The sequence below is a fragment of the Emys orbicularis genome, chromosome 11, assembly GCF_028017835.1.
Source record: "Emys orbicularis isolate rEmyOrb1 chromosome 11, rEmyOrb1.hap1, whole genome shotgun sequence".
Classification (NCBI taxonomy): domain Eukaryota; kingdom Metazoa; phylum Chordata; order Testudines; family Emydidae; genus Emys; species Emys orbicularis.
In genome coordinates this window covers 62035718-62179896 of record NC_088693.1, presented here as the reverse complement: position 1 = coordinate 62179896, position 144179 = coordinate 62035718, and the positions used below count along the sequence as shown (strand labels likewise).

At 42.4% G+C, this 144179-nt stretch overlaps 4 protein-coding genes and 2 non-coding genes across 6 annotated transcripts; 2 read left to right on the top strand and 4 right to left on the bottom strand.

The window, feature by feature from the left end:
• Positions 1-19114: 19114 nt before the first annotated feature.
• ZDBF2 (zinc finger DBF-type containing 2) lies at positions 19115-46097 on the bottom strand. The gene is made up of 7 exons (XM_065412990.1): positions 45965-46097; positions 40335-40456; positions 38598-38649; positions 37972-38023; positions 31966-32071; positions 30424-30551; positions 19115-21878 (listed from the first exon to the last, which is right to left on the bottom strand). Exons 3-7 carry the CDS (start codon positions 38647-38649, stop codon positions 19115-19117), a joined length of 3102 nt encoding a protein of 1033 aa, XP_065269062.1. The 5' UTR covers positions 40335-40456; positions 45965-46097.
• Positions 46098-88454: 42357 nt separating this feature from the next.
• Positions 88455-90826, top strand: CMKLR2 (chemerin chemokine-like receptor 2). Its single transcript, XM_065413707.1, has 2 exons — positions 88455-88672; positions 89746-90826. The coding sequence occupies exon 2, from the start codon at positions 89762-89764 to the stop codon at positions 90824-90826; it is 1065 nt and encodes a 354-aa protein (XP_065269779.1). The 5' UTR covers positions 88455-88672; positions 89746-89761.
• A 5556-nt stretch (positions 90827-96382) lies between these two features.
• On the bottom strand, positions 96383-103132 carry EEF1B2 (eukaryotic translation elongation factor 1 beta 2). The gene is made up of 6 exons (XM_065413066.1): positions 102963-103132; positions 102143-102265; positions 99837-99960; positions 98776-98842; positions 97380-97505; positions 96383-96574 (listed from the first exon to the last, which is right to left on the bottom strand). The coding sequence occupies exons 1-6, from the start codon at positions 103040-103042 to the stop codon at positions 96420-96422; spliced, it is 675 nt and encodes a 224-aa protein (XP_065269138.1). The 5' UTR covers positions 103043-103132; the 3' UTR covers positions 96383-96419.
• Positions 98229-98362, bottom strand: LOC135885954 (small nucleolar RNA SNORA41). Its single transcript, XR_010561782.1, has one exon. It is a non-coding gene; the product is annotated as a small nucleolar RNA SNORA41 (small nucleolar RNA).
• Positions 98911-98991, bottom strand: LOC135885953 (small nucleolar RNA SNORD51). The gene has a single exon (XR_010561781.1). It is a non-coding gene; the product is annotated as a small nucleolar RNA SNORD51 (small nucleolar RNA).
• A 423-nt stretch (positions 103133-103555) lies between the features above and the next one.
• Positions 103556-133807, top strand: NDUFS1 (NADH:ubiquinone oxidoreductase core subunit S1). The gene is made up of 19 exons (XM_065413232.1): positions 103556-103667; positions 113008-113075; positions 114709-114800; positions 117820-117927; positions 119600-119676; positions 120263-120344; positions 120468-120598; positions 121517-121702; positions 122271-122405; positions 122906-123020; positions 123950-124095; positions 124838-124966; positions 127458-127587; positions 128201-128361; positions 130454-130608; positions 131574-131749; positions 132543-132677; positions 132858-132930; positions 133410-133807. The coding sequence occupies exons 2-19, from the start codon at positions 113012-113014 to the stop codon at positions 133499-133501; spliced, it is 2187 nt and encodes a 728-aa protein (XP_065269304.1). The 5' UTR covers positions 103556-103667; positions 113008-113011; the 3' UTR covers positions 133502-133807.
• The last annotated feature ends 10372 nt before the right edge of the window (positions 133808-144179 follow it).

Sequence of the window (144179 nt, the reverse complement as noted above, 5' to 3'; positions counted from 1 at the left end):
GTGCAAAGACTACCCCTGCTTCTGTTTTCCCTGCCAGCTCAGGACTCCTCCTGTCCCTCAGTTGCCTGTTCTTCATTCCCAATCCCAGAGCTCCCTCCCTGGAGCCTAGCTGTCATAACTATAAAGGGAAGGGTAACAGCCTTCCTGTGTACAGTACTATAAAATCCCTCCTGGCCAGAGACTCCAAAATCCTTTTACCTGTAAAGGGTTAAGAAGCTCAGATAACCTGGCTGACATCTGACCCAAAGGACCAATAAGGGGACAAGATACTTTCAAAGCTTGGTGGGGGGAAGGCTTTTGTTTGTGCTCTTTGTTTTGGGGGTTGTTCGCTCTTGGGACTGAGAGGGACCAGACATCAATCCAGGTTCTCCAAATCTTTCTGAACAAGTCTCTCATATTTCCAACTTGTAAGTAAACAGCCAGGCAAGGCGTGTTAGTTTTTATCTTTGTTTTCTCAACTTGTAAATGTACCTTTTTGCTAGAGTGTTTATCTCTGTTTGCTGTACTTTGAACCTAAGGCTAGAGGGGATTCCTCTGGGCTCTTTAAGTTTGATTACCCTGTAAAGTTATTTTCCCTCCTGATTTTACAGAGATGATTTTCTTTAATTAAAAGCCTTCTTTTTAAGAACCTGATTGATTTTTCCTTGTTTTTAGATCCAAGGGGGTTGGATCTTGATCCACCAGGAGTTGGTGGGAGAAAGGAGGGGGATGGTTAATTTCTCCTTGTTTTAAGATCCAAGGGGTTTGGATCTGTATTCACCAGGGAATTGGTGAAGAGTCTCTCAAGGCTACCCAGGGAAGGGAATTAGCATTTTGGGAGTGGTGGCAGCGGACCAGATCTAAGCGGGTAGTTAAGCTTAGAAGTTTTCATGCAGGCCCCCACATTTGTACCCTAAAGTTCAAAGTGGGGAAGCAGCCTTGACACTAGCCTTTGATCCAGTACCCACTACAGATGCTGGCTCCACTCCTGTAGCTTTCCCTCAGGTCCCCCTCTGCTGGGCTTTCTCCCTTTTTAAGTCCTACAGCTACAACAGGTGTGGCAGGGTGGGACTAACTGAACAGGGCTCACTAGCCCAGGCTTCCAGGCTCCTAAAGGGATAAGCCACCTTGTTACAGAGACAATGGGGCTTACGCTCCATGGTCATTGGGCACCTTTGAAAATGTTATCTCTTAGGCCTGGTCTACACTGTGAGGGGGGGGAAGGAGCTAAGTCGGTCTAAGTTACGCAACTTCAGCTACGAAAATAGCATAGCTGAAGTTGACATTCTTAGAGCTACTTACTGCAGTGTCTTCACTGCGGTAGGTCAACTGCTGCCGCTCCATCGACTCTGCCTACGCTTCTCGCTCTGGTAGAGTACCGGAGTCGACGGGAGAGCGCTCGGCGGTCGATTTATCGTGTCTTCACTAGACGCGATAAATCGACCTCCAGTGGATCGATTGCTCTGCTGTAAGTGTAGACATGCCCTTATCTGTATCTAACTTCAGAAAAATTAATGTAATTACAAAGAAGAAAGTGTCAGACTTTCATCCTATCTCTGTCAAACTAAGAGGCAGGACTTGTACTCACAATACAGACATGCGGCAGAGCTCAGGTAGGAAAGAAATGAGAACAAAATGGCACCTGAGAGATAATCAGGGCAGATAAGTAAAACAAAAATGAGGATTATATGTAGTTTCAGCTTCTGTAAATATTAATTTATCAAGCCTTGACATATAGCAGAAGAAAACTGGAAAAATTATCATCATGGCAACAGAAAGCTTGCTAAACTAACCTGTCCAGCATTACTGGAAATGTTAGATATTTTACAACAGTATTCAGTATCGGTTTTCATACTACTCTCATCTGGGTAGTATATGAGCCCCTCTAGTAGTGCAATAACCAACATAATTACATATCTGTCAAGTATTGTTTGTTCTCCCATCTTCTCCCGAGAGAGAGAAAGGTGTATCTATACAGATATGTTATAGCTTGTAGCAAATTAGGTATTTCAAGCAACGAGGCAAGACAAAATTGTCTAAAAAGCCCACAGAGGTAATGCAGCCAAAGCCCTGGTACAACAGCAGTTTACTACCCTAGAGCAGGCAACTGTCAGCAAACGAACACTTTGGCCTTGTCTACACTGGCAAGTTTCTGTGCAGTAAAGCAGCTTTCTGCGGTGTAACTCCCACGGTGTACACACTGCCAAGCCACTTAGTGCACAGAAACTCCTCAGGTGCAGCGTTGCAAAAAGCCCACCTCAATGAGAGTCGGAAGCCTTATAGCGGAGAGGCTCCAGCGCTGTATTGGCAGTGTAAACACATTACAGCGCAGAAAGCAATCAATTGGCCTCTGGAAATGTCCCATAATCCCTCAAGTGGCTGCTCTGCTCATTGTTTTGAATTAGGCTAGCTGCCCTGGAGACATGCGCCCCTCCCCTTTCAAAGCTCTGTTTCTGACAGCCCTTGCATGCTATGCTGATCTGCTCCGGGACATAAAGCAAACCATTAATGTGGAATGCTCGTGCTGTTGAACGCAGAAGCGGAGGGTGTGTGTGTGTGTGTGTGTGTGTGTGTGTGTGTGTGTGTGTGTGTGTGTGTGTTGGTTGCTTCCTGCCGTTGTCTGAACTTACAAGACAGCATGCTGACACACTCTCTGTCCCCCAAAACACACACACTCTCTCCCCCCCTCCATACACACACACACACCCTGTCCCACTCTCCCCACCTCCACTTCAGTTGAAAAGCAGCTGGCAATGTAGGATGCCAATGGAACAATGGGATTGGGAAACCTGCATCACGTGACGCTGTGCCTGCCCCATGAGGCATTGCAAACCCTTCCCAAAGCACCCTGCAGCCAGTTGCACAGTGGGATGGCTACCACAATGCACTGCTCTCTTTGCCGTTGCCAGAGCTGCTAACGTGGATGCGCTCCACTGTCACAAGGAGCACAGTGTGGACACGCAACAGCGGTTTAATTCCAGCGCTTTAATAAAAGTGGTTTTGTTGGATTAAAGTAATAATTAATACATTTCTGTTATGGGAAAATGTGAGAAAGAATGATTCCAGAACAGACCCCGGATTTGTCCTGACCATTAGAAAGAACTATGGCTCTCAGCCAGCCTGCTGAGTCTGTGCTAACTGAAACATGCCTGTCAGTTTACAAGGTCTGTGTTAATTGTAGGCGAACATCCCGAAACAGAAAGTCTGTTCTAAAGTGATAAGATATCCATTAAGGACAGCTGTTGTTACAACTCTGTTTTCTGGAGCTCAGGAATAAGTGTCTGCTTTATACAGAAAATGTTGATTTTTCATCAAAAGCCAAATGCCTGAAAACCAAGTATCTCAGTTTGGCTATCCTGCAATGGTAACTCATGTCAGCTGTAGTTTGTCATGTCCCCATTGGCCTGTGGGCCAAGCTCCCCAACTGGACTACATCTCCCACGATACATCAAGGCCACGGGCTTCCCATAATGATATCCCCTCCCCTTACCATGAGGGGAAGTCATGGTGCATCATGGGAGATATAGGCTGGCCATGAAGCCTGGCCTATAGAAGAGTTCCCATGAAGAACTACAGTAGCGTTTCCAAAGCAAAATATTTCAGTTTTCAGCCAAAATATTTCAGGTTGTTTTTTTTTCCACCAAAAAAAAAAAAAATAAAAAAAAAAATCAAACTTTTCCATGGAAAATTTTGAGAAAATTTGTGTTCTGTTTTTCCATCAAAATTTTCCATGGATTAAAAAAAAACCAACCTATTTCCCAACCAGCTCTAAATTTAAACAAATGGATAAACAGTTTGACAAAGGAAGGCAGTGGCTTTGAGCCACTGCCCACACTGTGGAGTTGCAAAGGGGCTGGGCAGCTATCAAGAAGACATCCTGGGATTACAGCAACACACATGATGGTATGGAAGCTTCGCAATCCTCTGAAACCTTCATGAGTGAGCAGAGTGTGATGCATGGCCAGAAATGGTTAAGCATCCTGCAGGATAAACCAGGTTGACCCAGAGTCAACCATTAGAGACATATTAGAAAAGTATGTGAATGGTAATTAGGACCACTCCATGCTAGATAGGCTAGAACTCTGAAATGCAAACCTCTATTGTTAGAGAATTGGAAGTGATACTAATTGTATTGTATATCAGAGGGGTAGCCGTGTTAGTCTGAATCTGTAAAAAGCAACAGAGGGTCCTGTGGCACCTTTAAGACGAACAGAAGTTAGTTAGCTTCTGTTAGTCTTAAAGGTGCCACAGGACCCTCTGTTGCTTTTTAATTGTATCGTGTTAGATGTTAGCCATGTAAACAAACAGTTCCTGTCTGTCACTATAGCTACTGATTCAGAGATCAAAAGGAAATATTAACATTTAAATGAACTGTAAACATAGTAATATCACTGTAGTCATCTCTCTTTGAAATGTATAGCAAATCACGTGAGAATGGTGGAAAACAGGCAATTGACTTATGTTAATCCATATAGCTAATTACCGGCGATGCTTAGGAAATAGGTCTATTTCAAAGTCCCTATAATTGCCTATTGCTCGCCTGAGGACTCCAAGCTGTCAAAGAAGACCTGGAACTGTATAAGAATGTCTGGGGTCCTGATCCTTTTCATCTCAGACCTGCTTGATGCTGGTCATAAATCATAAGGCTGAGATCTCCAATCCTAACCTGGAATCACCCTGAATATAAACATTGGACTATAACCTATTAACTAATTCTGAAAGAACTCTTTGCAACTACAAAGTTCACCATCTATACTATGAATCTGAATCTCAAGAACTGTACTCATGTCTGTATGTATACTGATCTTTTAACCAATGCTATCTTTTCCTTTTTAAATAAATTTTAGTTTAGTTAATAAGAACTGGCTGTAAGCGTGTATTTGGGTAAGATCTGGAATATTCATTAACCTGGGAGGTAATGTGTCCGATCCTTTGGGATTGGTAGAACTTTCCTATATGATGAATAAGATTTTCAGTAATGCTCATCATATTTGACTTGGGTGTCTGGGTGGAGGCCTAAGGCTGGGTTGCTTTAAGGGAACTGTGTTGTTGGCTTCTGGGTGACCAGTAAGATATTATAGAAGCTGTTTTGTGCTGGCTTAGTAAATCTAAGTACTGGAATATCCACCAGCTTTGGGGATTGTCTGCCCCATTCTTTGCAGTTCACCCAGAGTAACTCCAGTGTGGTCCCCTGGTCACAGTAACCTTCACAAAAGAGCAGAGCATGCATGACTCTCTCTGTAACACAGCAGTTATCTTAGACAGACAGGGAGTGCCCCTTGCAAACACGATAGTGGGGCCCTTATTCTTAAAGGTGACATTGATAGAGAACAGTCTTATAGTTATATAAAATTACATACCTCCTTGGGCTGAATCAAAATTGTAAATCCACTTTGTAATTGTAAATGACACCCCTTCAGCCTGAAATTTTGAACCTGACCTTTGCATCAGGCGCTAATTTCTATTTAAAAATGGAGAGGTACTAGGGGGAAATTGCAAGGCAGAATATGCTAAATAGAAAAAGAAGAATGGAAATCTTTTTCAAGCTTTTAAGGCGGCTTTAAAAATGGAGAGTACAAAAATAAACAGATAAATAAATAAATACATTTAAAAACTTTGAGCTTCATGATACTGTCCTTTTGGAATCTCCAAGATAAATAATGTGCTGCACTTGTAAAGATGTGCAGTATATGAGAGTAGGATTTCTGCTATGGCATTTCATAAGTGATGCACGTTGAATAATAAAGTCTAAACTGAGAGTGTTAAACAGATGAAATGTTAAAATAATTCTTGATAACCATACTTACCACTTACAGAATTCTTTACATCCACAAAGCACTGTATGAACATTAACTCATTATGGAAGGTATAAAAATATATATGAAAATATGCTGACTTTGGCTGCAACATTATCCTGACCTCACACTCAATAAAACAGGTACAGTATGTTGCAACAACTCAAAAATGACAGTTTTCTAGAACAAACTGAAAAATGTGATGGTGTTAAAGAGACACACTGGCGAATCTAAAAGCCATAAACATCTGTCACAGAAAACTTGTAAGTCTATGTTCAATTGTGTCCATAACTTAGGATATTAGATTCTAATCTCTTAAACAAGGGCTTCCACCACCAGTGGAGCATGCGACTACTTAGTCTTGATTAGTCAGGGCAAAATTCTAACTACAGTGCTTTAAATGTTCAGCAAAGTCTGTTGATGGCAACATATTGCTTTAATACTTTTATCTTTAACTTTGAACCAGAGAAATGTGACATAGCCCCTCAGAATAGCTAGTTTTCTCTCATAGCAGGGGCTGAAAGGATGACATGGACAGTAAAAATTATTAATATTTACATTTAGTTATGTAAAATAACACACTGGGAGCACAAAAGAGCTGAATTTGAAATGACTTAGAGCAGGAAGGTTACCATGGGGATTTATTTGGATGTTGGACATTTCTTAGTAAAAGTTCAGCCAAAATAGAGACTGTTTAAGTCAACAGATTCTCTAACCATCCATAGACTCATAGACTCATAGACTTTAAGGTCAGAAGGGACCAATATGGTCATCTAGTCTGACCTCCCGCATGATGCAGGCCACAAAAGCTGACCCACCCACAACAGAATCTTCCAGCCTGCGACCCCTGCCCTATGCTGCGGAGGAAGGCGAAAAACCTCCAGGGCCTCTGCCAATCTACCCTGGAGGAAAATTCCTTCCCGACCCCAAATATGGCGATCAGCAGAACCCCGAGCATACAGGCAAGATTCTACAGCCGGACCCTCATTTTACCCGTGATGGCACGTTAATGCCTAATTGACTAAAATCACGTTATCCCTTCAAACCATTCCCTCCATAAACTTATCAAGCCTAATCTTGAAGCCAGAAAGGTCTTTCGCCCCCACCGTTTCCCTCGGAAGGCTGTTCCAAAATTTCACCCCTCTGACGGTTAGAAACCTTCTTCTAATTTCAAGCCTAAACTTCCCCACGGCCAGTTTATATCCATTCGTTCTCGTGTCCACATTACTACTGAGCTGAAATAATTCCTCTCCCTCCTTGGTATTAATCCCTTTGATATATTTAAAGAGAGCAATCATATCCCCCCTCAGCCTTCTTTTGGTTAGGCTAAACAAACCGAGCTCCTCGAGTCTCCTTTCATAGGAAAGGTTTTCCATTCCTCGGATCATCCTAGTGGCCCTTCTCTGTACCCGTTCCAGTTTGAGTTCATCCTTTTTAAACATAGGAGACCAGAACTGCACACAGTACTCCAAATGAGGTCTCACCAGCGTCTTGTATAACGGAAGCAGCACCTCCCTGTCCCTACTAGAAATACCTCGCCTAACTCATCCCAAAATCGCATTAGCTTTTTTCACAGCCACGTCACATTGCCGACTCATAGTCATCCTGCGATCAACCAGGACTCCGAGGTCCTTCTCCTCCTCCGTCACTTCCAACCTATTGGCTAACTCCTGCCTTCTGTTGCACTGGTACCAAGGTTACAGAGTGAGGAAAATAAGCAGAGAGCCTCTCCTCATCACAACACAAGAGTGTGTTAAGAAGTGGGTCCTGCTTTTGTATCACATCCACAAGGCTGTAGTTTGTGCACTGAGGAGCAAGTATGGCTCTCACTACCTGCTAGTGTGTATGGCCTAGAGGATAAAGCAGCATCTCTGCTCCCCTTGATGAACTGGCCAGGACATGATTTGGTCCTGTAATATATTTGTACAATATTATTGCCCCAATGCTAGTCAAACAGGTTAAACCCAACATCTTAAATTGCAACCCGTGCTAATTCTTAAATGGAAATGAAACAGCAAGTATGAAAACTAACCAGCTGTAACACATGATACTATCAACTACACCTTTATTATTTCTGGGGGAAATTAGGGGAGACCAGACTACATTTTTCTGCACCTTAGGAAGGGAATGCAATGACAAAGACTGAAACAGCTTTAAAATCACCTGGCCTTTATAATAGTGACGTTATATGGATACTTTCTCGTCCCCCCTACACCACTGGACCCCTCGACACTTTAATTAATATACATAAAATAAGTTTGACATCTGGGAGTGGAGGAGAGAAACAGCTGTTTAGCAGCATACAGAAGCTCTCCGTAACAGTTGGGACAGATACTGAAGAATTCTACTGTATCCAGCTGAAACTAAAAGGCTATGATTATCTGTACTATTGTGACAACCAAAGGCCCCAACCAGGATCAGGACCCACTGAGTTAGCTACAAAGTACAAGCACATAGTAAGAGGTGGTCCCCACCTTGAATATCTTACAAATATCGTATGCACATATCATTACCCAAGTCAGAATTAGGATACAGGGTTTGCACCTCTACATTTACAGAAGTATAATGGAATCTTTGATGACCACATGGGCAATACTTTGTTTTCTATTTCATCGACAGCACCTCCAATTGTGCCTCCTATCATGATACTGGGCCATTGGTTCACTAACAATTTAGGCCCTGATTCATCAAAACCCTTAAGCCAGGGCTCTGAGGTGGCACTGAGCATTCTCTCTCTAAGGTGCTTGGCTAGTTGGTTTTTGCTCACATGCTTGGGATCTGATAGTCAGATAGTCTGGGGTCAGGAAGGAATTTTTCACCATGCCAGATTGGTAGAGAATTTTGGGTGTTTTTTTACCTTCCTCTGTAGTATGTGGGAGGAGATCACTTGCCAGGATTATCTGGGTATGTCTCATTGAGCCAATTACCTGCCATTGCAGGGGCCTTGAGCACTGGTGCACCTCACTCAGTCCTATTCTCTTCTTGTGGCACTTAATAGTCTAGTCTCCTATGGGTTGTAACACTTTGGTCTAATTTTGGGAGTTGGGTTTAGTGTGTGGGTGCTGGGTACTGTTGGTGGCCTGTCATATACAAGTCAGACTAAATGATCTAGTGTTCCCTTCTAGCCTTAAACTCTGTAACTATGACACATGCCTAACCTTCAGCACATGCTTGAGTGCAGTGCTGAATTTGGGGCCATAAGAAGAAAGAGTACCACCTACTGAACCAACACCACTGTTTTCTGCAATGGTGTTGCAGAAAAGCTTGCTATCTGTTTATTGATCCAACCTGACATGGTTTATTTTAGAAGATCCTATAAGAACTCATCTTCTTAGTGAGGTATGGCAGCAGGGAGTATAAAGATATTTAATCAGTATAACCAGATAAAAGATATAGAATTCTGTTGTTTACCAGAAAAACAAAGTATTTATGCACAAGGTGCTTTTGGTTCATCTATTCCCATGGTCAGTTCTAGTTTGATCTACAGGATTGCAGAGTAAAGCCAAGTGGACCTACCCAAGATGGAAGGCTACATGAAATTGTAACACCTCAAAAACATTGCTCTAACTCATTAAATCAAGGTTCTCAAGCTGTGGTCTATGGGCCAATGGAGAACTAGTTGGTGGTCTGCAGGGAGCTGACAGGCCATATGGGGCTGGTACTCCTCATCTCTAAATGCATTTTAGCAGCTGAAGACACCTAGCATATATATTAAATGCTATCCTAAAAATATTATCTTTCAACGTAAGCAATTGCTGTCATTAACCCAGGAGCTTGGAGTAAAATCCTGTCTCCACTGAAGTCAATGGTAAAACTCCCTTTGACTTCAATGGGGCCAGGATGTCACTAATTATGAGACTATAAATGTCCACATCAATTATGACAGGGCCATCCATGAGACAAGAGAGGTTGTCTATGAAAAAGCATAAATTGTGTTGATCTCTCCAGAATGAATAGTGCCAGTTGATATATTAAATCATATTTCATGAATAAAGAAACTAACAAAAATGCAAAATTCAGTCTTTATTTTATTAAAACAGGACTTGTGATATTTTATGGTTGGAGGAATGAACAAACTCATATCTGTAAAACATTAAAAACAAACAAGAAAGAAAACCTTTGCTTTCTGGACATGCTCAGACCTATGCCACTGGAAAGTTTCCAGGAAAAGGTAATCTAAAATACTGTAATTTATAACAAATCAACGGATAGCACAAAACACATTTCTGCATACATTACAAAATGATATACTTTTTACTTTACTTTCCCAGTCCAATCCATGATTATAAACAAGCAATCAAGTGTTAGGATGTTCTTGCCTCTTCTGGAATAACTCTTAGTTCATTTGGTCCCATACTAGAGACTCCTGTTATTTGTTTCCCAACGGGAGGTAAATTTTTTTAATGGCAGAAAATGCAAAAAGGAGCTAACGCAAACAAAGATGCCTTAAGGGGAAATGGGCAAAAACAGGAAATCTGAAGAAACAGTAGGATTAAGAACTATATTAATAAAATGGAAAAGCCATCTAACTGCAGCATTGCACAAGGCCAACAATCAACATGTAAGACAAAGTGAGTTTGTAATAACAGTAACAGTAAGTGTCTGAAGAGTCAGACAGAGAAAAGAGGGAAAGAATTACAACATCAAAGGAGAAAATTCAAAATAAAGATAAGAAAAATAATGTGAAAATATTAAGCACAAAATAATGATATCCAGCTGGGCACCAGTACAGCAACGTACTTAAATACGTGTGTAACTCTGAGTAGTTCTGTTCACTTAGTTATGCACATACTTAAATACTTTTCTGAATCAGGACCTCGAAAAGGAACATTTTGATACTATGTTCATGAGAACATCATATACAAATTAATACAGGCAAATTAGCTAGAAAGAATTGGAGAGGAAAAAATCAAAACAGAACAAGAATTGGAGAGGGAAATTGCTAAATGTATATTAGATTGTAAGCTCTTTGGGGCACGAACTATCCTTTTGTTCTATATTTAGACATAGCACAATGGGATCCAAGTCCATAACTGGGGCTCCCAGATGCTACAATAATGCAAATAAACAAGAACAACAATAAAAGAATTTCAGTGGGGAAGAAATGCCAGATTTTCAATGGTGGAGAGAGCATGGTAGTGAAGTCAGACAAGTCACAAATTTGTTTTAATCAATGAAATGTGAAAAAATGTGTAAAAGTCAATAATATATAACATGGACCAAGAAACAGGGCTGGAAACTATTCTCTTTCAGCTGTTACAAAATATTCTTTGTCTAAGCTTTCACTAAATTTATTTTAGAAGTGGTTTTTTTTTTTTTTTGCTACTATTCATTATATAGATATATATATAAAATAAACCCCCCTCTAGCTCATTCCCTCTTTTTTGCTTCCCTACGTGAATCTGGGTTGAGGCTTTCAGTGTGTGCAAATGATTTAGATACACTGGGTGAAATCCTGGCCCCACTGAAGTCAAAAGTAATATTTCCATTACCTTCAGCACGATCAGAAGTTCACTCACATCCCTTCCCGCATTTTCACTTGACCAGATTCTACCATCTTTATTTGTGTCTTTTGTTTTCAGTGGGACTACTCATGAAATAAGATACTACTGAACATGTATAATGGTAGCGGAATCTGGCCCATTCATTTTAATGGGATGTGTATCTAGGGAATTAGACACACATCTCACAACCACTTTGAAAATGTCAACCCTGCTCTTTTTAAACAAATGACTCTCACTGACCCCATAAACAAACACACATTGGCTTCCTATGAGCACCTCTTTGCCACTACCTCCCCTCAATTTTTCTTTCCGAGTTTCTATATTTACCTCTCATGTCATTGTTTTCTCTTTGTTTCATATTCATTGAGCATGCACAGAAAAGGTCTTTAACAGTCAGAAGTCAGGTATATAAAGGAGTTTTAACATACAATAAATGTTATTTTGCCACTATTACAGCAATAGTTTTCCAAAACTTATACTCCAAGTACTTTTTTTTTTCTTTAAAAAAATAATAAGCTGTTACTCTTCATATTGGTTTTAAAGGAAAATATATAATTATTTAAACTCTTATTTAAATATAGTCAATTATTTAATTTTTTAAAAAATCACTGACTTAGGGCCCTATTTACAAAAGACTTTTCATGCAAAAGTGCATAACATTTTTTACATTCTAAAGTTTTCAACATGTGGCTATTATGAGGTTCCAAGGGAAAGTTGTGTATGTGGGAGAAGCACAAGTTTACAATTGATGAACATGAAGGACAGTCCATTTATTGACCGTAAATTATATATATATATATATATATACACACACACACACACACACAATTGTTCTCAAGTAGAATGTGCACAAAACCGTATTTACAAACAGAACTATGCATATCTGAAAATGAGTCAGAACAGGTTAGGTAGAGAGGACATTCTTATACCATAAAAATATTTCAGCATGAGATTTACCTATGGTACTAACTTAGTTTAAAACTCTGATTTAAAACATAAGTTTACCTCTAAAGAAAACCCTTTTGTTTTAAAACGTTTATTTAAAAATTAGCTTTTCTATAAAAACCTTTCCTTTACAACTTTGCTTTAAAAAAAATCAGTTATATTATTAGACAAAATATCAAATTAAAGAGGCACAATTAGTTAATGGGGCTACCAGTGGGGGTTTTTTTTTTTCTCTCTTTTTCTTTTTTGTTTTTTTGTTTTTGTTTAAAGAAACCCTTATTTCCAGTTATTCATAACATGGTCCTAGGATTCTGTCTTGGACTGACAAGTGTATAAGAAGGTCTCTGGGAAAATAAAAGCTATTTCCAAAGTTAAAAAAAATAATCAGTTGGACCAAGAGTTATAAAAGAATCTAATATCTGGTGATGTAAATACATGCAACCTCTTATTTCTCATGGGAATTATGCACATGCACCAAAGAAGAGATGCCAAGAGTATTATTTAAAAAATATATTAGTTGTTTATGGTGCTTTTTTAATTAATAAAATTCAGCAATGGTGTTTTTTAAAACCAACATTTTGAGGTCCATTAAGTTGACCATGGGCACTTTGGAAAAATGCAAATAAACCAGTTGTTTAAACTTTTTCTTTTTGCATACGCACAATCATCCTGTGCACGGGCAAGAAGATGTATAATAAGGCTAGATGGGTCTTTTCCATTCCAAATTACTGCTATTTTTTGTTTAATTTTCAAATGGATTTCAGAAGATTCCAAACAATTTTGTATTGTTTATCAAGTTGTACATCTCCAAATTAAGGCGCTGATCCTGCAGATATTATAAGCACACACTATACCTGACCTAGGTGAACAGTCTCATGCAGGGCCGGCTCCAGGTTTTCTGCCGCCCCAAGTGGCAGGAAAAAAAACCAACCAACCAAAAAAAAATAGATCGGCGGCACTTCGGTGGCAGCTCAATCATGCCGCTCCATTCTTCGGCGGCAGTTCGGCGGCAGGTCCTTCACTCCCTCTCTTCCTCTTCGGCGGCAGCTCAAAGAGGAAGAGAGGGACTGAGGGACCCGCCGCTGAATTCCTGCCAAAGACCCAGACGGGCCGCCCCAATAGCGGATGGAGTGCCGCCCCTTTGTATTGGCCGCCCCAAGCACCTGCTTCCTTAGCTGGTGCCGGCCCTGGTCTCATGGAGTTCAAAGTGCAGAAGTATTTGCAGGATTGGGGTCTGTGTCTTCTAAATATGCCTTGACAAAAGAGGCTGTCACTATAATAGTTCTAAAAAGAAAAAAGGCTATGGGCTTTTGCACTGTTGCCTTCAGAGCTGGGTGGTCGTAGTGTGGCAGCTGCTGGCCAGAAGCCCAGCTCTGAAGGCAGCAGCAGCACAGAAGTAAAGGTGGCACGACATGATATTGCCACTCTCTTTTCTATGTTGCTGCTGGCGGCAGCGCTGCCTTCAGAGCTGGGCTCCCAGCCAGCAGCCACAGAACTTCCTACAGCCCGGGGAGGTTCCCAGAGGTGGGTGTGACCTGTGCAGAGGAAGAGGAAGTCCCATCCCTTCCCACCCAAGCCAGAACTAGCAGCTGGAGCCCAGCGCGTGGTAGAAAACACCGACTGGGGCTCCCACAGCCCGGCCCCTCCCCAGCTCCAGGCCCAGTGCTTGGGGGTTAAAGAGGCCTTAGTTGTGTGTGGGGGGGGAGGGGAGGGTGAGACCACAGTGCCCTCCTGACCACGGCACCCTGGGAAGTTAACCCACATCGCCCACCGTAAGGCCAGCCCTGCTCTCCTCAAAAGTGATGACCCCACCCATACTATGCCACTCCTACTTCTGCACGGCTGGTGGTGGACGCCTGGCCAGCAGCTGCCACTCTCTGGCCACCCAGTTCTGAAGGCAGCGCAAATATAAGGGTGGTAATACCGTGACCACTCTACAATAGCCAGATTTCACAGGGGAGACCAGATTTCACGGTCCATGATGTGTTTTTCATGGCTGTGAATTTAGTAGGGACCCACCTAGAGGTATGTGGAATTGTTAAGACTGTCAATAACCAACCATAAGTCAGTATGGAATATGATTATTTAAAAACAGCAGTTAAGTATTTACAAAATAGTCCTTCGCTGACTAAACTCTCATGGCCAAAGATAATAAAATATTTAAAAAAAACAACAACAATCTATGGCCATGAGAGTTTAGTCAGCGAAGGACTATTTTGTAAAATATAAGTTTTAAAAAGAAGGAAACTCTCAACTACAGTAAACTAAGTTTAAGTAAAAACAGGTCAGCTTTAAATACACAAAAAAACCAAAAGGACTTCACAGTTAAGGCTGAAATTTAGGATAACCCACTGCCATTCACACTCACTAGTACAACCTTTTTCTCTGCTCTAGTCAACGATGCAAAGGTGAATTATGAAACAAACCATTAAGCTAAATTTTCAGATTTAACTCTAACTTTCTTTTGGTTTTTGAGGTTTCATTAGGACCTCAACCATGTTGCTTGTATAGCACTGGAAAGATTATTATTTCCTTACCAACACCATCCATTATTGCTAGAGAGAAAGTCCACAGTGCTCTTGTTTTGTCCAATAAAGCTGGACATGGTTTTAGAAAAACACTAATTACGCAACTTGCTACAATACTGTAATTGTATATTTGTTGAAGACACCATTGCACTGATCTGCTTTGTATCATACTGTATTAATTTAAACTGCCTTTGAAACAGTCTTGAAAATGTATTGTATGTATAATTGGGTGTGAATATACACATACAAACACAAAATACATATTCCCTACAAATTAATATTACTCCATTTAATTTAGTGCAATTGTTTAATCATATTTTTACACTTTACAATTTTGAGGAAAGGTAGGCACAATAAGTAATGTTGATTCTACATGATACTTTATTATAGTCTAGTGCACCATAATGCACTGAATTTACTATCACACAATACAATATGATACAATTCAAGCTCAGTTTTTCTCCTGTAAAAGGCGACAGTGCACTGAAGTGTAGTAAATAGGGTCCTAAGTGCTTAATTTAAACAAATACACAATTTCTGTAACTTTACACAATAGAAGAGGAGGTTACTTACCCTCGAGTTGGGTGGTCCCTATCTGTATTCTGCAGAGGGTTTATGCATGCATGCCATGTGTCAGGAGCCAGAAAATTTGAAAGCAGTAGTGTCCTTTGGTCCGCACACACACCCTTCCCTTGCCTCATGGATTTGTCCAAGGCGATAAAGGGTGGAGCGGACCAACCGTGTCTCCAGTTCCTTCTCCACCACAAATTGAATAGATCCACAGCAGAGTGGCAGGCAGAGAGGAAAGTGGAATACAGACAGGGACCCACACCTCAAAGAACCTCCAGTTACAGGTAAGTAACATGTTCTTCTTCAAGTGATAGTCCTTATTGTATTCCACTGAGCGTGAGGGTATGAGGAAGAGGAAAAATAAGGACCCTAGTGTGCCTGTGGTGGGCTGTTATGACAAAGAAAACCTTGGTGAAGACCCAGGGAGCAGTGGTGAGTCCAAATGGTAGGACCCCGCATTGAAAATGCTGAGGACCCAACGTGAACCTCAGGAATCTCCTGTGGGTTGGATGGATGTCTATGTGAAAATAGAGCCGTAAACCCACATGCCTTTTTCTAGAGAAGGTATGATGGCTGCTAAGGTAACCATACTAAACTTGGGCTTGCAGATGAAGCGGCTGAAGTGCCGTAGGTCCAGGATTGGTCTCCAGACGCCCTTTTTCTTGGGTACCAGGAAGTAAGTGGAATAACCCTGTGCCCTGATAGTTTGGAAGAATGTGCTCTATTGCTCCCCTTTGCAGTAAAGCGTCTATTTTTAGGGCAAGGATGCTGTCGTGAGAGTGGGTCCCTGAAAAGGGATCAAGGCAGGGGATCTGGATGAGGTAGTGTGGTGAACTCGATTGTATAACCATAGTGGATGTCATCCAGGACCCACTTATCAGTTATTATTGCACTCCAAGCTGGTAAGAAGAGTGCTAGATGACTCCCAAAGGGGATGGGTTGGCTCCATGAGAGGGCCTGGTGCTTGACGGTTCTCTAGTCGTACATAGAAATATCACTTCTGAGAGGATTGCATGTAAGATGACAAAGACTGAGAAGCCGGGCCTGGAGGGTGGGATTCATTGGGTCTTCTGCCACTTACAATGAGTTTTATATGGCCTCTGATGGAAGAACTAGGAAGATGTGAATCACTGTAGGTGGTGGGCAGTAGAATTTTTCTTGCGTTCAAGTGTACAGATACCCAGCAATCTAAGTGTAGCTCTGGAATCCTTGAGGGAATGGAGGGATTTTCGGTTTTCTGATTAAACAGGTGACTTATCAAAAGGAAGGTCCTCAATGGTATTCTGCCATTCTCCGGGAAAACTGCATGGAGTGAAGCCATGATTCCCTTCGCATGACAATGCCTGTGGCCGAGTGTGAGGCGGAATCTGCAGCATTCACAGCTGACTGAAGCACCATTCTAGCCACCAGCTTACCCTCCTCCAGGATAGACCGGAAACATGCTCAATCTTGCTGAGGCAGCTTTTCAGTAAAGTCCTTCATTTTGCCATTGTTAATTGGCCAACAAGGCCTGTTAGTTTGAAATTTGGAATTGGAGGCTTGCTGAAGAGAAGACCTTGCATCCCAGAAGCTCTAAATGTTTGCCCTGCTTATCTGTCGGGATGGAGCACAGATGTTGCTGTCTGGAGCGTTCCGTTGCTGCTTGCACCATGAGAGAATTGGGGTGGGGAAAGAAAACTCCGACCCCTGGGTTGGTACGTAGTATCTCTTCTCTGTGTGCAAGTGGCCGGGGTATGGCAAACTGTTCAAGCTGGCTGAAGAATAGCATTGTTGATTGGTAGGGCAACCCTGCTCAATACCAAGGAATGAAAGATGTCCAGGCATTGATGCAGCTTGTCTTGTACTTCCTCCAGTGGACTATGCAGCTCATCCGCCATCCTTTGCAGAAGTTCTTGGAACTGGCAAAAGTCACCAGGAGACAAGGGGGAGGCTGAAGTGACTGCAGCATTTGAAGAGGATGAAGGGACGCCTTTCTGCTCTGGCGGTACCGTTGGAACAGGACTGAGCGGTTCATCCTCCATAACTTGTTCAGAGCGCCTGCTCAAGGGTGCCCTAATCGGGAACAGAGGCAAAGCCTCCCTCGTGGAATAGGCAGGTTCTGAGGGTAGGTACTGAGACCAGGACCCTCAATAGGGCCAGAAAGACTGATCGAGTGGATGTTGCGGAGGGCCCCAAGGTGAAGGCAACCAGTGGCTTCTCTGTTGTTGGGGGAGGGAGGATATTGCCATACCACTGGCAGTCCTTTTGGGTACTCATACTGGCAATAAGGAACGAGTGGCTCTTGTGCTCCGCTGGAATCCAAGGATGACGAGAACTCAGATCCTGGTTCCAATGGCAGTACCGTCGGAAGTGTGCAATCCACAGAAGGAGGCATCCAAGTGGGGCCTGACTGTGGCAAGTGCCAGATAGGAGATCAGCCTTCTCTAGGTGCAGGTGGCAGAGGAAGGTGCGAACATCTTGGTTTCCCCAGGGCAAACTGCTCATGGGACTCCGGTGCTTTCTCCAAGCATCCCAGCGTCAACGGTACCTGTTCTGTAGCCAGCACCAGAGCAGAGGACTGTCCAGGAACTGGTGGATCCCTTGTCTTAAGGGAAGCTGACACTGAAGGCATGTGCAGCTTGGTTCTCTGTACCGGCAGATCTGTTGGTCTGCACAAATTTTGTGTCATGCATGGGCGCCTTGGAACACACTGCTTCTCTGTGGCTGGAACTCATGGAAGGCACATCATTCTTTTTTGGCTTGGAGGAAAACTTACTGCCATGCTTATGTCCATGCTTCCTTGCCTCCCGACTAGGCCCTGGCATGGGGTCCATAGCAGCGGTACCACCAGAGCCAGGTTCAAGCTCCGAGGCCAGAGGCACACTACTGGGTTTCTCAGGCAGATGTACAGGGGTGGGTCACTGGACTGGGTCCAACTGCGGCGTCATGGTGACCTCCATGAGGTGCTTCTTGAGGAGGAAAGCCCGGCCTTCTCAGGTATGACTTGGGAAGGACTGAAAGATACTGCTGATGAAATACGGGCTTCTCCCAAGCAGTAGAAGCAGCGTTGGTGCTCATCACTGATGGAGAACAAAACGGGGGCAGGAAGCGCAAATCTTGAATCCTGGCATCTTTGGCATAATCCAGCACCGGCATGTGGCTGCTGGGGACTAGAAAAACAGATCCCCCCAAAGTCCAAATCCTACAAAAACTATTACTAAAAACTTAACTACCTAAGAAACAGTAATAACAGCAGAATAAAAAACTAACTATAGACAATTTCTAAAACATTTTTCTTTTAAAAGTGCATCAGAGTCGAGAGGACACTATTAGCTCTGACTTGGACCATGCAGCTATGAGAAGGAACTGGATATGCAGTCCGTCCACCCCACCCTTTATCACCTAGTACGAATCCACGAGGCAAGGCAAGGGTGATGCGCAGACCAATGGACACTACTACTTTCAAACTCTCCAGCTCCAGATGCATGGCACACATGCAAATTCTCAGTGGAATTCAATGGGGACCATCACTCGAAGAAAAACAGTGCAATATATAGTATGCCCATATTCCAACAACATGAAATTAGTTTGTTGCTACAGTAGTTTATTACTTGACTTTCGATTCATTGTATCTGCAGTTCTGGCCCATCACCTGGATTTTGTATAACCACCTTCTGTTCACTCTTTTTCCTCAGCCTATTCCCAGTTGTTGGGTAAGTAAAAGTTTGTTGTTGTTTTATTGGCTAGCTATCTCCTGGTAAAACAAGACAGCCTCCCAATACAGGTATACTAGAAGTTCTTCCAGAGGGCCATTTCACTGTGCTGGGGAGACCCTTATCTCCCAGCTCCTAACTTTGGAAGAAGCTAGTTCTGGCTTCTTCGGAAAAGACCCTGCTGTGATTTTCTGCCTCTTTTCAGTAATCCCTGAAATGACTGTAGAGTTCAAAAACGTCCTCCTGGGTTTCCTCCTAACCTTTAGCTTTTTAGCATCAAGTTTTTCCTTTTTGAGGTGCTTTCCCAAAGTAGGTTTCCTTGTCTGGTGCCTATGGATGGAGAAGACAGAAGATGATTTTTGGGCACAAGAGGAGAGCTTCCTTCTTATCTGCTCCTTTTTTTGCTTTTTAGTTCTGGATGCTTGTTTGCCTGAGGCTACTCTACTTCTTCTCACAAGGCCACAATTGACAGACATGGGTCCTGAAGCCTTTTTGGAAAAACCTGGTTCTCTACTAGTGCCTTCTTTCCTCTTCCACATTGTCTTTGAATTCTCCCTCTCCAACCGTTCGCTCCTGATTGACTTCAAAGGTGTTTTGGCAACCCTGCTATTAATTGGGGTTAATCTAACATCTCCTTCTACCTGAGACTGATGGGAGTTGAAAGGTGAAATGACTACGTGTTTATAGGACTTCTCTGAGTGAACAAATACCGGAAAATCAGACCTTTCTGTGGAAATGGAAGCTCCATCTGTCCTCAGACTTGAATTCATATCATTCCCTTTAATTGGATCTGACAGGAAAGTCGCTGAAGAAGAACTATAGAAGCCTGGCCAATTGAAGGATTTAGATGGTGTACATTCTTTCTGTGTATCAGATAGTTTCTTTGTGTTTGCATCAAGGCTTAGACTCCTAAACAGTTGTCGAACATGGGAGGGCTTTTTGGCTTTTTCTCTAACTGTGCTCTTGGGAGGTGTTTTCAGAATTCGATTTGTCAGTGGGTCATAATACTTAAGAGAACATTGTTTGTATCTGTACCTTACAGAATCCTTGCTGTCTGTGGAGTTGCGATTTCTCCTCATTTTGGGAACATCTATGGGTTTGCCTTTATATTGTTTAATCTCTGGACATGAAAGGACATAAACCACTGTCTTGGGCTGCAGAGGGCTCATAATTTTGGTATATGCTTCAGGAAGCTTGAGGGCACACAGTCTGGTTTTCATGTTTGAAATTCTTTCATTCTCTGACCAAATAATGTTTGCTTTCTGATCCGGTGGATCAGGCTCCTTTCTAATGATTTTTCTTTTTACTATTGGATAGTTCACTAAACTGGTTTGGGTTCCATGGCTGACTTTGACCACTTGGCATCTTGAAGCAAGGCGCCACGTCCTCTTTCTAGGCATTTGAAGTATTTGTGGGTTGCATAGTGTATCAGAGGCCAAAAGATTATCAAAATCAGAACCACCACTTATAGCATCATTAAATTCTGGCAATGCTTTAACTGATGAAGTTTCTGTTCTGTTACCTGTAACAATGTCACTCTTCCTTTCATCTTTCTGCTTCTTCTTTCTCATCCTCTTCCCTGTACAGTTGGCAGAGGGTTCACTGTTGAAATGACAACGGAAACGACCTTCCTTGAAATCACGCACAAGTGCTTCAATTTTTATATCATCTTCATACATTATCTGGGACCACGTCTTTCCCACAAAGGAAGGAGGCACATGAGGCAGAGCTGGAAGAACTGATTCCTCATTATGAATTATTATATCCTGTTTTGCTGCTTCTGTTTGCTCCACTGAACCACCTTTTAGAACAGAACTAAGTTGGGTTCCATAGTTCCTATCTTCCAGGTTTACTTGGACCTCTTTTAGGAATTCTATATCCTTTGTAGCTGCCTTGGGTAGGCCTGCTCCTGAGCAAACAGGTGCCTCACAATCAAAACTCATTTCAGAGCCCTCTAGACTATTGTGATCCAGAAGTGATGAAATATTTAAATAGGAATTACTCTCATCTTTGCAAGACAACTCATTAGGTGGAGCTCCATGGCAGTACTTCAGAATGACTTCTTCAATTATCTCATCTACTGAAGTTTCATCAACCCTGCTCACCTTCATGTCTTTGTATCTTGTTAATTGTGGGGATGCCCCAAAACTTAGTGAGTTGCTAGTACCCACAAGATCCCTGAGACAGAAGTCAGACACCAAAGTTTCATCCTGAGATTGTAAACCACCTAGTTTAAAAAAAGATTGACCTGAGATAATATATGAAGCATTGACTTGGCTGCAGGTAGGACTCTGATGTGAAAATGAAGGGTTTTTTGGGTGGATTGATGCCAGAACAGGATTAGGATTTGTGTTTAATGATCCATCCTTATGGCATACATCCTTCTGCATGTGATCATATCTGCTACTTGGAATCAAATTTGAGGTTGCTGAGCACCTAATATTTTTTGCAATTACAGGGCTAACAGGAGAACCGTGACATAAAGGGGTGCTACGCAAATGGTGAGATATTGGGCTCACAGCTGTAAACTGGCCATCATGGCTACTATTTGCAATCTGAGCACCATCCATTAGTGTATGTTTTTTCTCACTGCTACAGAGGTCCAAAGTTTGCTGGGATATTTCTAAGATGTGTTCCTGTCCCATCTTTAGTTTTTGGATAAATGTCTGTGGCACAGAAATTGACTTTATGCCCTCCTGAGATCTACAAGGAGAAGGGGAGCATGATTTAACAATGGATTCACTGTCTGTGCCAGGCATCTCCCGTATGCTTCTTACCACCTCTTTCTCCTCCTCTTCTGGAAGCAGGAAAACATCCTGGGGAGCCATTGGGGAGATGGGAAATGGCATGTCATCATACGTTGGTCTGGAAAAAACAAACTGTATAAATGTTGTAAATACATATAAAGTTTTTCAAACAAAGGAATTAAGAGTTCCATAACCATTATTAAAGTACAGTGCATTAGGACTAAGAACAAACTCAAATCACTACCTACAGTACTTTACAAAGTAAAGCTTCAAGAAAAGAAAGGAAACAAAGTCAATGTTCCATAAAGCACCCCAAAGAAAGAAGACAAACTGGGCATTTGTCTGATTCCATAAAGCAGGGGTGGGCAAAGTTTTTGGCCTGAGGGCCACATCTGGGTATGGAAATTGTATGGTGGGCCATGAATGCTCACAAAATAGGGGGTAGGGGTGAGGGTTCCGGATGGGGGTGCGGGCTCTACAGTGGGGCAGAAATGAGGAGTTCAGGGTGTGGGAGGGAGCTCCGGGGGGGGCAGTGGGTTGTGGTGCAGGGAGTGGGGTGAGGGCTCCGGCTGGGGGTGCAGGCTCTGGGGTGGGGCCGTGGATGAGGGATTTGGGGTACAGGAGGAGGCTCCATACTGGGATTGAGAGGTTTGGAGGGCGGGGGGGATCGGGGTGGGGGCAGGGAGTTGCGGGGAGGGGGAGGCCTCAGGGGTGCAGACTCCGGGCAGTGCTTACCTCGAGCATCTTCTGGAAGCAGCGGCCTGTCCCCAGCTCTGGCTCCTATGCGGAGGCGCGGCCAGCCAGCTTTGCACGCTGCCCTGTCCACAGGCCCCGCCCCCGCAGCTCCCACTGGCCAGGAACCGTAGCCAATGGGAGGGGCGGGGCTTGGACCAGGGGCAGTGTGCGGAGCCCCATGGCTGCTCCTATGCATAGGAGCCAGAGGGGGGACATGTTTCCTGGGAGCCACGTGGAGTGGGGCAAGCCCCCGACCCCGCTCCCTCGCATGAGCTCAAGGGCCAGATTTAAAGGTCTGACAGGCCGGATGTGGCCCGCGAGCCGTAGTTTGCTCACCCCTGCCATAAGGGATCAGGTAGATATTATTTTCACCCTCTCCTAGCAGGGAGCTTTTCAGAATGGCTAAAGACACATTAGTATCATTATTCTACAAATGATAGCAGAGAAAGGGAAGAGAAAATCTTTTTCTTCTTTTAATCCCATTGATTTATAAAGAACAATTAAGTTATTTTAATGTATAGTTGATCTACTAATCATTCTGCTATACAGAGCTTTATAAGCATCTTTGTACATAAATTCTCTTCTTTTAAAGAGTGGTTCTCTGAAATATGACTGCAAATATCATCATAGGGTTCCACAGAGGGAGCAAATCTGTGGAGTAAGGAGCAAGCATTTCTACCTAGCCACTTTTCATTGTACAGTCTCACCATAAAGATTTACTCCAATACAGACATTAACATGTTTGCTGATCTAAAGTTGGCAGACAAATTCTCAGCGTGAAAGAACTATTGCCTTCAACAGTAAAACATTCGGTTTGGCTATTTTTTCAAAATTATATTTTTATGTAACAATCAAAAATGTTTATATAGCTCAAAAGTGTTTCAATTTTGAAACTAAAAAAGTACATGCCATTAATTCATTAAAAAACAAAGTCTAATTATCCTGTTTAGAAACATGCAATTTCTTTAATCTAAGCATGTACAGTAGTACATACACCTCACCAATAGGTGTGTATACTTCTAATGAATTAACCATTTTATCAATTTTTTTTTAAATCTACTTTTAAAATGCTAAATATGGATCCACGGATCAATCCTTCACTCCTTATAACAGCAAACTCAAGAGTTTTGCCCAAGTAAGGAGTGCATTTGGCCCTTACATGGTCAGCAAGGCCTACTACTAACAAAGGTGCATGTCCAAAAGCAACAAACTTACAGTACTGAAATGCATATCTACCTGGGACACAGTAGAAGATCTAAAGGAACTGGTAATACTGACTAGTTAAGTAATACATATTAATTTGTAATATGCAAAGAGCCTATTTGGAAGGGAGGTAGGCTGGTATGGAGAGACATAAGAGTCTTTGTCCATGCAGGTCTGGCCAGGTTGAAGGCGTACTACACTCTCACAGGCCTTGGGAGGCAAGCCAGTCCTCGCTTACAGACAGCCCCCCAACCTGAAGCAAATACTCACCAGCAACTACACACCACAGAAACACTAACCCAGGAACTAATCCCTGTAACAAACCCCGTTGCCTACTCTGTCCCCATCTCTAGCGACACCATCAGAGGACCCAACCACATCAGCCACACCATCAGAGGCTCATTCACCTGCACATCTACTAATGTGATATATGCCATCATGTGCCAGCAATGCCCCTCTGCCATGTACATTGGCCAAACCGGACAGTCCCTCCGCAAAAGAATAAATGGACACAAATCGGACATCAGGAATGGTAACATACAAAAGCCAGAAGGAGAACACTTCAATCTCCCTGGACATTCAATAATAGATTTAGAAGTAGCCATCCTTCAATAAAAAAAAAAAACTTCAAAAACAGACTTCAAAGAGAAACTGCAGAGCTACAATTCATTTGCAAACTTAACACCATTAATTTGGTCTTGAATAGGGACTGGGAGTGGCTGGCTCACTACAAAAGCAATTTTCCCTCTCTTGGTATTGACACCTCCTCCTCAATTATTAGGCGTGGACTACATCCATCCTGACTGAATTGGCCTTGTCAACACTGGTTCTCCACTTGTAAGGCAAGTCCCTTCTCTTCATGTGCCAGTATATATATTTATGCTTGTATCTGTAATTTTCACTCCATGCATTGGAAGAGGTGTGTGTGTGGGGGGGGCGTTTACCCACGAAAGCTTATGCACAAATAAATCTGTTAGTCTTTAAGATGCCACCAGACTCCTTGTTGCTTTTGTGGATACAGATTAACACAGTTACCCTTCTGATACTTTACACTACTTATGATCTTGTAACCTGTACTGCTCCCCAAGAAATAAATGGATATTTCCATTCCTGGAGCAGATACCTTTTACCATATCAGCTCAGAAATTTGAATACTTGCTATCCAGTGAAAGTTGTCAAGTTATATGGACTGCTGCCTTATTTGTCTGGTCAGCCATAAAAATATGAAAATAATATGTAAAAGTGAGGCTACTTTTGACCAAAAGGAAATCGTGTTCTAATATATTTCTCTTGGTTTTGTATATCATTTTAGTGGTGGTGAAGTTAGGGAAGGGTTAATCTTACATATTAATTTGTATTTCTAAAATTTGTATCTGTTTTTTTGAGTTGTCGATTTAAAATTTGTATCTACTGTATTATGTGCAGTGGCCTATCACGAAAACAGTTTAGTTTTTATTAATGTAGTAACGCAATCTGTAAACTGTGATATATTTATCCTTTTAAAAAAGTCTAGTACTATCAGGATAGTAAATTTGTTTATTTAATATACTGGCTTATAAAGGAAGTAACAGATTTTAAACTTTCATTAGCTTTTTTTAAATTAAAATTACACAACTTTGACAAAGTTAATACATATGTACTACAATTAAATAATGCTAATGAGCATAGTAAAAGTAAGTAAATGGACGGATAGTACTGAGGTTGTAACACAAACCAGCCAAAGTCAGACTATCAAAGTTCACAAAATGTCCTTAACTTACACTATTTTTTCCTCAGAATACAGTGAATTAAACAAATGAATGTCATGGAAACCTTAATGTTGATGTTTGGGTTTTTTGTTCTTTAACTCTGAATTTAAATAAATGTAGGGTGGATAATAGTTCAACCTCACATTCTGTCCTAAACTCACACCATTCTTTCCCCAGGACATCATGAATTAAAGTTTGAATTTTTAATTTCATGAAAACCTAAACATTCTTTAAATATATATTTTTAGTTTTCAGTCTGTGAATGTAAATACAGTGTATGAGGGGGAGGAAAGACCTGGAGAATCTTCTGCATACAAGAGACTGCAGCACTATTCCCAGAAGCACTCCTGGTGCCAAGAATCCCTATCACAGTACTCTGACCTACCAGAGCAATGGGGGAGAACTGTTTATAAAATTTTATTTTGGGGACAGCAAAAACAGAAAAGACAATCTGCCCGCTCCTTCTTGAGCTAGCTCCACTGCATTTGATTGGCAGCACCATGCTGCAGGAAAGCTTAGTGTAATGTTGCAGCGTTGCAGCTAGAGTAGCCTGTGGTTATCAAGCACTTGTGCAAAGAAAGCAAATAATTTCACTCATGTCTTTATATTATAAATAGCTGGACAGGAATAACAGGAATATAAGTGTGTGTCCACACACAACAGAATACACATACGCACACAGGAACTATATGTATATACATGCACTGCACAAGTAATAAATAAATGCAATTTTTCAGATGAACATTCAAGGGTTGTAAATATAAACAAAGTGTTATATGCATTATGTCAACATCATTTCTTTATTCTGAGCTATTCCCTTTATACACGAGGAAACCAATTTCAAACCACAAATTAGTGCTCTACAACACTGGAACATCAGCCGGTTAGAGAGTACCGTGAAATGTTACAGATTTGTGACAGCATCCCACAGTATAGGGATTAATGCATTGTCCCTTTGAAAGAAAACACTGTCAATAGTGTGGAACATTCTTCAGAACTATTCCTCCTTCCATCAATGCAACATGTAAGAAAATCATAATGGCTAAAACATAAAGTAATAAAACACTTTCACTATCTTCTTATAAATAATATATATCAGTTGCCAGGGTGAAATACTATTTTAGTCTTCACTCATTAGGGTGACCTACTCACTGATTCTTGGTTGTTACATGTGAATGATGTGATTACACTAAAACATAAAAGATGTTTGTTTCATCCCAGGAGTTGATTATTATGGAAGCACAGTAGTGGCTTCATAGTTAAGGCTCAGTCAGTATACTGGCTGAGCTTGGCCATTAAATTGCAAAATGACAACTTACAGGTCTTATCTTTAGAGCCCTGCGCGTATACAAAATTTGTATCCGCATCTGATCCGCAAACATGGTCCGTGGATGTAAAGCAGATATCCGAATCAGCTGCTCAAGGGGAACATGACACATCTAGTTAATGTGTTATGCAGTGTGAGTGTGTGTTCATTCATGCATGTCTCTATATTATACACATACACAAATGCTTTGTAGATGTGTAACACATTATCTAAATGTGCCATGTTCCCCTCTAGGGGAACAGACAGTACACATTATATATAAAATGTGCACTGTCTGAGTTAGTGTGTGTATGTGCATACACGTCTGTAAATTATTCACACACACACACACACACATATATATATATATATATATATATATATATTACATAAAAAAAAAAACATTACAAGGAAGGAAGGAAGGAGAGCAAACCAATATGGCTAAATAACAAGGTTCAAGAGGGTATTTAAGCCAAAAAGAGATCCTTCAAAATTTGTAAATCTAACCCTAGTGAAGCCAATAAACAGGAACAGTAGGCAATATACAAGAAAGAAATTAAAAGGGACAAAAAGGATTTTGAAGAGCAAATAGCTGAAGATGTAAAAATAAACAAGAGAGTCTGGAAGTATATTGGAAGCTGGAAGCCTGCAGAAGAATAGGTGGCATGAAAGGCCAGGCCTGAGGAGGGAGGAAGTTGGTTTAAGTCTATGTTTTTAGTTTGGGATTTTGTTGGAGGATTCCAGGGGAGGGTGAATACCGTGAGGCTGTGGGGAGAAGGCCTACTAAAAGGTTACGGTAGGAAGAAGCCCAGGGATAGATATGAATAGACAGATCTTGCCTGCTCACTACAGGATCCCTGGTCTGGAACCCAGAAATGGGAGGGCTTGGGTTTCCTTACTAGCCACCAGGGGAAGGTGGTGTGAAGCACCCCTAATATAAGGGGATAAGGATACTCAAAACCCTGAGCCTAGAGAGCACAAGGCCTACAGGGCTCAGAGTCAAAGCCGAAGACCTTTTGTAAGAGCACTGGATTATTTGTGGGACACTTATCCCAGAAGGGGTTGATTTTAACGTGACCTGGCTGAATTACAAGGAAAGAGACTACCATCAACAGGGGCCACCAGATGGGGAACAAGTCTGCTATGCTACATGCAGCTGCGGGGAGCATGCCAAATGTTGAGTACACTCTTTCACAATTCACAAGTCTATAGAGGACTGAGAGGAGCTTCAGAGAGACTTAAACAAACTAAGTGAATGGGCACCACAATGGCAAATGAAGTTCAATTTTGATAAATGCAAAGTCATGCAAATTGGAAGGGAAAAAATTAAACTACTCAAACACCATATAAGATTCTAAATGAACTGTATCAGCTCAGAAAAGGGACAGCAGATTCACCATAGACAGCTCAATGAAGACCTCTACTCAACACACAGCTGCAGTCAAACAAAGCTAAGCTGTTAGGATGCATATGAAATGGGATGGAGTATAATACAGAAAATATTATTAATGCCGTTATATAAATCAATGATACAGCCTCATCTGGATCACGGATACTGGTCACCCCATCACAAAAAGGATGTTGCAGAATTCAATAGGGTTCTGAGGATGACTGAGGACATGAAAACCTCATATGAAGAGAGACTGAAAAAGTTGGGATCATTTAACTTGAAAAGGAGATGAATAAGGAGATACATAATAAACGTATATAAAATAATAAATGGTCTAGAGAAGGTACATTGGAAGTTTCTATTCTCCCTGCCATGTAGCTCAAGAACAAGGGGATAGAAAATGAAAATAAAGGGCGGGAAATTAAAAATGATAAAATAATACATATTTATGACAGTGGAATTCACTGCCGCGAAAACACTTAGGCCAAGATCATAGAAAGATTCAAAAGAGGACTGGATATTTGTATGAATATTGAGAATTCCCAGATTATAATTAATGACAAAATTACAGGACTTAAGTAAAAAGATGGTTTGTATAGCTATCATCCTTGGAAACTCATCCTAGGATCCAAAAGTCATGTTGGGTTCTTCCTTCTCACACATCATCATCAGTAGTACAAGTTCTGTAAGCCAAATCAGGCCCCAGACATATCCATGCAACCACATTATTTTCACACTGTGCTTTCAATGTTGCCTATACAAGTTCCACGGGTGTAACTGACTGGAACTTTGCAAACAATCTGGTTGATTTTAAAGAATGTATCCACCTCACTCTCTGATCTGAAAGTTAATAATCTGCCATTTTTACATAGTCTCTTTTGAAGAGCACAATTGTACTTAAAGCAATGTACTTATTTCTTTTTCTTCTTTGGGTCACTGCACCCACACCATCTATATTTGGGGCTGTGTTCTTCCACAGCCACTCAACTAATTTTTCCATTATTTCTCCCATCCCACTCTTTTATTTCTGCAACTTAATGGGACCTGCTTCTTTCTACCAAGTACATTTTGTTCCCCAAATGTACTAATCTTGCATTTTCATCAGCTCAAACACATGTCCATTTGGATGTTGCCTTAAAGTTCTTCGTGTATTTTCTTCGTGAGAAAATGGAAAGCATTTTCAAACTAGAACAAGAACTAGTACTTTTTATTTATGCTGATGTGTGCATGTCCCAGTTAATTTGACAAGGACAAGCCTGAAAGATTGTTCTGCCATATCCTCTTCTAATATCAACTTGACCGATTCCTAACAAGACAGACTGACTCCTTACCAGCTCTGTTCTAGCACTTCATCTGAATGTATTATTTGGGGACATAACTTTCTTTTGTAGAGAAAGTTGTCTTAAGGAAGAGCAGAGAGGTTGGCATTAAGGTGCTGGCTCTCTGGAATGTAGAAAGGTGGGTATTAAGGTACAATATTATTGATGTTCTTATACTGTGCCCAACACTGTGGTATCTGAGCACCTACTGAAGACTAAATCAGGAGTGAAGCCTGCTTGGTTTCCTTTCAGCTGGCTAGTCTGATAATCTTACACAAAATACCTTATAGTTAATATAGTTCTAGCAAGTTACACAGAGAGAGAGAGAGAGAGAGAGAGAGAGAGAGAGAGAGAGAGAGAGAGAGAGAGAGAGAGAGAGAGAGAGAACAGTACTATACAAAACCTAAGCATTAAGAAGTACTGAAGAAGCCAGTTGGGATTGTTTATGTAAATATCCCATTACCCTTACAGTTCATACATTCACGTAATAACACTGACATGCAAAAATTCAGTTTACATAATCCACAAATTATCTTAATCATAATCAAAAAGGCATATGTCTGAACTCTTTCAACAAATGCATCAAAAATTTACTGTCAGTCTCGTATGTATTCAGTTGATGTACACGAGGTAAGGTTTGTAAGTGTGTGGTCTGTTAGTTTAATATGGTGCTTGTTTTCATTTAATGTCACATGCCCATATGCTACCATGATGATTATATTAAAATAATTAAATAAAGTGATAAAACAGAAAGATCTGAAATAAATGCAAAGGGAATACATAAAATACTAGCCAATCCTATTCCTTCTTTGTAAATAGTCTTTTCTTTTAAAGTTGCTTCAGTGTGGAAGTTTCTACCTTAAAATGGGAAGAATGTAGTTGAAGTTTTGTATTTCTACAGCTAAGCTGAACCATATATGCATTATACCAACACATAGATAAAACCAAACTGTATGTTATACCTGTTGTCATGGTATCTGTGGGGATGATGTTGCAGAACATCTTGCAGGAAACGCTCCATCAGGGTGGTGGTACCTGTGCGATTCCTGCAGTACATGGTGAAATGTCTGTGCTGGGAACTGAAAACATGCTGAAAAGACAGAAAACAGATCACTAGCTTGGTATCCTGACTGACTCAGGGATCTTTCATTTTCTAAGTTTAAAATTCTCCATGTTGCAATGAAAAATGTTGAAAAAACATTTTTCCTCCTCCTCTAAGTCTTTAAGAACCTCATTCAGGATGGTACTTCAGCATGTGCCTAACTTTAAAGCCAAGGGGTAGTCATTAGGACTACTCATGCACTCAAAGTTAGGCATGTGTTAAGCATCTTGATGAACTGAAGTGTAATTAACAGCTTCCAAAAGTGTGCATACATCTTACAGCATCTGTTGTGCTTGGTACAGAGTCTCTGCAAATGAAGATGGGAAAAATAACTTCTTTACCTTCAGATGTTTAGGAAATATAAACCCATAACCCAACGGGAACACACCTTTAAATTATCTGTAGCCCAATACAGAACCAGATGAAGACAAAACGGATTCCTGCTATTTGATTATCATTGGTCCACAAGACAACACTTTCAGACCATGGTAGAGTTAAAGAACAGGGAAAAGAATATCAAATACTCATGTCCTTAGGATGTGCAGTGCAGTTTATATATTGAACATACTCATACTGCTATCTCATATTACATAGTGATTCTAGGAATGAAGACATTGCCCTTGAAAAAGCTTAATAGGTGCAAAACAAAGCTTAGCAACACAGGCTGAAGAGAACAATCACCCCTCTGCTCCACTCTTTGCACTGGGCTCCCCATTAAACACAGAGCTTATTTCAAGGTCTCTGTCCTTGTCTGGAATGAGTTACCTGACAGACGACCTTTCACTCTACAACTGCTTCGCTCCACATAATGAAACTGTCTACCAACAGTACATGACTGTATCACAAGAGCTGGACCAAGACTATGGAATCCACGGTCACAAAAGAATGGTCACAGGTTTCACCGCTTTCAGAAGTAAATTCACAACTCATTTCTTTCACTTAGCTTTTCTTCAGTCAGTTTCTCTCTCTCTCTCTTTCACACATATATTTTTAAAACCTCCCACAAACTAATCAAGCAACTTCTCCTACAGCCTAAGAAGGAAGGGGGAAAAAAAAAAAAAAAAAAAAAAAAAAAAGAGAGAGAAATGTATATTTCTATTTTTAAAAATCTGGGAGGTGCTCAGATACTACGGTAATTGGAGCCTAATAAGCACATAATATGATAGATTCCTATGATGTAACCATCCATGACAGAAAAAGCTATCAAAATGGTTATGTTCCATTCAGTATTGACTTTAAAAAAAGATGCTCAATATTCGTGATTGACACAGTTGAACAAGCTGGTCAGGCAACACTACCATCTCTTAATATAGGACATGATGATATGAGAATTAGCGAGAGGAAAAACAGATGAAATCAAGCTCCCCATTTCCAATTTCCTACTCTGCTGCAAACGTCTTACCTGTTCAAGATTGCTGTAGTGCACGTGGCAGCAGTTGCAATAGCCTTGTCTATTTTGCACACTGGATAACCCAGGTCCAACCTGCTCTGGCCCTCGTATGCTTACACTGACAGGAGAAAAGTTTACTGATATTACTAGTAGTTTTCAGTGAGAAAAATCAGACTTATAAATCTATTATATTTCAGGTGTTTAATAAAACATTAAGACTTATATTATCAAAAATGTATTTTTTTTCATATTCAAGCATAATCGTTTAGATGGATTCATGGTGCTGAGCTTAAAATCCACTCATGCTGCTGAAGTGTTGAAGTTTTTCCTGAATATCATATGCAAACCTAAAAAGAAAGCCAGTCATGTATATCAAGAATTCACCATGCTCTCTCAAGCACTCATGATATTATGAATACAATTAAAAAAAAAAGAGACTTCCTTCAGAATACTGCAGGGAAGTTTTGCAAAAAGAATGCAGGGGCTACAGAAATTACCATGAGAAAGCACTCTTTCTGCCTTGAAGAACCTATATAACCATGCAGATTCCGGAGGGACCCACAGGTGTTTACAACAAGTTTATAGTCATAACCCCACTATTTATATACGGTATTGGCCAGAGATCATAATTATCAAAATTAAAGAAATAAAGATAATAAGAGATGAAATCATCACCCAAAAATAACTATGAAATGTAACTGGAACTGTAACTTGAAATGTAAGTGCTGACTGCTGTCAGGTCACAAAAGATGTTTTTAATAAAGATATTTTTTAATGAAGCAGATTAAACCAACTCCTGAATATTTTCCATCGTATAAATGTCAAGAAAGTTGATATGATTTAGATTTATATGTCAAAATGACTGCCATGCTGTGGGAAGTGAAAACCATACTTCTCCTGAAGAGTAGGAACACTATTGAGGAGAAAAAACCAAACGAATGCACAGGATGTAGCTGTGTGGGAGCGTGAAAAAATGAAAAAACTGTTTAAAATTAATTCTGTGTTGAATACCCATCTTGCCACTGCAATTTGTGAATATTTGCAGTTCACTTTTAATCTGCAGAAGTGCCATCAAGCACCTTCTAAAGACTTAAACAAGAGAGAGGACAAGGAAGAGAAGGGGAGAAAATGTGGCGAGAAGGGAAGAATGAAGAGAAAGAGTGAAGAGGAGGAAAGGACAGTGTCCGCCAGACAAAAATCTCGACTTATATGTGGTCCACACTATAAAAAAAGTTTGAAAAGCCCTGGTTTAGGGAGTTAAATAATAGGAGAGAGAAAAATCAAGAGATAGAAGTAGGGAAAGATACATTTTCAGAAGAGATTGAAATGAGATGGAGAATTGATGAAGAGAAGCAATATCAGAACACTGGTGCAGCCAGCAGCTGCAGAGGAGGGGTTCTGACAGTGACAGTGGCAAGAATGTGCAGCAAGACACTGAGGCAGCCAGTTCAGAGGGGAATAAAAAGACCTGGTCCCATAAGATAGGCTGCAGTGAGCCCTTGAAGGATTTTAATTAAAAAGGAAAACAATTTTGAACTGAACTGTACAATGAATGGGAAGCCAATGGAGTTGTTTAAAGAGTTTAAGAAAATAACATAAGAACGGCCATACTAAATCAGACCAATGGCCCACCTAGCCTAGTATGCTGTCTTCTGATAGTGGCCAGTGCCAGAGAGAACGAACAGTACATGGCAATTTTGAGTGATCCATCCCCTGTAATCTAGTCCCAATTTCTGGCAGATGGAGTTCTTAGGGACCCCCGGGGCATGGAGTTGCGTCCCTGACCATCTTGGCTAATAGCCATTGATGGACCTATCCTCCATGAACCTATCTAATTCTTTTTTGAACCCAGTTACACTTTTGGCCTTCACAATAACCCCTGCCAACAAGTTCCACAAGTTGACAGAGTTGTGTGAGGAAGTATTTTCTTTTGTTTTAAACCTGCTACCTGTTAACTTCATTGGGTTGACCCCATGGTTCTTGTGTTATATGAAGGGGTAAATAACACTTCACTATTCAGTTTCTCCATACCATTCATGATTTTATAGACCAGTATCATATCTCCACTTAGCTGTCTCTTTTCTAAAATGAAAAATCTCATTCTTTTTAATCTCCCTTAATATGGAAGCTGTTCCATCCCCCTAATCATTTTTGTTGCTCTTCTCTGCACCTTGGCCAATTCTAATGTATCTTTTTTAAGACTGAGTAACCCGAACTGCACGTAGTATTCAAGGTGTGGGCGTACCATGAATTTATATAGTGGCATTATGATATTTTCTGACTTATTATCTATCACTTTCCTAATGCCTCCTAACATTGTTAGTTTTTTTCACTGCTTCTGTAAATTGAGCAGATGTTTACAGAAAACTATCCATTATGACTCCAAGATCTCTTTCTTGAGTGGTAACAGATAATTAAGAAAACATCATTTTATATGTATAATTGGGATTATGTTTTCCAATGTGCATTACTTTCACTTATCAACATTGAATTTTATTTGCCTTTTTGTTACAGTGTCACCAGTTTTGTGTGATCCCTTTGTAACTCTTTGCAGTCAGCTTTGGACTTAACTATCTTGAGTAATTCTGTATCATCTGCAAATTTTGCCACCTCACTTTTCACCTCTTTTTCCAGATAATTTATGAATATGTTGAACAGCACAAGTCCCAGTACAGATTCTTGGAGGACACCGCTACTTACCTCTCTCCATTATGAAGATTGACCATTTATTTCTACCCTTTGTCTCCTATCTTTTAACCTGTTACTGATCCATGAGAGGATGCTCCCTCTTATCCCATGACTGCTTAGTTTGCTTAAGAGCTTTTGGGGAGGAACCTTCTCAAAGGCTTTCTGAAAGTCCAAGTACACTATGTTCACTGGATCACCTTTGTCCACATGCTTGTTGACCACCTCAAAGAATTCTAATAGATTGGTAAGGCGTGCTTTCCCTTTACAAAAACCATGTTGACTCTTCACCATCATATTTATCTATGTATCTGATAATTCTGTTCTTTACTACAGCTTCAACCAACTTGCCTAGTACTGATGTTCAGCTTACCAGCCCATAATGGCCAAAATAACCTCCAGAACCTTTAAAAAAAAATCTGTTACATTAGATATCCACCAGCCATCTGGTGCAGAGGCTGCTTTAAGCAATAGGTTACATATCACAGTTAGTAGTTTTGCAATTTTATATTTGAGTTCATTCAGAACTCTTAGGTGAATATCATCTGTCCCTGGTAACTTATTACTGCTTAATTTATCAATTTGTTCCAAAAACCCCTCTATTGACACCTCAGCCTGGGACAGTTTCTTGGATATATCACCTAAAAAGAATGGCTTAGGTATGGGGATCTCCCCCACATCCTGTATTGTGAAGAGGGGTGGAAAGAAATCATTTAGCTTCCCTGCAATGGCTTTGTCTTCCTTGAGTGCTCCTTTAGCACCTCGTCCAGTAACTCCATTGATGGTTTGGCAAACTTCCAGCTTCTGATGCACTCAAACAAAAATTCGCTGTTACTTTTTGTCTCTTTAGCTAGAACTTGAAGTGTGACTTTCTCGGCCCGCCTTAGTATAATTTTACACTTTCTTTGCCAGAGTTTATACTCCTTTCTATTTTCCTCACCAGGATCTGACTTCCAATTTTCAAAAAGATATCTTTTTGACTCTAACCGCCTCTTTTCCTCTGCTGTTTAGCCATGATTGCATTTTTGATCCTCTTACTGTTATCTGGGGTAAACATTTAGTCTCAGCTCTATTATGGTGTTTTTAAATATTTGCCATGCAGTTTGCAAGCATTTCATCCTTGTGACTGCTCCTTTTAATTTCCATTAAACTAGCTACTCCCTTTTTTGTAGTCCCCCTTTTTGAGGTTAAATGCCACCTTGGTGGGTTTTTTGGGCATTTCCCCCTCCTACACAGAGGTTTAATTTAATTACATTACAGTCACTATTACCGAGTGGTTCAGCTAGATTTACCTCTTGACCAGATCCTGTGCACCACTTAGGACTAAATCAAGAATTACCTTTCCCCTTATGGGTTCCAGGACAAGTTGCTCCAAGAAGCAGTCATTAATGGTCGTAGAAATTTTATCTCTGTATCCCTTTCTGAGATGACATAAACCCAGTCAATATTAGGAGAGCCGAAATCCCCCATTATTGTGTTTTCTGCCTTTGTAGCCTCTCTAATCTCCCTCAGCATTTCACAATCACGGTCATCATCCTGGTCAGGTGGTCGGTAGTATGGTCCTACTCCTATTGTTCAAGCATGGAATTGCCATCTATAGAGATTTTATGGTAATTTAGTTCATTCAAGATTTTTGCTTTATTTGACTTTATGCCTTATTTCACAAAGTGCCACTCCTCCACCAGCACAACTTACTCTGACATTCCTAAATATTTTGTACCCTGATATTACCATGTCCCATTGTTCATTCTCATTCCATCAAGTTTCTGTGATGCTCAATATTCTTTTAATGCCAGGCACACTAGTTCATCCAGCCTAGTGTTCAGCTTCTAGCATATGTATATAAGCACTTGTACATTTTGTCAATATTCAGTTGCTTGCCTTCATTTGTTATATTTAAATGGGACTCTGATGTTTGACTGTTCCTCACTTGCTTCTACCTGTACTTTACCCAGCTTCTTTCCTATCCTCTTTACTAGTACACAGAGTTTCTCCTTTAATAAACTCATCCCTTAGGGATTTCTCTGCCTGAATCGCATGCACCTCTGCACCTGTCATCTTTCCCCCAGTCCTTAGTTTAAAAAATCCTCTACAACCTTTTTAATTTTACATGCCAGCAATCTGGTTCCATTTTGGTTTAGGTGGAGCTCATCCTGCCTGCACAGGCTTCTCCTTTACCAAAAGGTTCCCCAGTTCCTAATAAACCTAAAACCTGCCTCCCTACACCATCATCTCATCCACACATTGAGACCCTAAAGTCCTGCCTGTCTTTCTGGCCCCGTGTGTGGAACTGGAAGGATTTGAGAGCATGCTATCGAAGAGATCCTGGACTTTACTCTCTTACCTAGCAGCTTAAATTTGGCCTACGAGAGAGCTCTCCAACCTTTCCCTATGTAACTAGTACCTACATTTACCATGACCACGTGCTGGAGAAAAGAAGCTGGGATTTGGGGAGGCCACAGAGAAGGAAACAACAATAATCCAAGCAAAAGAAAATGAAGGCCTGGATAAGCACTGAAGCCGAGGTAATGATATGCACAGGCAGCCCTGCAGAAGAAGTGACAGACAGATCTACAGACCTGAGAGATACGGGAACAGAGAGCACAGAGTCAGCAATGATGCAACAGTTTTGAACAGAGGAGACAGATGGGAGGTCTGAGCTGAAAATGGAGACAGAAGAGATGTAGCTGTACTTGAGAATTAAACTGAAAAGGAGACTAGAGAGAATGAGAGCAGAAAAAGGATGACAAAAGCTAGGGATGGGAGGGAGGGAAGAGCAAGGGAGACAAAAGTAGCAGCAAAAGAGAGATATTTTTTAACTTCAGAAATGAAACAACTCCATCCCAGCAATATCAGCATTTCTATATAAAGTTCTTATTAGGAAGTACTTTTAAAAAAAATCAAGAATCTTTTTAATGTAGCCACAGGTAAATGCCATCAAAACCCAAGGCCAGTCTACATGATTATTTTTTAATAAAAAGAGAGGGTAACAGGAATTGAAGTCACATTTAAACCTTCTGCTAATCTTGAAAAACGACTTTGGGCTAGTTGGCTGCTGGGTTTTTTTCAGGTTCTCTGGAATTCTGAAGTCAAAAATGAAATTTTTGACCTTCAATCTCACTGCTGATATTAATGAGGGGTCAAAGGGCACAACTGCAATGTATGTGTTTAATGATACCTACACACAGGATAAAGAGACCATTAACCCTACAGTTGAAAATACTGCCTTATCGTCAGTTTTATTGGGTCAAATTTAATGTCAAAAGCTAGATTCTCCCTAGTTTATTTAGTGTAAGCAATAAAGTTTGATGCTAATTATATCATCTAACTCACCTGCTACTGCTCTCCTGTCGTAGGGATCCTTCGATACCTCGTCTTTCTATACCTGTTTTTTTTTAAAAAAAAAAAAAAAGCAAAGATAGAAAACCAGGCAGAAGAAATCAGAACTGGTCATTGTTACCTATGCACTAAATTGTCAGTGTCAAAAATAATGTGTTTTATAGGACGACAAAAGTAGAATTGATTAAATTTAGGAAAACTTGCATTTATACAGAATCAGTCACCCCCAAAGAGCTGCATAAACTATAAGCCTTATCTTTTTACAGTTGACATCATTGGAATTTTTCTATTGAATTAATCGGGACCAAGGTTAGGCCTTGTATGCTGAAATCACTTCACCTGTCACAATAATGCAGTCACCTCTGGGGTAAAACGCAGCAGCTGTTTAACAGTTCACTATAAAACAATTCATTGCACCTACAAGGAAGTTGAATTAATCATTTAAACGGTCTTTCGTCTATCCTTGACATCTAGGATTCTATGAATTTAGAACAGGAATTGACAAAACTACTAACCCAACTAAAACAACAATGGGCATTGACATATATTTTTAGTTAACATAGATGCTTTTTTTGTGTTTTGAATGTCAGTATTTTTGTTTTAATAATTAAGTTGCTTACCTTGTGCTGAAGAAGCAGAAGCTTCATCAGTTGGCTTGCTCCTGTCAAACATCTATAAACCAAATACAAAAAACATTGAAAACAAATATGAAAAGCATAGTCTTGGCTTTTACCCCATTCTCAATGTCAGCATGGCTGAGCCCCAAGAAAATGACAACACTGTGAAAACACAATACTGTTTTAGATAAGGATTATAATTTAATATCAACTGAATCTTCATGATCAAAACAAATTCCTGTTTCATTAGATTATTCTATAAATGCCACATACTATCCACTATCCAAGGGCCCAGTCATTGTATGAAGACTTCTTAATCAACCCAAACCTAGAGAGCTGCAGATGCGGGCTTTGCATGCAGCAGGCCAGATTAGTCAGAAGACAATTATCTGCCAGGGAAGCAAAAAACCACCCCCAAAAATCTAGTGCTTTGGTCATTGTGACAGTGCACACTCACCTCTTGTGAGCGCCTCCTGATGGGTGAGCATGAACCTGCACTCTCTCTTTTTTTGTGGTGCCCCCTGTTGGCTGTTGCCCTTGTCAGGCAGGTCTTCAGTGACTCCAGCTAAGTCACACAGTCAAACACATGAACGAACACTTCTTCTGGGGTAAAAGGTCCAACAGGGCCTGTCCCTGTGCCCTTGGTAATGTCTCCAGCCCTGTCTCTGGTCTCAGTTCTCAGCCCCTTCTGGGCTAGCTTTAAGTCCGTCTCTACCCTGTTATAGAGTAGTGCCCCCAGGACAACTTCCCTGGAGACTCTAAGTCCTGCCTTTCACTTGGGCTTTTAAATGAAACTTGACCCCTTCTTGGGGCTGTGGCCACTCTGCCAGTGGGCGGAGGGGGGATCTGTGCCCACACACTATTCTGGGTCCTGACCCAGGGTCCCTCTAAATAGCAGCCACATGGTACTCCCTGTAATAGTTGCTGCTTTTATTCCCTGGGCCACTTCTCACATAGCCGCTTCTACTTTACCATTACCCCAGGGCTAAAATTCTCTGTCTGTTCCCTGCTTAAGTAGGGTCTCTTTCAGGCCTCCTCACTTGGAGAGTTTCACAGCCTTCCAAGTCTGCCTCACCCTTTTGGTCCCAGCCAGCAACTGAGCTGCTCACACCCTGCAGCTTCTTTTAGCTGACACTCCTCCATTCTGATTGGCTGCTTCCCTGCAGCCACTCTAGGCAGGCCTGGAGGACCCACCTTCACTGCTCCTTTCTGGGACAGGGTGTGATAGGACTGTAAGGCCTCCAGCACACCCCGTCACAGTCACAAACTGGGCAGTTTTAAATTGTATAAATCTTTCTCCTTTTACTAAAGATTTCTATGGAGAGGAACATTTGCACTTTGGTTTTGTACATTAGATCAGGAAATGTCTCCTCCTTCCATAATAGATAAACATTATCCTATCCAGATCTTAAACTACATTAGTAGGTCTATGCAATGTCCCTGCCGAATTCATTTAATGGCTTAATGGCTTCAGCTACACTTAAAACACAGACCAAAAACCTATATAGTAGAAGCCATGAATGAAATGGAACAAATATGATAACCATCCAGGCTGGAAAAGCCATCTTTATTGCTCAGCATTATCTCCTGATGCACAAGCTGATCTAGACAGAAGCATGGCACTGCAAAAACATCCAACTTCATGTTTTGGTGTCAGGGAATACAAAAGAGCTCCAAAGTGTCCCACATTAGCTTTACAATGCTGCAATTGAAACTTTAAATAATCTTTCAGGTACTAACCTTGGTGTTGCCAACCTTTGGCCCCCACCAAAAGCTGATTTCAAGGCTGTCGAACACTAGATCTCAGACAGGAGGCCATTTTCTGCACAGGACACTCACCCACTCTCATCTCCACTGGCAACCTGGTAATAATGAAATTAAGGATCTTTTTAGCTAGTTACTGATGTGTTTGTTCTATATTCTAAAGGAGAAAAGGTTTCAGTCTACATAGAATCGATCTGCCAGCAAGTTGGTCCACAAGATGGACAACGCTCTTTTTAAAGCAGCCAATTAACATTTTTGTTTAAGAAATTAATTTTGACAGAGATTCCTTACTAAACTTTGACAGCTTTTTATATATTCCTTAGCATTCCCAGCACTTTCCCGTATGATGATCTCACTCCTCTTCTCATAGTCCCTATTCAACATATACTATTAGGATGTTAATGTTCATGCATTTAAATGTCTATCAGTAAATGAAATTCAATTCCTAAATATAAAGCAAATTATGTCTTGAGATGATTGTTATGGATAAAGCCAACAACATGCTTTGAAGAATCACTTCTTCTGCTCATATTGTGTAAACCAGCTAGATTAGTAAATTAACTGGCCCTCTCACTGCACTTTATATGTTCAAAGCACTTTGTAAGTGTTATTAAATTAACCATTTTAACACCAGGGTGAGGTATTTAGCCCCATGTTACAAATGGGGAAACAGTGGCAGAGAGAGTTATTTGCCTATGGACACAGAAAAAGCATCAAAGCCAAGCTCAAGACTTGCTGATTCCCAGAACTGTGCTCAGCTCACTAGGCCAGTTATATATTTGACTGCAGCATGACAAGCTCTTGATTTCAAACCTACTTTATATATATAGATCTTTTTGCTCTCATGAAAACTGTATAAGGATCACTTTAAATTTGCGCATTTTTTCTCTCTTGCCCCCTCCCCCATTCTCTGTTCTTACAATTGGAGGAGATGCATCTACACTCCAATAAGAAACCTGTACCATTACACATTTTATATAGAGGCTCTTTAGTCTACAAGGATTTTTTTTTCCCTCTCACTGTTCTGTATATATTGAGTATCTTCCCTCTGTTTGGGCATCATCCATGCAACTTTTTCCGCACATTTGTTAATGTGCTTGTGATTTTTTTAATTGCACTCAAAAGTGAGCTGATAATAGCCTTGTCTAAAGCCAGTACAGGGTGGGCAGGCACAGCAATAAAAAAGTGCCTTAATTCGGACTTCAGTTAGTCTTGTTAATGAGCATGATCCTGCACTAATAAAACCAATAGCTTTGCCACTGGCTTCAGTAGGTATAGGATCAAGCCCGAATATTGTCTTCGGACATTCTTGAGCAAACAAATAATGTGACTATCATGAGTGAGTGCAGTGATAGTTTTGTATCCAGGGTCATTCATCCCTACATATAATTATGCACGTTACACATGTAGACCCTAATCTTGCAAAGAATTCAACACATGCTTAATAGGGTTGGCTTGAATTCCAGTTTGCAAAAAGTGTCAAGGTTTTGATGTCTAATTTCATTCTATATTGGAACAAAAACTAGACCCTTCAAAATTTGTTGCACAGAAAGACCTACCCCAGAATAGCAATTAGCCCAGTGTTTAGAGCACACGGCTGGATATGGAAGACTCAAATTCAAGTTCCCTCTCTGAATCAGCCAGAGCAGAGACTTAAGCCTGGGTTTCCCACAGGTGAGTGCCCTAACCACTGGGCTTTTGGCTATTCTGGGAGAGTCAATCTCTCTTTCTCTCTCTGACCAGAAATTCCATTGTGGACCTGAGAAACCTTCCCAAGAAATTTTCATCTAGATACAGTTCCGCAAAGTTTCAATGAATTGGCATTTTCCGACAAAAAAAATTCATCAAAAAATTCCAGACCAGCTCTAATGCTTAACTTTAAGTAACACCATTGAAGTCAACATACATAAAAGAGCAGGATTAGGCCTTAGGTATACTGAGTTAAGTCCAGTGTGGCTCTTATCTCTCACTTTTCACGCTGCAAGGGAGTGTCATGGACCAGATGTTCTCACTCACAAAGGGTAGGGTGTAAATTTGTAAGGCCTCAAGCACCCCTAATAGCGGTCAGAGAAATATCAGTTTCAGAGGAGATTGTTTGCCAAGATTCTGCTGTATATAGTTGAAGCATGAGAGACAAATATATCCCTAAGACAAGAAAAATGTTTAAGGATATTGATAGGCAAATTAAAACACTTAAACCCTGATTGCTTACCACCGTCCTAAAGGCTGAAAGTATGCTCAGGTCTCAGTTCAGTAGAGCAAGGGAAAGCTCGTGCTTAGATGCCTTGCGTGGCCCCTAAACAAAATCTAGACACGGGGAAAGGAGCACAAATCCTCATGCGTTTGGTAATGCAGTCTCATTTAATTTCTAATTTAGCTAAATCAAAAGGTATTTCTTCATTTGATCTATATTTTTATAATAGGTTCTTTTATCCACAGACTTTGTAAGAACAACTCTTGTTCAGTTAAGGAATCTCTAAACTTGAAATAGCTCAATGTAATTGTAGTACAATAATACCAATTACTGCTTAAAAATAAATTACATGTGTATAATTTTCCTTTAAAATAGTATTTCAACATTGTAAAAAAACTGTATTATGTTGCAAACATAGTAATGACTGGCATCAACTGAGAATGGTTGATTTGGCAGACTTATAACCCATAGGGCTACTGTAGCTGTCTCTTGCAGTTAGAGAGAGAGATTTCTTGTTTAGTTTTATTGAATTACATGGCACACAGCAGTCACTGAGCATGAAGAACTGTACGGAGTCCTGAACAAGTGGAGCTAATGAGACCTGACAGGAGACCAAAAGAAAGATGACCATAAGGCAAGAAAAAATATTTTTTTTTTTTAAAAAGTCAGCACTTTCATTTCGATAGCACATGAAAATGTCATAGGCATCAAAGAAACTCTGGAGACTCCTTTCAGCCTTCCCCTGCAACAGATAAATTAGAAACAAAAAGGGGCAAAGGGGAGATGATGATCAAAATGACTGACGAGGGAGGAAGTGTTGTATACATCAAGAATATATACACTTGTTCTGAAGTCCAGAAGGTGGGTGAGAGGCAGATCAGATGAAAGTCTCTGGGTGAAGATAAAAAAGTGACAAAACAGGGGTGATGTCATGGTAGGCGGGTCTATGATAGACCATCAAATCAGGAGGAGAAAATGGATAAGGCACTTTTAGCACACACAACAGAAATATCCAAAATGCAAGACCTGGTAGTAATGGGGGACTTCAACTATCCAGACATGTGTTGGAAAAATAATATGCCAAAACACAAAATGTCCAGTAAGTTCTTATAATGTGTTGGGGACGACTTTGTGTTTCAGAAGATAGAGGAAATTACTTGGGGACAGCGATTTTAGACTTGATTCTGACTAACAGGGAGGAATTGGTTGTGAATCTGAAGGCTGAAAACAATGTGGGTGGAAGTGATAATAAAATGATAGAGTTCATAATTCTAAGAAAAGGAAAGAGTGAGAGCAGCAGAATAATGACAATGGACTTCAATAAAGCAGATTTTAAGAAACTCAGAGAACAGGTTCCATAGGAAGGGAGGGATAGCTCAGTGGTTTGAGCATTGGCCTGCTAAATCCAGGGTTGTGAGTTCAATCCTTGAGGGGGCCACTTAGGGATATGGGGCAAAATCAGTACTTGGTCCTGCTAGTGAAGGCAGGGGGCTGGACTCGATGACCTTTCAAGGTCCCTTCCAGTTCTAGGAGATAGGATATCTCTCCATTAATTAAATTAATTAAAATCTAAGGGGAAAAAAGAAATTCAGGAGAACGGGCAGTTTCTCAAAGAGACAATATTAAAGGTGCAACAGCAAACTACCCCAATTCAAAGGAAAGGCATGAAGAATAATGAGGCTAATATGGTTCCACCAGGAATTCTTTAATGACTTGAAAATCAAAAAGGAATCTGACAGAAAGTGGAAACATGGACAAACTGCTAAGGACAAGTACAGCAAAACAGCACAAACATGGAGGGACAAAATCAGAAAAGCTAAGACACAAAATGAGTTACAAATAGCAAAGGGGCATAAAAGGCAAAAAGAACAGGTTCTATAAAGACTTTAGGAGCAAAAAAAAAAAAATATATGAGGGAAAGTGTAGGTCCTCCACTCAGAGGGAAAGAGAGCTAACAACGGATAACACCAAGAAAGCTGAGGTGTCAGAATGTCTATTTTGCTTCAGTCTTCACTAAAATGGCAAATTGTGACCAGATTTTTAACACAATTAATATTAACAACAAGGGAGAAGGAACACAAGCCAAAATAGGGAAAGAAAAGGTTGTAGACTATTTACATAGATAAGTTAGATGTATTCAAGTTGGCAGGACCTCACAAAATTCAATCTAGGATACTGAAGGAACTAGCTGAAGTAATCTTGGAACCGTTACCAATTATCTTTCAGAATACATGGAGTACAGGTGAAGTCCCGGAGAACTAGAGAAGGGCAAACATAGTACCTTATCTTTAAAAAGGGGAACAAAGAGGACCTGAGGAGTTATAGACCAGTCAGCCGAACTTTGATATCTCAAAAGATACCGGAACAAATGATTAAACCAGTGGTTCTTAACCTGGGGTGCACGCACTCCTGGGGGGTGCGAGACATGCCAGATTAAGCTCCCCCGTCGACTGCGCTACCGCCGCTCTCGCTGGTGGAGTTCCGGAGTCAACGGGGAGCACGTTCGTGTCTTAACGAGACACGATATATCGATCCCCGCTAGATCGATTACTACCCGCTGATCCGGCGGGTAGTGAAGACGTACCCTAAGTGCCCCTAGCTCAGGACAGAGCATACCTACAGTGACGTTTGAGGGCAGGCAAGTGAGGTGCAGCAATCCAGATAACAGAAATTCCTCACGGGGTAATGGCCTCCAGTTCCACCCTGGCCACTGCCAGTCCCAATTTCAGAGCCCACGAGTCTCTTCCACACTCCCGTGAGGCTGCTGGGTACGTTACCAGCGAGATTTGCCGCTCGGGGCGTGGGCTGCCCACATGCACATTCACGGGACCAGCCCCACGCTGGGGGTTAGACCTCCGGTGATGCCCTTTCCCTTCCCGCCCCTTTTAATTCCCTCTGCTTCGCGTCCCAAATCGCAGCCTCAGAAGATGCCCTGCCACGCGTGGGACGGCCCCACCGGGATGTCGTGGTGGGGTTTAGACAGGGACCCACGTCCCCTGCCCCATGTCCTACGCCAGCAGCACCACCATGAAATGGCCAACACCAGGCCGGCCCCCACGGGGCCCGCCCCCCGCCGGTCCCCCTCGCCCCGCCCCCCATTCCCTGGCCACACGCCGGCGGGGCAGGTAACGGGAAGCCGTGGCACACGGGGGCACCGTTACTTTTCGGCCCGCACGAGCCGAGGGGGGCGCGCGCGCACCTGCACACGCGGGATGGCGCGCAAGCCGTTGTTTTGTAAACAGCGATGAAGCCCCGCCCCCAGCGTGCGCGCGACTGCAGCGGCTGCCCCGGCTCCAGCCCCGGCGGCGGCTCCCGCCCAAGCCCTCCCGGCAGTGGCTTTTCTGGTCCCGCTGTATCGGCGGCCAGCGAACCGGCCTACCGGTCGCCACCCTCCCCAACAGCCCAGTCTCACCTCAGTCGCTTCCCCTTTTTCCCTTCCGTGCTCCAGGACGGGAGCCACCTCCACTTCCTGTTCCGGGTTATTGCCCCAGCATGACTCTTGTTTCCATGGGCCCTCTATTGGGCGGCTCAGGCGGGGCCTGGTGGGCGAGCGAGGCCCATCACTGCCCCAAGGGCCAGGTCTAGGTAAGCAGAGTCTGGATGAGTTCTCCCATGACATCTAGTGGTGAGCTGTGGAAAAAGACTTCAGAAGCTGATCTCATTTGCATGGACACACCCACCCTGCCCAGGTGCACAGCTGGATGGGCTTGCTTGCCCAAATGATCACTTATTGGGGCAGGAGTAATAAAGGGTTGTTATCCTTGTTGTGTGACCTAAGGGCAGAAGAACTGTACCTAGCATAGGCCAATGGTGGGACTCACCCTCAACTAAACAGCGCTTGCTAGGCAGGGGACATGGGTTCCAAAGTCCAATGAGTTGAGAGAAGGGGGGGGGAGGTATGTGTATGTAGTGATATGGGCCCCAGTGACTTTTTTGATCTGTTCTATCTTCATGGTAGATTAGAAGAGCTAGTTTAGACTGAACTGAAAGTTTTGTTACATGCTGTGAGCTGAAATCATTGATACCTAGGTCTAATTATTATATTTACTTTAGGATAGTATCTCTATTGATGTGAGTGGGGTATAGAGAAGAGGGGCATGTTAAAGGGACTTTGGGGTTGCTGAACTTAAGACCCTGAGGGGAAAAGGACACTTCCCAACTTACTTGGGGGTGGGTCTTTTGCTCATGGTTTGTGTTTATGAGCCCTAGTTGTGATGTTTTCCCAAATTAATGCTGAGTTAATTTGCTCCTTTTAGTAAAAGTTTTTGCTACACTCAGCGTCTGTGCTTCCAAGAGGGGAAGTATTGCCTCTTAGAGGTGACCAGGGGGTGGTGTGTAATTGTCCTAGGTCACTAGGTGGAGGCGCGAGCCAGTTTTGTGTTGTATTGTTGAAAAGGAACCCCTAGATACTGAACTTGGCCCTTGTTGCTGCTGGCTTCAGCTGGCAGAGGGGTTACCTCTACAAGGGCCCTCTCTCACTAGAGAGGTGAAGAGACACCTAGTGAGATTTCCAAAGCACTTGGGCACCTAACGCCTATCAACTTCAATAGGAGTCAGAGGCCTAGACCCAATGAAAATCCCACTAGGTTCCTATTTGCATTCTTAGGTGCTTAAATACCTTTAAAAACCTGTCCCTTTCTCAGAAAAAAAGTTACATTCCTGCATAGCATGCAAGTCTGACATCAGTTTTTGTGTATCTTGTGTTATGTCTGGATTTATAACCATGCTAACATGGGAGATACAGTACTCGCATTTGCAATGTTTAGCCATATATTGTTTCCAACCCATGATTTTATTGCAAGTCTCATGATATCTTCTGTTCTTCTTAACCAGCCTCTAGAGACAAGTGATTACATGAGAATTTCAGCTTTCTTTTAAAAAACAATTAGTTTCTAGTCCTTGTGGTTGTGGAAGAAAACTTGAAAGTGTGACCTGACTGTAAACTTAAAGGATCAACAAATAGAAGGCAAATAAACCCCCCAAATAAATATACTTTTGATAAAAAAATTTCAATCTCACTCATGATGTTTGGATGCTTGGAGTTGGCAATAATAAAATTTCTACTTTCTAAGAAATACGCTGGGCACTTACCCCCTAAAACACATAATTTCTTTACACCATCTGAACAAAGACTAGGACATAAAGACATTTCTGTCATTGTCCTTTTAGCAATCAACAAAGAGCTTGTTTTTCATTAAGTATCATATCTGCCCCATCAAACCTTATCAGAGATGAAGGTCCCATTTTGACTTAATGGCTGAATTATAGCTAAGAGTGTTCATGTTATATGGAAGAGCATGAATGTATCTTGGCAGTGTGGTTAAAAATAGTAAACCCACTGCTTAGCTGATGTTCTATTTATTTTAACCTTTAAGGTTTTTAAATTCATCTTATACTCCTTTGAGTGACCAGCTATTGCATCTTTCCCCCTTGCAGTCTGTTCCTGGCATTTGGTCAATATTTTTAGTGTGTGTCCTCATATTTTATGGTAGTAAGGCCAAATGCAAACAAAGTCAAAGCCCAAGCCTTTACCTATGAAGACATCTGTCAAGGTTGATTCCCCACTCTGGCACTTCGAGTGAAGAAGGTGGGGGCCCGGAAGGATTCTAAAAATTAATACTGGTCACTCCAGGCTTGTATTAAACTCCCAAGGTTACAGCTTCTCTCTGACCTTGGATGGGTAGATGCTGCCACCACCCAAATGCAAAACCCCTTGGAACCCAGGAAGGTGCACTTGGGAATTCCTTCCTGTGGGGTACCTTCAAGCCCTTTCACCCCACTTCCGGGGAAGAACTGAGAAAGAAAACAAAGGAAATTAGCTGTTGCTCCCAGCTAATTAAACAACATATGCACAAACCTCTTAGGACACCAAAAATCCAATCCTGTTCTTAAAAAAGGTAAATTTTATTGAAAACAAAAAGAAAGAAAATACATCTGGAACTTAGGCTTTTGCTAGATTTAAAAAACCCACTTACAAAAATTAAACATCAAGAATAACCTTCTTTAGGTCCAGCTTAAAGGTTGCAAGCAAAACAAAAAGCATTTGGAGTTAGCACAGAGGAGTCCACAAGCCAATAAGAAATAAACAGAAATAAACCTAATCGTGTCTTTCTAGACATTTTCTGATTTATGAGTAGGTTTTAGGTATTATCTGATGATTTCCAGACCTGACAAAAAGCCTTTTACAGCATAGTCCCAGCCCTGTCTCTGCTCTGTCCCCTCTCTCTGGAGAACAACAACAGAACAGACAAAGGGAAGTTTTTCCCAATTTAAAAAAGTTCTAGCCTTCCCATTGGCTCTTTTTGTCCGATGCCCACTCCTTTCCTTTTACCTGTGGACTTTTGAACCCTTTACAGGTAAAGCAAGTAGAGAACAGCTACTAAGAGGGATTTTATAGCTAATTGGCTGGCTGGGTGTCCATTAAAGGGAGCTATCCCCCCCCCCCTCCATTTATCACAACATCTGTAAATACAGGTTTGGATTCTGCAGTGTGATCCATCTAACTACACCCTTGTGCACATACGAAACCACATTGAAAGTGCCATACTATGGGAAATCTTGCAGAGCAAATTTAAGATAAGAATGTATACTCAGGATTGAAGTAATACAGAAAATTATACAGAAAAATTGCATAGGACTTTTTTAAAAAGGGGGCTGCTTCATTGTTTTTACTTTTACACTAGTAGCTGAAGGCCCAGGCTATCATAAAGTCATCTGTAAAAAAAGTCAAAAATGGGTAAGAACTTAAAAAGTGGATGGTAACAGACCATGAGTCCCAGTGATGACAGAACCTGATGATATTCTAAACAGAAAGAGCTCCCAACCATGCTTGTAGCTGTTCCCATCACTTCATACTGGCTCAAAAGACATTCTCCGGTTTCAGAGTGACACACGGAGTGACAATCCTAGAATCATATTGTATAGATATACATGTACATGCATGGGTATGTATACATATGAGCAGCAAAAGTGAAAAATGCTAGGATGTATGAAGATTCAGATGGAAAATAATACTGAAAAGTATTGCAACACCATTATATAAATCACTGGTATATCTTCATCTTGAGTACTGAGTTCAGATCTGGCCACCCCATCTGAAAAAATATATAACAGAAATAGGGATGGAAAGAAGGATGATGAAAATCGGAGGTGTGGAAAAGATTCAGATAATGGGAACTGTTTGGTCGGAGAAGGAATATGATAGAGAAATATAAAATAATGAATAGTAAAGAGAAGGTAAAGCAGGCATTCCTATATACAAGGGGTAGGCAACCTATCGCACACGTGCCAAAGGCGGCACACAAGCTGATTTTCAGTGGCACTCACACTGCCCGGGTCCTGGCCACCGGTCCGGGGGGCTCTGCATTTTAATTTAAGTTTAAATTAAGCTTCTTAAACATTTTAAAAACCTTTTTTACTTTACAGACAACAATAGTTTAGTTATATATTATAGGCTTATAGAAAGAGACCTTCTAAAAACGTTAAAATGTATTACTGGCACACGAAACCTTAAATTAGAGTGAATAAATGAAGACTCGGCACACCACTTCTGAAAGGTTGCCGACCCCGGGTATATACCCTTACTTACAATACAAGAATAAGGGAACATTCAACGAAATATTGAAAAGCATTAAAGCAACAAATTTAAATCTATTTTTACACCACATACAGTTAGCCTATGGAGCTTACTGCCACAAGATACTATTGAGTCTAAGAACTCAGCAGGATTCAAAAAAGTCTCAGGACAGCAGACAATGGTTAAAAGAAAGAAAAGAGATATAAACCTGATACAACCTTGTTTCCATTTTAGTTTTAACTCAGCTGTGTTTTATTATGTTCCACTAGAGGGCTATCTGATCACCTGTATTCTTAGGCCTTGGCTACACTTGCAGCTGTACAGTGCTGTGAGTTAAACCTGTCTTCGTACAGCTGAGTAGGGAAAGCGCTGCAGTCTGTCCACATTGACAGCTGCCAGCGCACTGTCGTGGCCACATTTGCAGCAATTGCAGCGCCATTGGGAGCGGTGCATTAGGGGCAGCTATCCCACAGAGCACCTCTTCCCATTCTGGCGCCGTGGGTTGTGGGAAGGGGGCGTGGGTGCGGGGGATTCTGGGTCCTGTCCCAACGCCCCGTGATGCATCGCTTCACATCCCAGAAATCCCTTTGTTTCCGTCCACCTTTGGCGCCATCTTTCAATGGTTTCTGTGCAGCGCGATCTGTCTGCGGGAAATGGAGTCCGAACTGCTGAGGCGTATGCTGACGAGTCTCGCCAGCACGTCATGTTTGGCTGTCGAACTATTCCTTAAGATCCAAAGTGACAATGAGAGTGACGAGTCCGACGATGCTATCGAGCCGCGTAACGCGTACGACACAAAATTGCTTGTGGCATTCACGGACATGCTCAGCACTGTGGAACGCCGCTTTTGGGCTCGGGAAACAAGCACTGAGTGGTGGGATCACATCGTCATGGAAGTCTGGGATGACGAGCAGTGGCTGCAGAACTTTCGGATGAGAAAAGCCACTTTCATGGGACTGTGTGAGGAGCTCGCCCCAACCCTGCAGCGCAAGCACACGAGATTGAGAGCTGCCCTGCCAGTGGAGAAGCGGGTGGCTATTGCAATCTGGAAACTGGAAACTCCAGACAGCTACCAGTCGGTCACAAACCAGTTTGGAGTGGGAAAGTCGACCGTTGGAATCGTGTTGATGCAAGTTTGCAGGGCCATTAATCGCATCCTACTCAGAAGAACCATGACTCTGGGTAACGTGCAGGACATAGTGGATGGCTTTGCACAAATGGGTTTCCCTAACTGTGGAGGGGCGATAGATGGGACGCACATTCCTATTCTGGCACCACCCCACCTAGCATCCGAGTACGTTAATCGGAAGGATTATTTCTCTATGGTTCTCCAGGCGCTTGTGGATCACCGTGGGCGTTTCATTGACATTAACACAGGCTGGCCAGGAAAGGTGCATGACGCACGCATCTTTCGGAACACTTGGCTGTTCAGGAAGCTGCAGGCTGGGACTTTTTTCCCAGAGCGGAAGATCACGGTAGGGGAAGTTGAAATTCCCATTGTGATCCTTGGAGACCCCGCTTACCCATTAATGCCGTGGCTCATGAATCCCTACACAGGGAGCCTTGACAGCAGCAAGGAACGGTTCAACTACAGGCTGAGCCGGTGCCGAATGACTGTGGAGTGTGCCTTTGGCCGTTTAAAGGGCCGCTGGCGATCTCTGTATGGGAAGCTGGACTTGGCCGAACACAGCATCCCCGCGGTTATATCCGCGTGCTGTACCCTCCATAATATTTGTGAAGGGAAGGGTGAAAGCTTCACTCAGGCATGGACCTCCGAGGTTGAACACCTGGAGGCTGAATTTGCACAGCCAGAGAGGAGGGCTATCACAGGGGCCCAGCGCGGGGCTGCAAGGATTAGGGATGCCTTGAGGGAGCAATTTGAGGCTGAAAACTAGCAGTGATATCTGGTGCCCTGCACGGGAGTGAAGTGCCGTAGTTCCAATCTTTAGGAATCAGTGTTTGCTAAGCAGACTTGCAGTGCCTGTTTATTTCCTGGGCTAAGGAATCTTTTACTTTATGCATTAATAAAGAATGTTTTCAAAGCCAAAAAATCCATTTATTGAAAAGAAAATTTATTTATTGAAAAGAAACACAACTGCTTGGGAATCAGAAAGGGCAAGGGGGTGGAGTGGGGAACGGTACAATCACAGATTCGCGTATGTCCTGTCTGGTGTGCTGTGCAGTGAGTGCTGCACTTCAGGATAGCTATACTGCATGGGTGATGGGGGTTGAGTGCAGAGGGTAAGGATCGTGGTTTTCAGGGCTGGGTGGTGAAGATACTGGTGTTGGAGGCAGCTGGTGGCGTGAAGAACCCGGAAGTTGGGGAAAGTGGGTTGGAGATAACAGTGGGGCACAAGGGAAAGAGTTTTGGGACAAGGGCTTTGGGGGGGGGGCGTTTGCGTTTGCGGTACTGCTCCTTCTGCATGGTTACGAGCTCCTGGATAGCGTCTGCTTGGCGCTCCAGGATGCTTATGAGCCGATCCGTGCTTTGCTGCCGGTGCTCTGTGCTTTGCCGCCGCTGCGCTGCATTTTCCTGGCGGATTCTGCTTTCTCTCTCCCTCCAGTTCTGTGCTTTTTCATTCTCTTTAATAGATTGCCGCATCACTTCTTGCAGCATGTCTTCTTTGGTTTTTCGCGGTCTCTTTCTGAGTCTTTGCAGTCTCTGAGCAGGCGATAAGACGGACGGCTGAGGTCTCAAGGTTGTTGCAGCTGTATAGGCAAAATGCAACATTTAACAGAGGCAGCATTGTTTATAGCAGACAGAGTAATGATTTCCCCCGCACTTAAGGAGGGCACACACAGGGTCTACACAATAGCATAATTTTCCCATCCCAAACAGAGCACACATAACCCACGGGAGCCTCAAAATGGTGAGTAAGGGAGACTGATTGTTTCAGGGCTGTACTGTCCTCTGGGTTTCTGTGCCTTGGGGAGAGCCAACAGCTGCAGGGGGCACCTACACTGAACACTGTCCCAACATTTCCACAGGAGTTCGTCCTGGACGATATCTCGCTGCTGAGGGTGACCTGGGAAGCAAGGGAGGGTCTTCTACTGCAATGCGGCTTCCGCCCTGGCCCATATGCAGCTTGCCTGTGTGCAGCAATGGTCCCCCCGCCCCTCGCGGCACAGTGGCGGGGACACGTTAGCCTGGCTGGGACAAGGACCACGGTGGCTCTCCCGATAAACCTGCGCAAGCGCATTGCACATGTTCTGGATGAGACATTCGAAGACATTACCGAGGCCGATTACCGCGATGTGATAAACCACATCAATGCACTATTCCGCATCTAGGCATGCATGCCTAACCCTCCTCTCCCAAAGAGCCCACACCGAAAAAATTCCTTCCCGAAAAAAAACCCACTTACCGGGAACCTGTTCTTCTGTTTGTCCTCCACCAAGTACCGGCCGCTGCGACTGGCTACCTTCCTCCTGGCTCGAGAAGAGCTCCTGGCTGCATGGCTCCAGGGATTCCGGGGTGTCTCCATCCGCCCCACCACTCTCACTCCTGTTTTCCTCCTCCTCCCACCCCGGCTCTGAAGTGTCCATGGTGGTGCTCAGAGTGGAGGTGGGGTTAACCCCAAGTATCGCATCCAGCTCTTTGTAGAATCGGCAGGTCGCGGTGGGAGCACTCGAGCGGCCGTTTGCGTCGCAGGCTTTGCGGTAGGCACTCCGCAGCTCCTTCACTTTAATCCTGCACTGCAGGGCGTCCCGGTCATGGCCCCTTTCCATCATGTCCTTTGATACCTTCCCGAAGGTATCATAATTCCTACGGCTGGAGCACAGCTGGGACTGGACAGCTTCCTCCCCCCAAACACTGATGAGGTCCAGCAACTCTCCATTGCTCCATGCTGGGGCTCGCTTGGCGTGTGGAGGCATGTTCACCTGGAAAGATTCGCTGATAGCACTCCACGCCACGCCTGGCTGAGCAAATAGGAAGGGGATTTTTTAAATTCCCGGGGAATTTTAAGGGAGGGTCACATGGTTGTTACCTGAGGCCAGGGCAATAGAGTTTGAACTGATGACCAGAGTGGCTAGAACAGGCATTGTGGGATACTGCCGAATACTTCTGGAGGCCAGTCACAGCGCATTGGGCAGCCACACTGGCGCCGCAGCGCTGCAGTGACGGCGCAATACACGCTATTCCTCTCGGGGAGGTGGAGTACATGCAGCGCTGCAGCCACAGAGATACAGCGCTGCAAATGCCTTGCCAGTGTGGACGGGGAGTGAATTACAGCGCTGGGGGCGGCTTTACAGCGCTGTAACTCGCAAGTGTAGCCAAAGCCTCACGTACAATGTTAGTACCCTGTAAGAGGTGGGTCAATTTCTTACTTTGTTTTCATAGGTAGAATATTGTTAATCTTGGCCCAAATCAAAAGAAAGAGTTAATTATTACATGTATTCTTAATTTGAAATTGCTACTAAATATGTTCAAATTGTCCCATATGCTGCCACAACACAGAGCTTTTTAAAGCAAAGCTTATCTAGCCCAAACCTGTGATCACAGACACAATTATAATTGTGTTATGTTTTTATTTTACTTTTTTTTTTCAGTCACACTACAGCATCAGCTGGAGAGCCACCCCTAACTTTGAATCTCCTTTGGTGAATGAACCCCTTCACAGAACTCCAAAGATGTAATTATGTGGGGTCAATGCAAATTTTCCAGTTGATTTAAGGGGGAATTGGAACTGGGCCCCAAGGGAGGTAAGCATCCCTCCCTTCTCTCACATCCATGTTGGTTGTTCTAAATCATACAGTAAAAGCTGTGTTATCCGGCACTTTACCAACTGGAAAGCTCTAGAAACCAGCATTTCTGATATCCATTAAAAGTCAAGTTGGTGTGGGTCCAGCAGGCTCCCTACCTGGCTCCATGTGGCTCCCCAGAAGTAGCAACATGTCCCTGCTGCTCCTAGACAGAGAAACGGCCACAGGGACTCCATGCGCTGCCCTGCCCCACCCCCTGGCTCCGCAGCTCCCATTGGCCTGGAACTGCAGCCAATGGGAGCTGCAAGGGTGGCGCCTGTGGGCGGAGGCAGCGTGCAGAGCCGCCTGGCCACGCCTCCACCTAGGAGCAGCAGGGACATGTCGCCTCTTCCAGAGAGTCGCCCGAGATGAGCACATCCCAGATCCGGCACCCCAAAACCCTCCTGTGCCCCAACACCCTGCCCTGAGACCCTCCCGCATCCAAACTCCCTCCCAGAGCCTGTGCCCTGCACCTCCTCCTGCACCCCAACCCCCAGTCCTGAGCGCCCCTCCTACACCCAAACTCCCTCCCTCCCTCCATTGGTAAGTATAAGTCTTAGTTAACTGGAATTTTTGACTTACCGGCACCCCCCATCCCCCCAACATGCTGAATAACAAAGCTTTTACTGTATTATGTTTCATATTGTTTCTACAGTAAATGTCATGAAATATTTCCTCACATCTGAAGCCAAGCCAGCTCTTTTACTCTCTGTTATCTTGTGAGTAATTCTGAAGCAAAAAACAAAATTTCTCCCTCAAGAAAAAAGCAGGAATAGTGAAGTTCTGTTTTTTCTCCAACAACAAAACTTAATTACAGGATAAAAATGCTGATAAGCCAAACTACCGGCCTTCGTAAGAGAAAAGACATTTCTTTCATTTAGAAAATGTAGGGACTTTTGTACCTGTGCAAACCAGAAGGTGGTGAAAAGAACTTTTGAACAAAAATCTATTTATTTGACTGGTAGTTTTCAGCATTCCCCCTGCTGGTCAAAGAAACTACTGTATGAACTTGACCTCTTGATTTTTGATTCTGCAATAAAGTCATAAACCTCTGTCATGTCATAGGTTGGTATTGTATTTAGGATCCTGGACTGGGACTCAGAAGATCTGGGTTCATTTTCTGGCTCCGACACAGGCTGTGTGACTTTGGTCAAGTTCACTTAATCTGTGCGTCAGTTTCCCCCCCTCTGTAAAAGTGGGATAATTGCACTTTCCTACCTCACAAGGGTGTATTGAGTGAAGCACTCAAGTACTGCAGTAGTGAGGGCCATGTAGCTAGAGAGAAGTATCAAATAACCTAGTCATGTAACAGTCAATTGTCTTGGGAACATTTGAGATGTCAAAATGGTCCAATCCTGTGTGCAGAATTCTCATTTACTTCACAATTGGGCCCAAAATCAGCATTATAAATTCCCTGCAGAATAAAATACAGATATAGAAGACTGACTAAGAAGTTTTAAAAAAATTGATATATTCCTCACCTTCATCCAATTTCTGGTCAGTCCACATTATTTTTCAGACTTTTGTTTTCTTCAGTCCTCTTTGCAGCCTGACAAATGTCATGAAAGTTCACCAGGTTAAACTCAAGATCTATTCATCTGTATTTTGCCATGATGATTTGGAGGAGGAGTAGAATTATATAAAAAAATTGGGATAGACAAACGTTGAATACAATTTTTCAAGATTAACCGTCATGGTACTTCAGGATCAAACATTTTCTACCCTGTACTGATAACTCTTAAGCAAAGATTTTAAATATATTTATTGAATTCATTGGTTGTCTCGTGTGACTAATTCTGGAACATGAGGTCTTTCTCCAGTAGATCCCTGTTTTAAATCAGGACTGTGTCAATAGAGAGCTGAGCTTAATCTCTGATGGCTGTCCAGTGGCCTGAGTGAAATGTATTGGCAGTCTCAGCCCACTTTCTCGATATTATGCAATTTGTACACAGCTGCCCCGAGAGGGAAGGTATTCAGAATCTTTCATACCGCACTCAAATAATATGGCTATTGGCTACTTACTGTGATGTCGTCATCCATATTATTGGACAGTCAAATCACTTGAATGGATAGTCAACATTCAAAAGCTTTAGCCTCCATTTAGGCTTTGTACTGGGAACATGAGAGAGAAGGAGTGGAGCACAGCATGGGAGTCTCTTCATCCAGCAAAAGTGGAGTTCAGATTGGGCAAAGCCACAGTTTCTCATGACAACTCAATATTAAGCTCTTTTGCATGTAGAGGACAGATGTCCAAACCCCCCAAAAAACCTTCATAGCACTCCATCCTTTGTCATTTTCCACTCAAATCATTTTTAAAAAGAGGGGAGCAAATTTCTTGTTGTAGAATGTAAGCAAAAGCCTAATGGGAAGAAATTGTCTCAAGTAAAAATTTACTCCATTTTGCTTTATACTCCATTTTGCTAGCTTTGAATTAGTAAGAAGAAATTGTTCTGAGTTTATTCTTTACTGATTGTGTTAATGATTGTTTTTAGAAGGAAAGAAGTTTTATGGCTGTAATTGCCTTATTTACTGTTTGGTGTGAGTGAAGAATGTATGGTAATTAACTGAGAAAGGACAGCTAGGCCAGATGGTCAAGAAGGGAGTGGAGTCGAGAGGCGCCAACTTTCACCTGGATGGCAGATTGACGACCCTAAAGCAAAGGCATACACCCCAAGGACAAGATAAAGAGTGAAGCCGGAGGGACGAGATAAGAAACAACTGCAGATAACTCCTAGTAACAACCCAAATAATGCTGATTGGAGCAACCTTGAACAGCTCCGATGTAACACAGCAAATTCCAGAGGCTTGTATCGGAACTTATTACTATAAAAGAAGAGTGTATTCGGCGTATTGCCTTATCCCCTTTAAAAGATTCCGTGTGCTTCTTATAAGCATAACAAGGAGACTGGTAGTTTACTCCCAGCCTACATCTGAAGTTGATGAGTTTAGAGATAGATAGCTAATTAAATAGTGTATACAGGAAATGTTCCCATCCTGGTCTCTTTATCCATGTGAAATGTCCCTACTGGGAGCTGAATTTAAGGCATGTAGTCGGTTTATTGATATGTGCTTAAAAATAGGAAGGGGTTGATTGGAATCTTTGTTCCTTTTGATATGTCTTGAGTGGAACTAGAGTTGACAAAGTACTGGAGTGACCTGTATTGGACAGAGAATTGCAAGGGTTTTCCCTGAACTGGAGGAATGTCTATCAGGATGCAGCTTACTTCCTCCATGATATTAAGGTGAACAACAACAAATCATATTGATTTCTTCCATCCTTAGTGCATTACATATGCTTCCCCATTTAGCTGTTTGGTATGAAAGATAAAAACTTCCCCAAAGATTTCTTGTCATACAAAGGGGGCCAAATCCTGGAGTCCTTATTCAGACAAAGCTTTTCAGACTCAATGGGAAGAAGTAAGAACTGAATAAAATTTAAGAAAGAACTTCAGCCATCGTTTACCAGGATCTCTTGATAAGAACCATGGAGTGCAATTCTGCTCTCAGTCTAGTTGTTCTAAATCTAATACTTGTCCATAGAAGGCAATGCATTTACTCCTGATTCACAGCAGCATAGCTGAGGAACAGAATCCTAATTTACTTATACCCCTCTCATCTATGTGCCTGCTGAGGTCCATGGTGGGCTAGATTCTCTGCTGGTATATACTGGCATAGCTTCAGTGACTTTAGTGGATCCATGCCACTTTACACCAGCTGAAAGAGAATACTAATACATATTGAGGCGTCCATGTAGGAGGAGTGCAGATTGGTGGAATACTTGGTGAAACAATTGAAGTTGGCATGCCCATTTGCTAATTCTTGAGATCTCCACGGTTCTTTCTGAAACTACTTTTCTGTACACCAGTATCCCACTGCATGGGTGGAGGCAGAACCCCCATTGTGTGAAAAGCATTCTTACTAGACCACGGTCTTGTCAGCTTGGTTATTTGTATTCATTAGATAACAATAGTTAGTCTCTGATATTTGACAAAATACCAGAGAAGTGGTTTATTACATGCATAAATTCAAGAATCTTGGGCTGAACAGAGATTGGATTGCCAGTCACAGAGTGACTCTGGCATCTTGTTCCTATTTTGCTATTATAGTACTAAAGAATGGAAATATCTGTGATCTGAAAGGTCTGTATCAAAACCATTTCCAAATATTTGTGAACACTGAAAAAAATCATAAACATCAATGAAAAATTCATGGGAAATTGGACATTTCTCACAAGTAACTTTTCCATGTAATATCTGTCATTGCCCGATGCACCCTTTTCTTTCCCTCTCATCTAAGTTGCATGCTAAAATTGATGATTTAACTGAATTGAGCAGGCCATGAATTCATTCCCTGAGGTGGCAGAGATTTAACTGAGAGCAGAGCCAGTCATGAACTATGCCAGCTATTATATTTTAGATTAGTTGTTCTTTTATAGTAATGTCTCTGAAAAATCTTAATATTTTATTAAAACCATCTGAGGGATTTAGCCACATAATCTTCCATTCATTTTAATGAAAAATATTTTTATTGTCTGTATTACTGTAGTACCTAGGAGCTGTTGTGCTAACTTCAAGAGAATAAGTAGCCCCAGAGAGTCAAAGGTGTTAATGTGGCCACGTCCCTATACAACACTAAACAGTTAAATCTGGTTTCGAGTACTGAGACCTCTACTTGTTTAGTCCCTTGGCAAACATACTATTAAAAATCCTTTTAATCTTTTTATGAAAGATACAGAAAAGGGGCAGAACAATTAAAGCACTTGAAATAAAAAGTATTAAGGCTTTCATTTTAACAATATCTTTTATTTCCTTTTGCTGTCTGACAGCCTCTGAGATGGTAAAAACAACAAGGAGTCTGGTGGCACCTTAAAGACTAACAGATTTATTTGGGCATAAGCTTTCGTGAGTAAAAACCTCACTTCTTCGGATGCATCCGAAGAAGTGAGGTTTTTACTCACGAAAGCTTATGCCCAAATAAATCTGTTAGTCTTTAAGGTGCCACCAGACTCCTTGTTGTTTTTGTAAATACAGACTAACACGGCTACCCCCTGATATCTGAGATGGTAATAACTCTCCTTTTTGGGAGGAAAGAAGTTAGGTGAAGTGGGTGAAGCTGTTGTTAAAGTTCTATCCCATTCCCTTGAAAACAGAACTAAAGAAGCATGCACACAGGGGGAGAGAAAAGAAGAGCAAAGATTGAAAACACAGATTCTGTCTCTGTCTCTTACTTGCAACCTCACTGCAGGAGAAACACAGGCCCAGCGCACAGTCTGATCAGTCACTCAGAGACCTGGCAAACTCGCACCAGCAGTGGGCTGTTTAGGGCATTGCTTTAATTGGCCTTTGTGGTCACAGGACTACAATAGTATTGCAAAATATATAGTCATGGCTGGCTGAACCAGGTGCTTATTAGACAGAAGGCAAAAGGAAAGAGTAAGAATAACGTGTGGAAGGAAAAGGACACACCTGGGAAGGGAGTGTGTGACAAGGTCTTATATCCTAGGTGGTGTTTGGGATTTAGCTGGATCTAGTGGAGGTGGTGATGTCATCTGGGTTCCTCCTTCTGGCCTGGTCTGGTCAGGACATGTCTCAGGATCAGAACAACAAAGGTCCAGTGGTGTCACAGTTGATCCTGGGGTCCCAGGAGTTGGTGGGGGTGGCAGCCGTGATGGTGAAGCTTGCTCCTTCTTAGTCCACCTGTCTTCCAGCCAGCCAGCATTTGATCTTCCCCTGAACATAGGTGCCAACTTTCCCTCTACGCGGGGGGTGCTTGACCCCCCACACCTCTACCCCAGGTCCCACCCCCACTCCACCCAACCCCCCGCCCCTGCCCTGCCTCTTCCCGGCCCTGCCCCCCACTCCACCCCTTCCTCCAAGATCTCACCTCTGCCCCACCTCGTCCCGCCCCTGCTCTACCCCCACCCTGCCTCTTCCCCACCTTTTTCCGCCCCGTCCCTTGAATGCGCCCCATCCCCGCTTCTCCCCCTCCCTCCAGGAGCTGACCTGCACACCGCAAAACAGCTGTTCGCGGCAGGCAGGAGGTGCTGGGAGGGGGAGGGAGGAGGAGGAGTGATCATCGGAGCCACCAGTGGGGGAGAGGAGCTGGGGGGTGGAGGGAGATGGGGGAGCTTGGCTGCCAGTGGGTGCTAAGCACCCGCTAATTTTTCTCCATGGGTGCTCCAGCCCTATGCCCCTGAAGCCTTTTTTTTAAGGACCCCAAAAGGGAGTGATGGGTGGAATAGTCCATCCTTTCATTACTGTGTTCACCAATTAGGCCTAATTTCTGACCACACCAATTTTGAACGATTGATTTCTGGTCTCACACTTCTCTTGTTTACAGGCATAATTTCAAACAAGAAGGCCTACTACTATAACTCAAGGACTCTGTTGGACTAATTCAGTCTGTTTGTCTCCCTTTTGTACTTTTCCCCCATCAACATTTATTGTTATAGGTGACTGGAAAATTTTATAAACTTTTATCTACTTTCCCACTGTTGAGCTCACAGTTGGGGTAGGCCTGTTAGACCCCCATTATTACAACAAAGCGCTAATCATGGACCCCATTATGTTAGGTGCTGTACAAATATGAGGCTAAATACCTAGACTGTTTGAAAAATCCCACCAAACTATCAGAGGGCATATGTATAGATAGTACTTTATTTGAAAGTGTGTGTGTTTCATCTGAAAAGTCAACTTATATCATCTGCAGAGTTAATTGTAGCTTCTCCAACGTATTAGATTTAAAAATACCCATAATTCTAATACTGAAGTGGGTGGAAGGGAGTGGACCTGCCTAAATGACCCTTAACATTCCATTAAGCAGATGTTTTAGATTAAATGTGTCATTGGACCATGCCAAAGATGGTGTCACTCAGATAGTTGCTGCGTAGGACATAAAGAACAGTTAAGCCAGGGATGGGCAAACTTTTTGACCCAAGCGCCACATCGGGGTTGTGCAACTGTATGGAGGGCCGGGTAGGGAAGGCTGTGCCTCCCCAAACCGCCTGCCCTCCCATCCGCCCCCTCCCACTTCCCGCCTCCTGACTGCCCCCCTCAGAACCCGCAACCCATCTAACCCCCCTGCTCCTTGTCCCCTGACTACCCCCTCCTGGGACCCCTGTCCCCTATCCACACCCCCACCCCCAGACAGCCCCCCTGGGACTCCCACCCCCTATCCAAGTGCCCTCTGCTCCTCGTCCCCTGACCACCCCCTCCCAGGACCCTCCGCCCCAACTGCCCCCCGGGATCCCACCCCCTTATCCAACCCCCCCGCTCCCTGTCCCTGACTGCCCTCCCGACCCCTATCCACATCCCCGCCCCCTGACAGGCCCCCCAGGGCCCCCACTCCCAACCCTCCCTGTTCCCCATCCCCTGACCTCCCCCCCAGAACCTCTGCCCCATCCAACTGCCCCCTCCCTCCTGGCTGCTCCCCAGGATCCCCCGCTCCCTTACACAACCCCCCCGCTTCCCGACCCCTTACCAGCAGCAGGAGCTCGTAGCCGCGACACCCGGCCAGAGCCAGCTGCGCTCCCCACACTGCCCAGTGGGAGCGGCGGGCCAGAGCGCGGCCTGCACGGCGGCATGGCTGGGGACTAGGCTCCCCGGCCGGGAGCTCAGGGGCCGGGCAGGACGGTCCCGCGGGCTGGATGTGGCCCGCGGGCCATAGTTTGCCCACGTCTGAGTTAAGCACTATTAAATATGACTGCTTTATTCAGAGAGCTGACCTGAAGTAGTAATTTGCTTCATTTCTCAGAAAGAGGATATTCTCCTTTTCCAGGTTATCAGATAGTTAAAGTCTACCTTTCCAGGGTGGATATTAGTCAATGAACCAGCACCCAAATTCTTAGGACAGCAGAACAGACATTGCAGGAGTCATAAAGCAACATAGAGATTTTAAAAATAATTTGTTTTATTGTCTTGCATGGCTAAAATTAGCCCTGCAAAAATGAAGAATCTTTTTAAAAGGGTTCAGTTTAGAGTTTAGATTTAAATTCATTGGACCAAATCCATTCCTGGTACAACTGAATTGAATTCATCTCCATTGAATTTGGCAGTTGGTATGCTTTAATTTAGAAAATATTATCTGAGTTTTTGCAAATAAGAATAAACTTTATTTTAAATAAATTTTCCTTAAAATCAGTAACCCCCACAATGGGAAAAAATTGTTAGGACTACCTGAGATAGTTAGTAATCCTGATGAGGAACCATTTTACCCGACTTCTCAACTATAATCTGTACTTTGGCTAACATTCATTAAGTATCTCCTTCAGAAGGGTTGTTTCTCCATGCATCTTAGCTCCCATATGTCTTCTGTTTTGCATTTTATTTTGAAATGTGTAATAAATAAAATGAATTTTTTTTTAAACCAAAGCATTGATGGTGCCATTATAACTCATTTGCCTTTCAATATAACCATCTTATTCACTATGGAACAGCCCAGGATCTGTAATTTGCATGAAAATAATCCCCTTTGTCTTTTCCTCATCACATACAACCCAAAGTATTTATCTCCCTTCCAAAAAATTTCCACGAGTTGTGTTGCTCATGAATGCATTTAATTGATCAAAATAGCCCTGGCATAATGCCACCCTTACTATTATGTATAATAAAAGCCCCAAAGCCTCATTAACTGACCCTGCTTCACCAAAGAAACACAAATGACATGGCAAAGTAAAAGAATTTCCCAGCAATAACAGGAGAGGACAAGAAAGCAAATGAAGAATGGGGCTTTTCATTAACTTTGTTTTAAACTGTTATAACAGTATCCAATAGTCACACTGTAAAAATGCTAGCAGCAGTTAATGAGTTGCATGAAACCATAATGAAATGCCCAAATAGTACAGATTCACCATGCCTTTCTCACTAGGTCTGGGCACAGAAAGGAAATAAAACACAAGTAAAGCCTTGGGGCCCAGTCCTATATTCACTGGGCTCTTGAGATTTCAGCTGAAGTCAATGGAAGTTATAGAAGGTTAAGATGGTTGTTTAGCTCTAACTGGATCCCACAAAACCCCAGACTGTGAATAAAATAGATTATACTCTGCCAGAATCAGGGCAAAATTCTGCACTCACACACACTGATTATTTTGCTTCCAAGGTGTCAAATGAGGACACATCCTATGTATTTGGATATACTGTGCCAAATCTGGCTATTGCATGGCAGTGAGTTCTAAATACGGGCAAAGATCCATTTGATTTCAAGTGATGTGATGGAAAATCTGAGTATAATGGATTTTTTTAAGTGGAGTATAATGGATTATTTTTAAAAAATCCTCTTTTAATGCTTGTATACTCTTAACTACAGGCTGGATCCTTAACTGTATTGTGTACCCACTCAATACAGTGGTTGGGAAAATGACTATAAACCACCTTTACTCCTCTTTTGATCTTGGAGGTAGATAGAGGCCAAACCACACTCCAGGTACATATTAAAGCCATGGTGGATCGATTCAAAATCATGATTTAAATCTTTGATTTCAAATCGTGATTTAAACCAACAAGCAGGAAACCTTGAACTAAATAATCAAATTTAATTGTGTTTTGCATTTATACTTTGTAGTTATTTTCCTAAAGAAAGGTTAATTCTCATTGGTTCATTGGTAACCATTAATACATGTTGACTGGCAACTAAATATAGCCTTTATGCTAAATTTGGTGCTTCTTTTTGCTAAGCAGGAAGATACACTATATCTATATACATTTATTTAAGCAATTATAGAGCTTAACGTAGATTTATTCAGATTCTTAATTTTTTTCTCTTCTATTATGTTAGGAAATGGTGGATAATGCATTTCATATTTACTAGATGGCGATTAACTTACTTGCAATTTGTGTTAAGCTCTATTTTAATGAAAATTCAAATTCAATTACAGTGCATAAAAACAGCATTTAATTTTTTATTAAACAAAACTACTTTAACTGTGCTGAATACGTACAAGAAAGTTTTGCATTTAAAACTAACTGATATATTAAACAAAGGAAGTAGTATCTGTAGTTAGTGAATTGAATTGTTTCTGGTCATCTTGTCAAGATTTTAAAACTAGTAGATCTCATCCATTCACATCTAGTTTTTATTCAAAGATTGGAAAAGGAAAACAAGCTTTCCTGTGTTTTCAATTCCCAGGAAGTTTCTTAACTCTGAATGAACTAGTCACTGAACTGAACTAGTTGAATAAATTGAAATGAAGAAAATATGCTCTCTGCACCTACAGAAGAAGTGTCAGCTGTCAAAAACTGGTTTAGTACTTGAGTAAACTCTGATTCCAGGTGCTTAGCCAACAACTTCCACCAGTTCAGTGTTTTAATTTTGAAACTTGGCTGAAAACAAGTACCATTTAATATTTTTAAATTTTAATTTAAATTATGTTAATAGATTATTAGTTTAGGCCTTAGCATAGGTTATCTATTCCAAAATTAATTTTAAATAGATTTATTTTTTTAAAACTCCAATTTAAATATATTTTTTTTAATCAGTTTTTATCCACCTTGACTAGAGCAGTCACAGGGCTGCTCTAATTTATGCTGACTGAAACAGTATTGCACTCTGACAGACCCCAGAACGCTTCCCACACTGACAACACTGGCGTTGCACCAGCCAAGTTTCCCTTATAGCGGGAGAATCTTCAGTTGTCTCATTAAGGCAACTTTAAGTCCCCATTTGCACTGCTGAAGCAGCACAGAGGGAATTGGAGCAGGACCAAGAATCTGGCCCTCGAACTATCTGCCTTACAATATCCAAATTTGGCATTGTACCCTGCAGACATGCTATGTGCCACTCCAAGCAGAATACTGAAGAGATCTGCTACACAACTAGACCTATATTTTCCCATTCAAACACTTCCAGAATAAAAGAACGCCTATTAAAGGAGGCACATCTACAAGGTACGTCTGTCGTTGACTTCACAGAGAAAGGAGGAAATGTTTCAATGACACAGAGGGTACAACTAAAGGAGCCAGATCCTGAAGTCCTTATTTCTTATTCATTTATTTCTCAAGTAGAATTCCCATGACCCCATGGGAGTTTTGCCTGAGTAAAGAGTGATTAAGAAATAAATAAGGGCTTCAAGATGTGTCCCAGTATTAATGCTAATATTAACAGGAAGCGTCTGTTGGTGAGTTGTGTTTGGGTGTTTTTGTGTAACAATAGGGGGCCTGGTCCTCAGCTGGTGTCAAGTGGGATTCAGGGCCGGCTCCAGGGTTTTGGCTGCCCCAAGCAGCCAAACAAAAAAGAAAAAGAAAAAAGCCGCGATCGCGATCTGCGGCGGCAATTTGGCGGGAGGTCCTTCGCTCCGAGCAGGAGTGAGGGACCGTCTGCCGAATTGCCGCCGAACAGCTGGATGTGCCGCCCCTCTCCGAAGTGGCCGCCCCAAGCACCTGCTTGGTAAGCTGGTGCCTGGAGCCGGCCCTGGTGGGATTGCACACTGACTTTTAATAATGCCACCTCGCTCTTATAAAACCCAGCACTTTTCATCAGTAGATCTTAAAGTGCTTTACAAAGAAGCTCAGTATAATTTTGCCTATTTTACAGATGGGGAAACTAAGGCACAGGGAGGTGAAGTGATTTGCCCAAAGCCTCCCAGCAGGGCAGAGACAGGAAAAGAACCCAGCTCACCTGAGTCCCTTCCCAGTGGTCTATCCACTAGAACACGCTGTCTACCAGGTGAGGATTTGACCCGTGGTATCTGTTGGCTTCATGCATCTCAGACACAAAGAAAAAAAATCTATTTTCAGTAAATAACTAGAATGTATGATTTAACCTCAGTGTAGTGCTGGAAAATGTTTCCTTTGAGTTCTTAAATGCTTTTCTGCTAATTTAATATTACTTTCTATGAAAATGCACACCAAAGACATACTGTGCAATCCGTCCATTGCATATCAGAAAGCAGCATGTATTACTTAACATTCCCTTATGAATGCTACACATGCAACTATTTCCATTCAACAGCAACTCCCTCTGCTTCCCTGCAGACAGTGACCTAAAGTGATTCATTCATATGGCTAGAATTTATTTTTGGTGGGATGCTGGATTTATAAAGACAGAAATCTGGAAATGTTTTCCAATTTCCTCTTGCTGAATACGAAAGCTTAGCCCACGAAAGCTTATGCCCAAATAAATTTGTTAATCGCTAAGGTGCCACTAATACTCCTTGTTGTTTTTGTTTTTGCTAGACACTGTTATTCCATTTTTGTACAGTGTCATTAGAAGGAGGTGGTAGCTAAGGGAAGCAGCTGGGAACATAGGGAAGTCACTCTGAACTCTACACTTCAGTCTTCCTTCAGCTGTGGAGGTTACATCTACTACAGAGCTATTTTCTTCCAACAGAAGCAAATTGGTATGTGGATTTTTCTGTTTGTTTATTTTAACTGTCTTGAGCTAATGAGTTTTCCAGCAATATGATTCCTGAAGACAAACAAGCAACATGAGATAACACCCGCTTACTAAAAGGGTTTCTTTGAAGAAAGGGCTTGATTCTCATTTACACTAAAGCTTTGCACTACTCTGGCAGCATCAAGGAATCTGAAAGTGGGAATGAGTTACATTTTTAATAGCTTTCTACTAAAGTGCATTTACACCCACTTTGAGTTCCAGAGTGCCAGAGTGGTGCAACGTAACCTTAATGTAAACAAGAATCAGGATCAGTCTCTCTGTCTCTCTCTGGGTGCTTTGTGTTTTGACTTTAATGAGATAAATTGTTTAGGGATTGCACAAATTTGCTACATCTCTAAACCAATTCCAGTCTCACTGGAAATAAGCATATGGGGTCTGACCCAAAGCTCCCTGAAGTGAACAGAATCTTTCCACTGACAGTATGAGCCTGATCCAAAGCTTTATTGAAGACGTAATTCTAGAAAAGAAATCAAGAATCCTCATGAGCTCAGGTAATCGATTAATAAGATCATTCCATAAATCAGAATTGAGAAGTAATTCGTAATGAGCAAAGTCTTGTCCTGCTCTGGTGAAGTGACCAAGAAAGTGCGTGTATCGGGGTAGCGGACAGTGGAGGACAAAGTAGACTTGTGCCTGTTAGTGTCATTATACAGTAGTACAGGATAGGATTCAGTTCTATATTTGCAATAACCACAGAATTGTCAGGTGTAGCTTTTCTAAGTGAAATCTAATAAAAACAAAAATTTCACAAAATCAATTATATTTAACTTAAACTCCTTCCAGAATCCTATTAACTGAATCTCTGAACTAACCATGTAAACAAAAGAAACAGGAAGCTTTATAAACTCTGTACAGGAGAATTTATTGTTTAAATAAAAAGTTATCTTGTTGAATAATTTTTGAAAATTATTACAGTAGTTTACATCTTTTAGGGGAGAAGAGAGAGAGATCATCAGGCTAAAGGAAGAAAATGGACATACCAAATTTGGAAAACTGTAGAACATTGTCTAAACTCCATAGGTCAAATCCTGCAGGCTGGACTCAGCCCTTAGGTTTCAATGAGGTTGTTCATGCTTAAATTTATGCACATGCTTACATACCTTGCTAAATAAAGGCTTGAGAATTCACAGAAATGTAGTAATAGAATGCACCTTGAGAGGTCATCTAGTACTCTAGTCCATCTCCCCTGCACTGAGGTAGGATTAAGTATACCTGGACCATTGTAAATATTTAATCATTTGCTCAGGATTTAAACTACTTTGATTAGCTATCTTCATTATTGTTTCACCTGCTTTGGAATAGGAAGTGCAAGCCTCTGATAACCTGCTCTAAATCTATCTACACAACTGTAAAACTCCACCTAATTCCCCCTCCTCCACGTAAGCCAGGGAAGGGCAGACAGGGCACAGCTCCTGTCAAAGTTACTGTCAGCATGTGAGAGAGAACAGGGAGTGAGGGAGCTGCCTGCAGGAGATTTGAAGCCTGGAGCAGGCTTACTAAATGAGCCAACCAGAGACACTTGGTGCAGGGAAGAAACCTCTAGGACTGTGGTCCCCAAACTGTGGGGCATGCCCCCCTACAGGGTGCTGAGAAACATTTGGGGGGGAAACGGCAGTGCCCAGGCCAGCCCCACTCTGCCCCCATCTCTGCTCCAGTCCCACCCCCAGCTCTGCACCCAGGCACTACCCTGGCTGCTGGCCCCCACCACAGCCCAGCCATGGCTCTTCTTCCAATCCCACCCCTAGCCTTGGCCCCCAGCCAGGGCTCCGCTCCCAGGCCCGTTCCCGGCCCAGCCCCAGCCCCACCCCCAGCCTTGGGACCCTTACCCCATCCGTCCCGGCTCTGAGATGGGGCACTGGATGGGGTATGGAGGGCGCAACCCTCAAAGTTTGGAGACCACTGCTCTAGGAGTTGAAGGAATTCTGCAGGGAAAGGGACTGACTGGGAGAAGGTCCAAGGGAGTCAGCTTGAGCAGGGCAGCTAGTGCCGGATACAGATTGGGACAGATTTCTGGGAATTCTATGAGTGATTGGAGAAATTCTTTTTTTGTTGGGTTGATTTTTTGGAGCTTTGTGAATAAAGAAAACCAGACCCCCAAGAAGGCCTGTGATTGAAAGGAGAAAGACTGTGTGGGGTTTGTTTAAGGAGCCCTGAAGAAGAAGAAAACAGAGGTGGGGCACTGCAGAGGCTCCCCTGGACATGAAGGGGCACTCAGGTGGTGGCCACCCGAATACACCTGGCACCTGAGCAGGGACTCTTAGCGTCCCCTTCTTCAGGGACATTGGAGGAAGTCTTGTGATTAATGATACAGCAGCAACAGGCAGAGAAGGAGCAAAATCATCTGCTCCAGGAAGCCTTACTAGCCACCCAGCAGCGCATGCAGGAGGCCTAACTGGCTGAACAGGAACAGAATTGGCAGTTCCAGGCCAAGGTGGCCAGGCTGCTTGTGCTAGGTTTGCTGGGTGCTCCTACAAGGGTGTTCCCTGCTGAGGCTCTCCCAGGACCCACCCTAACCAAGCTAACTCTACTGACGCGGGAGCTTTCCTGACAGCTGAGCAGGTGACAGCCACCACTGGCTGGGAGAGGAGCCTCCCCCCTCACCCTTTAGCTACATGGGGAGGCTAGGGTTGCCAACTTTCTAATCGCACAAAACCGAACACCCTAGCCCCTCCCCACCCCTTCCCAGAGGTCCTGCCCCCCGCTCACTACATTTCCCCCTCCCTTGGTGGCTCGCTTGATGCTCTCCACCACCCTCACTCACTTTCACTGGGCTGGGGAAGGGGGTTGAAGTGCAGGAGGGGGTGAGGGCTCTAGGATGGGGCCAGAAATGAAGGGTTCAGGGTGTGGGAGGAGGCTGCGGGTTGAGGCAGGGGGTTGGGGTGGAGTGGGGGTGAGGGCTCTGTCTGAGGGTGCGGGCTCTGGGGTGGGGCCGGGGATGAGGAGCTTGGGGTGCAGGAGAGGGCTCCAAGCTGGTGGTTGGGGCGCGGGCTTACCTACGGCCAGGACTGTCCCTAGGGGGGTGCCAGGCCCAGGACATAGGGGCCGAGTTTCTAATCTGCTGGAGGGCTGCTCCCCCCTCTGGCTCCGCCCAGGACCCACCCCCACTCTACCCCTTCCCCCAAGGCCCCACCCCGACCATGCTTCTTCCCGCTCCCAACCTGCCTCTTCCCACCCCTTTCCCACCCAGTTCTGCACCCTCCCCCGAGCACGCTGCACCCTCACTCCTCTGCCCTCTCCCCCAGCGCCTCCTGACGTCGCAAAACATCTGATCCGCGGTTGGCGCTGAGAGGGAGGGGAAGGTGCTGATCGGCGGGGCCCGCCGGTGGGCAGGAGGCGCTGAGGGAGGGGGAGGTTCTGGTAGGGGGAGCTCCTCCTCACCCCGCCCGCCTGCCACTCGCCTCCCCATTCACCTCCTCACCCCGCTCGCCCACCCGCCTCACCTCCCCGTCCCCTCCCCAAAGCGCGGGGCCCAGGGCAGTTGCCCCAATTCGCTGTACCCAAGGGACAGCTCTGCCTCTGGTGGCTCCCGGTCAGCAGTGCAGCTGGGGGGCTAAGGGAGGCTTCCTGCCTGTCCTGACTCCACGCTGCGTCCCGGAAACAGCCAGGAGGTCTGGCTCCTAGGCAGAGGCATGGCAGCCGGCTCTGCATGCTGCTCTCGCCCTCAGGCACCGCTCCTGCAGCTCCTATTGGCTGCGGTTCCCGGCCAATGGGAGTGCAGAGCCAGTGCTCAGGGTGGGGGCAGCGCGCAGAGTCCCGTAGCCTCCCCCACTCCCGTCTAGGAGCAAGACCTGCTGGCCGCTTCTGGGGCGCAGTGTGGAGCCAGGACAGGTAGGGACTAGCCTGCCTTAGCTCTGAAGCACCGCTGACTGGACTTTTAATGGCCCGGTCGGTGGTGCTGACCGGAGTCGCCAGTGTCCCTTTTCGACTGGGTGTTCCGGTCGAAAACCGGATACCTGATCACCCTAGGGGAGGCCTAAGCTACTTCCAAGGCCCTGAGTACAGATGAAGCCCAATCTTACTTTACTCTGAAGGCGGCCATATTGGATTAGCTTGGACTCATTCCAGAAATCTATTATAGGAAGTTTCATGAGGAACCATTTCTAAAAGGGGGCTGTCGCCCAATGGCTCTGCAACTTGGCCACTCGCTGGCTGACCCCTGAAACTAAGACCACGGGTGACCTGATGGATAGTATTGTTTTTGAACAACATTTAAAAATTCTCCCCATAGCAGTACAAGCCTAGGTTTGTCAGTTCTGCCCATTAACCATCCCAGAGGCTGTAGAAACAACAGAGAGGTTTCTAGAGGTGGAAGCTTCAGGAATTAGAATAATTCCTCCTAACTCTCCCCCCAGCCCGCAGTAACTCAAGGGTTGTTGGCACTGCTCCAGGTTTCGGCACCCCAGGAATGAGGAGGTGCCCTTGGTATTGGGCCCCCTCAAGGGAGAGAGTCTCTACCTTCCTGGAGATCTCCAGTCAGAGGCACTTTGAGACCCCAGGATCCAAGCGGGCCTTTGTTGACCATTCTAGAGGGGCCGATCATATGTTATTGCTTTAGGCATTTGGGACATAGGCAGTGAGAGTGTCCCATGATGGAGTGTGACTATCTAGGGTGTCACTTTGGCAGGTAGGGTAAGACCTCAAACCTGCCAGCGAGGGATGCCATAAGACCCTTCCTGGTTCCCATCCAGATAGAACCACACTGGGACCTGGGAGCAGTATTGTCCTAGAAGTTCCACAATCAGGAACATCCTATCCTGTAGGAGTAGGAAACTCCTGGACCGTGAAAAGTGGTATTGGTCATCCAGAAGGAATGCTGGGCAGTGAAGCCCGGCACTACTATCTGCATTGGACTCCCTTTTTCCTTGTCACTGACCAAGCGGTGCTCTGATGGCTCCAGATGATGAGAGATTCAAATGCCTGGGTTACCCATTGGTACCCTGCCCTTTTGTTTTCCTGGACAGCATTGTCCCGGCAAGAACCACCAGACTGCAGACCTTCTGTCCAGGACAGACAAAGATGGCGAGCCGTGCAGTGAGTGCTCTGTCAGGCCACTCAGAGTGGTGAGGGGTATGTGAGAGCAAAGGGAGTGAGGGAACCTGCCTGACTTGAAGAACTAGAGCAGGCTTGCTAAACCAGAGACACCTGGTGCAGCAAAGGAGCCTCAGGCAGCTGGTTCCTTACAAGAACTGAAGCAGTTGGGGTGGGAGGGGGACTGCAGATTCTTGGGGACTCTGGGAGTGATTAGAGAAATGCCTTTTTGGTTTGGATTTTTTTTTTTTTTTGAGCTTTGTAAATAAAGAAAATCAGACCCCCAAAAGGGCTGTGATTGAAGGAGAAAAACAAACCCCACATAGTCTCAGGAGCCCTGAAGAATCAGGTGCAGGGCACTGCAGAGGCACCCTGGACTCATGGGGATGCTTGGTGGTGGCCACACTATTACACAGTGCTTAAAGTGGGGGAAGGGAAGTGCTTGCAATGGGTCAAAGACCCTGCTGAAGGGTGTACTTTAAGCATTGTCTTACTAAAGCTGCTGCTCTGAAGTTGAGAGATTCCCTGTCCGTCACCCCACACACACCTTTTTCAGACCACTTTACGCACCGGTTACTGTAGCTTTGCGGCTTCTATAACCAGCATGGAGTGGGCTCTATTGTCACTCTTTGGCCTGAGAGATAGGATTCCTTCCTTCCTCCTCTTCAAGCTTGGCACAGCAGCAGAGAGGATTTGGTCCTGAGAGGCTGAATTCTGTAACTGGATCCATATAGGTGGGCTACTGAGGTTAGTCAGGTTCTTGCCATATATTTCCTCCCAGTTCTAGAACTGGTGGGGGCTTTTAATCACTAATGATAATCTTCGTGACTAAGATGCTGACTAGTATAGATTCTCCTTTTTACTCTGCACTGTTGCTTCTGATCTGACAAGCTAATGAATAATTTCTGGGATGCTATTAACTACTATTTTAGGAAGCTCATATTTCAGCTAGCTAGCTTGATTCAAAGAGGTGAAGTTATAATTGTCCTTGCTAATAATAAAATCTTGTGTCTTTATGTATTCCCTTCTGACTATGCCAACAAATTTTCGACCTGGATTTCTAGATCTATTACTCTTGTTTTCATCTAAAGAATGGGATGTTCTATACCTCCAGACAATGCTGACCTACTGTTTACAGAGTGGTATTTTGTGTACTGCTCTTGGTAGAAGCCTATTTATTCATTACACAATACGGAATCTGTGCCAACAGCTTAGCCGTGTGTTTCTCGTTCTAATGAACAGATACCTGGCTGACTTTCACTCACTGGCTCCAAGAGCATTTTGTTTTAAATCCAGTCACTCAGAAGCTAACAAATTCACAACAGTGCAGGGCTGCCCCTGTGCTCTGTACTAAAGGGAGAAGAGGGTGGAAGGCAAGGCCTTCTCCTCCAGCACCCTGCAACACAGCAAATGCGATATGAAAGAACCACACTGGTGCAGTGTTTACTGACTACATAACAGGCCTAACTCCATATATACAATACTGCTACGGTTGCCACATCTGAGGTACAAAAACCAGGACATGCGGGATGATTCTGAGTCCATAAAACTGGACAGCTGGCAGTGCATTGAACATCCTTGCAGATATTCCAGGACAGCTACCTCATAAAAAGGGGCAGTTGTTGGAAAACCTGGACAGCTGACAACCCTATGCTCATCAAGGGCCCTAAGATACAACCGAATTTGCTCCAACCTCTCAGACAGAGACAAACACCTACAAGATCTTTATCAAGCATTTGTAAAACTACAATACCCACCTGGGGAAGTGAGGAAACAGACTGACAGAGCAAGACGGGTACCCAGAAATCACCTACTACAGGACAGGCCCAACAAGGACAATAACAGAACACCACTGGCCATCACATACAGCCCCCAGCTAAAACCTCTCCAGCGCATTATCCACGATCTACAACCTATCCTGGAAAATGATCCCTCACTCTCACAGATCTTGGGAGGCAGGCCAGTCCTCGCTTACAGACAACCCCCCAACCTGAAGCAAATACTCACCAGCAACTACACACCACACCACAGAAACACCAACCCAGGAACCAATCCCTGTAGCAAACCTCGTTGCCTACTCTCTCCCCATATCTACTCTGGCGACACCATCAGAGGACCCAACCACATCAGCCACACCATCAAGGGCTTATTCTCCTGCACATCCACTAATGTTATATATGCCATCATGTGCCAGCAATGCCCCTCTGCCATGTACATTGGCCAAACCGGACAGTCCCTCCGCAAAAGAATAAATGGACACAAATCGGACATCAGGAATGGTAACATACATAAGCCAGTAAGTGAACACTTCAATCTCCCTGGTCATTCTATTACAGATTTAAAAGTCACTATCATTGAACAAAAAAACTTCAGAAACAGACTTCAAAGAGAAACAGCAGAACTAAAATTCATTTGCAAATTCAACACCATTAATCTGGGCTTGAATAGGGACTGGGAGTGGCTGGCTCATTACAGAAGCAGCTTTTCCTCTCCTGGAATTGACACCTCCTCATCTATTATTGGGAGTGGACTACATCCACCCTGATTGAATTGGCCCTGCCAACAGTGGTTCTCCACTTGCGAAGTAACTCCCTGCTCTCCATGTGTCAGTATATAATGCCTGCATCTGTAACTTTCACTCTATGCATCCGAAGAAGTGAGGTTTTTACTCACGAAAGCTTATGCCCAAATAAATCTGTTAGTCTTTAAGGTGCCACCAGACTCCTTGTTGTTTTTGTAGATACAGACTAACACGGCTACCCCCTGATACTTAACCCTATGCTCTGACACAGCTGTGGTGGCTTCTGCAACAGAAGACAGTGAGGGTCAATAGAGGGCTCAAACTACTTTAAAGAGCTATTACTCCATTCCTATAACTATATACCCCCAGCCCTGACCCCAGCACGCCCCCTTTGCTGGGGCACATGCAGGGTGGCAGGAGCATAAGCTCCCACATCAGCCCTAGGATGCTCCTGTAACTGGGAGAATTCTCCCCTGTCTAGTTACAGCTCCAATACAGCCCCTTACCACCACCAGACTGGCACATGGAGGCTTTACTTTACTGCACTAAGATCCTTCAAACAAAATGACCAGCTCTAACTCAGATGTAACTTTTCTCCAGCGATGGGGCTCAAAAGGATACCTATGACACCAGTTGTTGCAGCTTAGGCTTGCAAAGTTGACTCAGTTGCTGGTAAATCCAGAGAGGTCAGGGATTGTAGCTCTCTGCCATCCCCCTCAGCAGCAATGGGTCCAAAAGGGTTGCAACTCCCTCGTAGCTCATTCCCCACAGAGTCGCCATCTTTCCTTCTTTGTCTGCCTTTGGCTTCTCTCTGAACCTGCTTCCCCCCCCCCCCCTTCTGCAGCACTCATCTGCCAACCCAGTCAGCTCCTGGCCAAACACGTTATTCCCAACCACCAATCTTTAGTCTCTCTGGCTGTTCCTCCTGCACTGGTAGATGTGGCTAGATCCTTGCCCTTCTGGTGCAAGACTCTCAGGCTTTACCCACAGGCTTCTGCAGAGGTGAAAGAGAAGCACACAGAAAATATTCTGCATCTCTTTTTCTACCTTGGATCCTACTCATCTGCTCATGGTTCCTTGGCCAGAGGAGCATTTTGCCTTTCAATAGAACAGAAGGATAACATCATTAATTCTTATATTTTTGCCTGACTGAAGCCATTGAGTGCTGCTGTAGTAGCAGGCAGAATGTTCATGGATTCATTATTGCAGGCCCTTTAATACTGAGGTCCTTGCTCAGGTTTTACGTATAAACTCCCCCTGACAGTAGTGAGGTTTTGCCTGCATAAGGATGGAGTGGGTGGGTTGTCCCAGAGACTATAGTAGATGTTCCCCTTATTTATTTATTTATTTATTTGCTTGGACTCCTATTCTGTTCCCTTGGGCAGATTAACTCTGGCAAGTGAAGTTCAAGGCATCTGAAAAACAGCCCTGGACAGCACATGCAGAGAGAGGGGGGAGTAGTGGTGTGTGAGTTGGAGCACTGGGTTATTGCCCACTTCTCAATTACGTCTCTCTTTCATGGGTAAGTACTTTATGATGAGAGGAAAAGAGCTTTCACTGTTTAATTTACAGGATCTGTGGCCTCCTACTAGGACCACAGGAAGATTAAGGGGGACACAGATGAAGTAGATAGTTGGAGACCTCCTTTGACATTTTGCCCTGTCCGTCTTCGCTATCTCCTCACTTCTCTCTTGTCTTTTCCTCCCCTTCCTTCAAAATGTTCTTTCCTCACCATCCTCCCAACCCCCCTCCTGTTCCTCTCCCCTGTACTTCCCAGTAAATAGATATTAAATAGTCACCAGTACTGAGGGCCACCAGCCTTCTTAACAGGGGTGTCATTTGCTATGGGATAAGGGGGGCAGTTTACCCCCCCCGGCCTTGGTTTGCCTCCCCCCCCGACTTTTCATAGGTCTTTGTGCTCCACCTTCCTCCCCCAACTTTTGCAAGATACAATATAATCACAATATTTTATATGCTGACGCAGATTTGCCTCCCCCAGAATTTTTCAGAAAAGTTGCCCCTGCTTCTTGAATATACTTAAGACGTTTCACCCTGAGTTCAACTAATAGGCGCTAGACTGGCATTCAGGGGGCACAGATTCTATCTGCATCTCTGCCATTGACCTGCTGTGTGACCTTGGGCATCACTTCTGTCTCCACTGCCATCCTTCATCAGTCTGGTCTGTTTAGACTTTAAGCAGGGCAGGAACTGTTTCTCACTATGTGTATGTACAGAACCTTACACAATGAAGCCCTGATCTCAGCTGGTGCCTCTATGTACTCTTCTATAAACATTAATCTCCTAAAACAATTGTGATCATGGCACTGTACGTCATCTGAAGTCTGCCAGATGAAAAAGCAGGGGGAGCAGTGGTGATTAGTAAACAGCAAGCAAACACAGCTGTTTGCAGTGTAATACTTTATCCACCGGACTCTCCTTCCTTCTAAGGATCCCAGGTGAATGAACTCAGCCTCCTACAATCTCTGGGAGATGGTGAAGAATTATTAGCCCGCAGGGTGCCCAGCACCCTGAACTTCCATCTTTAGAATTGTTCAGTACCCTGCAGAGTTGAGCCCTAAGTGAGAAAGAAAGTGAAATACCCAAGGAAGCCTGTGGCAGAACCAGGAACAGGGCCTAGATTTTCTGGTGCCTAGTTCTCTGCTTTAACCACAAGTCCATCTTTTCTATTCAGTGGCTGGGAAAGCTGCCAGTGCCATGCTAGGCTGAGGGGCTGAGTAAATGTCTAGCCCTCCTGGAACATGATGCTTGATAAAGAAAGTATGAAAGAAACCTCTGTTCTTGATGGATGTCCTGGGGCCTTGTACAATACATGGACCCTAGATATAAGCCCCTTCTGCTCCCCACCATAGCAAAAGGATCTGTATAATGTGAAAGCACCTGTTCATTGAACAGGTATAATCACGAGAAAAGACACTGTGCTCAAAGCAATGTAATGCTGATATAAGTACTAAACAAAATCCTATTTCATTGCTGGACACCAACCAATTGTAAAGCAAGAGGACTATATGCCTCCCACCCATCACTTAGAGAGTCATGGGAAAACATTTCCTGCACTGTTCATCACGCTTGATCAGAATATTGACATCACAGCAGTTAACTGATTTTGTTGCTCAGGTGCTAAAAAATTAAACAGCAGGTAGCTCCATCAGGAGGGAGTGTAGGTATTGTGGCTGTGATCCAAGGAAGGGATTGCTGGGGCTCTAGGATGAATGGAAGGCACGCCTGTTTGAAATAATCATTCATGTGCATGCCACTGTGTAGTAATCTAAGTAGGTTCATTAGCACTCCACAGCTGGGCTTTGTCAGATGGTGAGTGGATTAGTTGAATCTGTGGCACACCCTGCACCTGGAGTGTGGGATTTACTGTTGAGATGGTATGGATGTGAATTCACATGCTGTGTATCTCTATCATACGCTTACTGGCTCTGAGCTGGCAAACCATCCAGAAACTGCAGCTGCTTTCCAGGTGGGTCCAGTTTCCCCATAAAGGACAGTAAGAGTGGGAAGGGAAGGGCTTGCTATAATATAGCATAACCTGCTCTCAGGGCAGAGAACATATAGTCTCTGAAGAGGAATGTCGTGACTCTCTCCTTCCATTGCAAATGAGGGGTTAGTGTTTATGTTTATAAAAGAGAGGAGGGTCTTGTGGTTTGGGTACTGGACTGGCATTCTGGGTTTAATTCCTGGTTCTATCATAGGGCTTCTTGTGTGACCTAGTCACTGAAATCTCTCTGTGCCCCAGTTCCCTTGGGGATAATGTACTTCCCTTGTGAGGTGCTCAACTCCTATAGACAGGGCATGTAAGTACTTAGTTCTGGCACGTAGCATGTACTGTAAGCACAATGCTATATTTCAAATTGCAATGGCCCTTTCCCCCTAAACTCTTATTTTTAGATACTGTTGTAAAGGTTCTCATGCTTTATTCACAATTAGGCTACACTTTAATGGAGATTGTCTCATGGCCATCTCCCTTCCTGTTCATAATCATGCCGACCACTTTTATTATTCTTGATCCTGTAACATACCTGTAGCAATTACAGCAATTCCATACATACAAAAGTAGTGTTAGGAAGGTGTTTGTATATATATATTTTTTTTAACATGTGGAAGCAAGAAGGAGCCAACACCATAGACCCAACCAGCTTCCACAAACCACCATCAATCATTCCATGGATTTGGAGAATTCCTGCTTTATTATATTTTCTGGAAGTCTCAGTGCTTGGGGCCTGTGTAAAGATAAATCACTTCTGATAGTGTCAGAATTACGGTCATTTCTGAGTTCCCTGAGTATGGGAAAGATACATTGTTCCCCTGTGACAAGTGGTCAGATGACTTCTTGCATTCAGGTTAGGTCTGCACTAGAAGCTTTTGCTGGTATAGCAATGCCAGGGTTTTTTGGTGGGGAGAGGGGGAATATTTGTGGTGTGTATTTTGCTTGTTGAACTAATATAAGCTAAATCATTAAAACTTTGCCAATAAGTTGTGTCTACACTGGGAGGATTGTCAGTTTAGCTACACTGGTATAACTATACTGGCAAACTTCTTAAAGCTTAGACCTGACTTTTGATGCCTGGCAAAACAGGTTTGTGTTTTGAATATGGCAGATATGTAGGTAACAGTGCATGCCTGGCCTTGTTCAAAGAAAGCTGCTTTTGACATAACAGCATTTAGGAGATGTGGAAATAACACCCTGCACATGAGCATGGGATGCTCCTTCACTCAGAAAGATGTAATGAAGAGACTGCTACAGGCATTCAGACCTGTGCTTGCCTGAATGATTGACTGCAACTTACCCATGTCTGTAAGGGACTCTATTTAGCCATTTTGTCCATTGCATAGCCCATTCTTGTTGTCCAACTACAGGCTATGCAATCACATTATTATCAGTCATCTAGCATAGGCTAGAACAGTAATCTTGATTACTATTCACATGACAAATGTAGTGGGCCTGATTCTGTTCTGCACATACTCGTGTTACACCTGTCACTCCATGACTTCTGTAGAGTTATTCTTGCTTTACACTGGAGCAAGTGAAATCAGAATGAGGCCCCACATCACTAGATGAAAATGCAAATTCCAAATAGCTTTATAATGATAAGTCTGAGTCTGCTCCATCTCTCATATCTTCTTTTGACTCTGAGATGCTATATGTACCTCTCTGTATGTATGGCAACATTTTTGCCAAACTGAGATTTCTAGCAATTTACAGTGTCTGCAGTGACGACCTGGGGCTCACGATGCAAAAACCAAGGAAGCTGAATCACTGTCCCAACCCAGCTATTTAAAACCCAGGGATGCCTCTTCTAAGAAATCTTTTTTTCTTAGTTAAGTACCTGAAACCAAATGCAAAATGAGATTCATTCCTCTTTGTTTTGCTGTTGTTTATGGATAACATGCACAGCTGTCCATGCATGGGGGTTTGTAATCTCAGCAGTAATCCTGGTGGGGTTTACAATCTCCACAGGTGCCTTTGTGAACCTTTGTCAAAGTTCCCCTACCTTTAAGTAGCCTGGGGGAGCTAAATATCTCTGACGAACTGTACACAGCCCACCTGCTCTTTGGAGAACTTTGTGGGTGAACTTTGTGGGGAACTTGATATGTTCCCTTTTTGGGGGAGGAGAATTACTCCCTAAATAAGCACTTCAAATTCTCAGAGAGTCTGAAATAGTTTGCATTGACATCTCTTGAGTGAAACCGATTTCTAGGCCAAAATCTGTCTGAGACCTGGCATGGCCAACAAGCATCAGACAACCTTTTGAAAATTTTAGTTGCTTTGAAGATCTGATTCACCTCTGTAGCCAAGGGCTCCCGAGTCCAAGAACTTCTGCAAATTCTCCGCTAACCGCAGATCACACATGTGGAATTTGAAATCTCCAGGACCAGCGCTTAAATTCAGGTGGAGCTGTCTGGAGTGGAGCTCTGGTAAATATTTTCAAACTCTCAGGGCTGAAGCCCCGAGCCCTGGCGTGCCTCCCGTGGGGCTGAAGTCCTGAGCCTCAGGGCTCCAGGAAATACTCTGTGAGAATTTAAGCCCTGTCCAGGACCTTTCATGAGTATTTAGAAGAGGGTCTCTGTAATACAATTCTTGTCACAAAATTAACAGCAGAGAGACAGCCAGCACTGCTAGTTTCAACTTTCTTGTGACAGGATTTACCATTGTGACCTCTACAATCAACTTTACTGGCCAAATCTTCCCCCAAGCAAATGCAGTGACCTTGGTTTACAAAACTGAATAAATGGATTTGCCACCCATATATTCATGTTCATTTTTAAGCAACACAGACTAAAAACACACCTTCACTTTACCACATCTATTGATTTTAAGTGATGAGAGCCAAATCTGGGAGATGGTTGCAGCCCAAATTCCTAGAATAAGATACCTGGATAATTCACTAGGGCCCAAACGTTGTTGGTTTTAGGAGAACTTTGATCCTTTAAGAAGACTTCACACAGTACAAAATGAACTGAAATTGTGACTGTCTGTTTGTCATCTGCTATTTTAGACTGAAAACCATAGTCTGATTTCAACACTGAGACACAGAGAGGTCAAGCGACTCCCCCAGATCCAACAGGAAATCTGTGGCATAGCCAGGAATAGAACCCACAGGGCCAGATTCCAGGTCCCATTTTATAACTACAAAACCCATCTTTCATGTGACAGAGAAAAACTTTTAAATAAAAACAAAAGATGACCTGGTGGATAATCAGCTGAACACGAGCTCTCAGTGTGATGCTGTGGCCAAAAGGGCTAATGTGATCCTGGGATGGATAAACAGAGGACTTTTGAATAGGAGCAGAGAGGTTATTTTACCTCTGTATTTGGCACTGGTATGACCGCTGCTGGAATACTCTGTCCAGTTCTGATATCAACAGTTCAAGACGAATGTGGATAAATTGGAGAGGGTTCAGAGAAGTGCCACGAGAATGATTAAAGGGTGAGAAAATCTGCCTTATAGTCTATTTAGTTTAACAAAGAGAAGGTTAAGGGGTGACTTGATTACAGTCTAGAAGTGCCTACATGATGAATAAATTTTTAATAATGAGATTTTCTGTCTAGCAGAGAATGGTATAACATAATTCAATGCTGGAAGTTCAAGCTAGACAAATTCAGACTGGAAATTTTGAATGATGAGAGTAATTAACCACTGGAGCAATTTACCAAGGGTCATGGTGCATTCTCCATCACTGACAATTTTAAAATCAAGATTGGATGTTTTTCTAAAAGAAACACTTTAAGGTTTTGGGGGAATTCTATAGCCTGTGCTACACAGGAGGTCAGATTAGATGATCACAAAGGGCCCTTCTGTCCTTGGAATCTATGAGTAAATGTAAAAATGGGTTATCTACATAATTGAAGCTCAATGGGGGTAACACTATGAAAGTAACAGAGTAATGCAACTCCAGACACTGAGTCAATGGAGCTATGCCATTGCTAATTTACACAACAGTTGAGAATCTGGCCTTGGAATCAGCTGAGGAGAGGTGTAGAAAAAGCACTGTCTGTGGCACATGGTAAAACCTCTTGGGTACTAGAAACATTTATTAATACTTTGCATTTCTTTAGCTCTTTCTAGCCAAGGATCTCAAGGCACGAGCATTAATGAATCCAAGCTCACAATGCTCCTCTGAGGTAGCTTAATTATTATTCTCTCTTTTACAGACAGGGAAACTTAGACACACAGGCTAAACATTTTCACACTTGGTTGCTTAAAGTTAGGCACCTATATCTACAGTTAGTTAGGCAACCAAATTAAAGGGACTCAGTTTGTGGAGGGGCTTGTGACCTCAGAAAGTATGAATGGACAACAAAGAGCCTGCCCTTTGCAGAAAGGATTTGTTTACTGTTTAAAAAACCTCTTGACAGACATAATCATCTTTTAAACTTGGTCGGTTTCAATGCATTAAAAGCAATTTTGTAACTTGTACTCATCCCTGAGTCCTATCGGCCAAACTTCTAACCACATTTTCCTGTTTATTGAGAAATATTTTCCTCTCTCCTGCTGCTCTGTGCAACCAAAAGCCCAGCAGGGTGTGAGCCTGCATATTTGAATGTGTCCAAATCCCACCCCTACCACACTCTGGCAACTGGACATGCACAGATTAGAAAGCCCTAACAACAATCGCTGTCCAGCGGCCTGCAATCTTTATTGCACCTCTTTTTGTAGATAGGTTCTCTCATAGACCTATCAGTTTTCACTGCCTCTGTCTAGCTCTTGATGCTTCCCTTGGCTCTGTTTGGGGGCCCCCGCAGGGAGACAGGGCACTGTGTACCATGTTAGAGGAGCACTCTAGATCTGTATATGTAACTAGTTAAGGTGCCAGTAGATGGTCCTAGGTTTTGTATGACCAGTAGTCTTGTCACACACTGTAAATGGCTTCCTCTGTGCAGCTCTTTACATCAACTCTTGATGGTCGAATCAAGGACTGTCCACAGGCAGCAATGGCAACCCACAATCCTGCTTCCCCCCCCCCCCCGTTTGTCTATCAGTCTATTAGCAGATGCACGTTACGTATTTTTCTCACAACTCTCCTTCTTAAAAAACAATACCTAGGTTCTAACTCTGCAAACTCTTAACGCACATGGCTTTTATGAGACAGCTCACATGCGTTTGCTGGGTAGGGACCCCAGGCTTGTAAAAACCTTTTGCCTCTGGGAGAGTGGGGTAAGGAAAGGAGTTAGAGGTGAGGTACTTGGGCAAAGCATAACCTTGGAATTATAATTCCTCAAACCACATTTACAATACTGCACATCACAAAAATAGGCCCTCTTTCTAGAGGGGTCTTATATTTGGTGTGTTTTGGTTCACACTAGAAATACATAGATATTTGATAAATGTCTTTTCTCCTGTTAGGCAGCATCTCTGAAGATCTAAACATAGAAGGGACATTGTCAGGTAATTTAGTTTCCAAATTAAGATTTGGGAGTTTTAAGAGGCTTTACAAAACCTCATATTAAAATGCTCTTTCAGTATTATTTTTAGCTTCAATTTTAAATAAGTTGTTTGGATTCAAACATTTCCATGGGGCATTTGCAGCTCAAATATTGCTCCTTTGTGCTGGTACTTGAGAACCAGAAAGTGAACTGCTTGGCGACTGAAATGCAGAATGTAACCAGCAATAGATGGTCAAATTTTACTTTTAACTTTTAAAAAAATATTTCAGTTTAATCTAAGGTATTCTTTGTTATGCAGGTAAAGTCATTTAAAATAAACATAAAGGGTCATCTCAGGATTTTTAAAAAATGTTCTCTTGTTGGCTCAAACTTACTCTTATTCCAGCTGTTAAGGGTACTGCTCATGTTTATAATGTTCTTCTTGCAGATGATACAATTTTTTTTGAAAAATGACTCAGCTGGGAGGTACTGGTATTTGTACAGATTCCACACCCCAGGGGGATGTCGAATTTAATTACATAAATGTGGCTCACTTAAAACCTGAACAAATATATTTTTATAAACTTATATTGACCAGAATAACACACACAATAAAATTCCTTCAGACTGAGTAAACTAGAAAGGACAGAAGTTGTCACTCTCATTAGATGAAATGGGGTAGCTCTTCTTTATATACTTTATAACATGAATATATCGATATATAACATCCTTCTGCTTATTTTATACTTTTTCATCCATGTACACATTAAAGACCTGATCCTGTAAACACTTATGTATGTGCATAACTTTACTCAAGTGAGTAGTCCCTTTGAAGTCAAAGAGCCATGCAAGTTGTGGTTCAATGAGCAAAATATCTCAAGAGCCTTTTCCTGCTCTACTTTATCAGGCAAACATTAATGGAATTAAAAAAATATGGAACTGGGCTCCAAATCTGCATGCTGAGTCTTCACTCCTTCCCAGAACTAGTCCTCGGGAAAATAATACAAATAAACTCACTCTTCTTGCATCCAGTAGGCCATACATAGGCTGCTCTCTGTTACACCCATGCAGTACAGCTGAACTCCTCTGTAGGTGTAACTGAGAGCAGAACTTGGTCTCTTTTGATCGGAGCTTCACTAATGCAACAAATCACTCTTGATCACAAATCTGCCAAAACAAGCCTGCTATAGTCATCTCTGCTGTCCATCAGTAGTTTAGCTGGTCTCACAAAATGAATGTAGTGTTTCTAAGCCTCCTTTATGCTATTAAACCTTTCTCACTCTAAAACTCCTTTTACTATCCATTTTCCTTTATTTTCCTAGGCTCTTTTTATTGTTTTTCCTGCCCTTCCTTTTTAGATTCTTTCCCAGAAAATCATGGTCTGATTGTAAATCCAGAAGCTGTCTCAATAGCAGGAAGTTGAGAAACTGTGTGTGTGTGTTGTTGTTGTTTTTTTTTAACCTGCCAAGCATTTGCTGCTGAGGAATCATTTCTAGTTATAGTGCTTTCTGTTGTTCTTTGGGGAAGCTTTAGTCACCCTTCCTCTCCTCCATCTGCACCCAGTTAATTTCTCAAGTCCCTCTTTGATGAGTGCACATGTCATATTTTCCTTATCTTTCCTGTTGGACATTACTTTCTGCTGGGGAATATCCTTTCTTTACTGCATAGCAATTATTCTGGTAGCTATCACTATAACTAAAACGATGAAATATTTCCTGTTTTTTTTCACATTCTTCGAACTTTTGGCCTGAAACTTTCCATGCTTAGTCTTTGCCCAAAATGAAGTGCTCACCAGAGACCAACATATTTGTATTTTATCGAATGAAACTTGTGGCCTGATTCACCTGTGTTAGTCCATTTTTACTCTAATGTAAGTCCATTAATTTCTACAGCTTGTCCCTCAGGTCTCAGTTCAGCAAAGGAGTTAAGCATCTGCTTAAAGTTAAGCATGTGCATAAATCCATCCCTATTCAGTAAAGTACTTGAAACCAATGGGATTTAAGCACAAGCTTAAAAATAAGCACTTGTTTAAGTGATTTGCTGAATAGGATTAGATTTATGCACATGCTTCAGTGCTTAGAGAGAGTGCAGAGCTGGTCTCATTTTCTTCATTATTTGAGAAATGGCAGAAAAACTTTAAAATGTCAAAAGGGGCAAGGAAAGAGTTATAATTCCTGTAGAGGCTATCCTGTCAGCTAGGCAGGGCCAGATTCAGTAGCATGCTATCTAGGTAATTATAGGTTCCTATATCATAGTACCTGCATGCTACCCAAACTGTAACACATTTGTCCTCACAACATATTGTGAGGTAGGGAAGTGAAGGTTCAGGGGTACTGAAGTGCAGAGAAATTAAATGACTTGCTTAGCATCGCCCAGGAAGTCTCTGGCAGAACCAAAAACTGAACTCTTGCTCTCTTGAATTCCTGTCAATACCTTAAGCCACAAGACCATCTGTGTTCCACAGAGAGGGGCTTCCCATCTGTGAGGGGGTCACCCCAATCATGTATGCTAAGCGTTCTAAAGAGTCTGCAAAGAAATACAGTGTCAAACTTGCTTCATACCACTAGTCAATTTAAAGGGGTCTAGCTAGGGCATTTACAAGCCAAGCAGCTCAAGGGCTTTTTGTACATAGCTTTATAATAAACCCTCTTTAGGATGAGCTGCATCAACTGCTTTGTTCCTTTGTGGCAGAAAATAAATCATTTATGTTGTCAGAATATTAAAGCTACTGCTGCTAGCCAGCCAAAGATGTTTGGTTCACAGGGCCTTTTGTTGTGACTTTTTTTTTCTTAATAACTGGTTTCATTACTATCGGCCTCACAAATTGTTTTCATTCCTGGAATGGATCTATGCCCCATCCAGCGTCTATATGGTAATTTCATGTTAAACGCTGGCAACGTGCTCCAGGACGTACAAGACACAAATAAGAACTCAAGGCCAGATGCAGATCTCATTTACACCTGTGTAAATCTGGAGTCCACCACTTAAATCAAGAAATACTTTACTAGCACTTTTCTTAAAGTAGTTGAATTGGAACACTTCACTGGTTGCCAAGGAAAATTCAGCAACATATATGGCTTTAGTTTAATGACGCAGTAAAAAAAAAACCCCTCCCTTTTGCCCATTATAAGATATCTGATTGATCTCTTATAATGAGACTCCACTTTTGATGAACTTTGAATATAAGTAATTTCCTGTTTCAGCAAACCAAGAGAAAAGTGCCCCTTTTCGGAAAGAAAACAAAATTGGGCCAGACCCCAGCAGGTGTCACCTGGCTTACAGCTGCAGAGGTTTCACTGGAAAGAAGTTGATTTACACCAACTGAAGACCTAGCCCACTGTTAATTTATTGTACAAAGATTTAAAAAAAAAAAAAAACTCTTTAATAAGGACTAGATTCTGATAGCCTTCTGCATGTTGCCTCACTCTATGAGCAGAACTATTGAAGTCAGTGGGACTCCTCATGGAGCAAAATGTTACTCAAGAAGAGCAAGGGTGTTCAAATCTGGCCCTAAGAAGTCTGGACTGTTTAGCTTTCTGAGCCTCAGCATTCCTCATTGTAAAATTGTGTGTGTCAGAGTGGAATAAACCCCTGAACTTTAAATCGCCAGACTACGACCTTGATATTCCAGATCGTATTTTTAGCAATTTAAAACAAAACAAAACAAAAAAACCCAAGAAACTTGGCTCCCTAGCATTTTAATTGCACCCTTTCGCCTACACAGACGCCTGGCTCTTCTCTGATTTCTGCCACAGACGTCCAATAAAACCTACTTCAAACAGGACTGGGAGACAGAAGCTGTAAAATCCCAAACTCAAAAAGAAAGAATAATACTTTGCACTTCTATAATGTCTTCCATCCGAGTATCTCCCAGAACTTTACCAACAGTATTGAGTTCACCTACTTAACATCCCATTTTGCAGGTGGGAAAACAGATGCAGAGAGATTAAGCAATTTGGCCAATATCAAAAATGATAAAAGGTTCAGAAAACCTGACCTAGGAGGAAAGGTTAAATAAACTGGGCATGTTTCTTTTTGAGAAGGGCAGACCTGATCAGTCTTCAGATATGTTAAGGGCTGTGATAAAGAGGACTGTGATAATTGTTCTGTCTTAGATAGTCATGGAGAAGTAATCAGTTTAATCTGCAACAAGGGAGATTTAGTTTATATATTAGGAAAATATTTCTAACTATAAAGGTACTTTAACACTGGAATAGGCTTCTAAGGGAGGTTGTGGAATCCCCATCCCTGGAGGTTTTTAATAACAGGCTGGACAAACCTCTGTTGTGGATGATCTAGGTTTACTTGGTCCTGCCTCAGTGCAGGGGACTGTGTCACATCCCAATGTCCCCCTCTCTCAAGGGGTCCCCTGGGGATGGCAGATCAGCATGGTATCTTGTTAATGCTGTTGCAAGCATTGCAGGGCATTTTAGGAAGGGTCAAAGGGATGAGTGTGGAATGGAAGATTCCTTTGCAGGGAGCGAGAGGCCAAGAGAGGGAAGGAGGGAAAGAGCAGAGAACGGGTTAACTTGACACTTCAGCTAGCTCCGTGTGAAGATAAGATGCTGGCCCCGGTCCAAGGTCATGGGTGTGACGAGAAATCTGCAGCTGCCCAGCTGTGAGAAGAGGAGAACGAAGTTGAGTAGGCCTGCAGAGATAGCAGTGAGAACAGTGAGAGCGAATCAGATGGCGAAGGCCAACAGGGGGGAAAACAAAGTCTCTGGAGCCGGTGTGTTTTGGGAAGCCAAGGAGGCCACAGTGAGCCAGTTTGGATTGGTACAAAGAGCACCGGGAACAGAGGGCCCTAGACGAAAACACCCCCATAGGACCCCAGGACTTAAAACCCTCCCGAGAGCCAAAGCAAGGCAGAGATCGCAGCGGACACTGAACGACCCGTGCACTGGGCAAGAACTCCCCTCCCCTCTTCTTCCTATGTTCTACCCAGGCTTGGCCAGCCTCAGGTCGTGCGAGTGTGAGTATGAAAGTGGGTTAGGGCTGGGGCACTAACACTTTCTTGCTTCCTTTGAGTGATGTGGGAGCAGTCCCAACACTCACCGCTGTTATTTTATTAATAAAGCTTTAAACTTAGACACTTGGTGTGTTTCATCATCTCCTCCCCAAACGATTCTGCGGCCTCAGCCTGTTCACCTGAGGCCTCAGGCAGATTGGTAACAGAAATCAGTCACAGATGGAATTGATGACATCTCAAGGTCCCTTCCAGCCCCACGTTTCCATGATCATACAGGAAGTCAGTGGCAAAGTCAGGAACTGACTCCCAGTCCTGTGCTCTAGCCACAAGACAGTCCTGCCCCTGTATATTAAATAGTAATTTAAATTTTAATATAATCAGCTTTGGGGTTTACTTTCATTTCTATTTAAAAAGTACAAAGCAACACCTCACAGTGAATGACTCCGAACGGTGATCCTGGAAACAAAGGGCCAGATCCTCAGCCAGTGTAAATCAGTATAACTATTGGCATAGGTGGGTTTGCACCCACTGAGGATCTGGCCCACAAAGCTCAACCCATTTCCCATACAGGTCAAGATTCCCAATGACTTCAACAGGAACAGGAGCAGGTCCAAACTTACAGAGACATAAAAAATGCACTCATTTTAGTCTTGGGTTGTTGTTGTTGTTGTTTTTTAAGGGACTGTGCCAGATAATTTAGGTTCTAAATATAGGGTTGTTTCGTTTATGGGTTTTTACAAGAATAGGACTATTAGAAAAATGACACATAAATTTGACAAGAAGACATCTTCATGAGACTTTTGTAAGTGTCATTGTAAATAGTTTCTTTGTCCAGATGTGAATGCTCCCCTGCAGTTTCTGCAACTCAAAGGGTAAAGCATTGTGCTAGCATTGGACAGCTAAAAAGTGATACACTTGAAGCAGTGAAACTCATTTATTTCTGATGTCCAAGACCTTGAATGAAATTATGGTGGTATTAGTAATACAGTTTAAAAAAAAAAAAAAAAAAAAAGCTTTAAGATATGATTTGACCTGAACGTTTCCCTTTTAAGTTTTCCATTTCCTTTTCTCCACAGAACGTAGCCATACACTATGGAGTTTCCTGAAATGATGCTGAGTGAAGATTTTGACAACTACTCCTATCTCTATGAGTATGAGGAAGATGAACCACCCCAGTCCTATCTCAGTGTTGCACACATCATCTCTCTTTCCTTATGCAGTGTGGCTTTTCTCCTGGGGGTGCCAGGAAATGCCATAGTCATCTGGTTTATGGGGTTTAAATGGGATAAATCAGTCAGTACCCTCTGGTTCCTCAACCTGGCCATTGCAGACTTCATCTTTGTTCTTTTCCTGCCTCTCTACATTACGTATGTGGCCATGGGCTTCCATTGGCCCTTTGGGAAATGGCTCTGCAAGACTAACTCCTTCATTGCTTTACTAAATATGTTTGCCAGTGTCTTCTTCCTGACCATCATCAGCCTTGACCGCTATATCCGCCTGGTACACCCAGTCTTTTCCAACAAATATCGGACCCTAAGGAACACCCTCATTCTGAGTGTGATTATTTGGATTTCAGCTGCTATTATTGGTGCCCCTGCCTTACACTTCAGAGACATAATTACAGTTCACAACTCCACTATCTGCTATAACAACTTCCATCCGCATGACAAAGAACTCATTTTGATGAGGCATAATATTTTCATTTGGGTGAGGCTTGTTTGTGGCTACCTCTTTCCCCTAGTGACCATGGTCCTTTGTTACTCATTTCTAGTTCTGAAGGTGAAGAAGAGAACCATGCTGACTTCCAGCAGGCTTTTCTGGACCATCCTTGCGGTAGTTGTAGCTTTTTTTGTTTGCTGGACCCCCTATCACATATTTACCATTCTGGAACTATCTGCTCACCATAATGAACACTTCCATGACTTGCTTCTAAGCGGTATTCCCCTTTCTACTGGCCTGGCTTTCATCAACAGCTGCCTCAATCCAATCCTCTATGTTCTGATTAGCAAGAAGTTCCAAACCCGTGTCAGGGCGACAGTTTCTGAGGCACTAAAACTTGCAGTCTGGGAGGTCAGCCGGTCTGCAACAGTCAGTGAACAACTGCGGAACTCTGACAACAGCTATCCGGCTGTGCGGTATTGTGAAACCACTCAGTGACCAGCTCTTAAAAATCTTTCTCACTGCATATAACCAGCAGTAGATTCACAGTCAAACAGATGTGTATCTTCGCTACGAACAAGAACAGTGGGTTGATTGCAATCAATTTAATGCTGCACCCCACGTTAGCTGGAATTTTTTTTTTTTTTTTTTTTTTTTTTTTAAGGCTGCAGAATTTGGATAGGATGCTAGTTTGATGTATAAAGGGCCTGAGTCAAAGCCCACTGCAATCAGTGGGATTTGGATCAGATAGAGGAACATTCCCACTATTAATCCTGTTGTGTAAATTCCAGAAGAGGTGTTGAAAGTGACACCTTCTCAACATAATCATATATAACAAAAATATTTCTTTGTTGAATTACGTAACACCTTAGATCCAGGAGTTCTCAGCCTGGAGCTCACACGCAGCTGTCAGGGGTCATGATCACACCACGCTTCCAATAGCGCTAAATAAGGAGAACTCCTGGTTAGATCCCAGCTAGGTGGAAGGGGGAGGAGGCCCACTCTGAGAAAAGGGTCCCAAATATGGAAAAGGTTGAACAAGTGCTGTAGATTATTAACAACAACTTTCTATTCACATAAAACCGAACAACCTTGCCCCCTCCCCCCCCTTTGCGCCATCCCTTCTCTGAGGCCTTGAGTTTCCTGTTAGCTCATGTATACCCAGTAAAGGTATATTTTCAGCCAGCTTGAATACATGTATGTACAAAACTATACACACATTCTTGCCTCAGTGTGTAAGATTAGGGCTGTAAGATGGTTATAACACCATATGGCCTTGTCTACACAAGTAAAGTTTACGGTGTAGATGGGGCCCTATATATAGATTCATGCATAATGTTCTTTTACACAAAATATTCTATCACTTTGAACTATATTTGCACAAATATGAATAGATCAATATTGCCTACAGCCACATTTTGGTCTGAGATCATTAGGCCTCATGAGCTGAGCAGTGTTAGGCTGGATCAGTACTATCTCAGAAATACACCTAAATGCTACAAAATATGATGTTGCTAATTGGTTAGGTACCACTCTTTCCTGAGTCATTACAGAACTAGTGCCTCAGCAAGGTGTTATGAGCTTTGTGCTGCAGAATATGCCTTAACCAAAAGTTCTACCCTCTCTTCTTTAGATTCCCTGGCATTTTTTCCTAAGAGCAGGGTGTTAACCTTCTGCTGTTTTTGAATACAGTATTCTTCACTTCCTCTCCTCGGCAGAAATGTACTGTTGCTGTCTGCTCTTAAAACAGCTCCTTTGTTCAACCCAAAGGGTTCTGGAAAATATAATCCAAGTATAGTGGATTTCTCAATCTCAGTGGTAACGCACATTGCAGCAATTCTCTTTGACAGAGTAGCTGAAGCTCTTATTTTGCATAGTCAAAAGGGTTAGCAAAGAAGTCAGTAAATAATTTGATTTTTTTTTTAAAGCTGTGGAATATTCAAGAGATCCATGCTTAGTATTGTTGGACTATCATCATGGTTTATTAGGAACAGCAGTTCAGTGACCCATGGGACAGAAGGACATAAACCAACATGTAGCAAGCTTCTTGAGCTAATAACCCTGAAATAGTTATAAGAGAGGTACAGATTTGAAGACTGCACAAGAATGCCAGTTACTGCCACTGGATAGGGAGAAAAGGACTGGCAACCTCCCCAAGTAATTCACACCAAGGCCCATGCATCATAACTACTGCATGAGCCACCTCTACAGGAGGTACAGAAGACATCTAAACAAAACCAAGGAAGACACAGGCTCTCTGTTTCCTGAGGACAGTGAGATTGATGCTAATGGAGTCTGTATGCTGATCAAAATGACAGATGCTTACTCAAGTCACTGACTATGGAAAAATGGCAGGAGCAGCAACTGCCAGGTGCAGATGGTGGAGCCATCTCAGCAGCTATACAGGCCAGTGCAGGATGAACTGTCCTGAGAAGGGAAAGCAGCTGTTTGATTGGAAAGCCAGCCTGAGATGAAAGGATAACAACTACTGACAGATGTCTGGATAAGTAGAAGAACAGTCCTCTCATCTGATCAGCTGCTCTGACATTCCTAAGCAGTCTGTGAGGTTTAGTACTTGGATTAGTTTGTGGCTGTTTCTTTTGCTGATATTATATGTGGTTTTTCAATAAAGGGAAGCTGTATAGCAACCACTGGATTATGACCTCTCTCATGACAGTTTTTACCTTTTAAATTTTTGTAAGCCTGACCCCATCTCCCTTTCCACTATTCCCGGTTCTGTTACACCCAGAATTTACTGTGCCTTTCACTGATCCTTCTGGATCAGTGTGTTAGGAGCAGACATTCTTCTCTTCCTTAGGCTGGGAGAGGGATCTTCATTCTCCAAGACAAGGCCTGAACAATACAGCAGGAGCCTCTGACTCCTGATTAGACCTGTGTGAATAACTGATTTGTTTGCTATCAGGTTTCTCCCCCCATCCCCAAATGTACTTTTTTGTAAAACATTTTGATTTGCTGAAAATTTTGAAATTTTTTTTGAAGGTGTGTAAAAATGAAATTGAAGGAAATTTCTAGTCATTTAGAATCAAAATGTGCACTGTTTAAATGTTTGAGGGACTTTTTTTTTTTCCAACTGGAGCAAATTAGTGAATTTGACACATTCATAATGGTTTGTGTAACATAGGAATCTTCCCCCTCCCCCCCCCCCCCAAACAGTGTTGGTCAAAAAACTGCCCAGCTCTACTTGAGGCACCTTGCTCTGGAGAAAGAGGAAGGAGCTTGCCCTGAGGTAGATTAGAACATTAAACAAACTGGTGGGGGGGGGGGGGGGGGAGAAAAGGAGCAGCAATTTAGGGTGGTTTGAGAAGGAAGGGGTAGCAGCACTCCCTCGTGCATGGAGATAGCAGTGCTCCAGCTGCTTCCCTCAGGCAGACAGAATGGTCACAAGTGCTGCAACTACTCTGTGGAACCAAGAGGGCTAATTTCAGTTTTAGGGGTAGAAGAATCCACCATAATCCAGATTTTGATGTTACTATGGAATTCTAATACACAGCCCCATCATGAAACAAGAATTGAGGGTTGCTCAGCACCTTGCATTTATTCCAACTGAGGGTACAAGCTGGCCCAGGAATTTATTAAAGATTGGCTATTGACTTACTTTGAGAAGTAACTTCCTCCATCTTTGGAATTCGTGACTAAGAAATATACCACTTCAAACCAAAGTTCAGAAAACTAATCAAACTGTGGTTAACTGGCTTTTCCGAGCTCTATATATGTTATGTTATGGCAGGATTGTAGAAGATTACTTCCCTGATTATTCCTTAATGCTTCTTCAACAGGCAGTGTTTACTCCTGTCCAATACCAACTGAAAAACATGCCCAGAACCCATTCTTTTACATGAGTCTCAATTCAGCAATATTTTCAGAGATTTCATAAAAATCTCCAGTACTTCTGCAGCAGCACAGTCAGTAGTAAAACAGCACCAATCCACCAACAGTGCAGACTGACACTGCAGGTGGCTGGCTGGCATAATTATTTCTCTCCTGAAGTGTTGCAATCTGCAAGTCACTCTTAACTGCATGGATCTATACTTTCAAGAAAACTGTTCAAAGGTCTAAGTAAAAGTAGTTTTTGAACAGCTGAAGTATTTTTGATAATAAAAGCAAGAGTATTGCAGATAGAAGATCTACTGTCCCTGGTCATCTAAACAGTGCCCCTGCCAGGCATCATAATTATTTTTGCCCACTCTCCATTTTTCACAGCACCTGTGAGGATCTTTAAAAAAATGAGTTATGACAGGAACTACTAGGTGGAACATTAAGGAAACAAGGGCAGAGTCAGCATTAGATGTTTTTATACTAGTTCTTCCTTATTGGAATTAAAAGATTTTGTTAAGGTGGGGGTGGGAAGGCCTGTGATATGGTTTTATTTAATCATTTGTTGGGACATAGGGCATCCTTTATGGAGGATAACAAAATAAATCAAAGCATTTGCAACCTTTTTCCTGTACAACAGCCTTTTGAACAAACAGAGCAACAAGACCTGCCACCCCAGGTAAGCACCATGTTTCCAGTAGAACTAGCAGAAGTGAAATGAAGATTTTAAAGTAAAATGTCAGATTTCCACATTAAACCTACTCCAGTTGCAATGAATGACATTACACTATAGTGCTACTGTTTCAGCCTCCAGGCAACTCAGTGCTTCACATTACCTAGCACAACAAAAGGGACTAGAAATTTCATTAATTGAAGGCTTATGAAGAAAACCCTAAACAGTCAATGTGCTGGGAAAACATTCAGCTAGCATATTCCATCATTAGATGAAGTTCTGGGGGAAACAAAAAAAAAAACAAACCCTAGGACCTCACATCTATAATGGCCAAATTCAGCCCTGATACAAGCAAGCTGAACTCTGCTAAAGGGGTATCTGCTTATACAAGTGTTATATAGAAAACAAAAGTATGCAGTATCATTATAATTATCATGAGTGAGGTTTAACCATCCTTGGCTTTTTCAGTGTAATACTCGTGGGATATTATATTTTTCCCTTCTGAAAGAGAATGCACTGTGCTACTTAGGGGTGTGGGCTTTGACTTCAATTAAAGCACAGTCCCTGTCCAAACAGATAAGTGAAACAAAATGAGGCAATATAAAGTGATTGAACTCCCTATTAACTCTTTATTCATGGCATGGCCCCCAACCCCCTATCTCCTCCTCCCCCACTCCCTGTCCTGATTGCCCCATCCAACCCCTCCTCTCATTCCTGACTGCCCCTCAGAACCCCTGCCCCCATTCAACCCGTTCCCCACCCTCTGACCGCCCCGATCCCCTGCCCTCTATCCAACCCCCCCCCCCCCCCAATTCCCTGCCCCCTTACTGCATTGCCTGGAGCACCAGTGGCTGGCAGTGCTACAGCTGCGCCGCCCAGCTGGAGCCAGCCACCCCATTGCGCAGCACAGAGCACTGGGTCAGGCCGGGCTCTGCAGCTGCCCTGCCCCAAGAGCTCACAGCCCGCTGCCCAGAGCATTGTGCTGGCAGCGCAGTGGGCTGAGACTGCAGGGGAGGGAGAACAGCGGGGGAGGGGCTGGGGGCTAGCCTCCCAGGCCAGGAAGGAGGATCCCATGGGCCAGATGTGGCCCGTAGTTTGCCCACCCCTCAGACCCCGCCCCAAAGAGCTCACAATATTAACAATTTTAGCCAAAACACCCCTGTGAAGTAGTATTCCCATTTCACAGATGGGGAAATGGAGGTACAGGGCACAAGTAACTTGCACACAGTCAAGATTTCAAGAGAAGTTGTAGACACAGAAATCAGATTTTCTGACTTTAACCACCAGACCACTCTTCCTAACTGGTATCTGCATTAGAATTATGTGAATTGTCTGTGTGTATTATTTACTCCTTCCAGAAGTACAAGAACCAACCCAGATTTCTGTACTGATATCCACTACCATCAATCCTGGGGTAGAGGATCTCAGTTTAATTTAGTTTTCATTTTTACTCTGCAATTCACTTCAATGGGTGAACAAAAGCTTTTTGAACTGTAATTGAGCTAGATTATTCAGGGATTTGGAATAAACTACAATAAAGCGACCAGAAGCTTTCAAGTACTTTTATTCCAGATATAGCAGGGTTTAGATCTTGTTAAAAGCAGCTACATCCATTGATTGTACATAATCTTCAAAGGCTGTTATTCTCTCTTCCAACATATCTGTACCAACTTTATCATCTTCAACTACACACTGAATTTGAAGCTTCTTGATACCATAGCCAACTGGAACCAGCTTGGCTGTCAAGGAAAGAAATATGGTGATTAAGAGTCAATTAACCAAATACCCTATTCATCAGAGCATCACTTTAAGCACTAATTACACAATGCGAATTAGACCAGTTCAAAATACTGAATTGCATAAAACACCTGGAAACCAACAGCATAGTCCATATGCACATCACCTATCAACCCCTTGGCCATTAAAAGTACAGACTCAAATGCAAGTTACTTTTGCTTAATCAAAGTGTTTGTTATGCTACTTATGGACAGTATTTTCCCATTTCAAATCTACTTTTACAAGGGAGATTTGTTTGCCGTTGACAGAGGACCTTCAGTCCACAGGGAGGCAGAACTGGGTGAAAACAGGAAGCTGACCAGGAAATATACCCACTCCTCTCCATCATTGAGAAGCTCCACCCCACAACTCAGCATGAACAATTTTGAGGTCTCTACAAGGAAGGCCAGAGATTTATTTTAAAATTAAAGTTAAAGTCTCCAGCAATTACTGCTGTATTATGTTTACCAAGGCAGACAATACATAGTAGCACTGCAATCCACAACTTATTAACTTCTCAAATCAAACTAGACTAATCTACATTTTGGAACAGTGATCTAGATGTCTATTTTTAATACAACAGTGATCTATATAAAGGCTACCATGGGTCCATAATATACTAAATAATAATATCTGTATTATTTCTACATACCATGAAGTTATGCCTTGAAGTATATCTCTGCCTGCAGCATTTTTTTTTTTTTTTTAAAACCACACTATTGTACTACCATCCCCTTGCTCTCACATTCTTGTTTATCACCTACTTACAAGATCCCCAGACTAATCCATCTGTCTGAATGCTTCGGACACACTCCTCCAATTTGGCCATGTCTGTCTCATCATCCCAGGGTTTCACATCCAGTAAGATGGATGATTTGGCAATAAGAGTTGGTTCTAAAAAAAGCAAGAAGATGGTGAGGGAGAAAAGAGAAAGCAACATGATGCAAGAATAAATTAAAATTAAGATATCCTGGACATTTCCTAGGCTATAAGGCAGGGGTAGGCAACCTATGGCACGTGTGCCGAAGGCGGCACGTGAGCTGATATTCAGTGGCACTCCAACTGCCCGGGTCCTGGCCACCAGTCGGGGGGTGGGGGGCGGCTCTGCATTTTAATTTAATTTTAAATGAAGCTTCTTAAACATTTTTAAAACCTTATTTACTTTACATACAACAATAGTTTAGTTATGTATTATAGACTTATAGAAAGAGACCTTCTAAAAATGTTTAAATGTATTACTGGCACGTGAAACCTTAAATTAGAGTGAATAAATGAAGACCCGGCACACCACTTCTGAAAGGTTGCCGACCCCTGCTATAAGGCATTTCATAAAAGCTGTTTGCAAACCTATACAAAATGCAGCAGGAAAAGAACAGTCAAAACAGATGAACAATAATGCTTTAATGTATGAATCTGTCAATGCAGAAGGCTTTACTCTTTCCAGTCTTACGTGGAAAATCTCTTGTATAAAGATTTGTTTTGTCATAACTTTTACAAAATTTCCAGTAAATTAGTATAATGTTAAAAGACACAGGTACTTCCAACTTCTGTTATAGGAAGTCATCTTGTCATAAAGCCAAGCTTACTCAGAAATTTGCATCAAATCTAAACTTGTCATCTTGTCTGTTACATAGAAAGTCCTTTTCAGCTGATCTGAAAAGGAGCATGATACAGTGTAACTGTTTATTTCCCACAGATGGAATACTGCAACTGCTACATGTCAGAACAGTTCCAGACCAGTAACTGTGGAATCCTATATTGAAATGATTAGGTTGCAATATTAAAATAAAAGGTTGATTTCTAATCTTCCTTCCTACAGTTATGTTATCCTGATAGTGTCTAAAGTAGATGCGTGTCCAACCATTAATGGAGAGCCTAAACTTTGCATTTGTATCTTTAGAAGCAAATCCCAAACTCAAGTCACATCTCATTATTGACACAGCAGTCTCAAATTAGTGACTAAAGTATGCTTGTGATAAAAGTGCTCTACCACAACATAGTGAGAAACTGTACTATTTCAAATGTACTTGATTGAAGCAAATCGTAACTACTCCAGCTAATAATTGGGGGGGCGGGGGGGATTTTTCCTGTCCACCTTTCCAATGCATATTGCAAATTAATCAAGTGCATAGAACAGGCTATTAAAAAAAGCTACCAGACATACTTTTGGACTTCTTAGATTCATATTGAGCAAGACGCTCTTCTCTCAGTCGCTTTGATTCTTCACTTTCCTGAAAGAGAAATAACAGATTCACAATAAGGCAAAGACAGACATTCTTTATCCACTATTAATAAAAGACTGGCTTTTAGTCAGGTAAAAACAAATCATCACAAGATCAGCCGAAAGATGGTGATTTGGTTTTATTCATCATGTAACCAGTCAGTTAAAAATAGGCACTTCATGCAAGCTTGCTAGAAATTTACAAAACTCCTACCATCTTTATGTGACAAAGGCTGAGCATAGCTTGCAATACACAATACTGGAGTCTGTACATGTCATCTAAGCATTTTTTTCCTAATACTCAAACAGAATAGGAAAACAACTTAAAATGTGATCTTTAAATTGTTGCTTTAATAAGCCAGTTAAAAGTTTACTAGAATTTTGTAGTAAGATTTTTTCGTCGTTTGTCACCTAAAAATGTTTCTGCATCCTTAGAACAAAAACATTACTAGCATGAGAATGGAATGAAAAGAAATGCTCAAATGCATGAATGGTATTAAGCACTTGGCAGACTATGGGTAAAATTTTCATGAGCATCTATGAGACAGATTTCTAAGTGCTTAAGTCATTTAGGTGACTGAAAATTTTCCTCTATATTTAGTCTTGCACATGGACATTCCTGTTGATCCGATGGACATATAAAGTAGAAAGCATTTTTCAAGTTTAAACCATGTTAAAAAAAAATCACTCTGAAGTTCCTTACAGATCAGGTCAACAGCTTACAAGACTTTTCCCCTCATTTCCTATGCAAATTTCCATAAGTAAAATGCTTTCCCTTAGTTTAATTTTTACTACTGATGCCTATTACAGTAACATGTTCTTCACTACCCCATTAGTTATTTATCTCCTCACAGGTTCTTTCCTGTTTATCATGCAAAGTCAGATGCGTTTCAGGGCTGTGATAATAAATTTCTGGTGTATTTCAATCAAATTATGATCTTTTAAAAACAAAAACAAAATAAAAATTCACAAATCTATTTCTAAAAAAAAAAAAATCTCAGTACCTCCTCCTCATCAGATCCAAAGAGATCAATGTCATCATCATCTTTGCTATCTGTGGTTGTACCTGTGGAGTCTTCAACATCAGCAGGACCATATTTCCCCAAAGCCTTCTTTACTCCTGGCAAACTGAAGAAATGGCAAAATAATTAGTTTAAAATGAATATACTCCTAATTTCAGATACTAACGTTTTTCGGATCAGTGAACCTACAGTAACAATTACTTGTGGTAGCAATGAAGTACACTACAGTTTCAAAAATGAAACACCAGAACAATCCCAAAAGTGCACTCACCGCACAGCATGATAGTTAAACTGACAATTATTATGGTGAATCCCACGTGCATAGGCAGCTAAATGGCATATTATTTTTGTTCTTGCTAGCAGCATTTCCTTCAGTATACCACTTAACAGCAGCCAACCAAAATGAAGCACTTCTCTGGAATTTTGTCCATGGGTGCTTTGATAAGTTTTGCTTTTCTTTTCAATGTGCAGAGATGTTACAGAATATATCATCAGAGAAAGATTAGTTATGCTAATTAAGAATATACTGTGTCTCATTAACAAAGTAAATTTTCCTACTTTCCACCCAAATGTTTCCTTGAAAACCTTTGCTTTTGGTGGAGGATTAATAGCCGCTCATGGTGATGAGTAAAGCTAGCTTTGTCAGAGGGTAATTAATTCTGTGATTTTGGTGTTTTAGTGAGTGCTTTAAGCTATGGAGCGGTTTGAGAATTGTTTTTTCTAATACCTAACATATAACCATAAGCAGGTTTGTATGTTATTTCAGAAGAACCAACAGAATCTGTTAGGGACTAAGTACTGTACTTCTGAATCCCAGACGTATCAAATAGCTCCATCTACTGCTTGAAAATATATAGACTTCAGCCTACAGTTTTCCACAGCCTCCTCATTAAGGTACAGTACCTCATTCTGTTTACCTTTAACTATGACTTTCTTTGTGCTTTCATTTTTCTAATGGTGGCTACCAAAGCCATAATAGCATGGTCTGTTATTTTAAGCTTTTATTTCTATTTGTGACTATTTGCATTTTTATTAGACTGCTATTTCTTATAAACTGCAGTGACAGAATACTAGCCTTAGTGATTACACTCTCCTATATTCACTTCTGCTTAGAATTTGGTTGGACTGGCACTAGTTAGATTTAGTTACCATATCAGAATTTTTATGGAGCTTTGTGAAGTAAGTTTACAACTTCAGTCTAGTTCCAAGTAGAGAAACCATCACAAGTGGTATAAATCAGTGGTAGCATCAAAAAAGCCAAAGGTCAGGAGACTGAACCACTCAACTCTACAGGAGGCTCCCCCCAGAACAGGGTTGAGGCATAATGGTGAGGCAGTGTGAAGGTGCATACACTGACACTGCCTATATGCTGTACCTTTTCTAGAGAGGACTTCAGTCTCCATGGCTGTCAATACGGCAACTTTCATGATCACTAAATTCACTAAAAGAGAAAAGAACACATTTGCTTTCACATTTCCCCCTCATTTTCAGGCCTCTTTGTGGGTCACTATTTAATTTGGTTTATGCTTTCAGGATGATCATTTGAATGAAAGGTCTCCCAATATACAGTTGATCATTTTGTTTATTAGTATTCCTATCTCAAACTACACTTGGGCAAAAAAAGAAGCTGGTGTACGTGTACAAGTTTCAAATTTAAATCTACAGGAGCTTGATTTATGGGGAATTTGTATTGGGGTATGGTTCAAATCTAACCCAGGTGGTATCAACTTTAAATTACTATTCTGATAATCTACATGAGGTCAGTGTCATTCTAACTCCTAGAGCTCAGGGTCTACATCGGTGGTTCTCAAGCTATTTACCATTGTGGGATGCATATGCAGCTCTCACCATGGGCCGCAGCTGTGTGCTGATGGGTTGACAACCACGGTCTACATAAAAGCATCACCACAAATGGTGCCTTGTTGAAGTTTAAGCAGCCATCCCAACGACTGAGTGGGCATGAAGACAGAATTAGCTTCTTGACATTTAGATCAGAAACGAGGTGCATTAGCAAGACAGTGTGGCAGGTTTACACTCCTGTCTGCACTACACCAGTTCTATGGATAAATAAAGAGCTCCCTTGTTCAGCTATAAAGCATACACTTTTCAAAAGCAAAGAGGCTCAAACAAACTTTAAGACAAAAAGCTAGGTGAACTGCTGGCTACAATCCCAATGAAAACACAACAGACTTTGTTCAAAAAAATTGAATGGAAACTGCAAAGCTTATGGTGTTTAGCTACTTTCCTATAAATATAAATTGGTGTCTGGTGCATTAAGTTCGGCATACCTTGCTTTTTGCTTTTCATATGACTTAATGTGGTTGTACCAGCGGAGAGCGTGGAACAAGTCAGCAGGAGGCGGTGTAGACACGGCTTCAAAAACGGCAATGTCAGCCTGGGAGGGCACATACCTACAGAAAAGAACACATTCAAATAGGAAAACGAATTGATTTTTGTAATGTACCAGTCATAACAGAAGCGGTGTGTGAAATAACTTACAGCTTAACAAGTCACTTGGCTACGTCTTCTCTACAGAAGACACTCATGGCTGCTCAGAGGTTAGCCGGGCTCAAATGAGAATGGCCACACTGCACCACACAAACTCCCAGATCCACAGTACCCCCGCAGCGGTGCATGGCACCCAACGGGCCGGGCCAGCTAGAGGCAACAGCAACACCACACTAGAGTGGAGGACTTGGGGCGGGGCTGGAGCTGGAAACACTACTCGAGTTACTGTCACAGCGAAGACCAGCTTTCCCTGCAGCAGGATTATAAGGGAATTACACAAACTGCAGAGGGTCCCCCAGCCCCTCCAGCGGCGCAGGCCGGGAACGGGGGAGAGCAGCTCGGCAGCCCGGTACCTGCCAGGCAACGGACTCAACGGCCGTTTGGAGGGGCGGGCGGGCGGGCAGGCCCGCGGCTGAGCTGCGGCACTGGGCACGTGCGGGCCAGCGGCCCGTAACGCCCCACACGCAGGCAGGCTCGAGACACCCTGAGCCGCATGCAGTGCCCAGGGTTTAGCGGGGGAGGGGCCGTTCGTTCGCCCGGCAACGGCCGCCTCGCGGCTCCCCGCGCCGCCGACTCTAGCCGCTGCCCCCCGCCGCTCACCCCTCGATGTAGCTCTTGTCGGCCAGGAAGTCGTTGAGGAGCTGGAGGCCGGCAGCGGATCTGAGGTCCCCGAAGCCCATGACGGTGGCGGCAGAGCAGCACACAGACAAACCAACCACCTCTAGCACCCACCGCAGAAAGAGAGAACCGTCCGCCTGCGCCGCGTTTATATAGCGTGCGTTGTATCCCTCCGCCACACCGCCATTGCTGTCGTGAGATTATCCCTCCGCAGGGAAGCACCTGGAAATAACCCCCCCCCACACACACACACACACCACCCGGTACAGGGAGCGGGGCGGATTGGAAATGAAAATAGAAGAACGGAATGTAGTGAACGGCTAATAATGAGGATGTTCCGGGAGGTTCCGCCGCGGCTAATTTTCGAAAATCGCTACCGCCGGGGAGTGAGCGACGGAAGTTGCCGAGGCCGCTAGTGACGGAAATTGCCGAAGGTGCCCCCGGAGAGTGACGGAAGTTGCCGAAGGTGCCTCCGGGAAGTGACGGACGTTGCCGAGGCCACTAGTGACGGAAATTGCCGAAGGTGCCTCCGGGGAGTGATGGAAGTTGCCGACTCCGAGGCCGCTAGTGACGGAAATTACCGAGATGGCCGCCATATTAGCTGGGTGAGCGATCTCAGGAGCCGTGTTTTGGTTCAGAAGAGCAAACCGGTACAGCGGGCGCTGCTGGTCCCCCCCGTACAAGGAGGTAATGCGCGCGGGGGGGGGGGGGGGGCTTAGCACTAGTGTTCCTGCCCGGGGCGAGGCCCAGTGCTGAGGAGGGGTTAGTACTTCCCTGCGCGGGGGATGATTTCACCCTGTCCCGTGGATGCCCTTCACGGGCTCCGGCTCCCTCGGTGCCGGCTGAGGCTTGGGGGCCTGCCCTTGCCCGTACTGGCGCTGAACAGGTGACCCGGCCCGTTAGGCCTCGCACTGGGGTTCGTGGCCTTAAATAAGCCAGCCCCAGACTCTTCCCTGCCTGCTGCAGCGCTGGTGTGAGCAGGTCCCCCGGGGGGCTCCCGGGGAGCCTGGGGCTGGGGGGCAGCGCCGCTGTGACCGCTCTGAGAGCCGCCGGGGGGGGGGGGTCCCAGAGAGGTGCTCGAGTGACACATAAAGGCATGGTCTCCAGCGGGGCCCTGGCCGGCCGGGAGCAGAGCCCAGGTCTCTTCCTGAGAGCAGTGTCTGATCCCTAGAACTTGTGCATTCGCAGACCTGATCCAGGTCACTCGTTGTCATTGCTAAAGGGCTGTGCTTATTCCCCAGCCGCACCCGGGGTCCTTACTGGGGTATTGTGTGCTGTTGTATGTAGTAGGGCATGAGGCCGGGAAAGTGGCACTGACTGGACAAGAGTTTTGGACAATAAGTGTGTGTGTGTGTGTGTGTGTCCCTTTTAAAACCCCCAAAATGACAGGGTTCTGCCCCAGGTAGCTTACAGTCTAAAGCTGCAATCCTGAAAAGATTCACACCCATTCTTAACTTTACACTTATGAAAGGATCTTGTTGAGGTTACATAGATGAGCATGTGCAGGATCAGTGTGTATACTAGACATAACTCAGCAAGGGATGTCAGTAAACAAAAGAAGAGGTGGAGGTTTTGTATGGTAAGGCGAGGGTTACAACTGTGAAAGATCAAGAGATGCTTTTTTTTGTGAGGTCTTATTACAAAGAATTGATTTAATTTTAAGAAAGAGTGCTCAATGACCAAACTGAGTGAAAAGCCAAAACTAAAACAGCATAAATGAAGAAAAGTAAATCTTGTTTTACAGTTACAATTAAACAAAGATTTAACAATCACTGGTTGTTATGGTTAATAGCACAAGGAGAAATATTAAGAATGTTATTTTAGATTATAGTTAATAGTGCTCCTTTAACCTTGTGGCTCAAGAATATGGGGATTTAGGATGAAAGATTCTCATTCTCAGGCCACGTCAACACTACAAAGTTAAGTCAATTTTATGTAAGTTGACGTTGAGCCTCCGATTTAAGCAAGTCGATCTTGTGTGTCCCCACTATGCTCATTGTGCCGGCAGAGCGCATCCTCACTAGCAGGGCTTGAATCAACGCACGAAGCGCTGCACTGTTTGTAGCTATCCCACAGTGCATGTAGCCGAGTGGAATTTCGTGCTGGGCTTTCAATGCCTTATGGGACCAAAACATTTGCGCGGGTGATTATGGGAACATGGCATTAGCCTCCCTTACCTCACTCCCTCCCTGAAATCAACGGCAAACAAACCAAGCCTTTTTTGCGCCTTTTTTCGTAAACCTGGGTTACCCGTGCAGACGCCATAGCACGGTAAGCATGGACCCTGCTCAGCTGTACACTGTTGTTGTGAGCATTACAATCACCTCGCGCCTTATCCTGCAGTATTTACACAGCTGATACAGGAGCCACCACACAGAACAATGTGACGCCACGCAAGCAGCCCTGCTAGAAACCATAGAGTGGAGCAATTCGCAGTTGCTGGCAACAGTCATGCATCACCTTGACACGGTTGAGCGCCTCTTCTGGGCCAGGGAAACAAGCACTGCCTGGTGGGACCACATCATTATGCAGCTATGGGATGATGAGCAGTGGCTGTAGAACTGTGTAAGGCCACTTTCCAGGAACTGTGTGACGAGCTTTCCCCAGCCCTGAAGCGCAGCAATACTAAAATGAGAGCTGCTCTGACAGTGAAGAAGCAAGTGGAAATTGTTCTGTGGAAGCTTGCAGCGCCAGACTGCTACTGGTCAGTGGGGAATCAATTTGGAGTGAGTAAATCTACCGTGGGATCTGTTGTGATCCAAGTTTGCAGGGCAATCAACAGACTTCCGCTAAGAAGGGTAGTGACTCTGGGCAACATGCAGGACATAGTGGATGGTTTTGTGGCGATGGGGTTCCCTAACTGCGGTGAGCCTATAGATGGAACGCATATCCCTAACTTGGCACCACACCACTTTGCCAAAGAGTACATAAATTGAAAGGGGTTCTTCTCAATGGTGTTGCAAGCGCTGGTGGATCACGGGCCATTTCACCAACATCAACGTGGGATGGTCAGGAAAGGTGCATGATGCGTACATCTTTAGGAACACAGGTCTGTTCATAAAACTGCAAGCAGGGACTTTCTTTCCAGACTGCAGAATAACCACTGGTGATGTTGAAATGCCAATCATGATCCGGGGATACCCAGCCTACCCCTTGCTCCCATGGCTCATGAAGCCATACACAGGCAGCCTGGACAGCAGTAAGGACAGGCTCAATCATAGGCTGAGCAAGTGCAGAATGGTGGTAAAATGTGCCTTTGGATGTTTAAAAGGCTGTTGGCTTACTTGATTAGACCTCAGTGAAAGCAGTTTCCCCACTGTTATTGCTGCCTGCTCTGTGCTTCATAATATCTGTGAAACAAAAGGAGAAAAGTTTCCGACAGGGTGTGGGGTGGAGGAAGATGGCTTGGCAGCCAATTTTGAGCAGCCAGACACCGGGGCAATAAAAAGAGCACATCAAGGGGCTCTGTGTCTCCGTGAGGCTTTGAAAACCAGTTTCAGAATGATCCACAGTAATGTGACACTTATCTGTGTTGTTCCTTACCAAGCTGTCCCCTTCATTGCATTTTCTCCCCTGTAAACTCCACCCCCACTAACTACAGTGTGCTGAATGAATTAAAGAGCCTTTTCTCCTCAATCCCTTAAGTTTTATTATGCACAAAACCACACATAGACAGCAAAGAAAAGTAAGATAACACTGTGGGGGTGGGGGGAAGAAATAAGGGCAGCTTGCTTACATTTGCACTGCAATAACAATCCAAGGTGTGGGAATGGGCACCTTCTGATCCTTCTACACTCCCCTGGTGTTGAGTGCAAGGGATACTGAAACCTCCCCCCACCGCCTCATAGGACGTTTGGGGGAAAAGGATGTGGAACTTGGCGATGATGGCAGCAGGTTCAACATAGGCTGCAGAGAGACTGTAGCATCCAGCTGTCTTTCTTGAACCTCAACCAGACACCTCAACATGTCTGATTGCTCCCTCATAATCCACACCATCTCATCCTGCATGTCATGCTCGTGTTCCCTGCATACTCTCCTGTCCTCCCTGTCCATGTGCAGATTGTCGGACAGTGTAATCCTCCATGCTCTGAGCTCCATCTTGTCTCTCTAGGAGGCACACATTAACTCATTGAACATGTCCTCCCGAGTCGTCTTTTTCCGCCTTCTAATCTGGGAAAGTCTTTATCCCGGTGTGGAGGATGCGCCGATGGACAACGTTTCAGCTGCAAAGAATACGAAGTACAAGGGTAGCATTGACAGTGCATACATTGTTTCTGGTGCAAGGTTAATTCTTTTTATTAAAAAAACACCCCTCAGTGCACTTCTCTGCAAGCCACAACGTAATCACAACCGCTGGCTATTACAAGAGTCAGTTTGCTGCTCCAGCCATGGGTGAGTAAGGCCATGAGGCATGGGTGAAAGGTCTTGTGCTGAAGCTTTTGTGAAGACATCCTTGGGATCACAGGTTGGAACTTGAGAAAAGCCCCCTTTCCCTTAACAACCTGATGGTGCTTGAGGACAGGCACCAGTGTAAAGCCCCCCAAATAGTTTGATTTTTTTTTTTTACAAAAGCAGCACTGGGTTGGGGAGGAAGGGAGACAAACAAGAATCCCCCCCCTTAAAATGCTGGTTGCAATACATGGTGATCCCTTCCAACCACAACCACGGCACACTTGGAAAAGCGTGGTTGTATGACCCAGTTTTCACTCAACGGGCGGATTACTTGTTGAATTGTTTACGGTTTAAGGGCTAGCATTGAAAACTTCCCCCGTTTCCTCTACGTGACCATATGTGATATCACTCTCCTGAGGATAACAGAGGCAGAAAGGGAGTAGATGATGCATCTGGGTACAGACCTGGTCCTTATGCTACAATGCTGTGTGCTGCAATGATGGCAGAAGAGCTAATGCTGGAGTGGGACGGGAAAGTGCCCTACCATGGTAGACAAAATAAGGCAACCCTTCCCAGAAACTTTCTACAAAAGATTGCAGAGTACCTCCATGAAAGCTTCCTAGAGATCTCCATGGAGGATTCCAGGACCATCCATGTGCACATAAACAGTCTCTTTCAGAGAGCACCCTCTGTGTAGCTGGAGTGGCCACTGATACCCTACACCTCCTTTTTGGTCAGATTAAACATTAAAAATAATAGCATATAACCCCTACAGTTTGACTGGAAATGTGTACTCACCAGAGGTGCCTTCCCTGGCATCACACTCTGCCAGCAATTGCTCCTGTGAAGGGATGGGCTCCAGGGTTAAAAACAGTTCTTGTCTGTCAGGGAGAATGGATCCTCCGTTTGCCTGCCTTGTATTCTCCTCCTCTGTCTCATCAACAATGTCCTCCTCGTTGTTGCTCAAGGTCGCCTGGGGCTCCTGTGAGGTATCCACAGAACGTTTTGGAGTAGTGGTGGAGTTGGCCCTTCTCCCCCATTCCCTGTGTGATTTTTGGCATAGATGTCCGTGATTCTTCTGCTGGATCAGAGCTCTGCCTGCATAGACTCTTCTCCCCACATAGCAATAAGATCCAGCACCTCCTGTGTACTCCATACTGGAGCTCATTTGCAGCCTTGAGTCTCCATGATCAGCTGTGCTGACGAGCTCTCCATGGTGATCAAACAGGAAATGAAAATTCAAAAGTTCTGGGGCTTTAACAGGAGAGCAGCTGTTTCCTGTGTACCTGGCTGACGTGTAGTGGAGTTGAAAGCGCTCTCCAGAGCGGTCACAGCGGAGGCACTGTGGGACACCTCCTAGAGGCCAATTCATTCAAATTATACAACGCAGTATCTACACTATCCCCATGTCAACCCATGGATGTCGAATCAAGCGCAATGCCTCTTGCGGGGATGGAGTACAGAAGTAGACTTTACAGGCCACTTAGGTCGGCGGAAGGGACTTGGTAGTGTAAACACATACATGATTAAATCGACCTAATGTGGCTTATGTCGACTACAATTTGTAGTGTAGAACAAGCCTCAGTTTTGCATCATTTTTCTTTACGTTTCAGGTTGCAGTGTTGTGCTTTCACTTTGTAATGGGCTAGTGAGTGTCTTGGACTTGCCTCAGGCCTTGGCTACACTTGCAGCTGTACAGCGCTGTGAGGTAAACCTGTCTTCGTGCAGCTGAGTAGGGAAAAGCGCTGCAGTCTGTCCACACTGCCAGCTGCCAGCACAGTGGTGTGGCCACACTTGTAACATTTGCAGCTGTGTTGGGAGTGGTGCATTATGGGCAGCTATCCCAGCATTTATGTGGCTGCAACGTGCTTTTCAAAACGGGGGTGGGGTGGGGTGGATTGTGACAGGGAGTGTGGGAGGAGAAAGAGTGCTTTTTGGAGCATGTCCGCTCTCTATTTTGCAAGTTCCGAACTCCCGGCCCCCTGCTCATTCATTCACTCACTCAAAGCAAGCTGCAAACTGTTTGCTTTTCTCTGTGGTAGGAGCTTTGAAACCGGCACTTCTGCATTCCTGCAGCCGGTCACAACAATGGAGAGGATTGGCCACTCGACAAGGTGATTAGTACAGCACTGCAAGCGTTTACACTCACACCCGTGAGTCGTAGCCACTCCGCTGCAGCTGTTATTCCTCTCGGAGATGTGGAGTACCTGCAGCGGTGTACCCAGGGAGATACAGCGCTGTAAGTGCCCTGCCAGTGTGGACGGGGACTGAGTTACAGCGCTGGGGGAGGCTTTACAGCGCTGTAACTTGCAAGTGTAGCCAAGGCCTCAGGTATTTACACTGAAGAGGAACCTTCCAGCCTCTGAAATACTGAATTTCTATAGAGTATTAAACAAATTTAAATAATTAGTTCTTAGATTGGTTTCTCTGAGTCCAGTCCAGTTAGTCTAGAACAGCAGGTCCATTGCCTAATTTCTTGCCCACACTCCTCAAACCAGCAGAGACTGACAGTTTTGTGGCAGCCCAGTAAATCCATGTGGGGAGAGGGAGAGTGCCTTTCTGTGGTTTTGAGTGATCTCCAGTAGATGCTTAGAGCAAAATTTGTTGACTAGCTTCAGAGCAATTTGCACGCAGCCCACCAGCTGAAGGGGAGGGTAGCTCTGCTGTTGAAACTTTTGGGGAGTGATAGACTAGTACTCTCCAGCTTCTTCCCCCTCTCATCTCCTTCCAAAATAATAGGAAGTGCTGTAGCTGTATAAGCTATTGATGCAGCTATCAAACTTTAAGTGCATAGCCTGAGACATTAAGATCTACCATATTGAAATCTAGTCCGTTTTCAAAAAAAGTTAAAAGTAGGTTGATATTCCTCCTGTGACAGAGTCCCATGCTGTCTCATTCACTAAGTAAACAAGCTAAAGAGAAAAAAATATTTCCCCGATCTCATTGCTTTACAGTAATAAGTGCTGCTTCTAACAGTACTAGATAAGACAGAAGCGCATCAAGTTGATGGTGTTTAATTAATATTGTTTCTGAAAAATCATTAATGATTAGTAAGTAATTCATAATTTAATACTTCCTCCAACAGTCTTCTTTGATCATTTGAAAAATCATATAATTTTTGGTCTGTAATCAGGCAATATTCTTTTGCAGTAGTTCCACTGTATGTGGTGATAAGGGCTTAGCATCATATCCACTCCCATGGTAAAACTCGCTGTGACTTCGTTGAGAGTAGGATTGGGCTTGCTTTCAGTTCTTATGGGGTTTTTGTGTGTGTGTGTGTGTGTGTGTATATTTATATATATCACACACAGATTGCTCATTAACTTTTTTCTATTAATTGTTTATAGTAATTCTGAAGATCACACACTTCCTAATTGTAGGGTTGCTCATCATAAGCAAGCGGCTCTTAGAAAACAACTTTGAAGTGTTTTGTTGTAGGGCAGGAAAACAAAGAAATACCATGGACTTGCAAATATGTGGAAAAAAGAGGAAGTCGAATATAGAACCTGTCATCAGGACAATGTCCATTTTAGTACTGCAACAGTGTTTCATCCCCTTGGAAAAATAAAATGGGTTACATGCTAACTCTGAAATACTCTTCACTCTTGTTATCAAGTTCCTATGATCACTTGAATCTTGTCTCATAGCTTAGCTTCTGAGGGCTTGTCTACATGGTACCACAGACTGTGATGCCATGTAGCCAAGCCCTTTTTTTAACTCTCGTTCTTCATAAAAGAATGGACCCCATTCAACTTTCAAATTCCTTGGCTTTGGAGGATAGCTTTGTTATGAGGGTAGTGAGTCACTCCAAACTACAGACCAACTATTTTGCAGTTAGGTAATACAATGAGATGTTTATATGTATTTAGAAAGCTGGGGGAGCCCAATTCAGACTGACACTAAGGAGAAACAAACATTCAGTTTAAAAACAACACATCAGAAACAATTAATTGCAAATAATGCTTTTCCAAGAGCAGTCTTTTTTTTTTTTCTTGTTCTTTTGTCATTTGCTTTGTTAAAGTTATATGTTTTAGACTGTGAGCGGTTTATGGAAGAGATTTTGTCATTCTACTTTTTTTCTGTAAAGTGACATGCACGCTAATGGAAACACTCTTATTTTGATAGCTCCCTGTTAGTTTGGAATAGGGAGCCAGCATTGACCAGTTGGTGGGGGTACAAGACTGGAAATCCGGAGACATTGGGTTTATATCCATCCTTGCTATTGATTCACAGTGTGACCTGTATTAAATCTCTTGGGCTCACATGTTCAAAAATGTTCATTAACTTTGAATGCCTCAGTTTTGGGGGCACAATTTTCAGAAGAGCAGTGCACACTTTTTACTCTCGTTGACTTAAGCTGGAGTTATGGTGGATGCCCAGCACCCTCTATAATCAAGCCTTAGGCTGTGCTGAGTTAGGCTCTCAGAATTAATGGGCACCTGAAAATTTGAGCTTGAGTGATTGATTTGCCCAAGGCTATGGAAGTAATCATTGTCAGAGCCAGGATTAGAACTCAAGAATTCTTGGTGCTGTCATCTACTCATCGCTTTGGACATATGATACAAAAGTTTTTGTAATTTGTATGGAACAGTCTTGCATACAAATTAAAAACTTAAGATCTGGAGAAATCAGGGCAGATTGATTTAAATTAAAGCTGATTTAAATGATCCTTTAAAATCACGATTTAAATCAGCAAGCAGATTTTGATTTAAATCCGTCTATTTTAATCATGTTTTGTATTTGCATTTTTAGTTGCTTTCCCCCCCCCCCCAAAGTTGATTCTTATTGGTTGGTAACTGTTAAAACATGCGGATTTGCAACTAAATATAGCCTTTACACTAAATTTGTTGCTTCTTTTTGCTATCCAGCAGGATACACTATATCGATACACATTTATTTAAGCAGTTATGTCACTTAACTTCTTACTAGATAGTGTTTCTGTCAAGCTCTATTTGGATGGAAATTCAAAATCAGTCACAAAAATATTTTAATTTTAAGAGAAAAAGTTTTGATAAACTTGTTTTGCATTTAATACTAACTTCATTAAATAGTGGAAGTATTATCTGTAGTTAGTGAATTGAATTGATTGTTTCTGGACACCATGTTCTTCAGGATTTTAGGACTAGTAGATCTCATTCTCACATCTAATATTTATTCATAGATTGGAAGAAGAAAAATTTTTTGCCTGCTCTTACAATTTCCAGTTGCTTTCTTAACTTTGAGTGCACTAGTCATTGAACTGAGCTAGTTGAACAAACTGAAATGAAAAAATGTGCCTGCAGAAGGAGGCACTGTTGTCAAAAGCTGGGGTAGCACTTCAACAAACTCTGGTTCCTGATGCTTAGTCAGCAACTTCCACCAGTTCAGTTGTTTTACTGTCTTTAAAACTTGGCACAAAGATACTGCTTATTATTTTTTGTATTTAATTTAAATTAAAATAATTTAAATATAATATATAATAAATTTAGGCCAACATAGATGTTAACTTCATACTTAATTAGATTGACTTTTTAAAGTAAGTCTGTATTTAATTTAAATATTAAAATTATTGATTTTTATCCACCATCATAGAAATATCAGGCAGATCTTAATTGCTAAAATTTAACCCACTAACTTCTCTTGTATTAATTTTCAGCACCATGCTGCGATTACCTGCTGTCCGCAGGGCCTTAGCTGGTGTCACTCAATCCACCAAAGGATGTGGTGAGTCTGCCTGCATTTTATACACAAGTGCATGAGAAGCCTTTCCCTACTTATACAGAGTGACACAATGCACGTAAAGAAGGCATTGTATATTGGGGTTATTACACAAATTTCCTACCATTCTCTGGGTTTCATATAGTGCTCTTGTTGCTGGTGGGGTTTGGATTGTACTAGCTATTAGTTGTTTTTCTAAATACAAATAACTATAAGCACCCATCTTAGGCTATGGAAACTTTTATATATCCTGAAGTTAACAATGTTAAATAATGTGAAACATCCTTCAATAAGTTGCTCATACTACTCTACCCTTTATTATTAACATTAACTTGCCAACAAACATAACAATAAAATCCTTCTACCCCTCAACCTGCATGCTTTCCAAATGCATTGAGGAGAAAAAAATGGACTTTTGGTATGGCTGGAATGTAACAAGAAGTCTGGCTTCGTAAGAGCCCAGAAGGAAGTGAATTCCACAGCCAAGGGGCCTTCATGGAGAATGCCCTGTCTGCGGCTCCCTCCCATTTAGGGCTACTCTGAATCATGTGAAAGAAGAATGTCCTGACTGTGATTGGTACTAATGTCCTTTAAAATTTCCCTCATTCCGCAAGACCACTAACAATGCACTGGAGTATCCAGAGATTGACATTCCATGAGAGATGTAGAAATGCTAAGCCACTTAAGCAGTCTGAATGTCTGAATGTTTACAGGTGTGTTATGTTAGCCACATTGACTTTTTAAAAAAAACAAACCATAATTTGCCATATGAAAAACAATGCAATTGTCAAAGCAAAAAGAAAGCACACTTGAATATTTTATGTGGCAAGCATTTAAAAAGCCATTTTGTGGGGGATAAAGCTATATTATACCTTAAATCTGCATTTATTAGTGAATTTATGTGAAAGATAGCTCAAAAGAAAACACATGAATTATGATTAATTTGCTTTTAAAAGTTGGCCATCAGCTATTCTCTGTACTTTTCTTCTCTCATGTTAGAAATAACATCTCACTGAGCTTCACAAGTGATACCAGCCCTAGGGAATATCCACTTTGTTGTTGTTTGGTGGTGGTTTTGAAATGGTCAACTTAGATTAATTATTGTGATATGTATTTTTACATAATGATCCTATATCTAGAGTTTTGATAGACATACTGCATCAATTGAAGAAATAATATTTTTTAAGCTTTTGGTTGCATCCTAGTTCATAATGGTTGAAGACATAACAATGCCAAATGTGCTAGATGAGATGCAATGAGGAATAAGAATTTTAGATAAGCTAATGGAAATCAGGGTTATATTTTTTGTTTGTTTGTTTTATTCTTGATATAGCTAGTATAATAGGCGGCATAACTGTCAAAACATTAGTAAGCATCATCTAAGAAATTTGCCTGCAGTAATCCCGTCTATGGATTTTTATGGTGCCCATCACCAGGATATCTAGATGTCAACTTCTTAATTAAAGTAGCCTCCAGTATGTGGAAAACTGACTAATAAAATGTTTATTAGTCTTTTGGAGCACAGGTTTGGATGTTAACCTTTCTGGTCAACCAATTAGAGTAAAGAGACCAAAAATACTGCATGTCACATTTAGCAGTGACTTATATTCTCAGGTTTTTTTTTTCTTGCATCTTTTAGTGCGTACAACCACTACAGCAGCCAGCAATGTGATAGAGGTGTTCGTTGATGGGCAGCCTGTCTTCGTAGAACCAGGAACCACAGTGCTTCAGGTAGAAAAAATTCTGGACCAGTATCTGACTACCTCGCCCTCCCCCCCCTTTGTAATAGTATATTTTTGTCATTGTGTTACACTTCATGTAACTGAACACTTTGTGTGTCTCATGGCACTTCTGTATAGGTGGTTTTGCTACCCACCAGAGAACTTAATATGGGATGATCACTTCTAGTGGCTTTACATTTGAGAGAGCAAAATCTGACCTGAAAGAAAGGTGTCATAGGAGGAATTCAAATTGATAACTACTGCAGTGCTGTAAATAGATTCAGACAAGCTTTAACTAAATTCTAGATGGTGCATGTAGAGCAGTTATGGTGGCTCTTGTGTCCTTGTCAGAATATGGGTCACACCCACTGTCTTTCCACGCTTTATATGGCTACTGCTCTTCTTATAGTGGACTGAACAGGACTCTTTGAGAGCCCTCTGTGCTATACTTAATTAAATGGTATGCAAGATATAGCTTCCCTTCCTGCCCCAGCTCTTATGGCTCAGAACTCTATGCATGCCTTTGCCGCACTTCCCCTCTTCCTGGTCTGAGGGGGAAAAACGTCTGAAGTCAAAATGGGATCCAAACTTTTCAAGGCTATGCTTAGCATTGTAGCTGGGCCACTAAGCCAGCTTTTCAAGTAGACTTCTAAACTAACTTTTTAGGAGCAATAAGAAGGGACCAGCTATGGAGAAATGGCACATCAAGTATGCAGCCAGGGTTCATTTCAGAGGGCAGAATTGTGCCTTTGGATGCAAGTTACATTAAAATGGTTGTGGCTTTACAGTTCCCAGCTAATAGCCCAATGCAGTATTTCTCTTAGGCTCCATTGCTGCTTAATCAGCTTTATCTCTCTGCTCTACTGACGTGAGACTCTTTTTTGGAAGTTGACAATGAACCAAGAGTTCATGTTAATTAATTAATAATAATAAAGTGACATCTGCCTCCCTTTTGAATACCACTGCAGCATCTAGTGGCAGTGTAATCTATTTACAGTGTAAATATAGGATTTATCACGGGGGGGGGGGGGGGAGGCAGTGAGGTGGGGGGGGGGAGGAGAGGAAGCATCATGCCCCCAGGCCCAGCTCTGCTTCTAGCCTCAGCTTTTCCCCCCTCCCCAGCTCTGCCTTCAGCCCAAGCTCCGCTGCTGAGGAAGCCTTGGCTGTGCAGTAATGGGGTGGGAGGGCGGCACAGATAGATTCTGTTAATGGTAAGGGGGAGCGTGACTGGAACAATTTGCACACCACTGTGCTTGGGGTTATGCTGGGGAACTGTTCAAAGGCAATAGGTAACTTAGATAAAATCCTTTTTCTAATACAATATAGAAGTGTGAAACATGAGATTGCATCTTTTTTTTTTTTTTCTGTGTAACTTGTATATGTTTGCTTTCCTTTACTATTTAATCTTTGAATATGTGGCTTTTCGATTAAATAAACTATAGGGAGTGTCAACTATCAGAGGGGTAGCCGTGTTAGTCTGAATCTGTAAAAAGCAACAGAGGGTCCTGTGGCACCTTTAAGACTAACAGAAGTATTGGGAGCATAAGCTTTCGTGGGTAAGAACCTCACTTCTTCAGATGCAAGGCTTGCATCTGAAGAAGTGAGGTTCTTACCCACGAAAGCTTATGCTCCCAATACTTCTGTTAGTCTTAAAGGTGCCACAGGACCCTCTGTTGCTTTTTATATGGAGTGTGTATCCCAAAGTGAGCTGGTATAATAGGGGGAGCTGGTTCTGGGGTGACGAACCAAAGGGGAACTGTCTGAGTGTCTGGTCGTTAAGAACTTAGAGAGGATGGATTTGGGGCAACTCTGGACTGGAAAGCTGTTGGTGTTACCATGCGAGGTATAGGGCTGATGTAATCCAGGGTGAGACCGTGTGCTTGTGGGCAGACTACCGGTGTCAGGGATCTGAGCACAGCATTAAGGCATACCAGCGTTACAGGGCAGGCAATGACAGAACCTCTTACTGGTCTGGTTGATCCCCAAAACGTCACAACTCCCAGATCCTTTTCTGCAATACTGCTACCCAGCCAGTTAGTCCCTATTTGTGCATTTGATTTTTCCTTCCTGAAAGGTGTAGTACTTTGCATTCGTCTTTATCTAATTTAATCTTGTTGACAAATTGGAGAATTAGTCAAGGTTGTTTTGAATTCTAATGTTGTCCTCCAAAGTCACTTGATGTCAGCCACTAGTTTTATAAGCATACTCTCCACTCCATTATCCAGGTCATTAATAAAAATGTTGACTAGTTCCAGACCCAGGACAGATCCCTGTGAAACCCCACTAGAAATGTCCTCCCAGTTTGATAGTGAACCATTGATAATTGCTCTTTGAATACAGTTTTTAAACAGTTATACCCACCTTGTAGTAATTTCATGTAATTTACATTTTCCTAGTTTCCTTATGAGAATGTCATGTTGGGACTGCGTCAAAAGCCTTACTAAATTTTCTCAGGGTTTGCTTGTTCTGTGAATGTGTGAGGTGGCACTTTGAACCGTTATAATCTTTAGGGCACTCAGTGAGATTATAGTGGACATCCATGTCATTGTACTGTTTTGGGGTTTCTTATGCCTGTTATTTTTTTTACTTCATATCTTCTACCTCTTTCCAAATTCATTCTTACTTTCTTTCTTCCTATAAGTCTTATTGGAGCTCTCCTCCCATGTACCTTTCTTGATATAGTGCTTGCTTTCTTGTGAGTTTGTTACTGCAGAGCAACAAAATACAAATATTCTTTTTATTACTACAGTTCTTAACACACTTTCTCCTTGGGCCCAATTTTTTTAACCTGCTTTTTCCTATTACTCCCCAGCCCCTTATTTATTTATTATTGACTTGCCACTCTCCCCTTCAGGCAAACTTCTGAAACTAACCCTGCACAAGCCGAAGAGATACACTGAGCACACACTCTGTGAAAACCAAAACAAATCTTTCATTCTTTGAGAAATTTCAGAATTGAAAATTCAGTTGAACCAAGGTCATAAGAAGTAATTCTGTAAGTTAATTTTCTTTGTTTCTTCCTTTTCTAGGCCTGTGAAAAGGTTGGAATGCAGATACCTCGCTTTTGTTACCATGATCGATTGTCTGTTGCGGGAAACTGTAGGATGTGCCTTGTAGAGATAGAGAAAGCACCCAAGGTATGTATCTTTTCTGTACTGAAATTGTATTATTTTATAAGTGTTTGCAGAAATCTACTGAAAACTTGGAGAGTGAGTAATTGCAAAATAACTTGCATATAATCTGGAGTTATAATGTGGATGTTGCAAGCAGATTATTTTTCTGCATTTATCTCCACCCCAAAACGTCACGTCCATTTGTAAAAGAATGGCAATGCTTTATTGCAGTGGTTTTCAACCTTTTTTTTTTTTTCTTTTTCTTTTTTTTTAATTTGTGGACCACTAAAAAACTTCGAATGGCGGTGCAGACCCCATTGGAAATTCAACATGTGGTCTGTGGACCCCTGTCATAGAAGTCTTAAATTGAAAACTGACTGAACAGAATAAAGCTATAAATGTTGTACACGCTCGGCACGGCATTTGACCAGGGGCGGTGCCAACCTCTTCCCGGTGGGGGAACTGATGTGGGCCTTAGCCCCTCCTTACTACGAGGCTCTGTCCCTCTCCATGCATTCAGAGCAGGGCGGCCAGAGAGTGGCAGCTGCTATGGGGAGGGATGTGGGGCCCAAAGCAAATTTTGGCGTGGCTATAACCTCGCAAGTCTCCCCTCCCCCCAGCGCCACCCCTGCATTTGAAAGGGCGCTAAACTGTGGGCTTCTGTGGTAACAACATCACTTCTAGGTTTTGACCTGTAGGTGGGGGTATTTGCATTGTTTTGACTGATTAGAGAAACAAGAGTGCCTTTTCTGGCATCTGACACTTTATTTTCATAGGGCAAGTCTACGCTACCAGGCTACATCGGTGCAGCTGCTCCGATACGGCTGCACCGCTGTAGCACATCTGGTGAAGACCTGCTCTGCCGACGGGAGAGCATTTCCCATCGACACAGCGCCAGTGTGGACAGTGCTTAGGTCGATGTAACTTAAGTTGCTCAGGGAGGCGTCTTTTTCACACCCATGAGCGACATAACTTGCATCGATTTAGCGTAGACCAGCTCGTAGTCACCTTTCGCAGACCCCTTAGACATAGTCTTCGCCCCCTAGGGGTCTGCAGACCACAGGTTGAAAACCACTACTTTGTTGTATATCTTTCAGAAATATATGTTTATACTTTGTTACCTTACGAAACTCACACTGTAGCTGCAGGTGGTCATTTGGTCTACAAACTAGGGCCCTGAACTTGCCCTGGACCCTGCATGGATCTAACTGAAGGATTGGGGCCTACAACTTTGTCCCTGACTGAAATGGCAGTTTATTTACTAGCCCCATGTGTTACTGCATTATGTGTTCATTGAAGTCTGTTGCAAAACCCTCATTGACTTCAGTGGTGCAGGATTGAGCCCTGTGTCAATAGCAGAACCTTTTTCAGAGTTGCATTCTCTCCTTTTGGTGCAGTGTAACTTTTTTCTTTTAAAAATGAACAAAATAGGTTAAACCCACTAATTAAATCAAAAGTCCTAATGATAATGGCAAAAGTTAACCACTTATGTCACAGATTCTCAAAAAGAATGGGAGAAAAAACTTCAAAACCAAAGTCAATTATGTTTTTATATTGGGTAGTTTTTTCTGAGTTTTGTGGCAAATATGTTTATATTTTCTATAAGATGTTAGATTAATAACCAGTACATGTATGAATAAATCACTCTTTGCTGTAAGAGGAGATCTCTTGACGCATTTTCCTATTATGATTGTAGCCAGTAGCTGCTTGTGCAATGCCAGTAATGAAGGGTTGGAACATACTGACAAATTCTGAGAAGTCCAGGAAAGCAAGGTATCCACATCTGACTTCATGTAGCTGCTTATTTTATTATTGGAAGAGAAGGCTGTGTGGTCTGTAGTTACATTGCCTAATTTAACAAATGTGCAGTATTCAGCTTTGATTTTTTTTTTTTTTTAATTTTTAAATAAAGGCACTTAAAGTACTGCTTTTAACTTTATTTGCAGTATACTATAAAACTGTATGTAGAGAGAGAGTTTACTTTCTAGTTAAAATTTTAAAATAAATCCATGTCCATGCAATTCTTCCCAGTCTCTTGGCTGAGAATGCTAACAAGGGTGGTAGTGATGATCCTGGTGCTGTGATGTGGCTGGGCTACTACATAACCATTTGATTGTTACAATCTGTGGCAAACGCAAAACGGTAACCTGGAGATGAAGGCCCATTTCCCATTACTATTACCCAGGTCATTCAGTTAGACCAATCTGTTGTTTTTTAAACACAAATTGGCATTTTAGTGATTAATGACACAAGTGTCTGTTTTTAATGCTCTGGAGGCCTTGTCTACCATTCATAGTCTAGACTGCAGGGTAAAACTGTATAATTGTGACACTAACTCTGTAACTACTGACACCAACAGAGAGGGTGTAATGGAGTTCTTGCTGGCAAACCACCCATTGGACTGTCCAATCTGTGATCAGGGAGGAGAGTGTGACCTCCAGGTACAAAGCCCGGTTCAATTATTTTACACTTCTTATTTACTAACATTTGTCTCTTTAATTATCTTCAGTGAAACTACATTTTTCAGTAACATGGGTTCAACTATTTTCTGTTACCTATTCTAGGACCAGTCAATGATGTTTGGCAATGATAGGAGTAGATTTTTAGAGGGAAAACGTGCAGTTGAAGACAAGAACATTGGCCCACTAGTCAAAACAATTATGACTCGGTGTATACAGTGCACTCGGTGTATCAGGTAATGTCTTTCTGCTTAGTATTCTCTCCAATGGAAAATATAACGGGGGAGAATCTATCTTTAAAATACTGATTGTTGCTAATGCATCATGAAAGATGTTAAACCAATGGATTCAATCCTTTGTCTCTTGTGAGATTGCAACCAAGGTGCCAGGAGACATGTTGGTGTCTGATGGAGACAACCAACTGATTTCTCACAAACCACCAAATAACTGTCAGACAATAACAACTAGAGATGGCCAAAGCAAGAAAATGGAATCAAACTCCAAATTCAGAGCCAGCCCTGTGGTTTATATTCCAGAACAGGTCCCAAAATATGAAGGGGCCTTTTCTTCAGGTCTGGTTTGTATGAAACTGTAGTCTGAAACAGCCGTTGTCCCAAGATTGTGACTCAAGGTGACAGCAGTCTGAGACTAAAATCTCAGGAGGATAGCTTTTTAGATTTCAGCATCCTTCAATTTGAACCTGAACTTTATCTAGGTATGGATCAGACACACAAGATAGGCAGAGAAAACTCTGAGAAATTCTGGTTACTGCTTAATTTGGCTGTATTCATACTGATAATCAAACTCCCTTAAACCAGTTGCCAGTTCTTTGAATCATCTTTCTCCTCCCACCCCAATGAAATATAGCAAGCTAGTATTCCTATATGTGAACTGCTGCTGGATACGTCTTCATGTTTATACAAACACAGTATAATTGCTTTTTACTATTTCCAACTATTAGAATCATTGTACTACGTACATAGGGACTTTCTAATCTATTTAGATGCCTGTCCTTTTTTTTTTTTTTTTTTTTTTTCCTGTAGGTATGTCTTCTCTTCCAGAGACTGATACTGAAAGAGACAAAGATTAAGAATTAAAAACATGTAATATTGATACACATATTTCAGTTTTTACACTTTATTTGCATCCAACAGGTTTGCTAGTGAGATTGCAGGGGTAGATGACTTGGGAACAACAGGCAGAGGAAACGAGATGCAAGTTGGCACTTACGTTGAAAAAATGTTTATGTCTGAGTTATCAGGCAATATTATTGACATCTGCCCAGTAGGAGCCCTCACCTCCAAGCCATATGCCTTTACTGCCCGTCCCTGGGAGACACGGTATGTATTTTAAGTGATGCATTGAATGCAAGTTAATGTCTGTTTATCTTTCATATGCTCTTTAATATTCACCCACCGTAAATATTTATGCTACTATTGTAAGAGAAATTGAAAGTGCTGTAACAGACTTAATTTTTTTGGTTTTGTGTGCGTCTCTGATTGAATTCATTAAGCAATTGAGTTACTTTGATTGATACCAAGTCAATTAAATTGAGGAGTACATTCATCCTATAGATGTTGGTCATTCTAAATTACGTATGCTTATATCTCTAGTAATCTGGGAGGCAGGAGGATCAGAATAGTCTCAGATTTCCAGGTCTCCCTAAATTGTGCCAGCGGTTGAATATACAGTGCTTAAATGAAAGATCAAATTCTATAGTCCAGTGTCTGGTGAAAGGCTGATTTACAATATGTCTTAGGAAACAAACCTTTAATGTTAGTTATATCTGATAATGCTGGAAACCTACATACAGCATTTGTGACCTTTGACTAAAGACTTCTATTGCTTTTTGAACAATCGCTTAACAATGCATGAGTTGTAGGTTTCTGTGCCTTTTCCTCCCCACAGAAAGACTGAGTCCATTGATGTTCTTGATGCCGTTGGAAGTAACATTGTGGTGAGCACAAGGACTGGAGAAGTGATGAGGATTTTGCCAAGACTGCATGAAGATATCAATGAGGAATGGATCTCTGACAAAACAAGGTACCAATATATATGTGTTGTTTTCAAATGCGCATTTTCAGAGTACCAAAAATACTGACTATAGCACTGACCTCTGAGTTGTACACTTGGTATTTTAAAGGCATTGTTGGCAAACTGATAATTCTTTTTATGATACTGTAAATATATATGTTAACCAACCCATGCACTAGAATTTTATATTTTGTAGTCCATGACTGTAGTAATGTTTAAATTTTTTGTGACTGACAAATTTTGTTTTTATATGTTGAAAGGGGAGAGTTGAAACATTCATTTTATTTCCATTAAAAAGGTTCAACTTTTGGGTAATTTACTAGTCTGTATCATGATAGGTTATTCATTCCAACTGTTTGGGATATCCAAACCAAAGGCTGCTGTGGTTTTGGTCATATTTCACTCACTCTGTAGACCTCTGCCTCACAATTAATGATATTCCCTGTACTATAAAAGCGCATCTTCCTCTTAGTGTTTTTAATAGTGCTGGTTTGGCTTTCTTCATCCAGGTTTGCTTATGATGGTTTGAAACGCCAGCGGCTTATTGAACCAATGGTCAAAAATGAAGAAGGGCTGTTTGTTTACACCTCCTGGGAAGATGCCCTGACTCGTGTTGCTGGAGTTGTAAGAAATATTTGCATGTCTCTCTCTCTCTTATAATACTTCTGTGCAGCAGGGCAAATTACTGTACCAGTTGATCTGAAGCCTAGGAAATCAAATAATGAAGACTGGAGACAACCATCTACTGTTAATGTCTTACTTTGTAAGAATAATTTTGGAGAATTATACCTTATTAGAAGACAATTTGTTTCCACTTACCAAAATTCATAGGAAATGAAGAAATTCAGAAAAAATTACTCTGAGTTCAAGTGTGGGTTGTTGTTTTTTCTTCTTCTGGATTATGTTTTTTAGGGAAGGTACTAGATTAGATTGTACATTAATGATTATATGAGGCTAATTTTTCTCCTGCCAATTATGCTAACTTAGTTTTAATTTAAATAAGATATTGTACTACTCCTATAGAAATTCACGAGGAAGTGACTATTCCCAAATCTATTTACCGAGATAGTGTATATCTGAAGATTTTTTTTTTTTTTCATGGAATTAAACTATGCTATCTTCCCCCATTCCCCCACCTCCCAAAACAGTTACATTGTGGATTGGGTAGATCTGGTCTAAAGCTTTCTCTGTGCCCCTAATTCTGCTGTTAAGATGTTGTACTGCATGAATGTTTCATTGTTCTTTAATAATTGTATCTATTCTTACACCTTTGTTTATCTGTTCTCGTTTTTGAGTACTTTGCGTGGTGGTGGTGGAGGAATTGTCTACTACTAAACTGCAGGGTTTTTTTATTTCTTTTTTTAAAAAATGAAAAGAAGTCAAAATTCTGACTTGCGTCATCATCTCATTTTTACAGATGCTATCTGTACTTTCTCAGATGCTGTCTCTGCTTCATAGCTTATCATTTGAGTGTGTGTGGGTGAGAGCGAGAGCGCTTGTTTTCAGTTGTTACTTATAGATATGTCAGACAGATCTTGTTCCTCTCTGTACAGCTGCAGGGTGTCCAAGGTAAGGATGTGGCTGCGATTGCAGGAGGACTGGTGGATGCAGAAGCACTGGTAGCTCTAAAAGACTTACTGAATAGAGTAAACTCTGACACTCTGTGCACTGAAGAGGTCTTCCCTAATGCTGGAGCTGGGTGAGATAACACAGGCAAAGTTTATACTTTTCTTAATTATGTTTTCCAATTAGAGAGTATTAATACGTTCTTAGAGATTTTGCTTATGAATTGTTCAGTAGCCCATAGCATATTGATAAACTATGAATCATTTCATTCTGAAATCTGCCAGCGTAGAGACATGAAATAGAATACTAGACCACATGTAGAATATTACAGTTCTGAGTCTGCACGTTAGAGTGGATGGAGGAGTAGCTTCTACGGTAATAGAGGTGCAAATCTGATAAATATGGGACAACCGCAGTTCAGTAGTAGAGTACAATAGCTTTTTGCCGTCCCATTAGATTACTCTGCTATAAACTGATCTCTTTAGCCAGCTTTACTTTTGTGTACTATTGTGAGAACTATACCTGTAAGGTAGCCATAATACTCTGTGTTGGTATCGACATAAATCTAGCAATGAAGTTGCATTTTACAGTCTATGAAGGCTGAGAGCATCTTATATTGGTAGACAGCAGAAAATATCTACATTATAGTAACCTACGGCTACCCATCTGTAGGTGGGTGTGTTTTTGTTTTGGATTTGGTTTAGTATCATTAGCATTGAGCATGCTCTTTCTTTTTCCTGTCTGAAAAAATAATTTGGAGATTTAAGTTTTACTTCACTCCATAGTCATCCCTGCTACTGACTTTACAACTCCTTGTCCCCACTCCTCCTGTTTTTCTGAAATAAAGATAATTTATTTGTGTTCTTGTATTATAGCACAGACCTACGCTCTAACTACTTGCTTAATACCAAGATTTCTGGAGTGGAGGAAGCAGATGTCCTGCTTCTGGTTGGCACCAATCCACGCTTTGAGGCACCCCTGTTTAATGCTAGAATTAGAAAGAGGTTTGTATCTTTATGGAGATGAGGTAGTCCATCCCTACTTACAAAGTAGGGGCTAGAGCCACCCATGTACACCACTGCAGTGGGGCTCTGTGGGTGCAAGCATTCACTCAGGCAGATCCATTTGCAGGATGTAGTCCTAGTTTTGTGTGTGTGCGCGCGCGCACACATGCAGACAACAGGGTCTTTTCCCTCCCTCCCCCTTCGTTGCATAGATTATATGCAATTAACTCCCTCTTATCGTTAATGGGAGTTCACATGCATCAAGGGAAGAACAGACTAACAAAAAATCCTCAGATTTATTTTTTATAGAAGGTTATTGAAGTAAATTCCTAAAAGGACACTGCTTAGCACTATCAGTACACAGAGTGAAGTTTTAAAATTATTGTTGCTGTAGTAAATGTGATTTGATGACTTGTAAGAAGTGATGATATAGTTGACTTCATTGCTTGGAAAATAGGAATAAGTGATTAATCTGTCTTTGAAAATAAAATGTTTTTCAATCAGATGAAGTTTAGAATTTCATCCATTTTGATTTGGAAAAATATATATTGGATTTTAAAGGTAACTCGGTTGTATAGTTCATCCAATTTACCATATTAAATTATAGAATTTAAGAGGATTCAAGAAAAATTACATAACCTAAATCCTATATCTTATTAATATGCCCTGGTAATTTTCTATAACTGGTCAACAATTGATTGGGGTCAAGTAAGCCACAAATGGCAACATCTCTTATCTTGAGTTGCACTTGCTTTTGCTCACACTTTTTTTTTTTTTAATGTAAAGCAATAGGTTCCACTCTCCTAATAATAGTGCCAGATTCAAAATTGTTTTATCAGTTGCCTTTGACTAGGGGGGAGAACACCTTAAGTGCTTTAGAGAGAGGCAAACATACCCATTTTTGCAAATTTATGAAATATGTACAATTAAAATGTGCAAACCTCAGTTTCCTGGTAGGTTTTGTCGTTATGCCAATCCTCCTCACTGTTTTGGGATATATATATTTTTTTTAATTGGTGATTTATAAAATTTTGATAGAAAAAGGGGAAATCTCTATAACTGCATTTGGTGGAATTTTTTTATGCCTTTTTATAATTTAGTGTAATGAGAGGCTGCAAGAAACTAAAGAAATCTCTGGAGGATTGTATCTTCTTTCTAGTCTGAACCCCTCGCCTGCTCCCCCTCTTCCCCCACTGAAGCGGGTAATCCCTAAAAAGTGTGAGGGTGAGTGCTGCCTCACAGAAATGTATAGGTTACTTAGTTTTCCAGGAACTGTTCCCTATTGCATATCCTCTTCACTCTCTGTGCAGTTAAGAGCTGAGCAGTAGGTCAAGCAGAAGAATATATTTAGTAGCATTCTGAGACTACAGCATATCACAGTACCAAAGAAAAATCTAAGGCCTAATGCTGCATGTACATGTGTGCTGAATCCAGAATATGTATTTTTACAGAAGTGAAACAATTATAGTAAAAAGCTTATCTACATGGCAATCACAAAATTGCACTAAATCGTACATGTGCAGAAAAAGGTGAGAATTAAAAAAAACAACAGAACTTCTGTAGAATTCCATCAGTATGCTTTGTCATTAGAATCATCATTTTATTGGATTTGGCTAACAAGCTTTCCTATGTCTTAACAGTACAGCCCAATCCCATTGGCCTGGGGACATCTGAAACTTTTGAATAACCAGGCATTCAGATAAACAGAAGTGCTATTTTGAATTGCATTTTCACTGATCTAGTCCTGCCAAGTTGCTATTTCTGCTGGAACAGAATTAGGTCTTGGGGCTGGGCTATATGAACAATGAGTTAGCTGGCATGCGATTCTACCCAGCACTAGCCTACTGCAGACTAGCTATCCATGTGGACTGTTCTGATGTGCATTAACAGTTTGTGCTTTCATCTGCTTCTGAGATCAAAGTGCATTACAGGATCCACATGGTCAGTTAGTCCATGACAGGCTAGTGTGGGGTAGACTTACAGCGCAGCTTGCTGTGAACTGATTGTGTAGACGAGCCCTCAGGGCTCGTCTACACTTTAAAATGCTGCAGCAGCACAGCTGCACTGCTTCAGCGAAGAAGCTTCCTATGTCGACCAGAGGGCTTCTCCTATCAGCATAGGTAATCCACCTTCCTGAGAGACGGTAGCTAGGTTGACAGGATAATTTTCTGTCAATTTAGCATTGTCTACATTGGGGTTAGATTGGTTTAACTGTGTTGCTCAGGGGTGTGGATTTTCACACCCCTGAGCAACATAGTTATACTGACCTACCTTCCTAGTGTAGACCAGGCCTCAGTAATTGTAGGTAGTGGTTTGGAACCGCTATGCAGATACCAAGTCATCGATTAGCACTAAGAGGTTAAATGAAGTTATTAACAAGGTGATCAGTAGGGCTACAGAGAGGAGACGCTATGGATTTGGATATATTTCTATATAAATGGAATTCAGATAACTGGAATTATACTGTATTTTATTCTTGCTATATTTCCAGCTGGCTTCACAATGATCTGCAGGTGGCCCTTGTGGGCAGTGCAGTAGATCTGACCTACACATATGATCATCTGGGAGATTCCCCACAGATACTTCAGGACATTGCTTCAGAAAAACACTCCTTCATCAAGGTGTATATGCTTCTTAATAATGTACCTATTCAGATATGTCAGAATATAATTTTATCTTTCACGGGTGCAGTGTTTAGAAGCTGTTTTGGAGGGCAGTTTCATAACATTCACTGATGTAGTAATGGTTAATAAGCTGGGATTCTCTATACATTGTTTAATATGCTCAACATAAAGTTGAGGTTTGAAAGTTCTTTCCAATGTGTGAAACGGAAATGTCCATGATCATAAATCTCTGGCACATGTCCTCTTCTGGGTGATCTGAGCTGTCCCTTCCAGCCACTGCTGTTTCCAGTTAAACAGTTTCTAGCTGGAAAAGGCCCAGAACAACATTGCTTTGGCCGAGATAACATAAGGCTTTGCTATAGCAACATCTGTAGGTTTTTGCTAGAGATAAAATAGATTGATCATTTCAAAGCTGCAGCTCTGCTTGCTTAAAGGATGGTGTTTAAAAACACTGGATTTGTTTTCTTTCATGTTCCATACTACTGTAACACAATTCATAAATCATTTCTTGGAAATCCTGTTCTGTACCAAAATTCAATTTAATTGCCTTAGAATGAAAATTCATTCTTTTTTTAAATTTTTGTTTGATTTTTTTTTTCTCCCCCCTCAGGTCCTTAACCAGGCCAAAAAACCAATGGTGGTGGTAGGCAGCGCAGCACTTCAGCGCAGTGATGGAGCAGCTATCCATGCTGCAGTTTCCACCATTGCACAAAATGCAAGGACAAAAAGTGGAGTTGGTACTGACTGGAAAGTTTTGAACATCCTTCATAGGTTCGCTCTACAGCCTTTCTGCTTTACCTAACCTGTGGTGTATATTAAACTCTTTATGCCAAGTGTGAAGACTTCTCAGTACAAACACACGGGTTCTAGCCTGCCAAGGCTCATATGTGGAATAAAGCAGCACCTAAAACTAAGAGACACAATATAACCTAGCAGAAAAGTTTCCATAACCTCTGTTTCATGATTTAGCAAGCATTTCAGATAGCCACCGGGACTGTTAGCACAGAGGCAAATTTGGGTTTAGAATATGAGAGGAGTTAACAATATAATACACTATCGTGCCTAGCAGGACATACAGACAAACAGTGCTACTTGGTAAGCAAGTACTGTTTACATAGAGGAAAGGCAAAATATCAATAGTGCTTAAGAAGACCGTTAATTAATACTTCTCCTGCTTTGTATAGTTCTCCAGGTAAGATTTTTGCCATTTTTAATCAAGTGGTCTGCTAAATTAATGTCCCCTGTTAACCAGATGTATTCTTTTGCACTTTGATATTAAAAGATCTGGAAATTATCCAGATAGTCTTTTCAACTACTTATCAAGATAATTCCTGCTAATGCGCCTGTTTTTGCTATCAGGAACAAACTTAGGATGACAAGAACCCTAGTTCCATCTATTCCTTTCTCTGCTTAAGACTGTAACTGAGATACTTTAAATCTGAAACACCTGCTTGTCAATGTCTATAAAGGAGAATTATCTTGAGTGAAGTTATTCTTTTACACGAGTGTAAATCTTGGGAGAGTAACTCCATTGAAGTCAATAGACTTACACCGGTATAACGAGGGAAGAATTTGGTCTGCTGAATATAAATTAAATATAAAACACTGCTAGCGAAGAGAGAAAATTCACATTAAAATATTGGCGAAACAAAAATATGTCATTCTTACCAAATACTACATTTAAAAAGGCATGTCGTATGAGGTATCTTTGGGTAGTCTCTTCTGTATTAAGACTTCCATACACGTACTGTAGAAATCATAAGAAAGTTTAGGTGCCCCAACAAAAGTTGGATTTGTAATTATAGCAGATAAACTTACGTAACTATTTTTTTTATTATTATTATTATTTTTAATGGGGTGGAGGGCACTCAAAAGGGCTCAAGGGTCTAAAGGTCAGTTTCCTTGTTTTTAAACCCAAAGTATTTGGAAATTCCATATAGGGCTCATTGGATGGAGGACAAGCTGTGCATTTTTCCAAAAGGGGTAGCAATGTTAACAAAGCCTGCAAAACTGTCCAAAAAAATTACTCATTCAAGCTTAAATCTATTTTCCCCAGCATTACCCTGTTAACAAAAAAAGCAAACCTAATCTCCTCCTCATCATGGGTGAGTAGATTAATGCAAGGCTGCATTAATGGGACAGAGTCAACTTAACTTAAAAATAGTGTTTTTCTTTGTGAAATGTTTGCCTATTATTACAAGTAACACCTGATATTATATAAGTGTATAAGTAGACCTTTTTTTTTTCTTTTTTCTTTCTTTCTCCAATTTAATATATTTGACAACACTGTATGTAGAGAACATGACATTTTGCAGGTGTACTACGGAAACTCTTTAATTAGGGCTGGCTAGAAAATAAGAATTCAGTTGTGAAATGTTGGTTTTGACCCTTTTCTTGTTCTACATTGGGACAAGACCGATCTTTTGCTATATTTTTTGTACACAATTTTGAGCCACACTCCAGAATAGCCAAAAGCCCAGTGGTCTGGATACTCGCCCGGGATGTGTGGGAGACCCAGGTTTAAGTCCCTGCGCTGCCTGATCCAGGAGAGAGACTTGAACCTAGGTCTCCTACGTCCCAGGTGAGTGTTCTAACCACTGGGGTGTATCTCTGGTTATGACCTAGATGTGAGAGACCTTCCTAACAAAAGTCATCAAAACTGACTTACTTTGCGTGTTTCAACTAATCAGTATTTTCCAAGAAATGTTTCATCAAATTTCATTACTTTTTAACTGTTTTTTTTAAAAGGACTAAATGTCAGATTGAGATGTATGCCCCTTTTTAAATATTTCAAAGCTGAAAAGGAAATTGGGGCAGGGGGGAAGAGAACCTGACACTTTAATAAGTCTGTCTGTCCTTGCAGGGTTGCAAGCCAAGTAGCTGCTTTGGATCTGGGTTTCAAACCAGGAGTGGATGCAATCCGGAAGAACCCTCCCAAAGTACTATATCTTTTGGGGGCAGATGCAGGTTGCATAACACGTCAAGATTTGCCAAGGGATTGCATTATCATCTATCAGGGTAACTAGAACTAATAATTCAAGAAATACTGCCTAAACAATCTAACCAGTAGGGCATAATTATGAATATGACTTTTTGACAAATTCGTCCCTCCAAGTTTTTTTAATTTTTATCAGCTTTAGCGCAAAATATTTTTAAACTTAATGTGCTCACACAGCACTGACATTCCTCCTTCTCACCCCTGTTGGGAAATGAAAAAAATGTTTGAATTTAACTGCTGCAGGGGGTAGTGACTATTTCATATTTTAGGAAAACAAACCTTCCCATGGACTGGATACCTGGGGTTATTGGCAAAAAAATACAAATTGGTTTACCCTCTCAATCATGGTGTCAAATCTACTAGTGGAAGGCTGTTCTCATTCCAGTCCGTGTAACAAAAGCAGTAATTACCAGTGATCTAGATAAGGGGTTCTCAAACTGGGGGTCGGAACCCCTCAGGGGGTTGCGAGGTTATTACATGGCGGGGGTCACGAGCCGTCAGCCTCCACCCTAAACCCCGCTTTGCATCCAGCATTTATAATGGTGTTAAATGTATAAAAAAGTGTTTTTAATTTATAAGGGGGGGTCACACTCAGAGGTTTGCTATTTGAAAGGGGCCACTAGTACAAAAGTTTGAGAACTACTGATCTAGAAACCCATGTTTTCCTACAGCAGTCTCGGCTAAGGCCAAGAATCGAATGGATATGATAGTTCAATCTCCATTTTTGACACTGGTTGTGGTCCAACTAGGCTGCTTATATTATAGACAACTAGGACTTTAATCTCTAGGGCTGTCAGTCGTTCCAGAACACTAAATTTACTCGAGCAAAAGTTCAGAAGAAAAATTCCTTTTTAAGAGGAATACAGTAGTTCTAATGTGTCCATACATCATTCCTCTTGAATTATGCTTACAGATGCCCTATAGTTATTCCTTTGTAGCTTCCTATTAGAACTTGACTTTCCTCTTCCCATTTTTTTCCCCTCAGGACATCATGGTGATGTGGGCGCTCCCATGGCTGATATTATTCTCCCAGGAGCAGCTTACACAGAGAAATCTGCAACGTATGTGAACACTGAGGGCAGGGCCCAGCAGACAAAAGTAGCAGTAACACCTCCTGGCATGGCAAGAGAGGACTGGAGAATTATTAGAGCCGTCTCGGAGGTGCTGTAACTATATTAGAAATTGAAACCTCTAGTAAGAATCTAAATGGAGCTTGGAAACTGTTTACAGTATCTTTTTAGAATGCAGATTTGTGTTCAGGATTGTGGGTATAAAGTCTCATGGAAGTATGTGTGGGACTGAATTAATATGAAGCAAGACTGCCTTTAATGATGTCTGTGGGGTAAATGGGATTGTGTTTTCCACTTAGAGATTTTGACATTATTGTAGCTTCTAGATATGCTATGAGAACGTACAATGGATGATTCTTAACTGCAGCAAATTCTGTTAGCCAAGGCAGGATTCCCTAGAGCAACCAGGAAGACAGACTGGGGGCATGCTTTACTGCTTCCCAGAAAAGGAACTGTGTGGGTCCCCTGAGAGTATGTGTGCTGATAACATCGGGTAGGACTGAACACATCATAACTGGCTCTAGGAGATACGGTTTATCAACCACAGTCTCTTATAGTGCTGTCCTGAATGCTGTAGAGAGATCTGATGCTACTGTTTGCATGGGAGAAGAGAAGCCACACTTCTGTCCTTGCGCTTCCCCTCTTCCTTGGGTAACAAACAGACTCTAGCTCTTAATATTCAGAAAACTTAATTACTGGCATCAAGAGATCAACATAATGTGTTGCAAATTAAGCACAGGACCACCACTTTAGTCATTCACTCCTCAAATTAGTGTAGCTTTTCTTCCTGCTTCATTGTAGATGTTTGAGTTAATGTTTAAATACTTAATATGTATTGACCAGAGGACTAAATTTGATGGAGTCTTGTGGCTTTTTTATTAAAGCTAACTGGTGTGACCCTCCCTTACGATAACCTCGATCAAGTAAGGAACAGATTGGAAGAAGTTTCTCCTAACCTGGTCCGATATGATGATGTAGAGCAAGCTAACTACTTCAGCCAGGCGAATGAGCTCTCCAAGGTATTGAACATTTAAACTATGAGCATCAAGCTATGTAAGAGGCTTGCTTATATGTACTACTAAACACACACTGACTACACTCTCCTGCTGTACAGTGCAAACAAGTACTGTGGTAACACAGTCCTGCCTCACAGGTGACTGCTTAATCTCCTAATATACCTTCTTTCTTGTCCATTGCAGTTAGCGAATCAACAGTTGCTTGCTGACCCTCTTGTTCCACCTCAGCTCACAATTAGAGATTTCTATATGACAGGTATGTGGTCACAGCCTTACTTGATGAAAGTAGAATTTTATTAACTTATCTCACTCTTTTAGCTTTGCTCTGTTATTTCATTAGAGCTACATTGTAACACACAGATGCATAATTAATTAATTCTAAAGGTGCTTCCAGAATATTAGGACCCCTTAAAGGGACACCAACATGCACCATGCTTCTGTCTGGAAAACTTTGTACCTACTGTTCTTACCTGAGACAGGTAAGGTCAGAGGGCTGAATACTACAGACCTTTAATCCTTATTCAGCCAAAATTCCCAATGAAATCAATGGAAACTTGTACGACTAACGTCTGTAGAATTTGGTCCTATATCTTCAACTAAGTGCGTGTGGGTTTTTTATATTCCCCAGATGAAGATTTTAGTAAACCATGGGGTTTTATGACTTTAGGTCTCTCTGTAGGTCTATTGGTTGTGTTCTGAAATGAACACTCAACACCAAAATAAATGTCTTTGCAGATCCAATCAGTAGAGCATCCCAGACAATGGCCAAGTGTGTGAAAGCAGTCATTGAAGGTGCTCAGGCAGTAGAAGAGCCATCCATCTGCTGAAGAATGTAATCACACAGCTACCAAAATCCATCAGATATTCTAGTAATATGTTGGTATGACTAACTTTCAAAAAACAATTATTTGATGGTGGTTCACTTTATGTTCACATCTTCATGAAAACAGTTCAGATCGCCTAATCTGGGGCTATCCGTGTGCTTGGAAATTAAACACAACACTCAATTTACTGGACCTAAAAGAATATGCGTACAGTGATTAATTGTGTACAAACATGGTAGATTAAAATCAGTTTATTTCCTATGTAAATGGTTTGTATGGCTTGTGATTCTCTTGCATAAAAATAAAGATTTAAACATAAATCTTAAACAAGTTTTCAATGTGACACAAATTCTGGAAACTCATCTTTCACTTCCAGTGCATCTGGAAATCTCAATTATTTGACACTTTTAAACATCCCTTGAAGTTGCAAAGATTCTACCGTTATGTACAGAAGGTAGAACCCATGTACTACCACCCTGAGTGACATCTCCTTTCTCTTCATTCAAATACACCCATTTACAACTCTCAGCACTAAGAACTAATAGGTTTGCTGATGATTGTATTCTTTCATTTGGTCAAGATAGGAAAATACTTTACTTGCAAGAAATAAAATCTGTATGGCATGCAGTCTGTCAGTGATGCCTTTCTTAGGTAAATTGCTCTGTATTTAGAAAAAGTGGAAAATTACAAAAAAAAAAAAAAAAAAAAAGCCCTCAAAACAAAACCTAAATCATTTACCATGAGGGAGGTTGCAGTAGTTAGAGAAGGGGCTCATTACTAGAGTACTTTAAATTTGGACTTGATCTCTTTTCTCCCTGCATTACTCCATTCTGTTATAGAAGCAGTAAAAGATGTAGCTTCAGAGTGACTTCAAGTGTTAAGTCACATCAACTTAAAAAGAACAGGAGTACTTGTGGCACCTTAGAGACTAACCCATTTATTTGAGCATAAGCTTTCGTGGGCTTTCATCGGATGAAGTGGGCTGTAGCCCACGAAAGCTTATGCTCAAATAAATGGGTTAGTCTCTAAGGTGCCACAAGTACTCCTGTTCTTTTTGCGGATACAGACTAACATGGCTGCCACTCTGAAACCTATCAACTTAAAAGATGCCCCAAAAGCTGCCAGTTTGCAAGGTAAAAAAAGGAGAGTTTGCAGTATCTGAAAATGTTCATTAAATGTGTCAAAAATAAATAGCATGCTAACTTATTTTGAAATCACTTAAAAAAAAAAAAATTGCAAGTTAGTGACTTTCTGCATACTTCAAATTCAGTCTTGGACTGAATACCACCAGTACCTTGGCTGACAAAATATTGTTACAGGCAAGGTTCTTGAAACTCTGAAAGGCATTTGCAGCAGTTTGGGCAAAAAGTTCAGTAGCCTATCCTGTAGTTTGCTATGTGCAGACTTAATTGCTTTCAAAGGGTATGGCTACAGGGGGATAAAAACCCCTAAAAATTGCTGGGTAGACATTCCGACTCGGGCTGGAGCCTGAGCTCTAAGACCCTCCACCCTCCCAGGGTCCCACAGCTCAGGCTCAAGCCTGAGCCTGAATGTCTACATGGGAATTTTTAGCCCTGCAGCCTGAGCGCTGAGATCCTGCGTCGGCTGACCTGGGCCAGCCGCAGCCATGCCATGGGGCTTTTATCCTCATGTAAACATATCCTTATAGGCATAGCTTTATATTCTTTCTGAGCCAAAGGTAAAACCATGTTAGTTATGTAGTAAGTCTCAAACTATTGCATCATGAGACACTTGCCTTATTCGTCTGGAGTGGGATTTTTCAAAGTCACCTAAGTGACTTTTGAAAATCTCATCCCTTGCTCCTGTAGTATGTAAGCTCGTAAAAGTTCTAAGCCTTTAAATTCGAAGATAATCTTCTGAACATGAACTTATGTAGTGTTAGCTTAGAATAAAACAGCTCTAGGAAAGGCCCCATCCTGATGGTTAAAGCCTGATTTTAAAAAGGAGGTAACTTTACATTGAGTTGCATGCCTATATTGCATGTGTAAATGGACAACCAAGGGGCAGAAATAAGTGATCACGAGTGTCCTACGTCTTTCCATGCCAAGTGAATGGCTTTACAATGTAAAGCTGTGTTCTACCCATAATCTTTGAAACAGTCACCAATAAGAGCTCTACTGACTGTGTTCAAATGTTTTAATCATTTCTCTTCCTCCCCTTGTTTGTTCTTTCTTTCTTGCCTCCTGCTTTTTACCTCTTAGAATGATTTTTGGGGTGGGTTTCAGTGAGACATGTAGAAATGCTTTGAAATGCTTATTTCCACTGTCACAAATGGTGGCAGCTCCTGAGCTATGTAATGTGCGTCAACTGCTACAGCAAGAAAATCCCCTATTTTACAGTTGTGAAATGTGGCTTTTTTTGGGAGGGAAAGAAAGCACACACCAAACTAGTAAATCCTACAGCTGTTTCTAATTCAAACATATCAGAAGATACAGTATAGAAGGCTACAGCCAAGGTCTAGTAAAACTGAAGTACCTAGTGCTCCTCAGTTGCTAAGGAAGTTTATAGCCCTTAGCATTAAAGGGACAGGATTGGATTTAAAATACTTTAAAATGTATCCCTTGTTTTCCTAATACTGATGTGACTGTTTGGACTCCCGGGGGTGTCACCTGATGTGCTGAGATACCACTGAGTCTACTCATTCTGCCAGCATGGGCCCCCTTTAACCTGTCTTGCTGAGCAAGGCTCTTAAAACCTCCTCTAACACATGCACCGGCATGGCCACAGCCAGCTGCAGATCAGTTTTGGGAAGACTCAGCTTAAGGGACCTGCTCCAGCACTCAGATGTCCACCTCCCTTGGAGTACAGACCCAAAGATTGATTATGAAATTCACCTCTCCCCTCAGTGTGGAAGAGGGATGTGCACACTTCTCACCCCCCCCCCCAGTTAGAAATTGCATAAACTGGGTTATATTAGAAAATAAATTTATTAACTATAACAGGTGTATTTTAAGTAGTTAAGGAGGTAGAAGACAGAACCTGGCTGATTGCTAAGAAAATAAAACAGAACCTGCAAACTAAGCTTAATACACGAAAGAAACTGGTTACATGCGAGTTCTCACCCTAAATGTCATTCAAATAATCTTCTTCACAAGCCAGACGCCCTTCCAGCCTGGGCCCAGTTATTTTCCCCCTGTTCAGTTAGTTGTTTCCAGCAGTCATCTTGGGTGGGGTAGCAGGGGAGAACTGATGACCACAATTACCTCACTCCCCACCCTTATTTGCATAAGGCAGGAGTCCTTTGTTTCCCTAGTTTGATCTCTTCCCCCCCCCCCCCCCCCCTTCCCTTACAGGGGAAAGTTACAAGAAGTCCCAGGTAATGTTTTAGTATCAGGTGCCAAGACCACCTGACTCTGTAGGATTACAGTGTCCATGAGTCAGGGGCAGTATGGAGTGTCCACAGGAAGGTCAAGCTTTTCACAGTCCATTGTCCTTGCTGATGGGCCATCCGCCCTGTCTGGCTTTTTCATTGTTGTACCTGAAGTGTCAGCAGTAGGCGTCACCCCAAAGTAGCATAGTTGAAATACAGATACATAGTCAATATTCCTAATTTCAGATACAGAAATGATACATACATACAAATAGGATAATCATATTCAGTAAATCATAACCTTTCCAATGATCTCTCACATGAGTCATCTTGCCTAAAGTATCTTATGTCATTCATATCATAAGCATATTTTCATAAAGAATATGGAATGCCATGTAACAACTGATATTTATTTAAGGGAAATAATTTAAATCAATCTAACTTCACCATTTGTTCTATTTTGCATTTCATAGATGATAGCTTCAGTAATTAAATTGGTTAGGGTCACTTTTTCATACACAATACCAATACTACCATGTGTGGGAAACAAACTGCAATAATCTTAAATTGATTTATCTAAATATTATGTGTGTGAATATGAAACAAGAATTTAACCAATAGAAGTACTACTTTATTACTACCATGCTGCAAGTTAGAGATTGCAAGGTTATTTTACTCAAATTCTCCATCAAAATTTAAAAAATGAAAAAATTTCTCAATAGTTTGTAAAGATTAGTTTAGGTACAAACAGAAGGTTTGTTTAAAAATAGTCTCTTTAAACACTGCAAAAATTTAACTCAATGTTGCAAACTCTTAGGATAGTTGAAGCTTTCCTTTAAAGTGCCAGTTCATGAAGTCATGTGATTATATGAGACTATCATCTTTCATTAGAAAAAAGTTTCCAGTGTTAGATAGAGAAAAGCATGAAAATATGAACCCTAGAAATTCAAAACTAAGACAAACTTTAAAAAAAATTTTTTTTAAAAATCACTCAATTTAATATTTGAAGTTGGCAATCCTACATTGGTTCTCAAATTGGCTCTGTTCCTGATTTCCTCTCAGCTTCAGAATAAAACATTGAAAAAGAAGCAATGGGGTACTGGTGTGGAGAGAATTGGATGTCTCAAAGTAGTCTGCAGTACTAGCAGATCCTGGCAATTACAGGCCAGTAAGCCTAGCTTCGATACTAGGCAAATTGGTTGAAACTATAGTAAAGAACAGAATTATCAGACACACAGATGAAAATGATATGTTGGGGAAGAGTCAACGGGGCTTTTGTAAAGGTAAATCATGCCTCACCAATCTATTACAGTTCTTTAAGGTAGTCAACAACCATGTGGACAAGGTTGATCCAGTGGATATAGTGCAGTAATTAGGGGTATGGAACAGCTTCCCTATGAGGAGAGATTTAAAAAGACTAGGACTGTTCAGTTTAGAAAAGAGATGACTAAGGGGGATATGACAGAGGTCTATAAAATCATGAATCTTATTAAGTTTCTCTATAAGGAAGTTTTACTTACCCCCTCACAAACACAAGAACCAGAGACTCGCCCACTCAAATTAATAGGAAGCAGATTTAAAATAAAAACATGGAAGTACTAACACAACCAGGGCCAGCTCCAGGCACCAGCCAACCAAGCACGTGCTTGGGGCGGCACCTTAGAAGGGGCGGCCAATGTTGGGCGCTCGCGGTGTTTTTGTTTTGTTTTTTTTTTGTTCGGCGGCACAGCACTTGAGGGGTTTTGTTGTTTTTTTTGTTTCGGCCAGGCGGTGCAGCGCTGGGGGGGGGCGGGGGCTTCGGCGCACCGGGGGTTTGGGCGGGGCAGCGTGGCGCAGCGCTCGGGGGGGGTTGGGTGGCCCGGTGAGGCGCTCGGGGGTTTGGGCGGCACAGCATGGCGCTCGGGGGGTTGGGCGGCCTGGCGAGGCGCTCGGGGGGTTGGGCGGGGGTTTGGGCAGCACGGCGCTGGGGGGGAGGGGTTCTGGCAGTCCGGCGCGGCGTTCGGGGGAGGCGGGGGTTTGGGTGGCCCGGCGCGGCGCTGGGGCGCATTACGGCGGGGCAGCGCTGCGGGGGGTGGGGGTGTTACGGCGGGGCGGTGCTCTTCTTTTTTGCCTGGGGCGGCAAAAAACTTAGAGCCGGCCCTGAACACAAACACACAGTCAACCTTGCCTGGGGATATTGCAAGGGCCAAAAGTATAACTGGGTTAAAAAAATTAGATAACTTCATAGAGGATAGGTCCATCAATGACTGTCAGTCAAGATGGTCAGGGACAAAACCTCACATATTGGGTGTCCCTTAACCTCTGACTTCCAGAAGCTGGGACTGGACAACAGGGGACAGATTACTTGATACATTGCCCTGTCCTGTTCATTTCTCTCTGAAGCATCTGGCATTGGCCACTATCAGAAGACAGCGTACTGGGCTAGATGGACCATTGGTCTTATCCAGTATAGTTATTCTTATGTTCTAATTAAAATATCATAGAAGCAAAATAAATAGGGGTTTCTTAATTAGTCATGCAACCCACTCTGTTAACAGCCAGAAACATGTTAATACTGTGCAGCAGTTTGAGGCACTAAGAGTTGGGATATGTCTCATTTAATCTTTTTTTCAGAAATGCTTTTGCTTAGGGCTCCCATATTTAAGGTTTTTAAAAAAAGAGGACACTCCATGGGGCCCTGACCCCGCCCCATCTCCGCCCCTTCCCCAACGTCTCCACCCCTTCCCCGCCCCAACTCTGCCCCCTCCCCTAAGCGCCCCGCATTCCCCCTCCTCCCTCCCAGCCACATGAAACAGCTGCCCGAGCGCTACCGGCTTCACGGTTTGCCGGGTAGCCCCCAGACCTCCAGACCCTGTGCCCCCAGCCAGGTGCTTCCCCTCCCGGGCTCCGGCTGTGCTGGGGAAGCGCCCGGCCTGGGGCGCAGCGGGTCTGGGGGCTGCCCGGCAAACCGTGAAGCCGGTAGCGCTTGGGCAGCTCGGCTCTTCAGCTACACAGAGCTGAGGTGTCTGGGGAGAGCAGCAGCAGCCGCCGCTGCAGCGGGGAATCCGCCTGCAGCTTGCAGCCTGCCGGAGCCGCTCAGGTAAGCAGGGGACTGGGGCAGGGATGCCGGCATTTTCCCGGACATGTTCGGTTTTTTGGCAATTCCCCCCGGACGGGGATTTGAGGACCAAAAAGCCGGACATGTCCGGGAAAATCCGGATGTATGGTAACCCTACTTTTGCTGGCTAACAGAGCTGGAAGAGACTACATCTCCCAGAATGAAGCATCTGCATTTCCTGTCTGCTGATCTTGCAGGAGCAGCTGTCACATGACCTGTCATATGACCAGTTGTGCTCCAGTAGCCTAGCTTTGCCTTTCTCTTTATGCTTATGCTCAACTGTCCAATAGTCAAACACCTCTTCCCCCACCAAATCATCAGGTAAATGCAGTTGTCAGTCAGTGATTTTAAACAACATATTTGGGGGATCAGGGGAGAACCTGCCACATTTCAAATTTCTCCCTCATGTGGCCTTTTCTGCACTAGGAAAAGAAAAGGTGTATTGCTAACTAACTCAAGGTAAAATGCTAGTGAAGACAAGACAGTTTGTTGTTTTCACATGAGTTTGCAGGTTGAGCTAAATACTAGGCTCCCTCAGTCTTTAACTGGCCTGCTAACTTCCAAAAATTACAAACTGCCGTGGTTTCACTAGCATTTTATCTTGAGTTAAGAACACACTTTTTTCCCTAGTACAGACACAGCCTGTAAGGCTGAAGGAAAGATGTACTGAGGAAAAGATTGAGAAGAGTTTGAAGGTAGATAGGTAGGTAGGATTCTAGTACTCTGAGGACAAGGAGGTTTTTCACCCTCACACAGTTACTTTTGCAGCAGGCTGTGTATAAGATGAATGAGAAGTATTCTAAAGAGGAAAAATATAGATGAGTAAACTCGCTCACCAAAGCCTTCCCTCAAGCTTCTTCCCAAAAGACACAATGCAAACTTCCCCCTAGGTCAATGGCGAGAGGCAGCAAAATCCCACCTCAAACCTTGACTCCAGACACATGCCCCACACAGTATTTGCAAGAGAAGACCTGGCTAACCCACAGCAAAAACATACTCTCCTGAGAGAGAGAGAGTAAACATTTTCTTAACATTAATTCCTAGTGTTGGCTTCTGAATCTATGTAAGCAGATGAAGTCACCTAGGATGGAAAGGAGGGGACTGAAGACTGAGCCCTGAGGGCCATGGACACAAAGAGGGCAGGAGGAAGAACCATCAAAGGATATGCTGAAATAGTGGACAGATTGATAGGAGAGGAACCAAGAGAGGCCAGGGGCATAAAAGCCAAAGAAAGACAGCGTCAAGGACCGAATAAGGAGTATCAACAGTACATGAGACTCAAGGCCTTCGCTTATTAATAGCCTTAAGGTATTAATACACCAGGACACATTTTTAATCCAAGTGGCTGTTGAATGATAATTTCTGAACAAGTTGTCATGTCATTCAGAGTAGTTACTGTTGGCATAAAACAATCTTTTACATATGTAGATTACTTTCACCTCCAACTATCTGCATACAACACCAATAAAATGCAGGGGTTGAGGGATATAGGCTGCTATTACACAGCACTTCAGTGGGGAGGAAGGCAATATTTTGCTCAAGGACAAGCCTCTTGCTCTTCCAAAATGTCTTTTTAAGAGCTATGCAGTGCAGAGTGGATGTTGTTCAAGATTTTGTCCAAAGACACAACATGGTATATTACATGGTGCAACAATCTCTGTCCTTTGAAATTATGGAGTTCAGTCAAACTTGTGGTTCCAAGGAATCCAGATATTTAAAAGTAGATGCTTATACTTCCTGAAAATTGAGTATTAAATATTTTCATGCCTGGGTTAGTAGCTTAGGAGTCTGTGTGGAAAGCTTGATATTTATGTACATACTTTGTGCATGCATCCATAACCAGTAATGCTAAATAAATCTGCTACTAAATAATATATTTTCTTCTGGCTCCACACTCATCCATTCTGCTACAGTGCAACAGTGTCTAAAGCGGAGAAAGCCCTGGAGACTCTGAGGCCTTTCCCTGCTCAAACCTGCTTCCATTAAAACAGTCATTATGAGGCAGATAGTAGTTACTTAAACTGAGAACAGTTCTCATCTAATCCCTTGAAAACACCCTTGTTAGAGGGATTTGGGGAAGTGTAATATACATTTAAGATCAAGAGAGATTCCAAAATTTATTTTAGTATTCTAATCCAGTTTTGAGCATGCTTAAATACAATTTCAAAGGAAATTAATACTTCATTCAAATTACTTTCTTCTTGTCATCCTTCCCTACACCTGTTGGCCTGTCTGAATTAGCATATAGATGAAAAACAAGTGCATCCCGGGGACAAATCCAGCTAAGAACAGAAAACTTTGACCCAGATCCTCAAAGGTATTTAAGCTCCTAGCTTCCATTAATTTCATTCCAAGTTAGGAGCCTAAATACCTTTGAGGGTCTGGGCCTTTACATCTAACAAATAACCCACAAAAGGGACCATTAAGGTCTGGCCTCCTAGAACCTGGCTACTCCTCATGCTTTAGGACATACGCCAATCTCTTAACAGCTTATGAAGAAACTTCCCCTATAGTCAGTTTGCTATATAATGGTCTATTATGGAGTATCCCCTGAAGCATCTGGTACTGGCCTTTGTTAGTGACAGAATATTGGACTAAATGGGCCAGGGGCTTTACCCAATATGGAATTCTGATGTTCCTAATTTGCAGTAATGACAGAGCCACCCACTGTGAATGACTGAAATTTATGATTTAATGCATAGTTGAACTAATCGAATAAAAAACACAAAGGATAATAAGGCAAAGAATGTCGTTGATTAATTTCAGTGATTGTAATTTATGAAATAATAAATTTATACAAATGTACTAGTAAATACATTAGTATATTTTGAATTACAAAATGGAAGTTTTACTAACATGAGACCTCATTACAGTGTTCTCTTATGATTTTATTACCTTGTTTATTTTCAATTTACAAAAGTCTCAATAGATGCTCACCCCATGATCTGGAAGACATTAAAATACAGTAGTATACACACTATTACATCTTTGCTGAGATTTAGGGGGACACTGCTAATATTTTTTTTAATGTGCATTGATTAATGAAGTGCAGATTAGCGAGGCTCTACTTAATTAATGTTTTTAATAACTATTCAATTAATTATCAACTAATTCAATTATGTGGAAATTAGAATGTAGGCCTACTCCCAAGTGGTTAAACAGTTAAGTTCTAAGAGCTTGATCCTCCCATTAAAATCAATATCAAAATACACATTGATTTCATTGGAACAGGATCAAGACTTAATAGCTGATGGACATGCAGTGCACTAATTCTTTTCTCTGTGTCAGTTTGCCACTTCATATGGGTCCTAATACAAAGCCCAACAAAGATAATGGAAATAATCCCTTTGTATGGGTCTTGGATCCCATTCACACACTTGAACAACAAGTCATCAGTCAGAACAGTTATCTAGCATGAAGAATTCTACTGGAATTCTAAAAGGAAGAATATATTTATAATAATGGAGATATCCTATCTCCTAGAACAGGAAGGGACCTTGAAAGGTCATCAAGTCCAGCCCCTTGCCTTCACTAGCAGGACCGAGTACTGATTTTGCCCCAGATCCCTAAGTGGCCCCCTCAAGGATTGAATTCACAACCCTGGGTTTAGCAGGCCAATGCTCAAACCACTGAGCTATTCCTCCATACAGAATTCTAAGGCTCTGTATATATTTGGTAGCACATAGCAGAGGACAATAAAAATGATTAGGGGGCTGGAGCACATGACTTATGAGGAGAGGCTGAGGGAACTGGGATTATTTAGTTTGCAGAAGAGAAGAATGAGGGGGGAATTTGATAGCTGCTTTCAACTACCTGAAAGGGGGTTCCAAAGAGGATGGATCTAGACTGTTCTCAGTAGTAGCAGATGACAGAACAAGGAATAATGGTCTCAAGTTGCAGTGGGGGAGGTTTAGGTTGGATATTAGGAAAAACTTTTTCACTAGGAGGGTGGTGAAGCACTGGAATGGGTTACCTAGGGAGGTGGTGGAATCTCCTTCCTTAGAGGTTTTTAAGGTCAGGCTTGACAAAGCCCTGGCTGGGATGATTTAGTTGGGAATTGGTCCTGCTTTGAGCAGGGGGTTGGACTAGATGACCTTCTGAGGTCCCTTCCAACCCTGATATTCTATGAACTACTTGTTCATTTACATATTGCAGCTTTTCAAACTGGTTTAACTCAGGTGAGCCAGGGCTCCTCTCTTCCTTGACAGTGTCACAATTACTAGCAAGCTAGATGGACCAGACTCTAGTGACAG

Bases quoted from the DNA above. Each gene is read 5' to 3' on its own strand.
- ZDBF2 (XM_065412990.1), bottom strand. From the start codon at position 38,649: ATGTTTGACAGGAGCAAGCCAACTGATGAAGCTTCTGCTTCTTCAGCA. The intron at 38,024-38,597 runs GTAAGCAACTTA...AAAAAAAAACAG, and splicing joins TTCTGCTTCTTCAGCACAAG to GTATAGAAAGACGAGGTATC. The intron at 32,072-37,971 runs GTGAGTTAGATG...TTCTCCTGTCAG, and splicing joins CGACAGGAGAGCAGTAGCAG to TGTAAGCATACGAGGGCCAG.
- CMKLR2 (XM_065413707.1), top strand. From the start codon at position 89,762: ATGGAGTTTCCTGAAATGATGCTGAGTGAAGATTTTGACAACTACTCC.
- EEF1B2 (XM_065413066.1), bottom strand. From the start codon at position 103,042: ATGGGCTTCGGGGACCTCAGATCCGCTGCCGGCCTCCAGCTCCTCAAC. The intron at 99,961-102,142 runs GTATGCCGAACT...CCATTTCTTCAG, and splicing joins TATGAAAAGCAAAAAGCAAG to TTTGCCAGGAGTAAAGAAGG. The intron at 98,843-99,836 runs GTACTGAGATTT...TTTCTCTTTCAG, and splicing joins TTGGATCTGATGAGGAGGAG to GAAAGTGAAGAATCAAAGCG.
- NDUFS1 (XM_065413232.1), top strand. From the start codon at position 113,012: ATGCTGCGATTACCTGCTGTCCGCAGGGCCTTAGCTGGTGTCACTCAA. The intron at 121,703-122,270 runs GTATGTATTTTA...TCCTCCCCACAG, and splicing joins GCCCGTCCCTGGGAGACACG to AAAGACTGAGTCCATTGATG. The intron at 122,406-122,905 runs GTACCAATATAT...TTCTTCATCCAG, and splicing joins TGGATCTCTGACAAAACAAG to GTTTGCTTATGATGGTTTGA.